This window comes from Electrophorus electricus, chromosome 14, assembly GCF_041902795.1.
Source record: "Electrophorus electricus isolate QZ-2024a chromosome 14, ASM4190279v1, whole genome shotgun sequence".
NCBI lineage: Eukaryota > Metazoa > Chordata > Actinopteri > Gymnotiformes > Gymnotidae > Electrophorus > Electrophorus electricus.
In genome coordinates, this window is record NC_137510.1 from 22,062,719 (window position 1) to 22,206,897 (window position 144,179).

The 144,179-nt window shown below is 41.4% G+C and overlaps 4 protein-coding genes, 1 long non-coding RNA gene and 1 pseudogene across 13 annotated transcripts; 3 read left to right on the top strand and 3 right to left on the bottom strand.

Annotated features, from left to right (window-relative positions):
• The first annotated feature begins 20,453 nt into the window (after positions 1 to 20,453).
• hdac9b (histone deacetylase 9b) lies at positions 20,454 to 53,339 on the top strand. Of its 3 annotated transcripts, XM_035530649.2 has the most exons (13): positions 20,457 to 20,675; positions 20,921 to 21,052; positions 32,546 to 32,614; positions 39,963 to 40,204; positions 40,399 to 40,549; positions 41,011 to 41,134; positions 41,535 to 41,656; positions 46,261 to 46,392; positions 46,870 to 46,985; positions 48,433 to 48,555; positions 49,365 to 49,560; positions 49,893 to 50,110; positions 51,557 to 53,339. In XM_035530649.2, exons 1-13 carry the CDS (start codon positions 20,660 to 20,662, stop codon positions 51,887 to 51,889), a joined length of 1,974 nt encoding a protein of 657 aa, XP_035386542.2. In that variant the 5' UTR covers positions 20,457 to 20,659; the 3' UTR covers positions 51,890 to 53,339. The 3 variants fall into 3 exon arrangements, with proteins under 3 accessions (XP_081552185.1, XP_035386542.2, XP_035386544.1); XM_081696059.1 differs by lacking the exon at positions 48,433 to 48,555 and having other exon boundaries at positions 20,454 to 20,675; XM_035530651.2 differs by lacking the exons at positions 20,457 to 20,675; positions 20,921 to 21,052 and adding an exon at positions 31,966 to 32,341.
• Positions 53,340 to 72,625: 19,286 nt separating this feature from the next.
• On the bottom strand, positions 72,626 to 79,012 carry LOC113571171 (uncharacterized). Its single transcript, XR_003409966.3, has 3 exons — positions 78,758 to 79,012; positions 74,675 to 74,774; positions 72,626 to 73,469 (listed from the first exon to the last, which is right to left on the bottom strand). It is a non-coding gene; the product is annotated as an uncharacterized LOC113571171 (long non-coding RNA).
• A 1,541-nt stretch (positions 79,013 to 80,553) lies between these two features.
• On the bottom strand, positions 80,554 to 82,087 carry twist1b (twist family bHLH transcription factor 1b). Its single transcript, XM_027000027.3, has 2 exons — positions 81,397 to 82,087; positions 80,554 to 81,026 (listed from the first exon to the last, which is right to left on the bottom strand). Exon 1 carries the CDS (start codon positions 81,925 to 81,927, stop codon positions 81,424 to 81,426), a length of 504 nt encoding a protein of 167 aa, XP_026855828.1. The 5' UTR covers positions 81,928 to 82,087; the 3' UTR covers positions 80,554 to 81,026; positions 81,397 to 81,423.
• A 13,518-nt stretch (positions 82,088 to 95,605) lies between these two features.
• Positions 95,606 to 102,274, bottom strand: macc1 (MET transcriptional regulator MACC1). The gene is made up of 5 exons (XM_027000049.3): positions 102,172 to 102,274; positions 101,100 to 101,217; positions 97,733 to 99,777; positions 97,334 to 97,522; positions 95,606 to 96,950 (listed from the first exon to the last, which is right to left on the bottom strand). Exons 2-5 carry the CDS (start codon positions 101,215 to 101,217, stop codon positions 96,744 to 96,746), a joined length of 2,559 nt encoding a protein of 852 aa, XP_026855850.2. The 5' UTR covers positions 102,172 to 102,274; the 3' UTR covers positions 95,606 to 96,743.
• Positions 102,275 to 112,534: 10,260 nt separating this feature from the next.
• On the top strand, positions 112,535 to 115,733 carry LOC113571157 (ATP-dependent translocase ABCB1-like; annotated as a pseudogene).
• A 9,007-nt stretch (positions 115,734 to 124,740) lies between these two features.
• On the top strand, positions 124,741 to 137,090 carry abcb5 (ATP-binding cassette, sub-family B (MDR/TAP), member 5). 7 transcript variants are annotated; one of them, XM_081696453.1, is made up of 29 exons: positions 124,741 to 124,792; positions 125,706 to 125,780; positions 125,987 to 126,101; positions 126,395 to 126,446; positions 126,538 to 126,688; positions 126,878 to 126,959; positions 127,198 to 127,389; positions 127,538 to 127,709; positions 127,945 to 128,069; positions 128,227 to 128,404; positions 128,536 to 128,649; positions 128,792 to 128,902; positions 129,005 to 129,130; positions 129,229 to 129,432; positions 129,757 to 129,927; positions 130,060 to 130,221; positions 130,394 to 130,630; positions 132,486 to 132,635; positions 133,027 to 133,131; positions 133,254 to 133,331; positions 133,445 to 133,528; positions 133,780 to 133,983; positions 134,160 to 134,260; positions 134,391 to 134,531; positions 134,612 to 134,768; positions 134,896 to 135,093; positions 135,291 to 135,497; positions 135,723 to 135,869; positions 136,083 to 137,090. In XM_081696453.1, exons 2-29 carry the CDS (start codon positions 125,732 to 125,734, stop codon positions 136,278 to 136,280), a joined length of 4,011 nt encoding a protein of 1,336 aa, XP_081552579.1. In that variant the 5' UTR covers positions 124,741 to 124,792; positions 125,706 to 125,731; the 3' UTR covers positions 136,281 to 137,090. The 7 variants fall into 7 exon arrangements, with proteins under 7 accessions (XP_081552579.1, XP_081552580.1, XP_081552577.1 ...); XM_081696454.1 differs by having other exon boundaries at positions 124,778 to 124,796; XM_081696451.1 differs by lacking the exon at positions 124,741 to 124,792 and adding an exon at positions 124,803 to 125,051.
• The last annotated feature ends 7,089 nt before the right edge of the window (positions 137,091 to 144,179 follow it).

The following is a 144,179-nucleotide window of genomic DNA, read 5'->3' on the forward strand; positions in this document are numbered from 1 at the left end:
AACCCAGCAGCAGGACTGTTATCTGCTCCTCTGTGTGAGGAGGAACTTCAGGAGCACAGCCAGAGCCATACAAAATGACCTCCAGTGGGCTAATGGAGTGCACGTTCATGATCAAACTGTTTAGAAACCAGGGTGGTGTGAGGGCCTGATGTCTTCTAGTGGGACGTATGCTCACAGCCCAGCACCATGCAGCTCGGCAGAGTTGGCAGGTCCATCACTGGTGCCCCATTCTCTTCACAGATGAGAGCAGGTTCACACTGAGCACATTTGGCAGACATGATTCTGTGGTGATCCACGACTGTTTTGGCGGTAGGTCAGTGATGGTTTGGGGATGCATATCATTGGACGTTTGCACAAACCTCCAGATAATGGCCAGTGATACAGTGACTGCTGTTAAGTACCAGGATTAAATCCTCAGAGCCAATGTTGTACATTACGCTTGTAGAGTGGGCCCTTGGTTCCTCTTGGTGCAAGACAATGCCAGGCCTCATGTGGCCAGAGTGTGTAAACACTTCCTGGTTGACGAAGGCACTGGTGCCATTGACTGACCCTCAGATTCTCCAGAACTGAATTCAGCTGAGAGCATCTGGCCTGTCTGAAATCACCAAGCAGAACCACCGACTGTCCAGTAGCTCACTATTGCCCTGATCCAGGTCTGGAAGGAGATTCCCCAGGACCTCATCTGCTGTCTCATCAGGGGCATGCCCAGACGTTGTTGGGTGTGCATACAGGCATGTGGGTGCCATACACTCTACTGAGTCACATTGTGATAAAGTTCCCAGTGATGAAATTCACAAGTTTTTTACCTTGATTTTCAGTGTGATTTTGGATCTATCCCTGAAATGGGTTGATTTCCTTGACTGTTATGCCATTTTGTTCTTAATGAAGTACACAATTTATATCAGTAAAGAAGTTCAACTTGAATATTTTGTTCATTGAAAATCAATGTGTGATTTAAGTGTCCTTTTAGTTTATTTGAGCAGTATATTTCTCTTTCCACAGGTTTAAGTTCTAAAAAGTAATACATGAGCAATTTAATGTTGCATCCACCATGACTTCAAACTGTATAATAAAGTTAAGTAATATCTGGTTATCTTAAAATAACCCCTGAATTACCATGTTTGTCCTGTCTTTGATTAACCTTTGCTTACATCATGCATATCACCAACAAAACCATTTCTAATTATGTTTACCGGTAATCTTATACAAATTAGATGAAAATATATTAGGTGATTTTATTGGTCTGTATACTTACTGTTATCACTGATTACTCAAACATCCTACTGTAAAGGTTGTGGTTCATGGGTGATGTTTCTAATTTCTTTGTGCATGGATCAGTGGCTACATAATAGAGCTTGTGACTTTAATGAACTCAGACTGAATTAACCATTAATAATTAGTTGGAATTAATGAATTTTTCCTAATTTTAGTTTTAGGTTTAAAAAACCTAATTTTAATTGTCAAGTTCATTGAGATATTCATATAGCTACTCGATAAGAACATTCAGTTATGAAGTTTTAGGTAAACTGCAAATTTTGTGGCATTTTGCTAATAGGGAGTACTATAAATGAAAGAAATAAATTGTCTATATGATCCCATGCAGTGTTTATGCTAGTGTTTATATTGAGCAACTCAACCGAACGATCACACACTTTACACATTTATTCTATGACCATGATTTACATTTTTTTTTCTTTTGCTTTATACTTTTTTCAATACTGCTTTTACTTGTAAGTAATAGCTTAGTGGACAGGAATAAGATTATCTGGTCATATAGGTTTTGAAGGCAATTGTTATTGATCCTCTAAGTAAGTCTAATACATTTAGGTGGTTATGTAAACATGCTCCTCCTCCTTCTCAGTATCAGAGATACAATTTGTTTAATTTCTGCTATTCATCAAAAATATAATTGCTGGGGAGTCTAGAACCTGATATCTGATTATGCTTTCTTTCCCTGAAATTGTCACACCATTATCTTTTTCTCAGCTTTCAGACGCTATCCTTTTACAACGTTGCCACCCAGTGGATATAATCGAGATTACATTACTCTGTTCAATGAAGGGAAAAATGACAAACCCCCAAAGATGAATTATGCAAGTTTTTATTACAGAAAACAAGGTCGACCCGTTCGGTTACAATTCAAGTAAAGAAACAACTAAGTCAGATTCAATTATTTAAGTATTGCATTGCAAACTTTGTAGATTTTATACAGCTTATTTAAGAAAATGTGCCACGCTAATGAAGGTGTTCTTGAGTCCAGCACAAGAGTAGAATGTTCTCAGAATGTTTCTGATATTAAAACGTGTAGTGATATATAGCACTGTGAGAACAGGTGGCTTGTGAATCGTGCTGCTAGCGAGTGCCATTGTTTGTGGGAAAGGAGTACTTGTCTTGACATTTGTTTCCCATTGTAGTGGTCCTGAACTCTAGAAAATCCAGTAAACCAGACACATTGTTGTAAAAGCTCAGATACAGGAGCTGCCAGACAGTGAACTATTGTAACCGATGAACTGTTTGTAACATGCTATACCATGGAACTAGAAAAGGAAAATCTGGTAGGAAGACAGAGATGGGGATCAAATTGGTTGAAACACTTAATTGGATTATTTTTATTAATAGTACAGGTTAATACAGAGCTTACCATCTTACCTTGTTATCAGTTAATGTCACCATACAATACATGTTATAGGTATTCATGCTTGAATTATGCTTCTTTACCATTTTTGTTCTCACAGATAAATGGATTTGTATTGTTAGTCACATGTAATGGGACAGTGTTTTCTGCTGCCTTCACTGTCCAGGACTATCTGTGATTCCATCAGGTCATTCTCAGTTATGCTTTCAAATCTCAGAAATTCATTACCCCGATTAACTCTGGTATTTCTGGTATTACAACATGTAACTGTTGCCCTTGTTCTAACGGCACAAAAACATACCTAGTACATAATTTATTGATGTGTACCCAAGAAAAGCATATGGGTCAACAGAGATGGATTGTTAGACCTCATCCAAGAATGATAGTAATGCATTCTCTACATAACACTGAGATTACATGTTTTTTAATTGATGCATACGAATTATTTTTAATGTTGGTTTGTGATCTGTTCCTTTATTTCCCTTCTCCAGGTCACCCAAATACTGATACTCTCAGTAATGCACAGTGCTGTTAGGACTTTTGAGTCTAGGGATTCCCATGACTTCAGTAGTTATGAAACTCCACAGTAACTGGCCCCAAATTTAGAGTAGAGTTGATGTCTCATTTTCTATAAACAGAATTGCTCTGGTATTTCCTCACTGCACTCAGACATAGGGTTGTAAACAGATGCCAAATTCAGCAGCATTGTATGGGTAGCTTGTTGAATAGACCATGAACCTAAAAGGCTATCATGTCAGTTCAGTAATTACATCTTTTTTTTGGTGCATAGTTTGGAAAGTGGATGCTTAGTTTATCACAATGATTGTAGGTTCAGATAGCTGTTCACATCAGAATCAGTCAAATCTGTAGGACAACACAGTCATTTGTTCAGCGTTAATGTGGCTAAATCGTATTATTGTGTAGCGTATTATCGTATTATTATTAGTATTATTGTGTACCAACAGTGATGTGTGCTGGTAGTTGTTTTAGTAAAACATCCAGACACTGCTATGCCTGATGAAACGTGTGTATCATGAGCTGGTGAACTTTAACACGTACAAAACCTGGAGTTCTTATTGTGTGTGCAGCTGCTCTCAATGTGATGTGTGTGTATGTTTATTCTTTGCAGTCAGACATTGCCCATCATTGTCGAGTGTTTATGACCTTTTCATACAGAAGACAGGGAGGAGTTTTGCTAACAGCTCCATTGGGCTCTGAACCCCAGTAGCTCTTCACAACCTGGGCAAGGAGTGCAGGGTAAGGATGAGATTAACAGTGCCATTCAGAAAAATGGCATTTCATACTATTAAAGAGGCAGCAAAATAAGCAAGCCATTCAAATACCAGAAAAATGATTTTACTCTTTATTGTTTCAGCTTGGCCAGCAAGGACATGTGGGTAAGGAGAATAGAAACATGAAACACATGTTTGGTGCAGCCCTGTGTTGTAATGCATAATTAAAAGCTTTAGATAGTAAGCCACAGTAGTAGATTAGGTAGTGCTTCTTCTCATGCCAGGACTACAACTGAAGAAGGATTTATGATTGTATGTCATTACATGTTGGAATTCATGGCAGTATGTTTATAGTGTGAATGTGCTGAGGGGAATTAACTGTGGCATGCGGGCTGTTGGGAATTGCTCCCATGTTGCTTGTTGGAGGCACCCTCCTGTAGCATCTCAGAGAATACACCAAACACCTGCAAACAGCACTCGGCTGCTTGAGCTGCCTTCATCACGACCTTGGAAACAGCTTGAAAGGACAGGCTGGTTTCAGCATAAGTTCATTTTCTAACACACAGCCATCACTGGATCAGGTTTCAGTAGAGAAAAGACTGATCAGTGTTGTAATTTTATATATTAATGACAGCTGCACAGAGAGCGTGTATAATGAACAACAAAGATATTTCTTTTGTTCAGTAATATAAATTCTAAGATATAGCCTGTTCACAGATAGATTTATATTACATAGAACATCAGGTAATTCAGAGTATGAAAATAACATTTCTTTGATGAATTTTCTTTGCAGCTAACCAAGATTTACAATTATCCACGTGGTTTTATGTTGACTTAATTAAAGGAACTTGAAGATCAGTGCCCATTTCTTCTCCCTGTATATTCCTTGTGTGTGTGTGTGTGTGTGTGTGTGTGTGTGTGTGTGTGTGTGTGTGTGTGTGTGTGTGTGTGTGTGTGTGTGTGTGTGTGTGTTTAAATCAAGTACATATGTCTTGTCTGTAAAACAACTGAGTTGTTTTCTGTACAAATATGAAGACACAATTGACCACCTATTCAATCATGCAGTTCGGTACTTGCTTAGTTCAAAACTGTAGCACACTTGCAGTTTTGAACTAAGCAAGTACCGAGTTTGGTGGCATTGGTAAAAACTCTCCTTGAGTTCTAAACATTTTTACTGATGCTAAACTCCCCTGCTTGGTAGTGTTCTGTCAAATTCTTGTACTACTGGCTGACTACTGTTATGCACAGTAATTTCTATGAACTGTGGCCATATGGATCATTGAATAAATGGAAAAAGAAAAGCATTACAAACCACCATACACCCTGAACTTGCAAACATCACATCCTGAATTTGGGATATCAAAATTTGAATCCTGATGATGTCACTTGTTCAGTGCTGTTCAAATATGGGAAAATGTGGACAATGGGTGGTTGCTCAGGGACTGTACACTTCCTACTACTGCCAAGCAACAGTAGTATCAGAACATAAACCTGCTACATTTTTAGCACCTGGTTAGCTGGCTGGTTTATAGACACACCATTTCAACACATCCAGTCAGAAAAAACTCTGGTACGTGACCATTTGGAAAGTGAACTGCTACAGAGAAAAGGGGGTACTTCTGCTAAGAAAAACAAACGATCAGCTGTGGGTTCATGCCACCCTCAGGGTTAGATTCAGGCTGATCAGGGTCCACATTACCAGACTTACTGCTCATCTGAAGGTAATGAAAAACAAAATGCTCCCTCATGGTGGGCCCCTTTGAGCTGAACCTTGCCTTATGATGGTTGCTCAGCAGAATAACTGTTTAGTGAAAGCAGCCTGAAGCCTGGGGCTTTAAGAACATTATCTCCCCAGCCGTAGCACTGCGCAGCAAGCAAATCCAGTCAGACATGTCAAATTTCTGTTTTGTGAAATTTCCCTGAGGTCTTAATCATCTCTGATTATTCACAGGCATTTCAGTGAGGTTTTTGTAAAATTTTAGTCCTGTGAAAGTTTGTGAAATATTAAGAATTTACTGCTGTATTTTGTAACTCTAGTTTCTGTTAAGGCTTTGTTAAATAGCAAGTTTTGCATGTGAAAATACCAGGGATCAACCCATATGAGCTGATTATATTTTGCTTTATATGTTGATGGCCCACTTTATCCTTTACCTTAAAAAGGACATTCAAAGTGCATAGTTTATGTTCTTTTAATTCTGTCTTACTCCTGGGTTCAGTGAGAGTTCATATAGTTCATTGGATACTTATCTCAAAAGGGAAGTGATCGTTATCATGCTAGCTTCAACCCTACAGGTTTCTAGTTCTTACACTTTTGCACATTTAAGCCTAATAATTATTGTTCTTGTTTACTGTCAGTTGAATTGCAGGCAAAAGTTAAACCTGAGTCATTCTGAACTATTCCCAGCCACAGTTGCTGAGCTGCTTTTTATGTATTTCCATTGCCTCTGTGGAGGACAACCAGTATGATTATTTCCTGCGGACATAAAAATTGATGTTGTTACATTTGAAAGCCCATCGAGTTTCTGCAGAAGTTCTGTGAAGTTACTGCAGTTAATCTAGCAATGTTGTCCTTCATCTCTAATCACCAGTACCATGTTACGAGGCTGGCATGGCTCCCGTGTCTGCTCTGATGTCTGCAGGCCATGGATGCTCAGGGCTGTTTGAAGCTCCTGCATGGGCAGAGTGACAGAACAACAACAGGGCGGCCCCAACTGGCCATGTTCGCCCTGGCCTATCCAGTGCAGCCTTCCTCTATTCTGGAGATCTGGGCTTCACGCTCAGGACTTCACCCCAACTGCATGTGATGCCAAGTGACGTATTGGGATATTTAGCGGATGCTAATTGTCAGTTGGGTTGAATGTATCTCTGTAATCCATTTTCTTATATTCAAGACTAAACAGAGTATGGGGACTTTACAGAGGGCCTTTATAATAAAAATATGGGATTTTCAGGTGTCACCTACTCAGTCCAATCAATCCAGTACTTACTAATTTAAGCTTAAAAGAGAAGGTGAGCTTGTTCAGGATGTATATGATAAATTGTTTTTCATGACCCCACAGCCCAATTGTGAAATATCATCCCATTTTTTGTTGTCACTGCTTTTTACTGGGCACTAGCAGTGCAGTATGTGTGTGTGTGTGTGTGTGTGTGTGCGCGCGCGCGCGCGTGTGTGAGTGTGTGCGCGTGTGTGTGTGCATGCGTGCGTGTGCGCGTGTGCGTGCGTGCGTGCGTGTGTGTGCGTATGCGTGTGTGTGTGTGTGTGTGTGTGTGTGTGTGTGTGTGGTGTGTGTGCGTGTGTGTGCAGGTGTGCGCGCGCAATTGCATAATTAGTTTCTTTCTAATGTAAAGTATCAAAACTAAGTTTGCTGTTTCTATAGTAATATATCGCAGCATAAGGCTACAATCTCAAAATACACGGTCATGATTAACTTCCATGCAGCTAAACTGTCTCCAACACCCCGCCCCATCCATAAGACTTTTTAATCTGAGTCCACCGAGGGAATATTACGCTGTCACCATGGCTCTGGCTACCAGTTTGTTCATGCAGCCGACGTACAGTACTATGCTGTGCTGAAAACCACGTACACAGTAAGCTCCTGTGTCCCTTCTGACATGCACCTCATATGACAACATACCTCACAGGTCTACAAAAGGTATTAAGGTCACATAGCCAATGCTTTGTTTTGAACATGTTCTGTGTTGGGGTGGGAGGGGCGGTATCTTTCCATGAAAGTAACTTCATATGTTTGAGCAGTGAAAAACTGTTAAGTAAACCCCTGTGGTAGGCTCAACCAGTACAAATATAAATAAAATATAAATCTATGTATGTAATGAGGCATTAAATTATTTAAAGGCGTTAAAGTATTACTTTCAGTAACATTTAAACCTTTGTCAGGTTCCTCCCCTTTCCTTTTCCAGTGCGACTAACTTATTTAGTAAGAGTTTCACTTACGTACTCTGTCAGCTGCACTGAACTATTCTCACTGAATCATCTTTGTGAATAAATAAATAACCTCAGGTTGTTGAGGTGAATGACCCTGCTCTTTCCTCCTCAGCGATGAAGACAGGTGAGAGTTTGTCAACTGCATTTTGGCTACTCACTAAACAGACTCATGTACAAAATCGGACAGCCCGACTTCTCCATCGCCTCTCAGAGCCTTGCCAAATCCTTGAGTAGCCTCATCTCAGATCCTTCCTCCTTTGCCCCAGGAAACGGTATCCAGCCCAATCTCCCCAGTGGACTGGGTCCAAAGTCTATCCTGGGCTCCATGCTAAAACAAGATGTCTATCTATGTGTGTGTCTATCTATAGTTCAAGTTCAAGTTCAAGTTTGGTTTATTTGTCACATACATAGTCATACACAGTATAACTCGCAGTGAAATGGTTGAGTGCTCTGTCCAAACTGAGGAAAAAGAAAAACAGGGGTGCATAGAGAAATATATATTCTATATATATACAAAAATATATTAACAATGTATGTACAATATATGTATGTTATGTTTATATACACAATGTACATTGTATATATGATATGTATATATGTATGTACACAATGTAGAGAATGTACCGTCCCATCTTGTAATTGACATATTTACAGTTATATGTTACATGGTGGTAATTGAACATATTCACAGTTATGTTACATAGTGGTGGTGGTCCCCACAGTTTATCAGTTTCCCTGATTCAGGGCCCGAATAGCCTGTGGGAAGAAGCTCCTCTTCAGTCTCTCTGTCTTGGTCTTCAGGGAGCGAAAGCGCTTCCCTGACCTCAACAGAGAGAAGAGCCTATTGTTGGGATGGGAGGGGTCCTTCACAATCCTCCTGGCCTTGGTCTGGCACCTCTTGTAGTAGATGGTCTGCAGGTCAGGAAGTTCCGTGTGAGTGATGCACTCTGCTGAACGCACCACCCTTGTCTGTCCTGCTTGGTGCTGTTCCCAAACCAGACTGTGATGTTCCCCATGAGGATGCTCTCGATAGTGCAGGTGTAGAAGTTCCGCAGTACCTTGGAGGGCAGTCTGAAGTCTCTTAGGCGTCTGAGGTGGTAAAGATGCTGACGAGCCTTCTTTGCCAGGGAGTTGGTATGCCGGGACCAGGACAGGTCCTGCGAGATGTGAACACCAAAGTACCTGAAACTATCTACTCTCTCCACCGTGGTTCCACTGATCCTCACAGGTTGGTAGTGCTGCTCCTGCTTCTTGCTGCAATCCACGATCAGCTCCTTTGTTTTACTGACATTTAGGAGGAGATTATTTTCCTGGCACCAGTTTTCCAGGTGTTTAATCTCCTCCAGGTAGGCCCTCTTATTGTTGTCCGAGATCAGGCCCATGACAACGGTGTCGTCAGCAAACTTGACAATGATGGTGGAGCTGGAAGTGGCTGTGCAGTCGTAGGTGTGCAGTGAGTAGAGCAGGGGGCTTAGGATACAACCCTGAGGAGCTCCAGTGCTGAGGGTGAGGGTGGATGAGGCACAGTTGCCCACCCGTACTGATTGTGGTCTGTCTGTTAGGAAGTTGGAGATCCAGTCGTATGCAGTCCTAGATCCTCCAACTTAGTAGTGAGTAGGGAGGGGATGATAGTGTTAAATGCGGAACTGTAGTCGACAAACAGCATTTTAACATAATTACCCCTCCCTTTGTCCAGGTGGGTCAGTGTGGTGTGGAGCAGATGTGCAACTGCATCATCAGTGGAGCGGTTGTGGCGGTATACAAACTGCAGTGGGTCCATGGAGGCTGGCAGTGAAGATGTGATGATATCTCTGACTAGCTTTTCAAAGCATTTCATCACGTCTGATGTGAGGGCAACAGGGCGGTAGTCATTGATCTATAATCAATCAATCTATAATCGGTAGTCTATAATCTATCTATGTGTGCAGTGCAGGCCAAAATGATCCCCAGGGATCTTCTCAAGACCTTGAGGATGAGGTTGTTGGTGGAATCTTTTCCAGTGACAGGTAGGAACTCTGCCTGAGAGTGCTCTCTTCAAACAGGAGTCCGCTGTCAGCTCTGCAGGGGAACAGAGTGAGTGTGAGTGTCAGCTTCATTGGCAGTTTATGCATCAGCCCAGAGGATGTACAACTCCAGCAACAGGATGAGCTCTTCTTTAACTTGGACCTTGATGAGCTTTGGAGCATCGAGGACCTCATGGATGAAATTCCTTCCTGCGTGCAGGATTTGTGCACTTTCCAGAAACATTATAGAGGATCGGAAAGTGGCTCCCCTCTATACTGTTTGACAGCCTTTCACACCTGCTAAACATCCATCATGTCTGTCCCCTTCCCAGAACCAGGAGCGACGTTCAGTCAGCCCTTTCATGTCCCATTCCTAACAGCGGCACCTGCCTTTCCTTGCAGAGCCAAAGACATAGCAGTTTACGCTGATGTAATCTGAATTACAGTGCGAGCAATCACTTCCTACGAAAGAGTGGCAGACAAATCCCCAGGGGCACCTTCAGCTGCATTCTCATCCGTACAGACAGCCAGCCTTGAAACAACAAGTGTCCTGTCAGGGGCAGAGGTCAGAGACCTTGCAGGCTGGACTTCTTTTGAGGGTATTGCAGCAGGCACTTTGTCCAGCAGACCACAGGTATGCCATAGGACCCTGAGCTTTCATGATTGTCTTCTGCCAAGGAGCAGCCATATGATGGACTGAAGCACCTCCAGGTGAATGGCAGTAGCAAGGATTTTTGCTTTAGACTGTAACCCCCGCCCCTTCCCATGGCCACCAGCTGCCACCAGACTCCCAGCCTGGGCTGCAATTAAACAATTAACCAATTAAACACTGTGTTCAATAACTGCACCCAGGAGCATCCGGCCTCCTACATTCCTACAGAGGACCACAGCATGGTGGATCATGGTGGATCTGCTAAACACCTTGGATAGTATGGACCAGGAGAAGCATGGGCATTCTGGAGACCTTCAGTGAGAATATGATGCTCTAGCCACATCGAAAAGATAATTCTCTATCCGAGCAGCCTGAACAGGATGGTGTGATACAGGATACACGTGACCCTACCGCTGCACACAGGAGAGTAGAGCAGAGCAGAGTAGAGTCTGGCTGCAAGCCGAGAGGCCCGTTGCTGTTGGTGACAAACATGGTGAGGAACACACAGGAAGAAACCTGTGCAACAAAAATAAATCTCATCTGTCTGAGAGAGTGGAAAAGGGAAGGCCTGAGCAAGACTCGCTGGGACCACAACTGAAACTGCACAGACATTACTGCGAAAAGGCATGGCACAATGAATGCGATGACTTGTTCTGTCAGTCATATTATCCCAGTTGGTGACACAGTGACTTAGTCAGCACTTTAAGTGCTTAGCATAGCATTGAAAAGCACAGAAGTTTTGTAGCATTAATGCCAAAAGCCTATTTATGGAAACAAAATATGTTTTTGAAGTGGAACATGACTGAATTCAGATGTTGGTGACTGAGACCAAATATTTTACATGAAATATTTTTGATAACCGAAATGTTTATATTAATAAGTAGCAAACACATTTCTGCAGTGTTTTGTATTGTAACAAGTAAATTATAAATCTGTAAATATGCAGGCCCCTGGAGTTCCTTCACACCAAACCTGTCAGATTAGGTCTTTATGGATCCTAACTTGTGCACATGGGCGCAGTCATGCTGGAGCAGAAAAGGGCCTTCTACAAACTGTTGCCACAAATCCGGAAGCACACAGTTGTCCCAAATGTCATTTTATACTGCAGCATTAACATTAGCCTCCACCGGAAGTAAGGAGCCCAGCCACATTCCAAGACAATTATCCTTCCTCTGCTATCCTTCCTCCTGTTGGCACTATACATTCTGGTGGGTAGCGTTTTCTTTGCATCTGCCAAACCCAAATTCGTCCATCAGACAGCAAGATAGTGAAGCATGCTTGGTATTGTACATAGTGTTCTTAGGCATGTGTGCAGCTACTTGTGTGCAGCCATGGGAACACATTTCATGAAGTTCCCAACACACATCAACACACTGATGTTCCTCCACTGGCAGTTTGGCACTCTGTAGTGAGTGATGCAATAACCGAAGGTGTCCTTTTTCCTGCTCTTCAGCGCTCCGGTCTGTGAATTTGTGTGGTCCACTCCTTCATAGCTGAACTGCTGTTGCTCCAAGATGCTTCTATTTTACTTATAATAATATCACATTCATTTTGCTGGAGCAGATCATGGCATGGCAGAAATTTCCTGACCTGACCTTTGGACAAGGTTGCATCACTCAGCTCTTCAGTATGACCCATTCTACTGCCAGTGGTTGTCTATGGAGCTTGCATGTGCTTGATTTTATTCACTGTTAGCAGTGGGTGTGGCTGAAACACCTGAACTCAATAATTAGGAGTGGTCATGTAGTGCATTTACACAGATGCATATATTCATGGTTGCAGTTGTGCAGTAATTTGACATTTTTTAATCCACTGCATTGGGGATAGAACTGTTCAACATTCTGGACAGGCGTCTATGAGCTTGGCCAGTTGCTCAGGAAATGAGGTTTGAGAGTAGTCATGGCAAATCTGTCTATGGATATTAACATATTCAACTGGAGACTTTCAATTTGAACTAAAATCAGTTTATAGCTTTAAAATAAAATTTTAAGGAATTGTTTGTATTTATATTGCATATGGCAAGATGACCATTTTTGTAATTGTGTTAATTATATGATATAATGAACTGAAATGGTACCCATAAAAACATTGGAACACATTAATTATGCATTTTGAAACCTTATTTATAAACCACCTTTTTAAAAAATACACAATTTGTATTTCTGAAAATAATGTTGTACAATTTGTGACTAATTTATTAGATTGACTGTTTCTTTTTTTGTACAACAAATATTCCATTAAAACTTTTGTCTGAATTGAAATTCTGCATGGCCAGGAAAAAAAAGTAGAAACTACCGTGAGTAAATAGCGTGAGTAAAGTGGCTTTGCCATTTTACTCTTTTTAAAAAGTAAATATTTATATCTCAGTGTCAAGATAGTGGAAGTTATTATCAATCTAAAGATTTTATATCATCTTAAAGATATTATGATCATACTAACAAATTAGAACATACATAATAGTGCACAAAGGTGGTTCAATAGATGACTTGTGATCATAGACTAATGTCAAAAATGGTTCTCCTGTTTTCAGGTAGGCCTAGTTATATTCAAGGGATTTCTTCAGGGAAATTTCTTCATGGGAAACTGCCCAGTTAAATAATGCTCATAATGACTCAGAACAACTCTCTGACTCGTCTCAGAGCCAACTCTCCAGTGGGGGATCCTGCTAGTGCTGAGTCATGTGCTTCATCTGCACAAAGCTTCTTCCAAACAGTGCAGTCTATCCCCCATGACTCTTAAACTGGACTTTCCCATGCCTGTCCTGAGAATGGCTGTCTTCAAACGCTTCAGATCTCTAGGCAATAACTGTAATTTGATTATGAGTCTCACGATGGTCGACAAGGCATAATTTCTGATGCTGTTAATTCTGCAGTCCAAAGCGGGTAACAAACTTACCTGTTTTAATAAAGAATAAAATATTTGGTTATTGCCATCAAAAGACTATGTGTGCATTTCCTATGACTGTCATTGCGCTGCTTTATGCCAGATTCTCCTCGACAATCCACGACGTTTCAGTGAAGCAGCACCCTCTACTGGTCAAATGAGACATCTCACGAAATATAACCAACGAGAGAGATCGTCTTGTCTGGGGGGTTTTTACACTCAGGAGAAAATGTAAAAAATGTTTTGCTTTGTTTCTTAGAACCCATACTGTGCTCTGTGCTCTGAGGCACCAAGTCAATGAGCCATCAAAATGCAAGCGCCGTGGCCTTGTCTTGTTGGAGCTCAGAGAACTCCTAATAGCCAGTGCTGCGTGGCTGCCCAGCCTTTCATCAAAGACCAGTACCTCAATTTTCCACGTCCTAGAGATTATTTATACTCTTTAAAAGGTCCTGTCTGTTTCCATGGCTCCCCGAGGAAATGATTAGGACGTTCTGCTGGAGGAAGCCACACGCTCCTAGCCATATGCTTGTGCTTTCCTAAAATAGACAATGACTTCGTATGAATAGTGCGATTGCAGTATAGTTTCCTGTGGGAAAACACAAGCTGTTGTACATAAGGAGAGACACAGAGAGACAGAATGACATGTTTTTCTCCAAGGAGCAGGCAAGGAAAAGATTCATTACTCTAGATACTTTAAGATCAAAGTGTGGTTTTACACTACGGATACTATTAAATGTTCAGCTATGGATTCCACTGAACTATGGTGGTTATCTAAAATCTCTGTTATAAGAACTAGAAAGTGATATGATATTATGATATTGAAACCATGCAGTGTTGATATTGATAGTGGTTTACACCAAAACACTACTGAAAGACATTTTAAGGGGTTACATGAATAATGGTAATTATGATTTGATTTTAAGGCTTTCTAAAGTTGCTAGCAATCATTAGCAGGCAACAAGTAGTAATAGGTCAGAAGAAATAAATCTTCCGCACTAACGTAAGTGGCCGCAGTGGTGTGACAGCACGCCCCCACAACAGCTGCCACTGTGGGGGGGGGGGGTTTGATGTGAGCACTGGGATTGGCAGAGTGAGGAAACGCAGGGCTAGCCCATGACTGTTCTACCATCAGCTTCAGTGGAACACAAAGAACCAGTACCAGTACCAAGGACAGTGAATGTCAGCCTCAAACCAAAGGACTAACTGCTGCTTAATGAAGTTTGGATGGTTTTTAGTTCCTCGTTTTAGAACTGGAGCATTTCTATCCCCAGTTTGATTCACTAATGAATTTTGAGCCTTCTATTGTAATTACAACAGTAAATTATTACTGATTAAAAAATGAATACAGTTTCTAATTGCCTATAAATGACCAACAACCAACAAATAATCTATTATGTACCTATAAACTTTAAATGATTAATAACCTGTTTTCCTGTTTTGCCCATATAACTATGAGTATGCGCTATGAGCTATAGCTATGAGGTTGAGTATTTAACTACGAGCCAGTAGTGCTCCCGCTCCCCAGCTGTATCAGAGTAAAGAGAACAGAGAGTTTAGTAATCGTGGTTATGCAGTCCAGTGCACTGAGGAAATATTCGGTCTGTGCTCCCACACTTTTGCTGGCATGAGCTCATGTTTCATGGAAGGCAGAGCTGGAGGGTTGGTAGCAGTGGAGGGCTTGGCTGATGGTGGTTACAAGAAGGGACCAAGTCCCTCAAGCAGCAGTAATCCCCCTGGATCTATCAACATCCCACTAACACCAACTGGAATGTGCCCTCACTGAGAGCGGCTGGAGGTTCCCACAAGCTGCAACTGGACACCGGCAGCGTGGGGAGAGAGGTTAGTGCTGGAGACATCCATTCCCTGCCTCCCTGCGTCGGTGCATCAGTGCATGGTATTCCTAACCCTCCGTGTAGATTTGTATGGGTCTTGGTTTATAAATGTCTAAATCCACGGTGCTCGTTCTGTTTCTTGTTTCCCATCTGAAATGCCACGTGGAGGAGGCAGTGCTCAGTACTCAGGCTTTGTGGCTTGCAGCCGCCCTCCTCCATGACCCGGCAGTGAGGCCTCTGGCCTGTGGTGGCACAGAACATGGCCGCAAGTGTACAGGAGCATGCAGCCATGGCCCCAGGTTGGCCTTGGGGAGATTCCCAGGCTGTCAGCATGAGGAGTCACAAACAGCTGCCAGCAGGACACCATAGACACACACACACACACACACACACACACTCTGACCACTAGATTTGTCCCAGCTGCTAAGGAAGGGAGGGGTTAGACGGGTTAGGAGAGGAGAGGAAAAATACAGATTACACATTTCACAAAGGTTTCAGAAGCGCGCAGGCACAGTATTCAGCCTCAGACCGCACACTACTTGTGAAGCATAAAACTGGGCCCCCGATTTCTAACAATCAATCACAGCAATCAGACAGCGGGGCGAAAACGTGACCTCCAGGTGGAAATGGCCGGGCGAGCCAGAGGCCTGGTTCTGCGATGGGAAGAAGACATTCGTCAGGAGCCCAGCGCAAGCTGTGGAACTGGCCAGGACAGAGAGCGATGTCTTTGAAGTGACACGTAAAAATGTGAAGCCCCCGACAGCTGTGGATTTATGAGGATGACAAATCTGCACAAAACTGGCGCTAATCGAGTGCCCCTCCACCCTCTGGAGAGATAAAAGGGTCCCTGTCCTCCAGTAGCCATCAGTACTTGGACAACGGACAGTGGGAACAGGCTGTTGCCGGACAGCCCTCTCTGGGCTTTAGGGTCAGCTGCAGCCTGCCCTCAACTTAAAAGGCACTGTCTGATAAACAACTCTTCTGTGTGTGAAACACTGTAGACAGCTACTTTGCAACAGTAGGACTTTCAAGTATTATTCATATTCTGTGAAACATTTCTTTTTATCCTGTGTTCTCCTCCTTAGGATGTGGTAATCAAGTTAAGTCATTTTTAATTATCTGTAATAGTGACTTAGACTTGTAGAAGAGATGTTTATTTTTCAACAGGCGGGGCATGCTATATTCAAGTTTGAGCAGCAGGTGGCAGTATTCCTCTGAGCTTATTTGAGTAACAGGTGTATGAGACAAACATCTAATTATGGAGTTTCTTGCCAAGGACAAGCTTTGTGCAGTCTTTGAATACACGTTGTCTATTAAATACAGTCTTACGCAATAGTGGGTGACACATGGAAAGTGAATCTGTATGTTTTTACTAGATTCATAACTTGGTTGCTCAAAACCTCAGCATAGCAAACCTCTCTGTTCTAATTTCCATTGCTTTCTCCCTTACTCTGCAAGCCTTAAAGCCCCCAGGTTGCCTTAGAAAAACAGCTGTCCAGTCATACCTCTGGTTTCTGCGCTTGTATTCTGAGGCTGTTTGGTGTTTGGAGATGTTTGGTTTCGGTCAGGGAGCTTTCTCCGGACACAACACAGAGCCAGAACAAACACCACTCAAGCATTCCTACACCTGTGCGCGCCAAAGTGACCTCCCTCCCATTCCCATACGTGTCCTTACCACAATAAATCATGCCATTCGTTATGCCACTCGCCCTAACACTTGAAAGTGATGCATGACTGAAAATGGAATGGAATGTGGGGTGATGTGATTTATTCTGTTTGCACTTTTCGTTTGAACCACCAAGATGTGGTACTGGGCGAGGGAGCAAAACGTAGGCTTTGGCACTTAGTGAATAAAATATCAGGAAAGGAGGACCGTGAGAGGAACTCACATATTGATGACACGCACACAATCCGTGCTCCTTGTCTGAGATAAACACCCAACCCCTCCCCCCATGTACATAACTCACTAAGATTATAGCGTTGAGAAAGACTGGCACATTTAGAAACAATTCATTAAAATGACACCTTTGGGAATATTCTCTTATTGCTTCTTTCTTTCTAAAATCAACCTTTTAAAAGGGGTTTTGCTGAAGGTCACTTAATAAGGTGCAAATAGAATCCTTCACACCAACTGCACAGTCTGCTTAGCCTTAATTGATCAGCGACTAGGTCCAATGCTTACTTAAGAGTTGGAAGGTGTCATTCTTCTATCATTCATAATACACCCAGAAATTACCATACATATGTGAATATGCCTTCAGAATTCCCTTGCTTAGTTAGGAAAATGTTATTTATTGATTTTTTTTTTATTGATTGAAAGCTTTTTAATCCAAGGACCCAATTACAAAAAAACACCAAAACAAAACTCAAGAACTATTACTACAGAGCATTTCAGTAAAATGATATTAGATTCAAAGATAATGGTGTTAAAGCAGCAAAGGGTTACTGTATTGGTTATTGTACTGGTTTCTATCAATCTTCATAACTGTTTCTTAATTTTTTGACAAGAAAGCCAACATAGAGCCTCCCGCCTCCCTATGGACACGGAGTTTCATGGACCAGTAATAAGAATTTGCTCTGCTGTCCTTAATGGAAAGTATTTTGCAACCCTAAAGTCTGCAAACTTGTTCTGTTTGTCATTTCAGAACAATAATGGGATATGGGGCACATATCTGATTGATCTGATTGATTGTAGTAAAGAGGAATTTAGGGTTGCCTGTCAATGAGGCTTGAAAAATAATACTCAGAATTTAACAATTTCTGTTGATTTTTATAAATGTCACAGTAAGTTTGGTGTGCTTCCAATGTATTTTCACTCATTTTTAGGTGATTGAGTTTCTCCATGTGGCTTTAAAATGTCTAGACACAAATGTTTAGTCAGAAAACAGTATTAATACAGCCATTAAGTCTCAAGGTAAAATGTTTTACTAGAATCTCAAAGGGTGAGCTAATGAGATGAGGAAGAGAGGTTACGAGATTTGAAAAAGTTGCCAATGAATCATTGTTAAAAGAACACTTTTCCGTCTTTATGCAAAAGAGCAAAGACATTCCAAAAAGACACAGTGCTAATGGTAAATCTAAAACCTTACTATCTAAAGCAGCAAGTATGTTTATAGAAAGTATATTATTTTTTGTCAGAGTTGACATTGAAGTTTTTAAAAAAAATTTAAAAATATATTAGTCTACAGGTTCTGACGGATAGAAACATGACACATGTTTGATTTGCTGACATTAACATCTTTGGTAATTATGAGATTCTGAACCTTCCACAATTACACACCAAACTGGTGTGAACTGGTACAGTGGACAATAATTTTCTATATCATTTACATTCAACATTTCAAAAGCTAACCAAATGCTATTAATGCTATTAAGTGCTATTAAAACTCTTCAACTATGAAACATTTCATAATCATTCAATAATATGCTAAGTTATTTAAAAAGTCAATTTCAGATTATTTTTGGTCTCTTTGGGTGGGTAGGATGTCCCTGCCACCTTCATCCTACAATAAATACCTTCAGTTCAATAATGCAATCCCTGTTAAAAAGAGCACTAGGTTACAGGGTTGATGCAAACAGGATTTATGATTAAAATACAAAATCCACCATAGTGGTGAAGCACATGCCATGGCAGTTTGTGTAATCATATAAGTTTTAGTTTTAAAATATAATTTCGTACATATTTGGAGTTCATAATTATTGTATTATTCTGTGCATGATTTAAGTCCAACAGGGTTGACCAGTTATGCTCGTCTCCATGTCTCAAATTGACATGAACGTGCTAAAGAAGAACTAACATACTGTCATTTGTATGATATTCTTCATCATAACGACAAGAGCTCCTTTCCTAGAAGTCATGTGACTCAAGACAAGCGATTATGATTTCTGGGACATTTTTCCCCCGTTGTAAACACTGGATTTATGACAGAATACAAATAAATATGCAAAAACAAAAAGATGCATTCTCAAGCATATATAATTTTGTATATATGTGCACACAATGGACTTTTCAGTAAATGTAGCATATACTAGATGGTATAATAGTATATACTAGAAATCTATAGTAGTATATACTAGAAATAAACCAGCACTTATAGGAGTTTGCTGGGAAAATATGGTACATATTACAATAAATATTTATCCTACTTTGATGTTATTCTGGTGCATTTATCCAAAAAATATTTTCACCTGTAAAATGTGTCCAGACTCTAAATAAATAGCATGAAATTAAAATGTATATTCTGAAGTACTAGACATACTGATGTGTTTAATGCATGTCAATAAATAAAGTATTCACTCTAGCTGGGAGAATGGAGAGTTGATTTTGGTTTAAATGTCAGTCTTGAGTGGTTTCTGCTTTGTTGGAGTGGTGAGAGTCCATCTAAGTGAGAGTCATACCAAGTGAGAATAATTGGCTCTGCTCTGTGGGTGAGAAGGATGGGCTCATTTGCCCCGCCCTCTATCGATCTGTCCAATGCTCGCCAATGTTAGATCACCTCTACAGAAACTGGAAGATTGTGTCGTCCAATCATGCTCAGCAGTCCTATAATGCCATGCGAGCAGCAGCTCAAAAAGAGGCAGTGGCTGGTTTCGTGTTTCTGAGGAAGTGCACATTAGCTTTTACCCTCCTTGCTTGTAGCTAAGTTTGTAGGGAGACTGACTGGGTTTACATTGCTGACAAGTAAACAGGGCTAAAATTGGTTAAAAAAGGAAATAAAAAGCAAGAAAATGGCAAAAAAACCTACAGCTAACTAGCCTATGTCAGTTCATAGCCTATGACCAAAATAAAAACAATAACATTAATAATAATAATAATAGTGGGTATAATAACTTGTTAGTAGTTGAACCAACCCATGTCCTTAAACCAGGGTGGGCTGGAGTCAGGCACAGTGCGGACTTAAATATTTTTAGTTACAAAACAAAATATTTCAAAGTATCAGATGTGTTGACTCCTAACTTACTCTATGAAAAGTAGTAGCCTTAAACTTGTAGCCTTATACTAGCAGTGGTTTATACTTTTGTAGCCAAATTGCATACCTTCATGTGAAAAAGAATTTCTTCTTTAGAAGAATTTAAACAAAGGGTTATTTACAAGCAGCTTCCCTTGGTATAACTATAACCCATGAATTTACGGACATTCAAATGTGAGGGTATGACACTGGGAGTTACTGTTCGAATAGTGAGTAAGAGGCAAAAAGGTGACTCAGGCTCCATACGGCTGCTGTGTTTCAGATCACGCAGACCAGCAAGGAAAAGGGAATCAAAAGCTCTGCCATTCTCATATCCGCAGAAACTCCGCAGTCCCAAATACACATCAGACCTCATTACACTATCACTTCCTTCGATTGTGTTACTGGAATCTTTTGCTTAATTTATGACAGAGCATTTGTGGTTTGGAAGTGTGACCTTTGAGACGATACTTCTGCAGTGAAAAGTAAGCCGTTTCTATTGAGGCAGACTGACTCAGTAAAGTGCTAACATGAAGATCAAGGATGGTAAGTCAGGATATTATTAATTAGGATGTTATTAATGTTAATATTGATTATTGTTTAAATGTGTGGTATAGAAATGTGATATTGTCACAGTATTGGAAATGTTTTGAACCATGCAATGCATAATGAAGATTTTAAAAAATGAAACCTGGATTACCCTAAATAACCATCAATTATGATAGATAACATCGCATGGAGAAAACAGTTTCTTCACTGGTGACTTGGGTCTCCTTATGTCCTATTTGTAGGTAAGAGAGGAGAATACTATGGAAACCACAGACCCCTGCAAAGGTCATACTCCTATGGGCCAGTGATCTGGGGGCGAGATAGCTATCACCCCTATTTTCTATGTAGTTCAGGAGAATCACAGTGGAGCCATGGTAAGTCTCTTTATGTTATGCTCTAAAATATTACGTAGCAAAAGAAAATTCAAAAACAGCATAAATTAACCGACAGGATAAAACCTCTACCTTGTTCTAGACCTCCACAGGACCTTATATCAGGGCAAATTTTTTTGCATGGTCTGAACTTTAAAATTAAGTGTTTGACAAAAAATACCCTAAAACCATTTAAAATGACTCCAAATCCTGAATACATTAGGAGGTTAAATGCTTGAGTGTTCCTTCAAGGTTGGGTATAAGCACAGAGGGCATTAAATTAGGTAATGCTTTGGGTGGTTTCTTTGTCAAAGAAACTTTTATATTTATATTTAATTTAGTTCCTTAAAGTTTTCTTTTTATGTCAAGTCTTGCACAAGCATGACAGTTGTCAAGTCGCTACAGTTAACTAATAGAGTTCAACCTCAGAATGCGTTTGTTGTTGGGAAATGTGGACAGGGAAGTGTGATGACCTAAAAGAGGAAATGCAAAAATTTCTGTGCAACCTCTCCCAAATTATATTTTTATGAGGTGGCCTTTGAAAGCTTCCTGTTCTCTAATTTAAAAAGAGTACTTTTGTAATGCTGTGTCCAATGTGTGCGCCGGTTTCTTTGACATGAGGGAGAGAGACACAGAGACAGAGAGGGAGGACCGTGCTGAACGACTGTTGCTTAAATGCAAATGTGAGTCTGAACAGTCTGTTATGTTCAGGAATGTTAGGTATTTCATAATTACTGAGTGTTTGTTCCTCTTTTCACCCTGTTGGATTTCAATACATTTCCTAATTTAAGGGTAAGAATAACGATATAAAATATATAATAATAAAGTCTACTTAAAATCCTGAACTAGTCTAAATTTCTACATTTCTAGCCTAAATTTTCCGAGCTATTTGACAGACAAGCAGCAAACACTGGAAATATTAAAAAGAAAAAAAAGGGATTAACAGATTAAACAAGTGAGACAGCTGGCATTTAGTCCAGAAGAAGAAATGTGCTTTCATATCATCTCCATGGAACTCGTGACCCTGTCGTCTAAAATTAGCTTAAAGCCATTTGGAAATCAGTCGGTGAGAGAATAGGCAGGCAGAGTTGGAGAGAACGCTATTGTGCTCCTTATTAAGTGCCATGTTAGATGTGACGCAAAAGTGTTTGTCTCTAAGCAACCGCATCAGATGCTTCAGAGCTGCCTCAATTTCCACAGCAGTGTGGAAATACACTGTCCATCTCCTTAGAAGGAAAATACCAGCTCTAAAGGACCATTGATGGAGGACAAATTATTCCTTTGCACAACCCTTTATTTTTTTTTGCAGAGAGATAGCCATGGCTGCTTCTCTTATTAATGATCTTTGGTACTACAAGGAGAACGAAAACATTCAACATCAGTACGCTGTTTAAAGCAATATTGTTATCTGTTGTTTTCAGGCATTGACGCGAACCTGTGTCGCTTGCTGGTGAGAGGTGTACTGGGTAAAGCTATGTCTCAGTCTGCTGTATGCTGTAAAAGTGAGACTCGTGTATTTGAAGAGTGCACTAGTGTGAGGGCGTGGAAAACACAACCTTAGTCTGAGGGCGTGGAAAACACAACCTTTGTTCATCATGATTAGAGCCAATCCTGGTTCATGACTCAAGAGCCATTACTCCTGCATCTTAGGATTTCATCCTAAGATAAACGCGCAGTATGAACAATACATTTTTTTCTTTTAACTGCATAGTGCCCTAACCTGTCAGGATATGGAACCCATTTTGTATAATAGGAATGCAAAAATATTGTTGGCTTGGTTCTAGTCAAGCAGTGTTATTTGTTGAACTGTCACGGCGTTTCCTAAATCACTGAATTGCTAATTGACTGAACTACTATGGCTTTTGTCCCTCTCGAACACCTGCTTGCCGCAAGTTCACCCCTGAGTCAAGGGTGAAGGGTGAATGGGGTGTGTCTTCGCCGGACTCTCTGCCTGTGCTGTTATTCCACAGGAGGTAGAGCTATTAAGTCTTTGATGGCAGAAACAGACACACAAGGTGTGATACTGCGTCCGTCCTATCATCCACAGGTCCAAGGCCACCATGCCGTGTGATTGGTCAAACCTTTGTTCTGGCTTTTCATCTGCAGGGAACCTGTGTTGCTCCTCCTCTGAGCTGTCCTAGTGAGTTATTGCTTACAGAGAGACAGGGAGGCATGAAATGTGCAGAACAAACAAGCAGACGGGTGACACAGGCTTTAGATATGCTTCACGCAGGCTAGCACTACCAGTCACACCAAGAAACTGGGAGTGCTGACCTACCAGGCCCATAAGATGTGAAAAAGATACCTAAGCTATGCATCTAAACCTTACTGATGTTTCCGTTTTAACAGTCTACACTATATATACAGAGATTAAGAGCTGTGTAAAGAGCATGAGTTTTACACTCCATCACCAGTCAGATTTAGTTTGACACTGCATTACTAGTCCGATTCTAAATCAGATTTACGTTATCTTAAGCAGTATTACAGGTGGAAATGCTTCATGGCTCTTTAGATAAGCCCTGTTATAGGTAGAGGCCCTCCTTGAAGAATCTAACCACAGTGACTGGAGCAGGCATGCAGCTCCTGCTGAGGGGCTGGAGTTGTAGTGCATATTTTACAGAGGACACGAAGCCACCCAGCATGTGCCTCTCGCTCTCTCGTCCGCAGTATGATTACAGGCCTGATAAAGAGCGGCTGCCATGTGTGTCTCTCCCGCTCTCCCTCTGATCACCGAGGGCTATTTAAATCACTGTCACAGCACCGCTGCCTCGGCCGCAGATGCATTTAGTATACGCCGTGGTGTTTAAGTCTGTGCAATACTGTTTATTGAGAAAGGCTGGGAAAGTCAGAGGCGGTATTGTGTTTGCTTTGGTTGCCTTCCTGTTGTTTGGAGACAGAGAGTGGTTTATGTTGTGGTGTGACAGATGTTACTGTATATAAATTGAAAAGGCTTAGGTGGAACTGGATCTGGGATGAAACATGAGGATCTGGGATGAAAGCTGAAGTCAGAAATTGTGAGAGTGCTCCCAAACACAGCATGGTGTGTGTGTGTGTGTGTGTGCGTGCGCGTGCGTGCGTGTGACTTCATATGTGTGTGTAGAGTGCCATTTGAGAACTGCGAAAACTGACAATACACCATGGAGTTGCAAACCCAGTTTGTTTCTAGTTCTAGTTTGAATTCTCCCATGTCATATGAGTTATCGCACAAAGCTCTTTTTGATGTTACTTTAAACACATGAAGTGTACGACGAGGCTGATATCCCCAAGCTCCTTTAACAGGCAGAAAAATGTCACCTCCATCTTCAACCCCCCCATCTTCATAACAGATCTGCTGTGCTGTGAATAAGCCTTTTCTCTAGATTTCGCTGCCGAGTCGCTAGATGTTAGTGCGGTAGCGTTCGTCTGCTGCTGCCGGCTGTTTGCTGGGGCTGGCCAAATGGCACAAAGGACACAGGAGTGCACACTGGGGACATGCGGCATGACGCCACGGTGGGGGGCCAAAGGGCAGGCCACTTTCCCCCAGCCCAGCGGTCTGACCTCTGACCCGTGGCCGGCTGGGAGCTGCTGTAGCAGTGAGAGCCAACGGACAATAACTCCCAGGACAGGGCAGAAGAGAGACTCTTAGCAGAAGCAGAGGCACGCCGGAGGAAGGTGGGAGGAGATGGAGTATCCGAGAGGGTTTTCCCTGTGAGCTGGTGTAAGGAAGTGGAGAATATGTGAATTATATGGATGTGTGGGTGGGAAAGTATATGTCTGTTAGAGACGTATGTACGCGCGTGCGTGCGTGCGTGCGTGTGTGTGTGTGTGCGCGCGCGCATGTGTGCTGGTGATCAGGGTTAAGATCAGGATAGAGACCTCTGAGGATATGGTTTGGAATTCCTGGATATTTTTTTTTAGTATCACTGTTTGTTATTTTTTTTCTTTTCTGAGAACACATTTGTCTCAGCCAAGCAAATAATAACGCAAGAATCCTTTTCCTTAGAGAATTCACTTCCCTCATCTTCTTAGTCTGTGACAGGAATACTGGGTCCACTGGTGGCGTTACCCCTGTTATATAACTCACTAGAAGGTATTATTCATCATGGTTCAGGAAGGCCACAATGGCAAAGAAGGAAGTGACCAGGTCAAGGAAACCAGGTCTTTTTTTTTTTTGTTGGTGTTGTTGTTCTGACCCAGGTTTTTAGTCAAATGTGAGGTGAAGTAAGTATTTGAAGTGCTGGCCTGCAGGTTCGGTGGATGCTGTCTGATGCATAGAGATTTTTTAATTGCTCTTAACTGCTGATTAAAGATCAGATTCTTTTAGTCGACTATTAAGTAGAGCCATAGTAAGAGTGACTAAGCTGATCCTGCTTTGACCCTAGTGTACAGAATGCAGGATGAACATTGTCCTTGGATAGCACCTGGCACTACTAAAATTAGTCCAGTCTTGTGCTTGCATTTGCTAAAGCAATAAGATTGTTTTTGCTAGAGCACAGTCATTTTATTAATAAGGATTTAATCAAATATTATGTTACGTTTGATACTAATCAAATTATTAGGGTATATTAATAAAAAACAGATAGCTTTTCTGCCAAGGTAACATTCCAAAATAATAACATATCAAATTATGATGAGGTCAGGAATAAAAAGATATTAGCTCATACTTTTCAAACAGTACAGTATTTCAGTGAATTACCCTGAAGCTCGACAGATATTATCACGAGGTAAGAGTATGGCAGGGGGCTGCAGTATAGAGCTGTTGAGATTATCCTGTGATAAAACCGTGGATTAAGTCAGGGATTGTGCACAACACAGAATTATTGAATGAGATCCCATTTAATCAGCACTGCATCTTAAGATGGGGTCACAGGAGGGCAATGGCCTTAAGTCCTTTAAATACATGAATCTTTACTTTTCTCCACAGCTCATATTTATATCCTGGTGTACTCAGCTGCGAAAATGAACTTTGGCCAAAATAGTTTCTAGACTATTCATTGACTCCTATTTGCAATACATTTCCTAATGACTGATTGATTTGATTTTGTCTATATATGTTTCGATCTGTGCAATATAATGGAGAAATCCTTCAGTAATGATTCTTAGTTAAATTCCCTAAAGATCCTTGTCTGTAATTGTACTGATAAGTTTGTTTGGCTGGCTATGTGCACCATGTCAGCAAAACCATCAGATCAGGGGCTCCAGCAGGACTCTGTGGAGACTCTGCAAGACTGACCTCAGAACACTGCCGAACCTGGCAGAAACAGACAGAACCCGGATGCGTTAGAGCACGGCCTTCTTGGCAGTGATGGGTAGATTGATCCTGGAGGTTTCCGTGAGCTGCCCCTCTCTACCCAGTGACACACACCACCTTGCTGCTATTTATGGAGCCTTATCGATATGGCACTATGCACACCTGCAATAGAGCTCTTATACATGCAGACCACAAAGGGACGGTTCAGAGAAGTCAGAACAAGTACTGGATTAGACTGAAAGCAGAGGCCTGTCATAGTCGGACGATGCCGCAGGCAAACCAAACCCCTAATGTTAATGTCTCCCAGCATATGATTAACACGTTAATGGCTCATGGCTAAATATTTGATTGACAGGCTAAGGAGGAGGATAATGCTCATATGCACATCTTCGGCTTCACTTTAAAAACACAACTGCGACTGTCAAGAAGCCGAACCCTGTACACCGCTGGGCGACAGCTACGCAGCGAGGCGCCGACATAAGCATTTGTTGCATCTCTTATCCGTGGATGTGTCGAGAGGTTTTTCTGTCATAACACCACACTTATCAGAGCTTTCCAAACATGTTTGGAAATGCACTAAGCGGACATTAGCGTGACGTCTGAGAAAGTGCTTCTCTGCGCATTATTTGATCCAGCCTGTAAAGTGCTCTCCAACTCACCTCGAACATCTTGCAGGAAATGCCAGCAGAGGCCAGACAGAGTAACCTAATAAAGCCACTGTGGCTAAATCATTAGAGCGGAAAGCCGCTCCCGTAATGCGGCCAGATGGGTGCGCTAATTGGGTTTTGGACATGCAGCGTGCAGTCCGGCTGCCTTTTGTGTTTTTACGAGGCTGGCTGGGTCTTTAAGAGTGAAGCTGGCTGAAGGGACAGGCTTGGTGCTTTTTGCTCTTTTTTGCTGCCTGCTCTCAGCGTGGTTGCCGGGGAGGGCCTGGGAGACAGAGAGCTAGTTTGGGAAGCTTGGTCCAAGCTGTTGGGAGTGGGGAGAGGAAGAGCCACTGCAGGTGTCTTACCTCGTGGCTGACGAGCTGCCAGTGTCTGTGTGAAACATAGTCTTTAGAGGCAAATCCACATCAACAATGCACAAACCGTGAGTCTGATTTGCAAACTGCGCTAATGCTAAAATGAAAAGACATTGACACATATTTAACGTTATTTTTGTAACATTAAAAAGAAATTGGTAACGTTAACATTGATATGAAAAATAAAATTCATGTGTGAGGATTTCTGTTTGTGTGAATTGGGTGTGTGGAATATGTGTGTGCGTCTGCGTGCGAGTGTGAGTGGATGTGTGTGTGTTTGTGAGTGTGTGTGCATGTAATGTGATGCATATGTGGGTAAACTGATGCTCAGGGGAAAGCTGGGATACACCTGTTTCCAAGTACCCATACTGCACTGGGCTCCCCTGCTACCAACACTGTGCAGTCAACTGCACATCTGCCACAATTTCCCTTAATGCACATGATGAAACTCTATGGGGATGAGACACACATTTACTTATGTACATGGATAACTGGGCAATTAGTGGTATTCACACACACAGGCAAAGACTGGCAGACAAAGAGGCCCTGTAATTTGAATTAGGTGCCAAAGTCATCCAATATTCTTATTTCAATTAATCTATCTAAGATTAACCGTGGATAAAATTAAAGAGAAATAGGGAGATGAACAGAGACAGAGACAGAGAGAGAGAGAGAGAGAGAGAGAGAGAGAGAGAGAGAGAGAGAGAGAGAGAGAGATGGAGAGATGAAGAGATGGAAAGAGAGTCTCGTTAATGCGAAAAACAAAAACCAATTGAGCAGGGCCTGATGCTAACACATTCTCTCCCACACAGATTGGTCATTCACTGTGGATGGAACAAGAACACTCTCCATTCTGATCTAATTAGCAAAGAGCAATATTTGCTCACCCCATGATGACTAATGTAACGGTGCCTTTATATGGGCTCATACTTGGGATGAGACCTTTCCTGAAAACAAAAGGAAAAAGTGCTGAGCTTTTAGAGTAAATATGTTTGGTATTTGGTTTCCTTAGAAAAAATGTCTCTAATGCATTGAGAGGAAAAGAATTGTAAGCGCGCGCGTGTGTGTGTGTGTGTGTGTGTGTGTGTGTGTGTGTGTGTGTGTGTGTGTGTGTGTGCGTGAATGTGTGTGTGTTCAGCTATGACCATCAGACCAGCAGTAGCCATCTCTTGCTATGTTAACATGTACTTCTGGATGTCTGGGAATAACAGCATTGATTTCTAACAGGCACATTTTAATGGTGAAGCACACCTTTAGAATGAGGTGAGATGTCATTTCAGGGCACTAAACATGATTTCACTGCTCTGAGCTCTTCTCATTCAGACTCAGGTAAACAAAACACTTCACAGCAGAGGGCATGTACATGGTCTGTGGTGAGACAACGACCTGTAGTGGGTGACCTTTCCATCATTCTCTCTCTTTCTCTCTCTCTCTCACACACACACACACACACACACACACACACACACACACTTTCCCTCTCTAGAATCTTACAGTCGTCTTTTATTTAAATTTGGAAAGAAAAGTGCTCTGGGGGCTAAGTGTGATGAACAGTTGACGTGAGGGAGGTGACAGCAGCCTGTCTGGGCCAGGCCAACAAGTGCAGCTCCAGCTAGCACACTGACGCTCACACTTAAATGGTTTAATAGGACTAGAGTGAACAAAGGCCAGCTCTGACGCAGGCAGGCTATAATAGGCCCCGCCACCACTTTACTGCCCATCAAGGCTGCTCGCTATTAAAGACACATGCACGTACGCAAACACACACACGCACACGCACACACACACACACTCTCTCTCTCTCTCTCACACACACACACACACACACACACTCTCTCTCTCTCACACACACTCTCTCTCTCTCTCACACACACACACACACACACACAATTTCCAATCCCTCTGCAAAATAAGCAGATTTCGGAAGTAAATACAAAAGTGTAGGTTAATCTTTGCTAATGCTCAGATAATGAGAGGTCTATTTTAGGAATTATAGCTGTAGGCCAGCGAGCTAATGGTTATTTACTGTATTTAGGACACTTTACGCCAAATGCTACGACCTATTTAGAACAGAACTGGCCACATCACCGGCTGAGAACTGTAGACAGGAACACTGCACATCCCGAAAGCGTGAATGTCTACAGATTTAGTAGTGATTCATTTGATGGTTTGCTCTTATCCCTGTTTGCTGGTTAAATTATTTGCTTGATTACACAGATCCCTAATCCTACTTGTCAGCAAACTCTTACACAGCTAATTTTTTTTTTTTTTTTTTTTTAAATAATTGGTGCATTCATTTGTTTTAAAGCCAAAATGGCATTTTTATTTTTATTTTTATAAATATCCCCAAGCATTTTTTGCTTGTATTATTTAGCTTAATCAAAAACGTTTATTGATGGTTATTTTTGATAAACCTGCGAATTTCTACTCCACGGCACTTATTTTTAAATAGCTGAAGCGCATTTTTGTTTTCCCAAAAGGCTTCCTAGAACAACCATCAAATAAACAACCAAACTACATTTAACCCGTCCCTTGAATACAGCAAGTTCAACGCCAGAAAATAACTCTAACGACAGGTAAAACACTCTTACACGACACGTACAAACTCATTTCCTCCTCTGAAATAACGGAGCCGGAGAGAAGGCGGCTCTTTGGGAGCTCTGGGATGGCTGGACACATGGTGGCTTCGGGCATTTGACGGGAGAGAGCTGCTCGGATCGTGATCTTGAATCCGCCCGCAGCGACACTGCCGATGTCCAACACGCTAACAGGTGCCGGGGACATGAGTGCTAGCGTGTTACTTCTCATACTGAATAATCATTAACCACTTTCACGCAGAACCCTGGCAAACGGGGTTTCGTGTGTTCTTTGGACAGAGCAGTTTCATAAGTGGGGCACGTACGATTATGAACATGACAGCATGTAAATTGAGCGTAATTGCAAAATAAGTCAATATGTTATGTTTGTTATGTTACACAGATTTAACTTAAAAAACGTACATACGTTGTGTTATGAAGGGCATGCTGCCTTAACATATGTATGGCAGGCCATGTTAACCATCGACAGAAAGGTGAACGTATCATCAGAATGAATGTCGGCGTTTAATAACCGAATAGAATATAATAACATAGGATATCAAACCCGTTTTACAGCAGAAAGTCTGCATAAAACATACGCATCAAAACATTTGTTTTGCTGTGGATAAGAAGAGTTAGCAGGGGTAAAGTTTTCATCCAGCTGAAACAACATAGCAAAACAAGTTTTCCTCGGTCTGACAGGGAGCAGGTTAAAATAGCTTCCAAAAACGCTAAACCCACATCTCTGAAATCCAAGTTCGTCCCCTGCGTATTCCTGTCTAATTACGCGATTAGCAACATGCATTCCGATTTTGCTATAACAAAAAGGATAGGAAAGCTTATTTCTGAGGTATGGAGTTGCTATTCCTTATGTCCATTGTATTAAGATAAATCAGTATTTTGTCTGACCCCGCCCCCTCCAAAAAATAAAAGACTCGCTCATAAATAAAAGCTAATAACTAGTGAATGCATTGCTGTGCATGACAAGTAGAAAACTACTTTTTGTAATCAGCTCATGAGTTGGTACTTGTAAACTGTTTCCTCCTCCAGAGAAGGAACGTGGGGGTTGTTTACCATGTTCACAGAAGTAGAGCAGTGCTTTCTCACCTGCGGACTTAAGTCTGAGTTTTAAATAAGTTTGACCCGCACGCAGATGGTACCCCCCACCCCCCCAACACCACTACCATTGTTAATTCATCTTAACCACACATGGCCAGACAGGGAATCCTATCTGAAGAACCATACTGGCCTCAATACACTTAGTGCTTTACACTGTGGCTTAACAGGCACATTCAAACAGCAAGTCCAGACTTGTATTTTTTTTCACACCGTGCAGTTCTATGAATGCAGTGCTGCAGAACTTTTGGTGTTCTTTTTGGAGGTTCAGTTGTACTTTCAGTATACCTTCATGGCATTTTCTATATGTATTATTGGCATATTTATTTCATTTGTATATTTATTTTTTAAAGCTTGTAAGAATATGCATGCTCAGTATTTTTTTTCTCATGCAAAGCAGTGGCTCAAATTTGGCATTGAAATATCTAATTTCCTTTGGAATGATACATATTCATTTTCTGCTGTATTTGGTCTGAGTTGTGCACATAATCCATGAGAAAGTCTTAGCACAACTGCACAGAGGAGCAAAATGTCAGGCAAAATGCAGACAGATGATATTTATATTTCCAGAAAGTGGGTAGTGTGTCTTTTTTATGGAGGCCAGAGGGGAGAGAACAGACAAGATGGAATGAAAAGAGGGAGAGTGAATATGAGTGAGAGGGAGGGAAAGAGAGAGAGAGAGTGTGTGAGAGAGAGGGAGGGAAAGAGAGAGAAAGGGGAAGAGAGAGAGAGAGAGAGAGAGAGAGAGAGAGATGTGCCTTCTGGCAGAGAAGGAGGGCCACAGCTGTGTTTGGTGTGGTATTTTTAAACGCATCAATGCTGCTCCAATCCCCGCGCCTCGCCTGACCTATTTATAGCCAGGGCCAGCCATTGTTCTATTTTTGTCACCTGTGGGCCACGCTACTGTTGATTCACATGCAAATGAACCTCCTCCTTTCCACAGTGAGCTGCTCTGACACGGTGAGAGAGAGCGAGAGAGAGAGAGAGAGAGAGAAGGAGAGAGAAGGTGAGAGAAGGAGAGAGAAATGAGAATCACAACCCCGCCATCTCAGCAGCTCGCCGCAGAGATCCCCAGGCGAGAGAGGAGAGTCGTGCTCAGCCATCTTGCAGTGAAAAAAAACACGGGGAGGCACGGGAGGTCGACGCCACCGCCGTTTGACAGACAGAGAGTGAAGCAAGAAAAAAAGAGGCGGTTTTTGTGACGAGAGCCCAACGGTAGAAAGCCTATTAGCTTTTTAGGGGGCTTCAGCAGTAGGAGGTGTAGACCCCTGCCGATTCTCCAACGCCCTGACGAGTGGAGAAGTGACGAGGAGTGAAGAAGACAGCGGGCGAAGGGAGGAACTGTTGGGGTTAGTGAGGGAGGAGTTGTCTTTTCCTCATAGTGTCACTAGTGAGGAGGCAGGAGCGAGTGCGTGTGGTCTCCCGAGAGAGAGCGAACGAGCGGGAGGGGGCCGGCTGACAGTGTGACAGGAAGAGCCAGACAGACAGGCGATGTGCTGTTGACTGGAGTATGCTACAGACTATTTACGAGGGCGACTCCTGTTTCTCTGCAGACGGCTTCGGCAAACACCGGCTGCCTCTGGTCCTCCACGACGGCGACATGCACAACGTCAACAACTCAGGTGACTCTCTCTCCCGTGTGCTCTCTCTCTCTCTCTCTCTCTCTCTCTCTCTCTCTCTCTCTCTCTCTCTCTCTCTCTCTCTCTCTCTCTTAAACACACACACGCTCCACTTCTTGTACTGTAGGATAAGCTCTTTAAATTTGTGTCAGCAGCAACAGGAGAGTCTGACTAGTTGCTGCATTAAGAGGTATTTGCTTCTGTCAGGTGATTTGCATGGGCGCTGTGCTCGGGCGGGGAGGGCAGGGTGCTGGCCGTGTGAGGTTTACCCCCGACTCCGTCTCTGCCCTGCTCTGGAAGTAGACACTTGTTTTAGATATAACTCTTCCAGAAGGAAGGATCACTGAGGTCTGCCATGTTGTCTTGTACTTGTGCTGCATTCTAATGGCTTGCACTGGTAAAGTAAACGTTGCATTAAGAACAGAATAAAGATAGTGGCGTGGACAGGATGTGCTACTCTAGCTCCTGTCTTGGCAGCAGGATACTGGCTGACAGAAACACAATGTCAACATGAAAAGATTGTTACTTATGATACGTGCCGTGTCAAAGACAAAGAGTCGGTCTGTTTTTTTAGCAACCTGTTTACTATAGTGTCATGCTGACAGGGTTGTGGGGAACTGGCCATATGTCTTCTAAACTTTTTGCACTGATTCATTTTTGTACTTTACTGTTGTTGGTTCTTATGGTTTTTCGAAGGACTGCAGGGATGGTGGGGGGGGGGGTAGCGGGGGAGTAGTGTGTATAACTTCAAAACTGACTGAGTCCTTTCAGTCCCTGTGATACAGAGAGGTTCGCCTCATCTATGATTTTCCCATTTTATGTACAATACATGGCATGCAAACCATTGTTCTCCTGCTGACTGCTGTGAAGGGCATTATTATTTAAGTATGGTTCATTTTACTTGGTTTTTTTTAAGGCTCCTGGTGCTAGATTATTGCAGTATTGCAACATCTCTGCTGTGGTTTCTAAAAACAAACAAACCCTACAGCATTTCCTTCTTTCTTATGTTACACAACACGGAAAACGGTTATGCTAAGGCAGGCAAGATAAATCTTGTAATTTCCCACTGTGCAAATGTCTCTTTACACCTGTAGTCTCAGGAGGAAATCAGGAGAAGAAGAAAAATCTCTTATTTCCAATTAGCCTCAGCTACTGGAGCAACTGGTCAAGAGGCCGAGGACCCAGGGCAGTAGTGCAGAACTTTGCAACGAGTGCTGGCCCACGGAGTAGCCCATGGACAGGCTAATCTTGATGGTAGCCTATTTATTTCGCGTCAGCCAAGATAAGTTTTAAACAGGCACATATAGCGCCATGCGGCAGAATGTGGTTAAACATCACCCATTTCATACAGGCGGCCCTGGTGCTTGCTCTGTGGGTCAGCTATTCTTAGCTTTGTTATTTTCAGCTTATGGCATTAGGGTGCTAAGATTAGGCGCCACCGCGTTCCGTTATCATTCTATCTCAGCACGCGCCTAATATAACCATGCACTGGAACAAATATTAATAGGGGCTTTTGTCATTTTCTTGAGTGTGTTTGTTGCTTGGTTGCGAGTCTGTTGCTTATGAAAAGGGTGCTGCCTGAAAAGGTCTTTCATGTGTAAGCTTCTTTGTTTTTTGAGACTTTTCTTTGGAAGAAATAACACAAGTCACAGGTTTCCACTGTCTGTTCTTTTATTCTCTCAAAACATGTACTGAGCTTCTCTTTTTATGCATTTAGCCCTCGAACCACCCAACATGGTTGGTAGCAATTATGCTGTCAAGTCAAACTGAAACAACCAGTTTAGCATACGTTAAAGTAAAATAGAAACTCAGTGGTCCCACAAGTAGGTTGCGGTCAGGGCAGGGGGGGAAAGCCTTTCTGAACATAAATGATCACCTTTTTGTATTAGAATTTTATTATTTTGCAGTTAATAAAGGCGCACTGTGTTGGATCGAAAACATAAAACCTCGTTGCAAAACCTGCCACTCATTTAGTGTGAACCATCTCCCACTCAACTTATGTGACTGTCACACATTTGAACAGAGTGTAAAAACACTCTAATTAATATTCTAATGGAAACAGTGTTGAAGACGCGGAGCTGCATCAAAGAAATGCATCAAAGAAAATAAAACGCAGCTCTCCTATTATAGCCCGAGGGTAATCACTAATGAGCTTTATTACACTTGTGCCTAAACTGGAACTTCATGTTGGAGAAGAGTCTCCCGAAAAAACAAAGCAGGTACGGCGTCTTCACTGATGCCAGAACAGCGGCCTGTTTAACAAGCGGCTTATGACATGATTCTGATCGGAGACATTACTTTTTGTCTGTCCCTCCCGCCCAGACCACAGATTTTGTTTTCATCTTGAAGTACCCCGGGGCCGTTTAGGTGATGGAGCAGCCCTATATCCCCCACCACCACACCCCAAGGCGCTCCATTAGGAATACAGAACTGGATGGTGGCTTTGATGGCGTGGGGCCGCGCGCACGCGTGGACACACAGGCCATAGTTCATAATGATGTCCGTACAGTGCCTGCTGTTATCCACAGCTGCGTAACTGATGTAGCAGATCATTTTCACTTGCATCTACGGTGTCCTGCAGTAAAACTCAGCAAAGGCAAAAAACAGCACAGCCCAAGTCAGACACCTTCCATCCACTGTGCCTTTGCCCCACCTTTAACTGCAGACTCAGGACCAGCTTGTCCGGGCTGTTTTTGCTTTGTGCCTTGCATAAAGGTCTGACCCCAGACCAGCTGGTAGAGGGCTGCTGGTGCATGCATAATCTGTATTCTGTTTAGGAGGCAGCCGGTGCGCCCGAGCCGTGTTTCGGCTGAGAGGATGAGCTGCTCTTAAAAATGAAGTGCCGTTTCTTGCTTTAGACAAGCCTGCAGCAGCGAGTATTACTGGCTTTAATGAATGCATCTGCCTCACACGCATGCAGGGGCGCGCTACTCTGTGCCTGCTATCAAACACAGAGCCAGCCTCCCGGTTTACTGCAGTCTGGGGATGTATGAATTTTAGAATAGTACTGATAGCCTGAGCCTTTCCACTTGCAGCCTAGCTGAAGAAGAGATGTTGTAATAGCCATTTTTTGGAGTTAAAGTGTCCTTATACACCTGTTGCAATGTTCTGTAGGTTCATATAATTGATTTTTCATGCTAGAATGGATTCAAAATATACCTTCACCATGTATCATGTATAAATATCTTTGTCATAATGTTTTAGTAATACTAAACATTATTAGTAGTGTTATGTTTTATAATATTATGTAGCAAGCCTCTGTTTTGGCCTTTATTTTCTTAGGGTAGAGACCCAGCTGAATGTCATATTTTCATGTAAGCGAAAAACTGGGAGGTGCATATGTTAACTTCACAAAACAAATTAGCATTCTTTCATTTAGCAGTGTGTGGGAGGCTTAGTAATGTGCGTCTGGATTCACCAGAGACCTGAGGCTTTGATCAACAGTACTCAACAGCAAATTGCAACAGATCAGTCTGCAGTTGAAACCCTGCCCAGTTGCTCCATGGGAGATGTAGTCCAGTAGATCAGTCACCCTAGCCTTCCTGACAGCCCCTAGGAAAGGTAGTTTTGGCATGGTTTATGGTCCTTGTCAATCCTTAGTGCAAAAAAACGAAACAAAACTGAACTCTCTTGCATAAATCTAAGACCTCCCTTAGCCGTGAGTCTCACTATTCAACCAAGTATCTAAAACAGAGGCCAATAAAAGACAGGTAAGAAAATAAAAACCAGCCTGGAGTAAATTAATATCAGTTATTAAATAATAAATAGTGATCAAAAGGTTACATTTATACTTGCACAGTTATTGAGTTGGGAGTCAAAATAGGCTGTGGAATGGCTTACATAAATTCAGCCGGGGACTCTTATTTTTGGCCGAGTTAAAATAGCTAGGCGGCCCCGCAAGTGCGATAGTCTTCCACACATTATCTATATTAAGGGTGTGCTCAGAAAGACGGTTATATTTAGCCCACTTGCTGCTTGTTCTGTGTTCTCTTTCCAGTTCAGCAGCAATTTACGATACATTAGCAGCTCATCTGAGCTGCACTGCATATGGAATGCTTGTCCTGGTGGCCTGGGACCAAAACACAAGGCTGGGCACACATTGCCACATAAAGATGTAGTGTCACTTTCCCTGGCTGCCAAAATCAGACAACACAAAATAAGACCGCAGTAGTAGGGGACATGCCAATGTCGGAGGATTACGATGTACTTTTCCTCCTTTATTTCAGCAAGGCAAAACTAGAGATCAGTTGCATGCCGGTCGAGGTCTGGGGAATATTATTATGAGGGCTTTGATGAAGAACATGACTGGTGTGGTGAGAAGAAGGGCGGAAAAGGAGAGCCAAGGCCCATCTGACTCTTAGTCGGCATTCCTGCTGCCCTGTGTGGGATTTGATTATAGAGCTCTAATCCCCTGAGCTATAACTCCTCTAACATGTATTTATTGAATGTCATTATCACTTGATCGGATATTTCCCTGGGTTTGTGACCTTGATCAGATGTTTGATTATAACTGAACTAACAGCCCTGACCTGCACCACAGTTACCATTGTGTCCCGTCGCAGTTAAACCTGTTTGGTGATCTCAGAATAGCCTACACCTGCATGCCTGATTCTGTGTAATGCCAACAGTTGAGCTGGCAGTGACATCACGGGCTAATTCTATTTCAAAAACATGACTTCATCGTCTTGATCTCGTCTGGGAAGGCACAGCCGCCGTCATGCCAAAACCCAAAGTATTGCGCGTGGCCATTATGTAAGCTCATGGCCTGGCCTAGAGGTGGGGTATGGTACTAGAACCAGTGGGGCAGGTGGTGCCGAACTGGCAGATGAAAAGGCCTCACCTAGCTGCAGCGGTGGAGGCAGGCAGGTCTGTGCTGGAGGCTAGCGCTCTCACACCACTGCTGGGTGGTTAAATCACAGTGCAGCACTTGAATGACGGCAGTGGGGAGGGAAAGGCGGGGCTGGTATGAACGAGGTATTGCAGTGCCACGCGGCGCAGGCCAGCAGGTGACTCTACTACGGCTATTTTTAGCCACGCCGGGCCAGCAAGCCCGACGGCCGTGGCTCAGACGTGCGGCCTCATCGGGGAAATTCAGGAGGGCCCAGTCCGAAGGGAGTCCCTGTCTCTGTGGGCCTGCGTTTCCCTGCCTCCTGCGTGCTCCTGGAACCCGTGCTCCGAGGATCTCCAGTCCCCCGGTCTGACACCTCGGGGAGCAGCATGAGTGGGAGGTGAGGCAGGCTAAGTGCCTAATACATAGGAAATCTTTTCTTTGGAGGCTTCAGGCCCAACTGGAGATGACATCATTGGCCTATGTGTGTGTTTGTGTGTGTGTGTGTGTGTGTGTGTGTGTGTGTGTATGCAACAGGAACATGTGCATTGTGCAAATATATGTGATATGGTGGTGGCAGTTGTTGGTCTGTGCGCGTGTGCGAGTCTTATCTAAAGGATGACATAATATCCACAGGCGCTCACAGGGAGGAGACACCTCACAGTGCAGCTCAATATCTGCAGGAAGAGGAGTCAGAATGATGTCGCCAGTGTTGCCATGGCAGCCTGGTTAGGGTGGTGGATGGGGTGTGAGGTTTGTTATAGCCCTAGGTCGTACCACTCGCTTTTCATGTTGCTATTTATACTTGTCCATGCCGCATGCAGGCATTTTTGACTGCGGCATTCTGCAGAGCACAACAAAGTACATAAATACTTTGCCATTAATGGGTTAGCCACTATTTACGTCAGTGGAACAGTCTCACCCTGGCAACTCACAGGGGGTTACTGGAGCATCTGAAGGAGTCTGATTTATACATAGGACCTCAGATATATGTGGTGACAGTATTTATATACAAGTATTTGTATTTGATACAATATATCTATGTTTGTTTTATGTGTCTTATATATTCTTAATGAACAAACAAGAACAAACACTGAACAAACAATGCAATGTTTGATAAATGTCTGATAAATCTCTCTCTGATTCCCATATTCGAAGGCATGTCAATATTTTGTCTCTTTAATGACACTGAGATTGAACAGGTACGAAGGATTCAGACCTGCTACTCTGCACATTACATCATTGCGTTATATCACCTGATAGCATTACAGAGAGGGCTAATCAATTTTTTTTGTTTTGCTTATAGATTTTTTTGCATTATGCCATTTTACTGAACCAGTTATGTACTTTCATTTCTGAAAAACAACCCAGTCATTATGTGTCATAATGCTGAAAGTGCTATTTGAAAAGAACAGGTAGATGGGTGTGGAAAATAGGATCTTCAAAGCGAGTTAATGTCTTTACACCAAATATGTTTGCAGCCAAGCTCACATGTGGGTTCATACGCTTATTTTTAAACTGCATTTACTGTTTGTTTAGAGGTTGTGCAATTACCAGAACGAATCTATTGTGCACTGCCTCAAATGATGAAGCAACACCAGCACTGGAATTGTATTTCAGGGGTTGCTGCTTCACAGGTAATGAACAATTGAAGAAGGCCAGTGGAGTGTGCAACTGTGGGTCCTGTGCTGTGCGAGAGTGTCTGGAACACTCTGTAGTCCAGGCTGAGACGAGTGTTTTGTTAGCTTCCAGATCTCTTTTTGTAAAAGTGAACATTTTGTGATTGCCTATCCATTTGCCGAGGGGGGGCAGTGGCAGTCTGTTTGGACGTTTGTTTGCCTCATGCTTTCTAAGTCGCTCCTCTAGGCTTGTTATTGATTGCCATCGTCTTGCTGGCTATTTATAGAGCTACTGGGCACCTGAGGGATGCCCTGTGGCTTTGTACCCAGCTTATTATTTGTAATGAGACGCTGGTTGAACAACATGGCGGCAATTTTTTTCCATAATGCCGAAGGCCGTCACGGCTGAGGAGGCCCGGGAGAGGGATTGTAGCTGGGGAGTAACAGCACAGGCGACAGACAGCACATCCAGATGACAAACACAGCTTGGCAGCGTGCCTCGGACAGGGCTGCAGGGGAGCGTGAACCCTGTGGGTGCCAGCGGCGAATGCAACGCGGAGCGGGGAGCTGGGACTGATCCGGGCGGAGCGGGGAGCTGGGACTGATCCGGGCGGAGCGGGGAGCTGGGACTGATCCGGGCGGAGCGGGGAGCTGGAACTGATCCGGGCGGAGCGGGGAGCTGGGACTGATCCGGGTGCTAGCACTTAGGTGGCTCCCCAGTGGCTTCTGCAGGATTCCCCATTCGTGCACGTGATGGGGTGCTGATGTGATGGCCGTAAACCTGCAGGGTTGATGCTTCTTGCATTGGAGAGGCAGAAATGTATCCGTATCATACTAACTCAGTATCAGCACATACTAACAAAATGCTCTTTGCCTCTCTACCCTCTCTACTGCCCCCTCCCAGTGGACGTGAAGCCTGAGGTGCCCTTGGTTCTGGAGCCGGCATCTCCACTGGACCTGCGGACGGACGGCAGGATGCTGTCACTGGGCTCGGACCCGAGCATGTGGGAAAGGCAGCTGCAGCAGGAACTGCTGCTCATCCAGAAGCAGCAGCAGATGCAGAAACAGCTGCTCATCGACGAATTCCAGAAGCAGCACGAGAGCCTGATCCGCCAGCACCGGGCCCAGCTGCAGGAGCACCTGAAGGTGAGCACCGTCGGGCCTGCGATGTATCTCTCCGCGATGGGGCAAAAAAAGCCGCCCCCCCCCCCCCCCCCAAAAAAAAGCTGCGACATGGCAAAATTGTGTAAGATAGACGGCAAGGCTGACGACTCCCGCCAAAAGCTGCCGGACTTCGGTATGTCGGTGTGTGATGTGTGTCGGTGTGGTGCCTCTCTCAGCTGCAGCAGGAGCTCCAGGCGATGAAACAGCAGCAGGAGAAGTTGGAGAAGGAGAGGAAGCTGGAGCAGCAGAACCAGGAGAGGGAGCTGGAGCAGCACCGGCGCCAGCAACAGATCATCCTCCTCAGGAGCAAGGAGCGCGCGCGAGAGAGTGAGACCTCGGCCCCGTCTGTCCCACACCCAGCCACGCTTACATGCTTAGCAGATACTATCAAACTCCAGAAAGACTTCACACTTTAACACTCTTCTTCCATTTAAAACAAACAGCCAGTGCTTTTCTACCAGTGCTCTATTTTTCGTTGTCCAGAAGGGGGAGATGTTTATTCATGTGTCTTACCTAAGTTCAAAGGTGACACATTCTGTGCGAGTGTGGTCCAGTGTTAGTCAGAGGACTGTAGAGAGGTGGCCATGTGTCGTTGGTATGATTCTAGGCTGCCTTAGATGAGTTTTCTGCGCTTATGTCTTCTTGCTAAACGTAGCGCTGTGAAGTCCCTCCAAAGGTGCTTCTAATTTCGATGCGCCTGCTAAAAATGTCCTACTAAATCAGTGTCCATGCAGGAGTGACAGAGTATGTCAGAACCCCAGTATGAGCCATGTCCTGTGGTGTGACAGGTGCAGTGGCCAGCACAGAGGTGAAACAGAAGCTCCAGGAGTTCCTTCTGAGTAAATCCACAAAGGACACAGCACCCAATGGGTCATGCCATGCACTGACGCCAAACTCAAAACTCTGGTTCACGTAAGTAAAAACAACAACAAACAAACAATAAATCCAAACACTTTATGTCTGCATAAACAGCTCATACCCAAGTATTTTTTTGATTGTCTTATTAATGGCATTAAGCCCAGAGGAAATCGTAAGGCTCATAATTCTGGAGTTTATTACACCATGTATATTTAGATCTGAGTTGGGACGTCTGTTGTGCATCTTACTGAAAGGCACAGGAAGTTCAAGGGAAGATGGTAGAATCATAAACTTCTAACAGCAAAAAAGAATGCTGGAGAATCACAGTAACGTTTAAGGCTAAATAGCCCAACACTACCTTGGCAGCTCTGTCTCTGGTCACCAGGGCACATTCTTTGGATTTATGACTGTGGGTCCAGCTAGGCAGTTCAGTTTGTGTCTCCTCTCCATTCAGGACCTCCCATCACACCTCCCTGGAGCAGAGTTCACCTCCTCTAGGAGGAGTGTTACCCTCTTCCAAGTTCCCCCTGCCCTCCCTACATGACAACAGAGACGATTTCCCCTTGAGGAAAACAGGTAGGATCACAATCGACAAAAAAACCTTGTAAAGAATATAAGCATTGGGGACCGAGTTCATATGGGCCTGTGTAGTTGTATATACTGTTTGACGGAGGTCATTCTTGGGGTGTGATAATAAGTGGATTTTGAACGATGCTAAAGGTGACTCTAAAAGCTAAGTAAAAATACATTGATACATACCATGAAACTACTAACAATTTACTAACATATTCTCCCCCATTGCGTTTTGGTCAAAGATTAAAGTAATACATTAGTAATAGTAATACATTTTGAAATTTAATTTAAGCTACGCTTAAGTGAAAACAATCGTTAGCTAGTTGTATCCATCCTATATTACTGAAGGGAATTGTGTTATTGTAGTGAAATTAGAAATGTTTCCAAATATTGAATCATTGCATTGACATTGAAATCATATCTGACATAACAAAGCCTAAGGTTTTTCCCCCTGGGTTGTACTGTGGTTTCAAAACAGTAGTGTTTTTTAATGGTTTCAAGGTAGTTAAACATTTTTTTAGGAGATTAGTATAAATTCTCCCGGAACTACTATAAAATAAGTAATCAAATTTCACGTGACCTTTATCTTGTGCTTATCATTTCCAGCACGAATCTCATGTGGTTTTTTTAGGGCTTACAGTACGAGCTTATACCTAGATATACGACTGAACTGACAATATAAATGCTCGCTCTCCAGGCAATGTGGAAGGGATTTTTTTTTTTTTAACTGAATCCCTTTTCCCAGAATTGCTGTGACCCAGGAGGCTTGACACAGAGGTCCATATTAGCATTATTTTAGTAATTAATTCCCCCTCCAGTCATAGCATTAAGATCGCTCTTCTTTTGCTTAAAGCCCGTAAGGCTTCACACCACCTAAGAGTCAAAAACGGCCTCACAGAAAATGGAAGGCACAAAGGTATTTAATTTCTCCTGAGCTTTGAAAAAGGCTTTCATTATTTCGAAAATCTCTGACTTTTCACAGAAAACGGCTCAGGTTTGTTGACCCACTGCCGGAGTGGCCCTCGTGGGGAGTCGGTATTAACGTGACTTACTGCTCCCTCTCGGTTCAGCAGGTCCCAAGCTCTCGCCAAGGCGAACAGTTCATAGCTGTGCCGTGAGGTCACGGAAATGACATTACATTCCTTCCCCTTCATGTCGTTTTGAATTATTATGGTAAACAATTATACCTGCTAAATTGCTTTACCACATGGGCTGTCATGTCATATATACACAATTTAGAGATCAGCCAATGGAAGTATAGTCCCAAGTTGTGCAAGCTTTGTCTGCTGAGTGTAAACTAATCTGAGATAATTATGTAGCCTGCTCAGTTTATATAAGCATTACACAGACACATGAAAGAAGGGTGTTTATTGTCTTAGCATTTGAACGGTAACTCCGATCTTCAGTTTCAGACTTTAGCCTTGCTCTGCTGAAGCTAGCCAGCATTCTGAAGTTTTACAGGCAAGGTTCTGCAATTCCAAGAAGTCCACCGGGAATCCAACAGTCCTCCCGAAAAGAGCTGGGAACCATTAGTAACACTTAAAGTCTGAGCAGTTCTTGCACCTGATTTCACAGCATGCAGCCTACAATCAAATAAATAAACAAAAAATAGTTAAATAAATAAACAATCCTTAACCTTGACAGCATTTGAACAAAATATGTGCTGTTCTGTGTCCCACTGTACCATGGATCATACGGATTAAATTTCAGAAAATGGGAGCTGTTTCAGAGACGTATAATTGTTGTCTGCTAGAGACGCACTATATTGTCCTACCCCAAGACGAAATGCTGTATACGTGGTACAATGGTATGTATCCCCTAAATCATGAAACAAAGCTACCACTTGTTCTAAGCTTGGGACTTTGACACAACTAGGTGGCTGGCAGGTACTAAATGGTTAGATTAGCATAGTATTAAGAATTGACACCACTGGTGTTTGGAAAGAATAGCACTTATGAAACAAAAAGGAGAGAAGCTCTTGTCTTTCCAATGTACTTTTATGTGTTTTTGTGAGAGGGTTTAATACTTTCCAGTGAGGTAATCTTCATGCACTTTATGTCTTGCAGGACACAGGCTCCTTTTATTATTAGCTCCTTTTATTATTAGCTCCTTTTATTATTAGCTCCTTTTTAGTTCTTTGTGATGAGAGGAGAATGGCACTAAAGCGAAGGGAATGAAGAGGACTCGTCTCCTAACAGGGCCGTGTGTTTCTGCAGTTCTCACAGGGGGGCCGTAGATGAACTGCCCAAAGCATGTTTACCACTCGCCACCTGTCTCCTTTGTGTGCCGGACAGGAGCAGACCTGGACCAGCACGTGGTGCTGTTGTGGGCACTAATGGCCTGGCTTAGAGAAAAGAGGAGCGACACCCGCTCCAGTCTTGACCCACTTACCAAACGGGTGGAGCAGGTGCAGTGGAGATGTGGAGGAGTTGATGCGGTGCATCCTAAACAGCAGATATTTCCAGGGCCTTGCACCAGACTATTCCCATCTGTGCAGGTTGAGTGTTCTTCTGTGGAAGCGGAGGGACATAATGTGTGTTTCAACAACTGGGAAAAAAAAAAAAAAAACCCTACAGAGATGGAGAGGTGGAGTAACACAGTCCACAAAGCTGTTGCATCATAGGGTTCATGTCCCCCCCCCCGGGGAGGAGAGGTTTGTTTTCTTTGCCTGATGAAAATGATGCAGATGGGATTAGTAATGAGAGAATGAAACATGCGGTGCAGACAGTGGCAGCGAGAACATAAAACAGGCCCTCTCAGAAAGGAGAAAAGAGATGATCTAATAACAGAGCAACAGTTTTGGTGTTTTTTGGCTCCATGGTAAGGTCTGATTCTACTGTCCCCATGCTTGTAAGAGTCCGCACACCTGCCAGAGTCTGGCTCCAGTCAGAGGTCGTTTTAGCAGCAAACCAAGGTGCTCAGAAAAGGGCAATTCGGGTGTTGAGTTGAGAGCATAATAAATGCAGCACTCCGTGCACCCTCCAGCGGTACTTTCAAATGCAATAATGTGATTGATTTATGGGCCTGTTAAACTCCTGCCTTATACGTATTCCTGTTTAGCTTGGCCGCTAGCTCCGGGCACTGTGTCAGCAGTGGGTAAAATCGCGCAGGTGTCGAACCTGTCGCTGTGGCTGAGCGAGGACCCCCGTCCATGGTGTGCCCTCTCTCTCTCTCTCTCTCTCTCTCCTTCCTCACGCATTGCAATCCTGGGCCTCCCGCTGTGACCCCCGACAACCCAGCCTCCATCTCCGTGGCGATGGGCTGCCGTTCCCGTGGTGACGGCTTCTGATGTGGGGGTAAAAATAGCAAGCAATAAGAGTGGGCGCGCGGGGCGGGAGGCAGATCGAGCTCGGGCTCCCCGCGGCTCACTCTGGGCCCGCTCTGCTGGCAGGATTTACATCCCATTACTGCTGGATGGCAGATGCTGCCACCGCCGCTAATGACAAGGGGCTGCCTGGCAGCTCAGTCCTGGCGGAACCTGCTCTGCATGCCTCTCCTATCCTCTTACATTAGTCCTTCGGAACAAAAAGTGACTCTCTCCAGCAGGAGTTGTCGTCCTGTTGCATAAGCGCGGATACGTTCCTACCGATTATATTCATTACAAGGCTCGCAACGAGTGACCTCAGCACAAATCAAGCCCCAAGAAATTAGCATCCTGTATAGGCAGTGATGTCACACTGCAGGGGAGAAATAGGATTCATCTACAGCATGAAGAAAGGACAAAATTGGCTCTCTCTCTCTTTTTTCTACTGACTGTACTGTGGGTGTTGAGTATTCAGGAGCACTACAGTATGTGTGGGTGAGAATGAGTCTCCTGTGACTCAGCCCCCTTACTGCTCCCCAGTCTTATGATGCAGTTCTCCAGAGAAGCCTTACCTTACTGTGCCACCAGTTATTACTCACGCCATATTACCCGCACAAACACAAAACAGAGGAAAATAAGCCGGTTTTCTTCATAACTGGTTCCATTTTAGGCGACGACGCATATTCAGTGTGTGTTCAGTATTTCATAAATATGCACGTACTGTATAAAACCAATCGTATTTGAAGGTGGCTGAGACTTTTTTTTTTTTCCTTCTCTTTGCCATTTGCTAAACAGGATTGTGAGCGTGGCACCGTCATTCCTCCCCCAAATATCCGCCTCGTTTTTGTGTTAGTCTAACAGCTGCTACTGTACTGGGCTGTGGTCAGGTCAGGTAGCGGAGACCTTTTCATTGCACGTTGCTCTACCTAATTTGCTCCAGATGATGGGGAATTGGTTCCAATCCTGTCTCGTTTAATCTCCCGGAACAGCCTGTAAGAGGCCACTGCGCTGTGATGTTTGTAGCATCAAAGTACTACCACTACCAATTCATGGCTTCTTTCTTCCTTCAATTAAAGAAATGTGACTTTTGATCTTTCTTTTGTCTTTCGTACATCAAGGCAGTGCCACCAACACGTCAAAACCCTGTCCTGTTTCTTCTGACACTAAGCCTGATTTTGATATTTTCAGGCACATTTGAGAGACTTCTTTTTTTTTTTTTTTTTTTTCAGTGCGCACCTTTAAAACAATTAAAATGCATAAAAAGTACTTGAAGGGCTAAACTGGCTGCTTTTTGACTCTGCAGCCTCAGAGCCGAATCTGAAGATGCGTTCAAGGTTGAAGCAGAAGGTTGCGGAGAGGAGGAGCAGTCCTCTTCTGAGGAGGAAGGAGGGACCCATCATGACGCCCTTCAAAAAACGAGCCCTGGAGCTCCTGGGTAGGCGTCAGCTAACAATTAGCATGAGCGCTAAGGCCTCCTGTTGGCCAGCTCTCGATTTTGGGGTGTAGATGGTCAAGTGACTTCATTGTTTGGCACGTGTTTGTGATTCTGCTGATAGCTACGGAGGGAGCTTTTGCTTTACGTAAACCATTCTTGTTCTTCTTCCAAACTTATGAGCCTGCAAGTCAGGCATTTGTCGTAAAACTTTCTGGTAAATCTGAACAGGGTGTGTGTTACTTTAGGTCACTTTGAATACTCATTGCACATATGCAGGAGCTATTATGGATTTACAGTAAAAAAAAAAAGACCTAAGATACAACCTAACCTAAGCGAGTAATTTAGCACAATGCTACCCTTAGTCTGTGTCTTCCAGGTCACTCAGAAAGGTTTCATTTACAAATTAGCATTAAAACTGAAGTATGTACTTCCAAAACCGCCTGGTCTCATGGTTATTTTCTTATGGTCCATCTACAGAGTACACAGCCAGCAGCAGTGCCCCTGGCTCAGGCCCCAGCTCTCCAAACGGTGCCTCCAGTGCCCTGGGGTCTGAAAACGGACTGTCATCACTCCCAACCACCACTCGCACTGAGGTACTGCGCCTGAAAAGCCCTACCATACCTTATTAACTGTGCAGTCACATCATCTTCCAGTGGTTACGAAAAAGACAAAGGAGCTTCAATCAATAGTCCCTAAAAAGTCTAAATTCAGGTTTACAGTTGTCGTAAGGAAAAACAGACTAATGGTAAAGGAATGCCGATGGCCGTCATGTTCATTTCAGCCACCGAGCCTGTTTTGTACTGCAGTGCAACTATGAAAACAGAGGGCAGTCTTTGGCACTTTTGGCATGCTTGTCTGTCACAGGCCAGTGAAAATGGCTCCCTACACAGATAATAAAAGTCAATCACTTCCTCCCATAAGCCCCTACTTCACTGGCCCCACCAGTGGCTCCCCTCTGCCTGCTTCAACCACACTGCCTGATAAAAGTGGCACTACATCAGCTGATGGGCTGTTAGCAGTGCAGTTGTATCCTATTCAACATACAGAACTCTGTGGTGGTACAAGAATGCTCTCTCAGTGTTCTCTTGTTATCTTACTGTTATGTTTTAGAGAAGGCTTTGTCTTTGAGATGCCATGAGCCCATAAGTATAACCAAGGTTGTGATGTTTCAGTTAGCTGAAGTTCATCAGCTCAGGAAGTTCCCGTGAGTCACTTCCTGTTAGCTTCATGGCTTAGTTCCTTCGGGTCCCGGCAGACCTCCCTCACAAAGCAGTGCATTCTGGGGTGGGTGGCAGAAACGACAAGTCTCTGTGCAGCATCAGCTTAGCAGCTGTGTTATTCTTCAACACCACTGTTTACACTCCCATGGACCTCCAGCACAATGGCTGCCTAGGAATGCCTATTACACCATGAGCCAGGGTGGAGGTGGTGGGAGGTTGAGCTTAATTGATCTGCCAGCTGCTGGTAGCCAACTACATGCTAACAACACAAACACACAGGGCGGCTATCGTATTGACATAGGCCGAGAGTTTCGCGTATCGGACCGGCGGGCCGAGGGGCTACCCGCAGATAGCGGGATAGGTGCAAAAGCGAACTATGTTTGTGATCTGTTACATTGGATATCCCCTTTCAGAGGGAACTGCTCCCCTGGGTCATATAAAGGGTGGATATCCACGTCCAGGTCAGTGAATGTGCAGGGGGTGTTGGATGGGTAAACAGGGCTGCTCCGTGACCACATGCTGCTGGATTGTCCTGCTGTGCGCAGGAAGTAGGAGCCAAAGGTGCTGGAGAAAATTTCTCTAGATCAGACATGGTTCCTCCGTAACCCTCATTACCGCCCATGCGTCATGGTGTCTTCAGACTTGTAGATGTTGCAGACAAGATCAGGACAAGGCCGAAACTCCACTGTGGCGCGACCAAAACATTCGTCTTAGTGCATTAAAGTTTAGTGTGCTGCTGCTGTTGCTCTTTCCAATGGCCCGTAGTGGGATTTCCAAAATAACTCCAGGTCTCCCCGATCCCTCCCTGTCTTCCTGTCAGCGTTGGCCCTCACAGTCCAAGCTGCTGGGCCCCGAAGCCTCTACGTCCATGCTGAGTCTTTACACGTCACCATCTCTGCCTAACATCACGCTGGGTCTCTCAGCCAACTCCTCCCCATTGGGCGTGAGTAACCCTTCAGTGTTGCCCTCCTTGACAAAAAATATAACATAATCTCCTATTGTCTGTTTCATGTCACGGAATACAACCAAATTGCTACAAATGCTCGAATATTTAGATGCAGGATGTCTGCCAGTTCTAATATCCTTTTTTTGCGTGTATGAATTTGTCATGCAGTGCAGGTTTCTATTTCTTTTTATATATTCCTCTCGAGACTACACCGAATAGTTCATTTCTACCCACAAATGATCGTCTTTTATAGGCCCACCATCTCTCTCCAAGGATTGTGAATGAAATGTGAATGCTTCGGCTGATAAATGAAGGGAAATGACGTTTAGGGCCCCTGCTCGACTGCGTATTGTGGTGCCTGTTGAAAGACTAGCCATCAGTGGTTGTCTCCATGATATGTATAGCCTTAGGGTAGTGACCCTTGACCTTGGGGGATTTTATAGGCCTTAGATAAATATTGTGTTTAAGTGTCTGGTATCGGGTGCACTCCAGTCTTCCCCAGTCACCTCATCCATTACTGCTGTTTAGAAAGCCCAAGCCAGAATAATCAAGTGCGGCTCTAAATAATGATCATTACTAGGAACTCACAAGTCTTGTGCTTTTGTGTCCATCTAAGCAAACAAATTCGAGAGAAGCGTTCTCTGTAAATGCCAAGAAAAAAGTGTAATGTTCTAATCAGTGTGAAATTGAAAATGCAACAAGTAAATATCTCATAGGGCGCAGCCTTGCGCTGTGGTCAAGACTTCCATCCTGGTACGGACATTAAGGGCAGCGGGTCTGACTCAGCCTGTGCGCTTCCCTCTCAGGCTGGCCTGGGGCTGAAGGAGAAGCGTGGTGAAGGTGGTGGAGTGCTGGCCATCCGGCAGGGTTTGCCCACTCAGCTCCTGGGTCCTGTGGCCCTTCCTCTCACGCTGGAGCCCAAAGCAAGCAGCAGCCAGCAGGCACTTCTGCAGCACCTCCTGCAAAAGGAGCAGCTCCGCCAACAGAGGATCCTCTCCACTGGTGAGATCTCTTTGCTCCCTTCTGCCAAATCTATCCGAATGACTTAATTCAACTAAATCTGTTTTAAAAATCGTAGGTAAACCCACTGGTAAAGATGTATGTCTCTGTAGTAGGAAAACCTCTCTTTGTAACCCAAACGTTAGGTAAAAATTTGTCAAATTGATTAAAGGTCTTGCAAAACACATTATTTTATCTTTGCATGAATATGTAATAATAGTGATGCAGTAAGACACAACAGACCTGCTTGGTGATGCTGGGTTGCGCTGTCTGAAAGGAACCGGCGTGACTTGCGGCACGTTTTAAACGCAGGCCCTGCTGTTTTCTCTCCCTAGGCCAGAGTGTAGTGCCGGTGCACCCTCCGTCTCCGCTGGCCATGAAGGAGCACTCGGTGGGAGGCGTGAGGCCCAAGCTGCCTCGCCACCGCCCCCTGAACCGCACCAAGTCTGCCCCGTTGCCCCAGAGCATGCTGGCCCAGCTTGTTATCCAGCAACAGCATCAGCACTTCCTTGAGAAGCAGAAACAGTATCAGCAGCAGGTCCACATCAATAAGGTACAGCCAACAGGTCCTCATTCATAATACTGTTAGCTTTTAAATTTTACAAGTGGATATTTAGTTTAAAAATACTAAATTATACTATTAAATAAAAGTTATTTTCCTTTTTTTTGGCAGCACTCGTATTGTGTGTGATAGACTTTGACTTTCACAAATAAAGAATGCAGACCCTTCTTTTAGCTTAAATGCTAAACTGCATCGGTTAGCATATCTTAAGGCATCAGACGACCTGGCATGCGAAAACATCCCCCAAAATGGATTAGTCCGAATGAACCCAGAAGCAGGGAGAATACACAGTCTTGTTCCCTTGTGGAAATATTTGTGTTTCTGTGCACTGGCATGGGTGACCCTGGCCATCCGTTTGAGTATAATTATTCTGCTGAGTGTGCGAGGCTGGCGACGAGGGAGACCGGCGTACTGAAAGGCTCCATTGTGTGTGGGACCCCATAGATTGATCTGCGCTATTACTGTTGAAAGGGTTATGGGAAATTCAAGGCTACAAGTGCAATCCTCAGGAATGAAGATCAAAAGTATTCACGGAGGCCTTTTTTTAATGTGTGTGCGCCTGTTTATTGTTTATTGTTATGGCCTCAGATGAAAGGACACCGCATTAAAATTGTGGTTATATGTATAGATCGGTTTGCGCAATCTCTCTCATCTAGTGCATGAATGACTGATGTGCAAAACTTTTGGAGTCGATTCATGTTGCATTCTCGAGTTATGAAACAAAGGTTTTCTGTATGTAAATGTGCTCAAATACATCGCTGCAACTGATCTAGGCAAAATCAGACTTAAATAATCCCTGAATGATCAAGAAGGAAGTACAGAAATCGAAAGGCTTCAGAGCTTCCTCAGTTAAATGCCTTAAATGTAATCTTCCTGTTAGGTAGCCCCACACTAATTATCCGTGACTGCTGATGAGCCATCCGTCCCATAGCTCTGCAATGCATCAGAGTTTCTCTGAACAGAGTTTCTAAATGTTCAGGTGGAAGTCTACAATGATTCACAGATATCGTGTATTATTATCGTAATTCAGAAAGAGAGATGGTTCCCAACAGAAGCAGGACGTTCGTAAATGTTTACATGTGCTAAACAGGGCACTTATAGAATTTTGCATAAGCCTATGGGCTTTAGGAGAGGTATAAAAAGCATATCACTAATGCCTGCGACCACAGTCTATTTTTAACTGAGCGGATATTTATACGAGGCCTAGATTGCCTAAGCCTAATTTGCCTGTGTATTTCGGTGATGTGCTTAAGCCTGCTTCTGCTCAGTTCTACTGCAAGGCTTACAGTAAGCAGCATAGTTTCAGGAGTGTTTGCTTTTTGTGCACAACTTATTCGAGCAAAACCTGTCAATAAGCATCAAGTAATCCATGATGTGAAAGTCTGGCAACTTCTTTGTTTGTTTCATGTCAAATTTGTGGATTCACCTTCCCTGCAGATGCTGTCTAAGTCCATTGAACAGCTGCGACAGCCTAACAGCCACCTGCACGAGTCAGAGGAGGAAGAGGGGAGAAACCTGTACGAGCAAGCCATGCAGGACAGCCCGCCCTCTGCTGGAGTCATCCGGAAGTGCAGCCCAAGCCACAGCAGCAGGAGCAGCAGTGCGAGTTTGCTTAGTGAAGAGGTCGATGCTCACCCCGGGGTTATTAAAGTGAAAGAGGAGCCAGCAGACAGTGACAGTGAAACACAGGCCAGAGAGAGCCTGGCTGAAAAGCAGAGCACTTACCTTCACCAGGTCAAAGGAAGCCTGGTAATACGGGCCATGATCTGATCTTAGGCATGAGCAGATGCACTTACTCACACACTCACACACTCACACACACACACACACACGCGCGCGCACACACACACACACACACACAGGCATGCACGCATGCACGCACACCACCCACATGCTCAGAGCCTCCACCTCAAGCCCTTCTGGACCGTTTTCATTTGTGAACTTGTGAAGTGATCTCTGTATTGTATGTTGTAATGTTCTGTACATAATACGATGAAGAAGAAAATATAGAAAATCCATCATGGTAAATCTTTTGAAATCTGAAGAGAAGTCTTTCTTTGTTAGAGGTATTTTGAAATGTAATTACTGCCCTTTCTACTTTCTGTCCACCAACTGGAGAAGAGCTGCACCAAGCTCCTGTATAATAATCACTCTCTTTTCATGCTCTTTTGAAATTTGCGTAGCTTTAATTTTGGATGAATTCCATTATTATGACCTACTTCAGTTTCAGACTGCAACAGCCTAACACGTCACCTGCAGAGGGTCTCTGTTAACCGTCACTTCCGTGTTCATCGCGAGGGGACGGAGGAGGTGAAGTGCAGTGCCGGCCTTGTTGCTGTACCTGCTGCGAGAGGTGTTGTAGAGCAGGTCTAGGATCTGCTCTGCGCTCTGCTTGCCCCAATAACCCCCCCCTCGGGAGGCCTGAATCAAAGCTGCCGCCCTAGACTCAGAGCAGAGTGCGGCTCCTCGGCCCAGGCGCAAGGTGGGGGGGGCTCGAGCAGGAAATGCCTGGTGGAAGCCAGGAATCAGAGTGATTCATGAGAGCAGGAATGCTGGGAGAGGATGAGTCCGCCTCCACCGAGTCCAAGAGGCCAGCCGTGAGCCCTGATTTACTGCTGGGGCAAATTACAAAGAGAGTGGGGAAACAGTGGAGGGAGCCCCCTTTTTAAAACCAATCATTTCCTCCTTTTTCCCCAGCGACATGTTTACCTCCACATGCAGGTTTGATGTTTGACAGAAAAGGACGATTGTTCCTCTCTCGCTTTCCGTCTGTCGGCCCCTCCCAAGGTACGTCTGCTCACCGCTGTCGGTTTCCCCTCTCAAAGTGCCCGGCTAAGCGTAGTGTTACGGAACACGCAGGTCTCTGGTTGTCTGCATCGCTTGTCCGTGGCCAACATCGTTCCTGTTCACAGCCATTACGTGTCCTGTGTTTGTATTGTCTACATAAAAGCATTAGTGTGGATAATGCATGTGAGGTCCTATAAATCAACACTGCCACATAGAGGAATACTTGTTCACTATGAAATAATTTTCGCCGCGTGAATGATCGTACTGTCTGTTAAGGCAAAGCATTCTGAGCAGGCCTGTCCATGTCCTTTTCTGCTGTTCCTCTGTTCTGGCTCTGTCAACATGTTCTCTTTGTATCTGTTTGTATGTGATGCCTTCTTGCCTTGTCACAAACTTCCTTCTTTTTAAAATAAAGTCCATTCTCAGCTGACAAGCTGCCTTTGACTAATTATTACTTTTGTCAGATAAATAAATTGCAATGATGCATGATTTTATAGAAATATGGCAGAGGGTGTGGTGGTTGAGCCTGAGTTCAGGGGATTCTGGTTCCTGCCAAATCATACGATCCTGCAACAAACATCTGCACAGAGCTGTAATGGTCCTGTTACCTCCCTGGGTTAAAAAAAGAATCTGACTATTGACATTGCATGTAAATGTTGTTTGGCATTTTTGTTTTCTGTCCATATCAAGGAAGGGCATGTCTGAGCAGAAAACAGTTGAGCTAATTTCATTTTGTCTTTATATAGTGAAGAAATATTTGGTAAAAGGGCCTAAAATCTTCTAAACTATTGTTCTGGAATATTTAGAGCATGGCGGATGTTTCCAATACGAGTCAGTGACTTTGTTCTAGAGAACCAAATCACCACAAAAATGTGAGAGGGCAAGATTTACTGTCTTCTTTCTTCATGTATGGTGCATGCAACCAGTCAGACCTTGCTTGGAGAATTGCTCCAGTGGGTTCCACAAGGACACTGCACCAAATCCAGGCATCACAATGGATCTCATGAGGCCTGGAATCATCAAGACTAAAACACCTTGCAGTGATGAAGTGTTGCGTGCTGCACATTATGATTTGTAGTGTGCCGTTGGAGACTTTAGAACGCAAATCACAGAGGACGCTCTTCCTGATAAGTGAGAGAGGATTCCAACTGCACTACAGAAGGAGCCAAAAACAACTGCTCCTAAAAACATCACTCACACTCACACACACACACACACACACACACACACACACACACACACACACACACACACACACACCAAGAACTACACAGAAGACAAAGAAAAATCCTAAAATGTTAATATGAAATGGTAAAAACAAAACAATTATGCATGACACTTTTACTCTTTGACATAATGTGTTGTTGAACTGAGAACTAGATGACGGCAGTAACACCTTGCTTTGTCTTCAGACACTGAGCTGTTCTTCAGCTGTTCTTCACTGTTCTTGTATGTGTTGCTTCATCCAGCTTCTCTGTTTACTCTTCCACATTACAAACCCAACAGTGTGCATGAAGACAGACAAGCTAACTGACAACCTAACTTACACATATATGCACATGCAGCGTGCACACACATACCAGTGTACATACACACGCTTACATATATAAACATAACCACCTTTGAAACCTTTTTTTTTAAACCGAATACTCTCTGTCTGGGGATTCAGGTCCAGTGACAGCATCATCTTTCACTTTTTCCTGCATCCAAACTCATAGAGAGATTAATAATGAACGGATGCAGCCGAACCAGGTGTGTTAAGAGCAGGGGAAACCTGGCACTGTGCGAAGCAGGGTCCCTAGGTCCACTGCTCTAGAAATGGCTTAGGGTCTAAGACATGTGGAGGCTGTTTTTTTGGGACATTGTTTCCCACACTCAGTCTGAGGAGAGATATTGAGGTCTTTAAAGTTCAGCTTTGCAGGCTTTCTGAGCAGTCCTTTGAAGTGATCTTGAGAGGCACCCAGACTCTAAAAAAGAGTTTAAGATAAAGTGCAGTGATATACAGCCTATGCTGAAGAGACCAGACAAAATATAACCAATTATGCAGGGAAGGCTTAGGCTGGACCTGCTCAGTCCCACCCAACACATACCTAAGGGTCTATTTTAATCAATATACACCTTATCTTAAAGTGAAGCACACCCACAATCGAAAACTGTCAATTTTCCTTTGATTTAAAAAACTCTTCTAAACCAAACACACTTCTGCAACTTTATTCCTGCATTTCGTGGTCAACTTTACTTTAAAAAACATTTTTAAAAAGATTTACTTTAATAACCATATATCACTTATTACTCACATGGTATCACATTAAGACACAGCGTAACAACTATCTGTCTACAAAATCCTGCCTCAGAATAAGTGTGTATGATGGTCCTGAGCAGAAGTGGAACGTAATAAACACACGCAACCATTAGCACGTAAACGTGATGCCTAACTGCCTTCCAGGACATAGTTGGTTACAAACACCCTCCTTTTTTTTGCTGTTTGTCATGTCCAAGATGTTCAATGACCTGCCTAGGTGAGTAAAATACTAATACTACAAAAGTCATCAATAATCCCTGCAAACACAGATAAATATGCATAAGGCAAATCCAAAGGTGAACTCCAAGGGCTCTTAGTTGATAAGGGACACAAAAATAGCTCATTTCTGGTAACACAGATAAGTCATACCTCAGGTTACTTAATGTTAATCAGAAAGGTTCCTAAGCACAGTTGCAGTGATACGGTAAGAGCACTATTTATTCACAACTCCTTCACCATATTACACAATATGAAAAAGATATTACACATACCTATAACAAACAAAAAGTGAACAAAACTTGCAAGGTTATAAAAGTTATTTCCAGTTCAGCAGGCTTAATCCTGCATATCCTTCAACCACACGCATGCAACAAACAAACAGCACAAAACAAAAGAAACCTTGAACCCATATACCATTACCTCATGTCAGAGTGTTGCCAGGAAACCATTAGACTACACTCTATCATGTAGAGCGGCTGGATATGTAGGATTCTCTGCCTCAGACCTTTTCCAGCTCTCTAGTAGGGATGCAGCGAGGTGCCGGCAAAACAGCGGCACGTGTCCTGTTCTTTTTTCTCGTCTTTCCACGTACTATGACTGAACTCAAAGCGCAGGATGAGACTGTTAAGACGCCGCTGGCAACGAGTGAAGGAAACAGCCCCGGTTCCCCACCCTGCCTCTGCCCCGTGTTCTTAATGCAAGCGTTGTAAAAAAGACCACCTCGACGCCACTATAGAGAGCTAAAGCGATCGGACCGTGAAAGCGCCTTCCTGAGCTGCTCAGGTTTCTTTTGGAGGCATCCTTCTGCGCACTGTCACACCAAATACGTCCAAGTCACGCTGGCCAGTTTCTCGGCCCGTTCGGAGCTGGCTTAGGTTGGCTGACCGGCTGTAAACCATACTTTGCCGAGCTGCCAGATCATGTGCATTACATCAATGGAACAAATGCTGTCATTGGATTTATCCATAATGTATCTGAGGCGTGTTATGAAAGAGTAAATGTTTGACAGGGACGTGTGGGCTTTTATGAGGTTATCGTTACCCGTTATGAAAGGCAGTTTGCTGGTTTCGCAGTGTTTCTTGTCATTGCTGTGAAGTCAAATCCCTTTTTGGTAGATGCCAGTAACCTATAAGCCACCAGCTTGGGCCTGTGGGACACCAGGATGGCAGAATCTTTGCCTCGGCAGGATGAAGGTCAGTTCCCTCATTGCCAGCGAAGCAGAGGATAACAAGGCCCCAAGCACAGGCGGTGCCTGTGCAGACGTCAGTCGTGTCATCCGACCTGCTGTCTCTGTCCTAGCAGCTTTCCCTTTTCAAGTTTAACGAGGGAAACCAGGCCGAGGGAGGGGCTGGGCCGTGAAGCCCTGCTCTGTCTCGCCGTCAGACAGGCTGGCCCGTTAGGCGATACTAAGGAAGAGCAGCGGCCCCGGTCGCGGGAAGAGCCGACCACGCCGCGCTCCTCAAATGCATGGCCGGAAGGAGCAGGCATAAGGCAGATTGACAGAGTGAGCGAGAAAGAACGCAAAGGCCGCTTACAAGAGGAACCAAAAAAGCAAAACAAAATAGTCTCAAGGATCAGGCGTCCTCCAGAGTGTGGGGCTTTGGTTTCTGAGACTGCTTTCCACCTTGGCCTGGACCTGGTGTGCTCCAGCTCTCATAAAAGCAGCCCTGCGGTCCCACGGCTCCGGAGCTGTCAGATGAGCCGAGCTTGGAAGTGCTGCCTGAATACATTGCCAAGCTAGAACAGCACCCTGAGGGCTCATGAGCCCGTCATTCCCACTCTGAGCCGGAGCTGCCGGACCCCCTCTTCTGCCAGCTTCTCGCGTCCGCGCTTGTGGTATCTTGTGGTATCGTTAGGGGGAGGGAGTGCGGGTGGGGTGTTGGGCATGGACCACGCCACAGACGACAGAGGAAAATCACTCCCTGTTTGCTGTGCCCCCATGCCTGTGCTTGAGTGAGCAGGCCTCTGATGAGCGTTTTGATATTAATATTGAATCCTTGCCTTTGGACAATATGTTCAACTTTGCCATTCTTTCTGAGCAATAGCAGAACTGTAGAGGTGAGATCAGAACCATTCCTCCTCCAGAATTCGACAGCACGTGAAAAAGTCGAGCGGGGACAAGAAACATAACCTTCAAAAAGGCGTCATGATGACAGCAGCGCAGGCTGCCCCAAACCAAGCACCGAGCCATGGCTTTAGCTGCACAGTTCAGTTGCGTGGATAGCGATGAACGAATCATGCCTCATTACATTTTGGGCTACAGCATCTGGAAATGGCCCAGATCTCTTTTTTGGCTGTAATTGTGCATAGAGCAAGTAGTGACTGATCCTAAGGGATTTTCTTAGACTTCTGCCCTGTGGGTAAGCGGGCCGTCCTTCATGCTGTCCTGCACACATCAGTGAATGGCCTCAAAAGAGAACATCTGGGTGAGCACAGGGAAGGCAAGTGGCAGCTTTGCTCATACAGCTAGCCCTGCAGCTAGCCGGAGACACGGCGCTCTGTAACTCCGTTACTGTAACTCCTTGCCATGTGTCTGTGCACTGCTTAATTAATGTCACTCACAGCCTCTAGTAATAACTAGTGGGTCTATAGCACATCGAATGCCATTTTTTTTTTTTACACCATTTCATGTCACTGTGTGTGTCAGAGGGACAGTAAAAATGGCCATAAAATTCTGCTCTCTAAGCCCAACCAGAAACTTCTATGAAGTGTAGTGAACTTATCACCCTTCCGAGCTGAAAAAAATGGTTGTCTGATGGGATATAAAGTATGCCGCTTAAAGGAGTTCACATAAAACTGGACCACAATAGTCTGAATGTCAGGTATGGAATTATCTCACTTAAGGGCACTTCCTCCAAGCTTAAACATGCACTGAAGAAACACAGAAGTGCCATGTAACTATGCCCCAGTCTGCTAATTTACAGTCCCAGCCATTACATTAATGAAATCATATTAAAAACCAACCCTCCATTAAATAAATCTAATTAGCTTGGCATCTTTTGAAATCCACCTTACTTTTCCTGAACTGTATATTTTTGTAAGAGGGAAAAGGTCTGCTTTATAGCACAACCTCAGGAATGCAGGACTGAGCTTAACTAAATATCACACACAAGCAGCCAGCCAGAAAAAGTTCGGCTGGACAAGCAGGGAAAGGCTGCTCATCTTTCTCAGTGCAGGGCAGGAGAAGAAATATTTACTATCTCACTTTCATCCAAGCACTAATCATGCAAACTGAAGAACATGAAGTAGAAAAAAAAAAAAAACCAGCCTGAATCACTCCAAAGTCTTAAACAATATCAAAAAATAAAAAGCTCTTTTCTTGGAAACATCTGTAGTTCTGCTGGCAACCTGGTTTTATTTCTTTCTGTGCATAAATGCAAGTCTGAATTGGCTTCCAGTATTGGCAGCATGAGTCAGATGACCAGCATGACCTAGTCACTTTGCCATTACATCAGAAGGGTGAAGGTCAAACCCATCTAGAAGTAAATGATGGTGTGACCACATCTGAGTTTACCCTTGACCTTGGCCACATTAGTTTTTGATGTCTTTCTGGCTTTAAAGTAGTCAGTCTATGACACTTATTTCTTGAATGTGCATGTTAATGCTCTATTGCAAAAGTTTGCAGGAAATGTAAACAATATTTAGGAAAACATAAACCATATGTTCAGTTTGTTAAACACTACCTGGCCAAAAAAAAAGGTCACACACTAATATTTCATTGGACCGCCTTTAGCTTTAGCTATTTATGGCACACATTCACTGTGGTATCATTTCCACAAGCTTCTGCAATATCACAACATTAATGCTGTCCAGAGCATACATTTTTCCCCAAGATCTTGTATTGATGATGGGAGATTTGGACCACTTCTCAAAGTTTTCTCCAGCACATCCAAAAGATTCTCAGTGGGGTTCAGGTCTGGACTCTGTGGTGGCCAATCCATGTGTGAAAATGATGTCTCATGCTCCCTGACCCACTCTTTCACAATTTGAGCCCGATGAACCCTGGCATTGTCATCTTAGAATATGCCCATGCCATCAGGGAGCCTGGTCATTCAGTATATTCAGGTACTCAGCTGACCTCATTCTTTGGGCATATAATGTTGCTGAACCTAGACCTGACCAACTGCAGCAACCTCAGATCATAGCACTGCCCCCACAGGCTTGTACGGTAGGCACTAAGCAGGATGGGTGCATCACTTCAGCCGCCTCTCTTCTTACCCTGATGCGCCCATCACTCTGGAACAGGGTCAATCTGGACTCATCAGACCACATGACCGTCTTCCATTGCTCCAGAGTCCAATCTTTATGCTCCCTAGCACATTGAAGCCGTTTTTGCCGGTTAGCTTCACTGAGAAGTGATTTTCTTAAGGCTACACAGCTGTTTAGTCCCAATCCCTTGAGTTCCCTTTGCATTGTGTGTGGAAATGCTCTTACTTTCACTATTAAACATATCCCTGAGTTCTACTGTTGTTTTTCTATGATTTGAGTTCACCACACGTTTAAGTGATCGCTGATCACGATCATTCAAGAGTTTTTTCTGACCACATTCCTTCCTCGTAGATGATGTTTCCCCACTGTCCTTCCACTTTTTAATAATGCGTTGGACAGTTCTTAACCTAATTTTAGTAGTTTCAGCAATCTCCTTAGATGTTCTCTCTACTTAATGCATGCCAATAATTTACCCTTCTGAAACAGATTAACATCTTTTCCACAACCACAGGATGTGTCTCTCGACATGGTTATTTAACAAATGAGAAGCCACTCACTGCATCAGTTAGGGTTAAATAACTTGTTGCCAGCTGAAACATAATCACCATGCAGTAATTATCCAATAGGAGGCTCTTACCTATTTGTTTAGTTAAATCCAGGTGGTGACCTTTTTTTTGGCCAGACAGTGTATTTCATTTTTGTGCAAAAGGTTTCATTACAGCAAAGGCAAATAAATGGAACATTTAAAAATATCAGTTAAAAAAGTGAAGAGTTTCCCTTTGCAGACTCAAAGCCAACAAGATTTGATGTTCATCTCTTGCTATGTTTGTTGGATTCTGTACATATTAGATTCTTGACACCCAGTTTGGGCTTAAAATGTGGCGTCCTGCCATTCCTCCCTAATGCCCCTTTATATGTCAACCTGCATTAAGCTATAGGACTGAACTTCAAGTGCATCATTCCCAACGGCACCGAGGCGGGAGAGCCTTCCTGTCCATATTGAGAGATCTCACCCCCGCTCTCAGCCACCGGGGATCAACTGAGTCAACTGTGTAGGATGCCATATTCAGTAGTGTGCTGAACCTAACACTGGCCTCATTAACGTTTTGAATCTCAGTTGGCACTGCCACCTCATATGGGTTGTGGGTAATCTGGCATGAATAATCCTACATAATGCCAAGGGCTTGTGGACATGGCCAGATGACAGGTGGTCTGGTGTTCAGTTGCCCTGGAGGGGGGTTGGAGAGAGAGCTGCCTGTGCATCTCAGGAACCGAGCTGCTTGCATTCTTCTGATCGGAATTTCCCTCCCTGTCACTTAGGCAGCAGTGGCAGGCCACATAAATGCTTTTGCAATTTCACACATTTTTCATTGATTGCCATTGCATTTCTGGTCCTTTTAGTCATACTTTGCATCAAAACAAAGGAACCTGTGTGTTAAATGTACACTAAAACACAATGTAATGACTTGACATAAATCTTTTAGCAGATGTGCCAAAAATATTGAAATATGCCACATACTCCTCTAGAGTTCACAACTGCAAGGTCTCGGAGTCACGGGATAACTGTTTCTTTCTTTCCTTGTGATTTTTGCCTGGCATGGAACTAATCCACTAAAAGTGGGACCTGCAGGCTCAAAAGAAATGCTTTTCATCTGCTTCTCACCCCTCACCTGAAGAACGAGAGATGGGTCAAAAAATGCTGAAACCATTTTCCGGTCGTGACTGTTGAAAGGCACACGAAACCTGGAAGGAACTGTGGCTTTTTATTTCATGGAACGCTTTCGTCATCTTCAAACAGCTTGAGGCAGGTTTGTTATCGTTTATGTCTTGGATGGAGCAGCGTGCTTTTCCCCAGAATCCATGGCCTCAAATTGATAACAGATTGCCCGGGCTTGTCTCCTTCTCTTGGATGAGGGTGCAGGAACCTTTTTTCAGAGAGAGGGCAGCAAATGCCTGAAAGGATGTCATGATTTTTTGTTTGAATGAAAACTAACTCGCTGAATGAGATGGCTGTGATGGAAATTTGAGGCCAGAGGGTAAAATGACAGGGAACACGGCCCTGAACAGCCCACCAGGTAATGAGGCAGGGTCGGGAGGATGCATTTCCCAATGACATCAAGACAATCATGTTGATTATTTGGAAAATGATGAGATGCATGAATGGGATGCCCGTCAGGCTTTGTCCTTATGTCATCTTCTCAGCTGCATTTGGAGGTCGCTGCCATAATTCATTGTTTCCTCATGTGTGGAGTGAAGTGGGCACTCCCACCCTTATTACCCACAGTCCTATTTTAACAGATGCTCTCCATTCTCCCGGACTTTGGTGGAAGTGACAGCCTTCGCTGCAAGATTTGGCATGAGATGAAGAAGGATCTAGAGAACAAAACAAACGGCTGTTCTTAATAAAATTCTGGCATCCTCCAAGACAGACAAAGCATGCAAGCATATATCCTGTTTGACAGCTGTCATCAAAGAGCCTTTTTATAGTACACAGCAAAACACTTTACTGAAATGCCTACGACTATCTGGAACTCAGAGCAGCCTATGAAAGAAATACTCACCATTACTGAATATGGTGGGGTTTTTTGCTTTTGCAGTTCCAAGAAACTTCCCTGAAGGCTTCCTGCTAACTGAATTTTTAAGACAATTCAGTGACATGTGTTTTGCAGTAAAGACTCCGTACAGCCATAATGAGCTTTGAGTCTAAGGAGACAGCAACTTCATGATATATTAGCCTTTAAAGCACATCAAAGAATCTTGGGGTGCGTCCTGCATCATTGAAGAATACATAAGAAATGTCTGCTGATTTTTCTCATACGCACTGAACAATCCTCTCTGCGATAAAGTCAACACTCTCTGTCATTCAGCTTGCCCACATAAGCTAAGAAGAAACCACAGTTCTTGGGATCATTGGGAATCTGCCACCGGTCCGGCCGGTCTGGCTGCTGTCTGCATCAGCCGGTCCCAAGCCATGCATGTAATGCTGTTTGCAAGAAGAAATCCAAACAGGGGACAGCACTGAGGCATTGCAAGAATGTGTTTCTACTGGAGGGAGCGCTGCACAAAAAATACAAAGGAGAAGAAAAAATTGTGAAAGTGAAGCTCAGGCAGGGCTATAACCAGAAGGAAGACTCGGCTGGGCCAGGGCGGAAGACTAATGTTATTATACACTGGCTGTACCACAGCCAGCACGCCGTCACCAGTTTCTGTCCTCTCTCCCCTCCCGCCCTTATTACCCGCGGTGTGTTTGCTCAGGTGGAGGGTGACACAGTTTGGAGCAAACCACGCTCCTCCACCCCCCCCCTAATGAATGACTGTGGACTGTGTCGTGCAGGGAAGGTGCACCGGTAGGCAATAGAGCAAGAAGAAGCAACACAGTTCCAGGGCCAGGAGGAGGGGGGATTCCAGAGAAAGGGGAAAAAGAATAAAGCAGGTGAGGAAGAAGGCGCTTAAGACTGTGTGTGTGAGGACCAAAATGGGAGGGAGTGCGAATCGGTCATAGGGGGAGGCAGAAGGAAAAAACTGACAGAGGAGAGGATGAACGTGCGAGGTCAACCCCCCTTTTTGAAAATGCGCCGGGGGCTTAGTTATGGTTTTTAAAGTTTGTGGTCTGTGGAACTTTGTCTTGAAACTGTGCATATTTTATCATGCCTCACAGTCTCAGAACCTCTATCAGGAAATCTTATCTTGAGAAGAAATACCACCCTTTAAACAATACATTTGAGTCTATTGCAAATCCACTGTATAGTTTACTTCTGACTTAAAACGATCCTGCCATATGTGTGTGGAAGAATTTCACCTCAAGAAAATTTATTTTCAAGAACAAAAATGGTGTCCTGAAAGTGAACTGCATTCAGAAAATTCCACCACCATCATCTGAATGTTACATGGTTTGAACTTGGCAATCTGATAACACTTTGTGAATTTATTCTTCTTTAGGTAAAATGCATGTTCTTTGCAGTAATCAGTACATGTACCACTACTTACACCTATCACATTTCCTTTGTCCATTAAACAGCTGAAAGAGCTTTTGACAGACATCTCTCATCTACTGACAACTTCTAGCTTTGCTTGGCTCAGATTGTCCAGCTATAATGTTGCTGGCTAGATCTAAAGACAAGCTGCAATGAACTGTACAAGTCAGGGCTTAATCTCAAGAGAAGTTGTCTAGTTTTTTCTCCATTCTGCCAGTGAAAACTCTGGCAGTAGAACTTTCTACCAAAAGGAATCATGCACATGTTTGATTACTAACAAGGCTCCCGAAAACACGCTGGTTTATTTGGTTTCTACACTGAAACATTTCAACATTTCACTGAAAGCCATGAATATGAGACATTGTAACTGGCTACAGTAAAGGAAATTGGTTCATTATATTGTTTTATCATATAACAATTAATGCTTTTCAAGAAAACCTGTACAGTCAACTCAAGAAATTAATGAAAATTGCAACATTAGCTCAGTAACAATGTAGCAACATTAAAGACATCTTTTGAGTCTTTAAAAAAAATTAAAAGTACTAATGTCATTAGCAATAAACAGCAGCAGGTAGGACACCACTGGCAGCTGTTGGGCTGCTCATGATAACAGACTGCTACCTTCTCCTGATGGCTGCTATCCATCCATATTAGCAATCATTTCTAGCTTCCTATTCCTTTAAGTTTGCTCAGCTAAGGGTTTTATGCTCTAGTTTTAGACACAATTTGAAGCTGTGCAAACACTTTATAGCACATTTCTTAATAAAGGTACTTATTAATTTACTAGTGGGTGGGCCTAATTGATTGTTCTTCATTAATTACTCCTCACAACAATATTGCTAACATAATGAGTAAAGTGTAGTGACTTTTTTGATGGCCCTTTGTTAGTGTTTAAGCAATTTATCGAAGGCTTTAATAAATAATCATATGTTACTATCAGCAGGTGGAGGTGGTGAAGATTGTAGGCCTACAGCTAGAGCAGGACATAGAACAACATAAGATGCTATACAAACCCACAAATCATGTTCCTCCCCCCCCAGCCCTTTTCAATACATGACCCGCTTCCTTGTTCACTCTGTCTCTTCTTGCCTGCATGCTTTGGGCCATGGTTCTGCAGCACTTCCTTTGAACTACAGGTTTAGAGGAGTGGGAGTATGGGACAGCAAGTAATAAAAAGACAAAAATAAAAAAATATATTAAAAAAAGACAAACAAACAAACAAACAAACAGAAAACAAATCCAGATTCCAAAAAAGGGCAACAAAACAAGAAGGAGACTAGGAGTGAGCTCAAGGGCATGGATCACTCTTTCTAGAAAAGGTTAGTCTACCAAGCTGCTTTAGCAAAGTTAATGGAATTAGTACTTGGCGCTAATAGCAGCTGTCCTGAAATTCACATCTGTGTCACACATATTTTTATCATGAACAAATGTTGCCATTCCATGAAAATCTGTCTTTATATGTTTGCTATATATAACACAGATCATATGTCTTTGTATGTTGGTTAACTCAGATCTTCACGTGACTATATATGCTGGCTAACACAGGTCTTCATGTCAACTGTAATTCCTTAGGAATGCAGAACAGGGAGGTTTCTTGTTAGCTACCCAGGAGTGGTTAACAATGCTCTAATTTTTGTGTCAGACTCAGAGGAGATTATAGCACTGATCACTTTATTAACATAAGAGGTAATTAATGAAAAACCACTATAATAACTCTTGAATCTGTACTGATAGGTTGATAAGTTCTTAAGCATGAATTAAAGGACAGTAAAGTGATACCAAAATGGTTTTCAACTATATATAAAATTAAAAATCTTCCATTTTTCACTTCACTAAGTGACTTCAGATTAATAGCTTTTTAGATGAAGAGCCCCAGTGCTGGAAGTCCTCCAGGCCTAAGCTTGTCAAGGCTCTCCTCTGGAACCAAATCCTCAACACTATGCCTCCATGTGTCTGCAAAGTATTGTAAATACAATTTATTTAGATCACATTGTTAAAAGATTTGAGTGCACTTAAGTGCAGGTCATCCCTATCATCACATGAATTCAAGAGGCACATGACTGAGCTTTCATCAAATCTGTTAAGTGATTTAAAAAAGATCATCCCTTTCATTGCCTATATTTTTCAGCAGTGATTATTCTACAATCTTAAGATTTGGCTTTAAAGAACTATAATGGTGAACAAGCAAAATTTTCAATAATTCACTCTGGGTTGACTGTATAATGTAACAAAAGCAAATGTGATTTTTAATCATGTGTTTAGATGATCGTAATAAACGTCTTGCAAACACAGGAACTTGACGTTAATTTATTAGAAGGATGTATGTTTTGCATGCTGTTGCCTCTAAGGTGTAATAGGTTGTCTGACAAAGCGGTGGCAGGAAATGAGGACTGGTATCAGCTGAAATGGCTCACATCTGGATGCAATTATTTACCCCCATTCGTTCTGGCAAGTGATAAAAGATTTCAGCGCACAACAGTGACATCATTTCTAGGGGCAAAACAATGCACCTAAAAGCTGTGCAGTAATTCAAAAGGTTTGGGCTGCATGCCAGAATATGGATAGAACAACAGTGATAAGTCTTAATGTTGAATGGTTAGGGTTGGGGAGGAGGTTGCTGTTTGCCTGCTAGACTGCATGACCTTGTTCGGTCCTGCATTTTTAAATTTTATTGTCATTTACATACATTTCTCTATCTCAGATAAATGAAAAAAAATCTACACAAAAAGCTAAAGGACTAAGTAAATATAACTCTCTCTCTCTCTCTCTCTCTCTCTCTCTCTCTCTCTCTCTCTCTATATATATATATATATATATATATATATATATATATATATATATATATATATATATATATATATATATAAACTACTACCTATAAACAGGCAACGTATTGGTAACTGAATGTACTTTAAATTAATCAGGCACATGTTAAGTTAAATTGTATTCATTAATCAGTGTGCTCTCTGTTAAAATGTCACCCTTTTCTGCTATGGATTGCACTTTATTCATAACTATATTTATTGTGTGAGTGGGTAAGGCTTCATGTTGAGCAATGGCTATTTGAGGGCTATTTGAACTGCTGACAGTTAATAAGTCATTAATGGTGGAGGCAAGATTCCATTTGCAGAGCACCCAGAACGAAGTGGCAGAATATAAATATATAATGGTGAAACAGAGGACTGGAATCTCTCAGTGACTGCTCATATGAGGTCTTCTGAGCATAGCCAGCAAGCGTTTCTACAAAGACGTTGAAATAAAAGGCACATTAGAGGTTTTTTTTTCTTCTCTTGTTTCTAGAAAGGGGGTGAGGTGAAGTGAAGAGGAGGAATGTGGAAGGCAAGTGACCCTGGTGATTACACCTCATATTATTGTTCTTGTCATCTGTTTTCATTGGCCCTTGGGATGTTTGCCATGGCAACAGCACACAGCAGGCCAATTGGTGGTGACCTTGCCGTCCTGTGCATTTCCTGGAGCGCCCATGATGAAGGCGACCTCGTCCGAGGGAAAGGAGCCCCCTGATGAGGCAGCTTCTCTATTCCAGCCCCAAAAAATCCTCGACCCTCTCCTGCTCCTCTGTTGCAGCACGGCTAGCTCCAGCCTGATTAGCCCCACCTTCTCTAAGTTCTGTGACGGAGCCCCTAAATTGTATGATTATCCAAATTGGCCTGTGGGACCCCACAAGCCCCGGGTGTCTATACCAAGCAAGCACAGGGGCCCCGTCAGGGCCTATGAGGAGGCCCCTGCTTAATGTTCTGTTTGATGATGTTCACCAGAGAGCATGTCCACTCTGTGTAATTTCTGGGTTGGTGTTTCTCTGGCCCACAGGGTGGGAGCAGGCACACAGCGCAGACACTGCTTGGACAGCTGGTCTGCTACCTTACAGTGAATAGTTCATCTTGCAGGCTTGGACGCTGTGAGTAAGACAACATTATAGGCATATTTTTTGTATTCCAAATGCATTGAACTCACAGTGCATGTAATTCCCAATGCATGTCATTCCCAATACATGTAATTCCCAATGCCTGTAATTTCGTACTGTAACAACTAATTGTACAATATCTTGTAGTGTTTCATTAAAGGCCAATTACAAAATACACACTCGAGTTATAATTTTAAACGGTAAGTGTATGGATTTTAGTTCTTGTGTTTGAGTGTAATAAGATGCTTAAATGTAGCTAAATGCAGTAGCTCAGGAATGTTTATGCAACCAGTATACAAAGGAACGTTCTCACTGGCCCATGTGTATCCTAACCCTGCAGCACGAAGAACAATGTGTGTGGGAATCACAATGTAAATGAGCAGCCAGTTATATAATTACCAGTTAAGTGTTTTAAGATGCCATCTAAAGAATATCAATTTGCCCATGTGTTCCCTTAGTCATAATGATGTTACTGGTGAACTATTGGACAGAGTCTAAGAATGGAAGCCCTCATGGCTGGCCAAAGTTCACCTTATATGCAATAGTTTTTAACATATGTCATAATGTTCAAAGTTTAAATTGTATTTGAATAAATTTAATGTGTTTTGAGAGAGCAAAGCTAGATAGGGAACAGATAAGCAATGAACTGATCATATCTTACCGAGAGATAAATCTAAGGTGGACAGACGAAGTTCACCTAAATCTAGAATAGATGATAATGTTTAAAAATAGATGCAACAGAGTTACAATGTCAGATGGAAGTGGTTAAGAAGAAATCATAAACCATTCTCAACAAAATAATTGGTGCATAAACTATACATTTGTTTCTTGGGGGGAGGTTAGGAAAGAGAAAATTATTTACAAAAGCACACAAATATTTGATCAACTCAGGCAGGGGGTGGGAGTGTGGTAATGACCCAGTTGGCAAGTCGCAGGCCTTTTGAGCGTGCAGTCTCAACATGCCAGTGTACTGGCAGCCCCTTAGGTCAGCCTTTGAAACGGAAAAGATAAGATAATTGACCGTAATGAAATCCAGAGAGCTGGTGGAGCACTGCTCTGCCCGGGTCTTTTCTTACTCCCCCACCCCAGCTGGTTTTTTCCCTCCCCTTGCGTCTTAAGTTTGCATTCGAGAAGGCGAGTGTGGAAGTCACTTTAATTCGAACCAGGTCCCGAGCGGGCGGCCCCGGGAGCCTGCCACTCCGAGGCTGTTTGAAGTCGCCGGAGTATCTCGGCACCGCCGGCCCTGTTTGACGCAGTTGCTATGGCAGCTCTAATTAGTGCTCTTTACTGCTGACTTTATTTGCGAGGAACGCAATCGTTTTATATGCTGTGGGCTTTCGCTCTGTTTCGGACCCAGGATCAAAGGTCATCCCGGGAAAAAGCATGACTCTTCCTCTTTGAGACTGTTGTGAATTGCCTCGTTAAAATTTTTTTGGTTAACTTGGGTGCAAAAAAGATAAATGTAACAGCTGAAATATTCAAGAAATTGAAAGAATAATTTCATTTCAATGAGGTTTCAAAGAATACCTGATAAGTTTAGAAAGCTTTGGCCTTCAGTCTTCTCTAAATCCCTTTTCCCTTTCTCCCATTTTTCATCAATTTGGACATAGAATAAAGATGCTGGGGTATACATAGTCAGCAAGCAGAATACCTCAGAATAGGTTGGGGGTTTTTTTGGTTATGAAAATGTGCTTAAATTCCTCTTTGCTGCCTCTTTCCATGCTAAATACACTTGGTCTGGACTTCTCACTACAGTTCTGTATGAATTCTTGCCTTTTTCAGCTCTGCCACTGGATGATGGTTGATGGTTCCTGATTCGCAGCCTTTGTGCCTTACAGTTCTACTTTCTTTTTTATTTTGTTATTTCATTCACCATGACTGGATCATTAAGGGGGTTTGATACATTTTTAGCTGTGTGTAAAACCCATAAGAATAACATACATTTTTGTGATGGTTCTAATTTATTATTGTCACTGAGTAATGTGTAGATAGTAGGTATAGCATATTAACACCTCATGATTCATATCATTACCAAACAAATTTTCCGCAGTAGTCATTTTTTGTTACTGGCAAATTGACTGGCATGATTATTTTGGCTGTGGAAGGACATTTTTACTCTGTCATGATAAAAACATGCCTTCACACGTAATTAGTTGTAACGGCACTGGATGCAACACCAGTATGCCACATTTACCTTACCCCTCAAGCATGACCTCGTCATGGGCATCTGTTTTTATTCAAACAAAGGTACAGACGCAGCTGTTCAACCACACTGGTCACTGGCTATCTTTTTCCTTCCTATGCACATAGCATTACTGTGAGGGCTGCGAGTGCGATGGCAGCAAGGATAGAATGGCAGAGTTTTCCTTCAAGGATGGTAGTTTGTACTGAGCTGCAGCCCATCAGGAACTAATGTGGTGTAGCGTGTGCTAGTGTCGGTAATTACCGAGCTGTAGCTCCGCAGCGCTGGGAGCCCTGTCACGGAGCACCGTAGACCACACTTTGCGTGAGTGTTCCCGTTTTTCAGGCTGCTTTATCGACGTGATCGGCATCGCCAGGCGATTGAACTCTAAAACAGCGTTCCGTTCCGCCATGCCTCTGTTCCCCAGTCTATACCGCTGCATACTTTAGTCTTATCAGCCATGTGGAATGTGCGATCGGAAAATAAAGACAATACGGGCTGAGGCATTGACTCAGGCCGGCTCTCGCAAAAAAAAAAAAACAAACAAAAAAACCTAACGGGCCATTTTCAAGATATTATTTTGTCAAATGTATTTAGTCTCTTTAAGTGTTTGCAAATTAGGTCGATTTGTCTCTGGTGACATTACACATAGTGTTCACTCTCTATAATGTTACTTTTCCAACCTCTAGTTAAACTAGGGAGTATGGAAACAGGACTAACGTTGACTCACAAGGAGGGAAACGTGTAACACGACCAGGGACAGCATTAACATTATTGGGTTAAGAGCAGAAAATGCGGTGCGTCCTGCCCCGAGGTCGCGTCACGCAGGCCGAACTCAAGCTGTGACGAGGAGTCAAAAGGGGAAGGCCAGAGGCGGACCGATGGCCAGGCCGACCAGCCGGCCGCCCGCTCCCCGATGGTGTGAGCGTAACGCGATACCTGCGAGCGGGCCGAGCAGTGCTTTGAACCTGATTTAGTACCCGGGTCAGCAGCAACCAGGTTTGCCCCGACGCAGGCTGGAGCCAGCACCCCGGGGACGTGGCGCGGGGTTCGGGCGCAGAGATAATTCAGAACCGCACGCCATCCCCCGCGTTTTGCAGAAGAGACACGGGATCGGTTAACGGGGTCTCCTGAAGAGATCACTGGAGACTTGGATGCACAACACTGCGGCCTTATGACTATGCTATCAGGGTCTGTAGTATTAGCTTTATTAAAATCCCAATCGGGAGTCATTTAGCCATCCCGGAGCATAGCTGAGTAACGAACAGAAGACGTAAAATGAAGTAATGAAGCAGCATTAGCATTTAGCATAAAGCAAATGACCATGCCTTATTTGAGTGGTCAACCTAGAGAAAGATACAGAGAAACACCTATAGATGTAGACTGGTAAAGTAAGTACATTTGTTGCACTGTATCTCTAAATGCAAATACAGATCTTCTAGAAGCTGAGACCAACAGCTCTATACTTTGCCACAGTCTTGCATGTTTCATTTGCACATTACAGAATCCTCAGACATACGGCTCTGTAGGTATCTGGACCAATATTTCATGAAGATTTACATTTTTATTTATTTTTTGCTTAAAAATCTAGTTTCAAACAGACTTATAGTAAACTTTTTGGTCTGTGGAAAGTTTTCTGTTCCCCATCAGTGATCCAGCTGTCCTCCAATGACTTCTTTTACAGAGCATTGCACAAACGCAACACATGGCAATGCTGTTCATCGTTACGGTGTTTTATAAGCCTCTCTCACCGAAATGCCTTTCATAGGACCTCACTTCTGGTTCATTTGTAAAGTGGCCTGGTGCATTGATTGACATTTGTAACCCTTCAGGTATAACCTTTTAAAATGAATTTGCTTTGCGGCTCTTTAGTGCCTGGGAGCGGGTTGACAGGTAGGCTACACAGAATTCTGCATGCGGCAAGATTTGGGCAGTCAGAAATGATCGATCTCTTCCTTGGAGCCAGTATGTTGAGCTCTGTATTGATAGGAAGAGCAATGATTTTGCATACGTTCAATGATCTCTGAGCCAATTGTCTAAATGCCAGCTGCAAAATGAGTCCTTACAACATGTGTTGGATTCAGTCGTTCATAAATTAAAACTAAGATGTATTTGCTCTTTAATAAAATCTAAAGAATAGCTAGAAGTATCTTAGAAGTTGAAATATGCTGCCTAATAGTTGGGTATCCTAGTCTAATTTGATGAGTAATTAAGTTCTCTAATTTAAATTTTTTTAAGATATGCACAAGCTGCAGTGACACATTTATATACTAAATGAGACAGCTGTTATTATTTGAGGGGGCTGAGGCTATGATGCGTAGGCTAATGTAGCCTGTAGATATTTCATGTTCAGTTTACTACATGGACTTTTTACTGACATACTTTGTAGTGTATTCATCCTTATAAAAACCTACTTAAAAGACACGAATATTGTGTCATCTAGCACCTCATTTGGCCTAACATGATTTACTGGAAAGGTTTTCAGATCCTAAAATTGCAGTTGTGTCATTCTTCTGGGAAGTAACCTCCCTCAGTCAGCCGAGGTAGTTTCTTGTCACTGGACCTCGCCACTGGATTCCTTTCTGGACCAATAAAAAGGAATCAAAATTTTTAAAAATGGATTTTATCGCTGCGATAATCATAGCTAACAAAACTCTCAATCTGTTCTTTCTAAAAAGAAGGTGTGGAAATAGTTCTAGTACTTTATTCTTACTCAAACAGATTTGACCAAATGTGTGTACTTTGTCATATGCACCAACTTTGTCATATGTAAATATGTTACATAATTAGTCTAATAATAAAAGCATTGCATCATCTTTGCATATATTTAGTTCTAATTTCAAGCAAAAAAGAAAAAAAAAATTATTTAGAACAAGAATAATAACAGAAAGCCGAATATCAGCTGGTGAAATGACTTTGGGTTTTATCATTTATTGTGTTTTTTGTACAGAGATCTGAAATAAAGGCACGATACAAAGGCTTTTGATGGCTATGGCCCAAGGCTATGCCTAAAAGCATGAACTGCGGCATCCCTTTAACATACTTAGTGACCTAATCTGACATGAGGAATTCAGCCGCACCGCCAGTCTGTCCTACCTGAACATGTCAGCCCATCCACATACATATTAATGATGAATATGCTGAAATAGGACGGATGAAAGTGCTGAAATAAACAGTGACTGTGGTGAAGTAAAGTCACTCTCATGGCTGGGGCGCAATGTCTAGCTATCTTTTAGCTGTTTAATGTTTGTGCTTTATCTTGTTAAATGTTTGCAGTTTAACAAAGAAAGAATATGTCATTACATCAGCGGACTTTATATTACTTTCAGGCTCTAAGGCACTATCCTTTAATAAAGTAAAGTTCTGTTCTTTATCTTGAAAAAATATCAAAGCCAAACAGAAAAAAAAAATTCAAGTCTTTGAGTCAAACGCCACCATAGATCTTAGACTATACGGCATACAATATTAACCAAAAGCCTGGCAAAAGCATCTTATGATGCTGGTCTATAGAGAAAGCAAAATAAAACAGGATGAACCATACTTACATTTACATAACAGAATATATAACATATAAGAGCTGTAGCCTGCACAAAGTGAAGGAGCAATTCACAGATCTGAAGAGCATCTCTGTGGTTATATTAGCATGTCACAGGAACCGGCAGAGACCAGAGTGCTCATCTCATGCAGCTCGTCACATTCATTTAATACAAGTCCCCTGCGCTTCGTCAGGCCCCTCTTCACCCGGATTAAGCTTCCTGACATGTGGAGGAAGGAAAAGGAGAATCATTGTAATGCCAAAGAACAACACGTCACTTATCTTCCTGACGCAGCAGTGAGAGGCAGCCTGTGTTAGGCGCGCCGGTGGGCTCCAGGTTAATGACTGCATGGAGATTAGCAGCCGGTGTGGGGCCGAGACCCCCCACCCCCCTCCAGGAGGGAGCTGTGGGTGTCATTAGGCTAATTACCCTCAGGCCACCGAGGGAGGCCCAGACCATTTTGGTAGTAAGAACACTGGTTGCATATTGTCTGCTCCTGAAACTGAAAAGTGAACTGAGAGAAACTTGGAAATTACAGAACTTCTGAATTTGGTTAAAGTCCAAAATATATAGCAATGTAAACGATATTGTCAGTGTGGATACTAGCATTGGTCACACATCAATAAATGTAACTGGTCATGCTATGGGTATTTTGTATTTAAACTGTTCAATTGTTGATTATGTCAATAATGACACTAAAATATATTTAGTGAATAAATGTGAATAATTGCGTTATTTTTTCTAAAAGACACATTGTTGAGGATGGAATTATACTTAATATAAAATACATTTTTTGAAGCAGACAGTTGACAGTTTTATAGCCTCATCCTACACAGGCTGGGTCCAGATGAGGAACCTTACTGCCAGACAGAAAGAACAAAGAAACTTCCTACAGCACAAAGTGGCACAAAGTGGTGCAATATGACTGTTGCTTCTGATTACATGCAGCCTGCAAGCACTCTGCAGAACCTGAGAAGGCTCTGATCATAACGGTCTACTCAGCTTTTCCAGTCCAATCCGACAAGTCATGAGGACTACAAAAAATCTAAATAAAATACCATAGTGGTCGATATTCAATACCTATACGTTGGGTAAATACTTGCACGTTGTTACTAGAGTGTTAGGCATTTCAAAGATTTAATAAAGTAATGCTGTCTTATCAGATAAAAACATCGGCGCCAAAATTATTGCCACCACTCAAGATCCCTTCAAATTCAATCAGTGAAAATTCAGCATGATTACACGACATATCCAAGTCCGAAGAAAAGCCCATAATGAGAGAGAAACTGTACTTTTCTATTGCTACTGATACTTTCACTCTGAGTGGATGCCCCGATGCAGGCAATACCAGTAGTGAACCTTTCTGCTACCTTGATCACCAGTACATTTGGTCTAAGAGGAGCGACATTTGAAAAGAGCCTCACCCAAGCTGTGTCCTCATGAAGACAGCATCATCAGTCCTCAAAAGTGGCAGCATATTGTGGTTGAAAACCTAAAGCCCTCGGCCAGGAAGCAGTGCCTTTGCTGAAAAAATAATGACGGAGTAAAACAAAATCTGAATTTGGCCATAACTAGCCCAATGCCTTGACTTGAATTCTGTTGAAAAAAAACCTGTGGTTGGAGAAAGATTGGAAAGATCTGGAAAGATTTGCATGCAGAAATGGTGCAAAACTATCCCAACATGCTCATAAACCTGACATAGTATTACAGGAAAAGACTTCCTGCCCTTTTGGAGGCACATCACCTAGGAGTGCCAGTTGTTTTTGGTTCATTGCTGTTTAATTATAAATTAAGGGTAATTAATACCTTGCACTGGAAATATATTTAAATGATTCATGAAATCTTGAATGCTATAAAATTATACTGAAGTATATTTTAAAAATTAAACTCTTAAAGTGCTAGTTTTATAGTGCTTTTTTTCTATTTTTAAATCTATTTATTTTTTATTTTTTACTTGTATCTACATTTTACTCTACATTGTAGCATGCAGTATATAGCATCGATTTAATCCTACAAGTTAAATATAATGTAAGACTCAAGAACAGAGGCATGTTCAGGTGTGCAGTCATAATGGATCATGCTCCACCAGGATGTATTCCTTATGCACATTCACCAATAAATTTTACCTCATTTATTCTCAGTTAAGTATCCAGTAAACATGACCAAACATTACCAGGAAGGTTTGAAATCATTGCTTAGGACAGAAACTGTTTTAACCATGACTGTATGTTTATATGTCCTGAGAAAGACAAGGCTAATTATGGATAGCTGAACTGCACAAATAAACAGCACCCCAAATGTGAAAAGCCTACTTTTATTATCCATGAAACTCTACAATGCCTTTGTGTACTTCTTGTACGGCATTCTGATTGCCTGTTTATTTTAACAGCGGCACTGCTGAGCCAATCGATGCTCAGCCAAGCCCCAGAGGTGCCAAGGCTCTCCGTCCATTTCCTGTGTGTGACATCATTGTGTATGCCCTAAAGGCGGAGGGATGTGTGTCCTGTCTGCTGCCTGGGTGGCGAGCACTGAGCGCTGTGCGCTGCGCAAACACAAGGTCCAGGACTCCTCGCACTTGCTCTTTTGGACAACCTTGAAAGGAGAACCGTGTCGATCTCTCAGCCCCCAACTGCCCTGTTCTCTCCCACTGGGCCACACCGTAACACAAGAGGTGACTCTGCTGTAGCCGTTCACGGAGGCGAACTGAAGTACTGGCACAGCGTCTGAACCAGAAAACCTCGATGACTAACAGATCACACACTAACCTTTAGAGCATTTTTCTTGCTGGTAACTGGATTGTTCAGTGATCATTTTCTCTGTAGGGCCAGTGTTTACTGATGCCTCAGTGCGACACACTTTTTAAACAGGGGTCCTCCGGTTGTTTCCCAGATCTTTGTTAGGCCAGCGCATGTCATCTGAGACATGCAGGGTGTCTGTAGTGTATAACAGACCGTAACGACACTGTTTACCATCTATCTCAGACTGACAGTTTTATGCAACAGGGTTCTTTCCATTTTTCTCCATTGTTCATTGTTCTAGCTCCCTCATAAACACTCATTTCACAATCACTGATTCTTATGCTGGTCTTTAGCAAGCTTTTTTTAATGTATTGCAGGACCTCACGCATTGTACTTTTTTTGTTGCATCTCACGGAAATTGCTCTGAGCACAATGTTTCATTTAATGTACACAAAACAAAATGTGGCTTGTCAAGAAAGTTTTAAATACCATATACAAAATTGTAGGGTGCTAGGCATGTTACTAAATTACAAAAAGGATCTGTGATTATTCATCTCTGAACATGCTTATTATGATTTGGAAATAGGACCAGACAGGATATTACAGAATTTCCTAATCCAATGGTATGACATTTATCTACGACAGCATGGCTTGCATAAAAAAGCCTCCACAAAAGCATTAGCCTAATTATCATAAATGTAATTTGAATTACAAGATAAATTTATGACAGAAAATTTGAATATTCTGGACAATCAATTTTGCACCAAATCTGAGAATGTCTGTGAGAAAGCATGCTAACAGTTACAAACGCAATGTAAGCCAGTAAGGACCTATGGAGACATGAACCAAATGCACCTAATTAAACATGTACTTTTAACAATTGATGCAAAATAAAAGAGGGTGACTATTTATAAAAGAATGTCCTCATTTCAAGTGCTCACATCTTGAATAAAGCAGCAGGAATGAGTCGGTTGTATGTTTAGATGAAAGGGATGAAAGGGTTATCATAAAGCTTATCATCAAGCATATTTATAATAATAAAGTGCCAATTTATAATAAAACCCTAAATCTTCCTACTTCATCACCAAGCCCCATGCAGTAAAATACTGTGCACTGTTCATCAACAGTATGAGCAACATGACAGCACAATAGTGCAGCACGAAATGCTTTAGAACGTTCAATGAATTAGAAGACAGTATATAGGAAGAATTTTTTAAACTTTTTTTTTTTAAACAAACTACTGTGACAAATTACAATGCATTATTACTAAATAATACATTATAAATCACAGATCCATCTAAAAGAGCTGAAGCTTGCAAGCTAGTTATCGGTGCTGCAACAACCACAGTTTTCAAGCAGCAGCCTCTGTTAGAGCAGTCTGAGCTGTCACAGGCAGTATGACAAAATCTCCAGTCAGTACCAGAATGATTCAACACAATGAAATAGTTTTTTTTTTTTTTTTTTGTTTTTTTTTGCCATGACTTAAATTGTTATGCGCCTTTATTCCAGAAACTGGCTTTCAACCCTGCATAATTTATGATCTTATTATGACCACAATTTATAATGTCATGCTCATGAAAAAGAACATAAGCACAGTATTAAAACCCCCCAACGTTTATTGACGCAATAACAAATCCTATTGAGAACCTGTAAGAATGCTCAGGGCACAGTTCATTAAAAGTAAATGAGGAAAAATGACACAGGGCCACACACACCCATGTTTGTCCTCTATCTCCTCTGAATTTCAGTTCAGGTTCATCAGATAAGCTATGACCCATTGTATTCCTTTTCACTGTAAAGAATTAGCTGCAAATCTATCTCACATCCCTAGTCTTTACATTATGGAGTACTTCACTACTGTATGATTCAGTTAACGGGAAGACCATGTGAATGGTCATGGTCTTTTTCATATATGTCACACGTGTGTCATTTAAACAGGCTCCAACTCCAGGCTAGTTGCCATGACACCTAAGGAACCCATTCCTGCTTCAGCTCTCCATGTTTCACAGCTGTACGTTTAGCTGAGAATTCAAGCTCCAGGACCACATGTAGTGGACTGCTAACAGGTGTTCTCAGCGCAAGGTGAGACATCTTCAAAAATGCAGCATAACTGACAGAAACTGCTTACAAATGTTCGGGTTTTTTTTTGTTTTGTTTTGTTTTTTGACGCATTAATTAACTCATCGTCCAAATCGACTGTACAAACTGGGCACCTTTTTATGACATAGGCCATAAAACTGACCTTCACTAAACAAAACAAAGCAAAACAAAACAATAAATAACAATAACAACCAAAATATATAGCTATTTTTGATTGCATCATATCAGTACCTGGAGAGTCATTTTTGTTTCACTTATTTATAATATTTCTAATTATCACAGATTAGCCTGGTATAGTCTACTATAAGTAGGCCTAAAATATTTAAGACAAATGTTTTCTCAGGCTGTAGATCAATATATTTTGGCGTACCTAACCTAAAACTCCAAAATGCTAAGCACTAAACATTGCCAAATCGCTAAATCTGACTAATGTTTAAAATGTTCGTTGCTTTCTCGATTTATTTTTCCATAAATCGAGCATTAGTTTTGTAGTCTTAAATAGCCTATTTTATCGTAGGCCCATAGACACGTCCACAGAGAATATCTACTGACAGAAATTAATATGAATAGACTATTAACAGGGTAGTGTTAAGATTGTATCACACTGTACAAGTCAGAATAAGATTTTCACTAATATTCCACTGACGATCAAAATATCGTTTGCAGTACCTGTCGAAGGAGGGCTTTTCTACTACGAGCGATCCCACTAATTCTCTCCGAGGTCCCACGCAGCTGGTTCCACAACATTATTCACTAGGCCTTTCAGATGAAACAATTAATATTTATCTCCGCTGGACACAAATCTCCAAAGACTCAGCGTCGTTCGATGCATTCTTCCGCTTCAAGAACTAAAGAAAATACTTTTGTTTCAAAGCTTATTTTTTCGTGTGTAGCGAATTCAAAGGCGGGTCTCTACATCTGAACATCTGTTCAATTCACGTGACTCTAAAATGCTAACATCTGTTCAAAATAAGTTTCATTCGTGTGCCTCGAACATGTATCTGCCAGATCCAAACTGGAAATGAACTCTAAGTTAGTCAAGTTTTTCCAATTTTTGTTAAGTAGGCTAAATCTATCAAAAACGTAGTCTACCTGTATAAATAATTAAGTACAATAAATTATCCAATATAAACTACTCTAGTTATTATGACGAGGAACCTATAAGGTTGGCTAATTGATGCTATATGCCTATAAAATTATACGTTTGTAGCCTATTTTGTGATTTTTCCCTAAGGGGCATGTAACATTATTTATGTTAATATTGGGCCTACGCTTGCTGTCAGAAAAGGAACCTCTGTGTACATAGTCCACCTTCCAATAGCCGTTTGGAGGAGTTTTAAATTTCATAGACATCTGGAAATTCCATACATGCCTCAAAACCCAATTACACACCTTCAAACGCACACGTGCTTTTATCCCGAAGATTCCAAGACACGCGGAGTGGCCTAAAATACTTTCCCAGACGCCACATAAAAATAAGGGCCGCAACTAGGACACGCATGTTCCTGTGTCTCAAAGCCCACGCGCCTAATGTACCAGAAACAAATCTGTTTCCCCTGAGCCAACCGTGTTACCAAAATGTGTTTCAAAGGGAATTGCAACTTCGAATAATCCGTTCGTTTCATTGCAACCAATGGCTACAGTACACTGAAACAATTAATTTCAATACATTGTTTTGTAAATATAATTCCAATACTAGGTTCTCTCCACTTTAAATATTCCTTGAAAATAAAAAATGATTAATATTCAGACAACATACAGCCTGACATCACTTTTTGCACTTTCTGCATCTTTGTATTTGCACGCTATTTAATAGTTTATTGCTGGACAACCAATGTGATCTTAGTAAATTTGTCACTGCGCCAATCAACGACGTGCGAATTGGTAATCAGCAAAAATTGATCACAATGGTATTTTAAATTCGTACCTTTCTGTAGGGTGTATAATAATAGTATATAAGGGATTTTATATATATATATATATATATATATATATATATATATATATATATATATATATATATATATATATATATGTGTGTGTGTGTGTGTGTGTGTGTGTGTGTGTGTGTGTGTGTGTGTGTGTGTGTACCATTTTCACAATAATCTATACAGATCAAAAGAGAATAGCTAAATTAACATACCTTCACAGCTGTTTTACCCTGATAATAATTCTAATAAAAACATTTTGCAGATTTAAAATTGAAGACTCCAAAGTATAATGATCTTATCGTTAAGGAAAACATGTTTAAAATAATGTTGTTTTTGGGAAGGTTCGAAGTGTCTTCATTTCGAAACAATTTCTCACATTTTTGTATTAACCTATATCGTAATTTTTTTTCTTAGGAAAAAAGTCTTACTATGGATATATAAAAATGTAATGCACATTCAAGTCTATTTGTAGCATTTTTGATCATATGAACCTCAAGCTATTTAAAAAGCGAATGATATTAAGTATTAGATATGTTTCTTTAAAATCTTTCAACTTTATTACAGAAATACACATTTATTTACAAAAGTATTAAAAATAGGATGCATTTCGACACACTATACGTTTGGCTTCATCACAACTTGTGTCATTAATAAATAAATATAGTTGTATGTTCTAATTTGCACAGGTTCGAACTTGAGGCTTCAATGCCATTCGAAATCTCCACACAGTTCCTGGATGCTTTTCCCGTGGAAGATGCACCGCTGAGTCAAACGACATGCATGACATAAGCCTACACATATCCAACATTCATGGTCAACAATAATACTTTCGGTAAAGAAGTCAGAATGCGGTGCGCACGCATCTGCATATTGTCTGCGGCCTTCATTTGATAAAGCCCTGCCTTCATTTGTAAATGTTTTCCTCACGATTATGAAGGAATGTACGTATCCAGCATGGTTTCGACACATTGGTCCACATTGGTCTTGCCAGCAAAGACGCCTGTCACCTGCAAATTAGAAAATGCATTAGACTAATGATGCATTTCAGAATTAGGGCCACCAGATTGTGGATGATTGGTTAGCACGGCAAAAGGGAAGCTAGTCTCTGACTATAATTTAGAATGATCTAACCCAATGTTGAGAATAGATGGATGGCTAATGGTTGTTAAAGAATGGATGTTAAAGGTTGATTATGTATAGAATTTCAATTAGCCTACACAAAACAGGCCTATCTCGACAGTAAAATTCAGCCGTCAGTGAGAAGTAGCTTGTTATCTGTTCTATTTCGTCTGAGCAAGCAAAACGTAGCTACGATGGATTTATGGACATCTCATTCAGTTTGGCGTGTTTGGAGTGTTTGGAGGAGTAAAATCGTACCATCTTGCACCAAGTGTCCCAGACGCGCTAGTGAGATGCTGACATGGACCACGCGCCCTCCATCCTCCACACAGAGAACGCATAGCTTAACCGTTCATGAGCCACGTAACTACAACTTGCCATCTTGGAATCCAATTCATCACTCTGTAGAACCTGACAGAGAAAATCGATGTACCTGGCGGCGAGTTTAAGCGTTTGGATTTTGCTCAGTTTGTCTGACGGCAGAGTTGGAATAATTTTCCGTAACGCGGCGAAGGCTTCGTTAAGTGACTGCGTCCTCTGCCGCTCTCGCACGTTTGCCATGACTCGTTGCGACTGCAGATCTTCGTAAGACTGAGGGCTGCTGCTGGTCGACTTTTTCCCCCTTTTCCCCAGGGTCGAGCTGTCGGAATCCTCCCCATTTTTCCGACTCGATCGTCTTTTCCTCCCACATCTCTTCGGTTGCCTGTCGAGTTCTCCGTCGCTGTTGCTAAAGCTGTCCGCTGGAGACACGGGAGAACTCGATTCGTCCTGCAAAGTTTCCTCAGGCATCTCTTCGTTTGGAAGCGAATAAAACAAACGTCATTCCCTCATTGGGCTGTAATTAATTACTCGTATGCTTTGTGTTTTAAAAAACAACAACAAAAAAAAATGTATCCAGAGATCCTTGCAACAACAAAGTTTGCTTGCAACGAAAACGTCGGGGAGCTCTTATAGCCTGATAAAGTGGTTGCGGAGAGAGAAACGATTGGCCAAGAAAGCGTGTCCTACTACGTGAGAAGGAGGGTGGGGGCGCTTTGGAAAAAAGAAGTCTTCCCCAAGGCACCTCCCTGGAGTCTGCTGACAGCTCTTTGGAAAACCGTGAGTGCAATGTCTTACGTAAAACAACTTTTAGAAATTGGTTGCATTATTAGATATGATAAAAAATAATGAATCCATCTTATGGTTGGCTAATAATTATTGATCTGTATATCAATCACAGACTGTATTTTTCTATTTCTTAGTATATTCCGGAAGACTTTCAGCAAAATAATCTCTCTCTCTCTCTCTCTCTCTCTCTCTCTCTCTCTCTCTCTCTCTCTCTCTCTCACACACACACACACACAAACACACACACACACACACACACACACACACACACACACACACACACACACACACACACGCACAAACCCCCCACCTCCACAACATTCGACATCCAGTTTAGTAACCTCTCAACTTTACAATGGCAATCTTGCAAATTCAGCATTCAATAACAATTTGGTGCATTTGTACAGATATGTCTCTGAATATAAAATGAAAAAAACTAAAATCTCTTCTCCCCCACTCAGCTTCCACAAGCTGACTCTCTTAGTGCTTAATTACAGTAAAAAAATCTAGCCTACAATTTTGAGGAGCCTGTTCAAATTTGCAAAGCCTCGCAATGTAATTATTGCAGTTTATCCAAATGCTGTAGTTTTGAATTGCTTTTCCCCAAGTAGTCATAATGAATTTTATTTCATTCTCTTTGATTATTTATGCATTTTTGAGTGAATCATAATGCTGCTCTTTATTATGAAGTGTCATAACAGTTTGATTGGTGTTTAGAAAGGTTTAGACAAAGTTATTTTCATCACTTCCAGAACTCCATGTACATTCCATGTCATTCAGTTTAAAGTGCTTTTTGTTTAAAGCTTTATTCAATCATTATATCCTCATACACTTTAAAGATCTGCAGAGTGACAGGTGAGCTCTCCCAGCGTTGCAATCATGAATGATCTTTGAGGAAAACCAAGACTCAAAATGAGTAGCAATGCTGGCAACATCAGCACTATATTTTATTTAAAGGTTAGTCAAAAAAAAAATTAAATAGAAGGTAAATTGGGATTTATAAAATGGCAATTAGGGATGATGTTATGAAAAAGTGATGTCAGACGCAGAAGCAGTGCCTCTGAGAATCTAGGGATGATTGGTGGAAGAAGACAGCTCCAAGAGCTCTACAAGTCCAGAATGAAAGCATGATAATTGTCATTTGTGAGACAGATAAAATGGGACAGAGAGGGTTGTTTTAATCCTGACAGGTGCTGAGTCAATTGTGAGTGCTCTCCAAGTCCGCTCTGTAGGAGAGATGAAGCACTCTGTCCTGCAGCTGGAAACATTTGTGCTAACTTAACTATATGTATAGCACACAGAAGAAAAACCTTTTTGCCTATCGTCAATCACTTTGAGTATTAAATTAGAGCAGTCCAATTCAATTTACAATTTTCCATGTACATTTTAGTGTACATTATCTGCCTCTTTGCACAGCACATAGAGACTATGTAGACTAATGAGAAGTCCTGACTCACTTCATTCATAAGATTCACACTTTGACAGTTTTGAAGCCACAAAGTATGTCAGATAAGTTCTATATGCTAAACGATACATCATACCAGATCAATTTTCACGTCTGTGACTAGTGCGTGAATGAGAGGTTTTTTTTTTTTTTTGACTCTGAATCTTGAGTTTGTGATGATGATTCATGTACTGACTCAAGAGTCAGGAGGAGTTCAGGAGCCAAATATTTCCCAGCCTCTCCCTGAGTACAGGGAGCACAGCCAGTGCCGCTGCTGCTCTGGAGCTTCAGCCTATCAGGCACGCTGCCAGCACTTTCGCTATTATGTTTCGACTGAGTCCTGGAAAGACGGGCTTCTCCACTGATCTATCCCCCCACACGCATGCACACACTCAAAGACCACGCCACCACACCACTAATTAATGAGCTATTCGGACTCTTGGGAAGTATGAATAATCATCCGTTGTTGATTATTCATGAGAAGCTCATGAGACTTCATTGACATGCTGATAAGAGTGAGCCCCAGCGCAGGATGCCATTCTGATGGTGTTCGAGAAAAATCCTCTCCTTGTGTCCTGTGCCAAAAGCACTTGCAGTATCTTCTGAAAAGTTAGATAGGTGACATCTAACTTGATGTTGCTTTTGCTTCCTCTCATCCAGTCTAGAGAAAGGGCGGTGCTTATCATCACTCAGGATGACCATGTTTTCCCCCATTAAATTGAGCTTTAGAGCACAGATGTCACAGCAGAGGCAGGCTGCAGAGAAGACGTCATATCTCTGCTGATAGGAGCTGTCTGGCCACAGTGGGGATGAGAGAATACTGCTGGAGACTCTACCAGCATGAGTAAATAAGTACACCATTAACCTTTCTGTCTTAGAAGACTGATCTCTGAATAAAGGCTTGTTAAAGAATAAAGAGACAGAAGACCTAAGTAAGGGCCATAAGTCAAAAAAGAAAGGTACTTGATGTATTACTAAAATGATTTTTAAGTGGCTTGCTCCCAAGCACAAATTTAAGCAAAAACGTGAATGGAATGAAATACACTGGATTTAATAGCACTGGAGTTGCTGTCCAGTTCATTACTTAATAATTCATATTTTTGACTTGATCCACCAATATATATTTTATTTCTAAAATATATTTGGTGTGGGAGGTGTTACAAACTAGTGAAAGAGCTCAAATCTGTAAGGAACGCAGCAATAAAGAAAGGTAGGCTAGCAGTGTAAGCAAGGGATGGATGGGGACATAATTAAATGCAATTAAATACAAAACAAAAATACAATTTAATATGCAATATTTAAGAAATATCTGTAGTGACTGATGTATTTGAACTTGAATTATATAGCACACAGTGACTCCCTGCATGTGTGTTATGTGTAACTCTGTGTGTGTGTGTGTGTGTGTGTGTGTGTGTGTGTGTGCGTGTGCGTGCATGCTGTCAGTTGGGGTCACTAAAAGTGCTGCAGCTGCGTATGTAGATGAATGCGGGAAAGGGGGGGGGGGCGTGACAGGGTGAGGTGTGTGTGTGTGTGTGTGTGTGGGGGGGGCCAAGGGAGCAGAGCGGACAGGGGAGGGGCTCCACAGCCCGGGCCAAAACCAACAGAGGAGCAGGACGGATGCTCCTGCAGGCTCTCCAGGACGCACTCAAGAGAACCTCAGTCACAACGGCCGCCCACCAGCACTCCCCAGCACTAAGGGCGCAGCTGGGAGAAACTTGCAGGGAGGGAGAGGGAGAGATTTCTCTCAGTGGAGCTGTGTAAGGTAGACAGCACAACAGTCCACTGAATAGTCTGATGGTGTCAGCTTTAAGTGGAAGAACACAGTAAGGAACATAACAAATTCTTGGGAGGTTTTTGTGAGCAGATGGTCTCAAAAATGTGTGGGAGTAACAGCGATATATCTCCCCTTGTCTGCAGCTGTGCTGTGCAATTTTTCCACCACACTTACTGTTCAATTCACCTTCAAAGTCCGTCCTCCCCAGGAGCAACTCCTGTCTGTCAGTGCACAATCACTGTCTCCCCCCACTGTGTTGCTCTTGGAACAATCCACAGGCAGCCTCGGTTCCTTTATTTGTGCACTGACAGAATTGTGAAGGCTCGTGTCCACCAAAAGAACAAACCCTGAGTTTAAGATTTTGGGACGGTTATCGGGTTGCACTGGTATGGCGCTCAAAGTTTAACAAAGTGACTCAAAGTAAGGGAGTGAAGTGGAATTTAGAAGCTCCAGGCTGCAGGAGATTAAGACAGAGTCTGGGACAGGGAGAGAGGCAGACAGTGTGCTATGTGCTGAGTAAAGAGGTGCAGAAGGAGCAGTGGGAAATGCACCACACCTCCAGCCCTTCCCTGCAAGACGCCGAAAGCTAAACCCGGCCGGAGCGAAAAGCCGACCGGTTCCTGGAAATGGAACTTTGAACTTCTAGCAACTCGACAGTGTGTCTCTCACACTGAAAGAGGATTTTCAGAAATCATCAGAGACTGAGGGAATGAGAGAGAGAGAAAAAAACTATAGGCAGCTACTGTAAAGCAAAATTAGAAGGTATAATATAAAGTCTGAGGGTGAATTCTATTATATGTCTTGCTCAACACAATTCTCATTTGGGGTTGTAGGATTTGTTTATGTGCTTATTCGATCTGGGCTGGCATTCAGAGATGTCTAGGGTGAAAGCAATTGAATGATTTTATCTACTCCCTTATTCTCCCTACAAACATGTTTAAACCTGTCACATTCAGGAAAATCTCATTTAAATCAAACAGCAGTAGAGAGCACATTTAGAAAATGTTTACAATCAGGTGTGTCGGTGTGCATGTGTGTGCACAGCCACCTGCAGAACATTAGAAGAGGAGACAGCAGATCACCAGTCTGCTGAACAACCATGTTCAAAGAGGCATCCGACATTTTTAAGACAGCACTTGAACTGTGCAAGAGTCCTGGTCTTGTTTTCAGACATTTCCTATCAGTGTTTCCTATCAACTTGCATGGGGATTCCAGGCAAAAGCAAAAAGCAGTTCTAATCACTGCAAACATGTTTGATTTTGATCCTGGACATGACTGTGTGAGGAGGAGGAGACAAAACAGACTGAACGATGTGTGCATATTACATATCATTTCAAATAGTTCAACATTATGTCATAATGCTATATTGTTAAAGATTTTGCATCCAACATAACATTAAACAATTTTCAATAAATGAGTTAGTAAGAGCATCAGGTAGGAAGAACACAAAAAGAAAACAAAACAAATGTATGATCATTTCATATATGGGATTTTTTGTTTGTTTGTTTGAGAATGTGTATGGAGATCAACACTACCTACCTTTCTAGCCATGTAGCCTCAGTACTGCTCCCCACACATCACTCGGTGTGGGTTTCTCACTCTTTGGTCCATGTGTTTTCTCTATTACCCAGAGAGCTGACAGGCTGAAGGAGTCAGTGTCGGCACGGCTTGTCGGTAAGAGCTTCTCTCTGGAGCCAGTTTCCAATCGCCTAGTCACTCGCCATCACCTGGCTGTACTTGCACACTGCCGTTGCTGTGTGTAGAACACGGCTTCTTGGAAAGTGTGGAAAGACTGCTTTAAAGGGATGGGCCACGCAAATCTGTGTCTCCCTTTCATTCATCTGTATGGGATGATTCCATTCAAAAAGGCTGGGAAAACAAACAAAATCTCAAATGAACAGAAAATAGCCAGGGTGTAATGACAACAGCTACCATGTGGCTTTGTACTGAAGAAGGATGAAGAGGTTTGCAAAAAAAATATTCAAACAAACATGAAGATGATGCCTGTGTAGTCAGCTGGCAGCCTGAGTCCCATCTTGAGAGATGATCCATATGAATGATAAAACATAGGGTATAAACAAATGCTGAGCTGTCATTTCCATTAAGCAAAGTCCTTATGAAAATGACGGTCAGAGTGAAACAGGATTCAACAGGAAATGCTAACCGAGAGGTTACCTATACCTTAGCTACACAAAGGCTCTGATTTGGATGATGATAGAGAAAAGGCAGGAGCTGAGTGTTTCAGTACATTCGATCTCAGTTCAGGAGAGGACATTTCCCACTCATCCAGGTTTCCCAGAGCTCTCAGTGAATCCGTGTGGGGAAATAGGAGGATGATTTACACACAAATCATCATGCAGATACTGCCAAGAGTGAGTCACAAAGACTTCACTCATATGACTCAGTGGAACTGGGGTTCAGTTCATCGTGAAGAGTACGAACGCAGAAACACACACGAGAGCACGAAGGGGAAAGACTGCAGAGCAGAGCTCGCTGGAAGCAGAGGTGCGTCATATGTCACTGATGTGCCTTCTACTAAAACCACAAAAGAAGTTTAAATGTTTTGAAATAAAGCTGAAAATGCTTGCCTTACTTGAAATAACAGTTCGATTAATTACTGGACACCATAGGTGGAGAACAATCTATCACTGCACTGATATAAAAACATTAATGCTGTTAACTGTGGTATATCAGTCACACATTATAATTCATACTGATCTTGATTTTGCTCATTATATTGTCCTGTTCTGAAGGAAAAAGTGAAATTCTCCAAGCCACACCTTATTAGATGACTGAAATGAGGTTTTCGGTAAACGTGTCAGGTTCTGTAAAAAGTCGTGGTCTATGGTAAAAAACCAATAAAAATATGTGCTTATAACCTCCAGAGAAAACTAAGGCATGAGATACTGCTGATAGATGAAATCTAGCAGAGGAAACTGCAGACCATGCGTTTGTTTTGATTTCTCTAATTGTTGTACTTTCTCCATGTTCACATCATCAGTCACAAAATTATTACAGAGCATTGGATAAAGAGCAGAGGTAAGTAGACACTGCCAATCTTTTATAGAGCATTTAAATCACATAGATAATAAATTTACTACCTAAACAAATTCTTGCCCCTGGGTATATATCACAGGAGACAGGCAACCCCAGGTCTCTATGCCCTGGAGGACCCAAGAATGCTTCTGTTGCTAACTGTGATTTGTGGATGGCTCACAGACTGTCAGGCAGTGTGACACAGAGTCAGATGGAGACAGAGAGGCAACATGTCTAATAATCAAAGAAACAACACTGCACACGTTCTAGTCCTCAGATAAAACGTCGCTGTGCGACCCGGTAGCAGGGAAGATTGACTTCTCTTGGGATGGAGGACTAATATAAACCTAATGTGTCACTGCAGTTTTCTGGAAATGAAAGAGATGAGTTTATGTGGGAAGTTCCATGAACCTTTTAAATAAACAGAACAGTGTGACAAGAAACTGAAAAGGACAGGAAAAAGATCCCTTACCACATATAAGGGAGATATTTTCAATTCCAGGGTGCCTGGTTACTGTGAAAGTTCAGCAATGATGCTGGAAAATCAAAATGGACCACATATAGATGAATGTTGTGTAGACAACATAAAGGAGATTATTGAGTAGCAGGTTTAGGCTTTGCTAGAGCACTGTAGCACCACCTTGTGGTGTTTTTGTCTTATATCAACAAATATTTTATAAGAGAAATACAGTAAATATTGCATTCACTAGTGCTAGCAAAAGCAATTTACTATACTCAAAAGTAACAATTTTTTTTTTCATAACAAGAAGCAGGCAGCGTTATTAAGATAAATAAATAAACAAGAAATGCCAGAATGTTTCAGTTGGTCTGATATCGGGGAGTATAGTCGTGAAATAGTCTAACTCATCATGATTTAATCAGCATTGGCTTGGTCTTCAAAGTCTCACTGCTGCATTTTGCATTCTTATTCCTAAAGGACTGAAATTCTAAAGGCATTTCGGAATTATTTTGTGTTGTGGAACTGTCATGTGATATTAGTGAATTAGTCAGTTTATGAGATGTCTTGCTGTTTGTTTTAGTAACATGAGAGACAGGGACTAAAAATCTGGATCAGCACATTCAGCACACAGTCCACCCTGTACTCAGGGATCAGAACACCTAGAAATTGATTGTGGGGACTAACTCAGCTGATGGAAGTGTGTGTAAAGGGAGTGAGTGTGCTGACAAGAGATGTCCTCACATTGACTGGTACACTTCTCTGGAACTTCCTGACAGGCCAAAGGGGACATCATCCCTCTCTCTCTCTCTCTCTTTTTCTCTCTCACTCTCCACACACACCTATCCACTTATCTATCATCATGGACATACTGTATGCCCGGTACAACCTGAAACATACTCAAAATAATGTGACTGACACAAGAAATATACTCAAAATAATGGGAATACCACACCAAAAAGTGTTCATTGAGGTGTACGTTACATTCTGTTATTGTTAACACTGATTTTATACTGTTTTATACAGTACAGATTAATCTATAGTACATGCATATTCTAAGATATTTGTTAAATATCTTGAAGGAACAACTTGAAGGAATAGTGACCAACTTTTAATTTAGCTCATAATAAGCTTTTTAAAGGCTTTTTCATTGTTCTACAATGATCACTGAGAAAGAACTCTCCACACACAAGCCCCACGGACCTTTCTAAGAATGCATTCTTGGGTTTTGTTTCAAAACCCCCATTATAACATAAATCTACAAGAAGTGAATTAAAGCATTAGCATTGCACTTTGCCTGTCATCATATATGTAACCAGAAACAAACAAGCAAACAAAAACAAAAAACCCTATAAGGATCACATATAATATATGCAACAAAAATAAATAATAAATAAAATAACTAAGATAATGCATCATATGATAACTATGATGTTGCTTCAAATTGTAAGAAATGTTATATAAAAGGTCTGTATGTGTCAAACACAAAGATATAGGTATGCAAAATGGTCTATAATGTCCATATACGAAAAATATGTTACTGCTTAAGAGGCCATAACTGACAAAACAAACAAACAAACAAACAAACAAATAAATAAATACATTTCTATAATAGTCAACATATAAACAGATGGTCATATATTATTTTTACCCAACTTTCGAATATTGGATGCCAAGGATCTAAATAAACAAATAAATAAATACTGCATTTTCACTTACTCTAAAATAACGTCCTACGGATGGCAATAAGACCTTTGGCCCTGACATTCCTGCAGCTGGGTGCCACTCTAGCTGCACACGCTTGTCACCTTCTCAGCCATCTCCACGGAATGGTGCAGGGAGAGCTCGTGCTCCAAGAACATTCTCTGCTGCTCGGAGTTCGTCAGAGTTCGTCGGAGTTCGTTCGGAGTGCGGCAGCTGAGCCAGGTGGTGAGCGTGCAGTCGATGATGCTCACACAGGCCATGGAGAGCAAGGCCAGTTGCAGGGGCAACGTCACGTCCATGCACCGAGCTTGGACTAAGGGATGTGGCATGGAACGTGTATGCGAATGCAAGATTGTGGGAAGGTATTAGGCCAGCACTGGAAGAACTGGACACAAGTTGCTGGTATCAGCAAAGCTGCTGAAGGAGGTGTTTAAGTAGAGGCCATAAACGTCTGATCTTGTAGCCATCTGTGTCTATATGCAACAACTGATGCAGTTCTGTGCAATAAGCTTTAACTTATTGTCAGTGCAGTTTTCGTCTTTGCCCACAACATGCTGCAGAATCCACAGAGCAGGAACTATGGGACAACACAGGGTCTTTAATGAGTGTTAAACAACACCTAATACAGCGCAGGATATTCAATGTCCAATAAAGGCTCATTTTCTAATACACCCAGATTTAGTGCAGTAGCTGCCACAGCAAGGACTTTTACTGTATGATATACATTTCACTTCTCCTTAAAATTAATGAATTACTGTATTAATTTCATAATAATGTCAGAAATGAGCTCTGAGCTTAAATGTTTCAGGGAATATTAAAACGTACAAAATATGTGACAAAAATGTAATGAATATATATAAATCGTGTTCTTTGCTAGTTCTGTTTATAACTTTTTATGGTTCTACCATGAGTTCTGAAAGGGTATGTAAATGCATTGAAAATAGGTATGCAAATAAGCATGCAAATTTGCCATTTTCTGAATGTATTAGAATACGAACTAATATATGCGAACATTAGGTAATTTTTTAAGTTAAAATACAGCCACTAATAATCAAATGTACATATAGATTTACGATGTTAGCGTTTTTTATATATATATATATATATATATATATATATATATATATATATATATATATATATATATATATATATATATATACAGTATTTTAGTTAATCGAAGAGACACTGTGCCGTACAAACACGCCACTCTACACTGGTGTAGAGTTTGACGGGTAGGTCTGCTGAGCCAGTATGACACCTCGGTTCTCCAACACGCCCAAAGTAATACTGGACAACCCAACTCCAATTTCGAGAAGGGAAAGGACCACCAGACTCCAGACAATCTTCTGACTAGTGCACATCCTCCTTTGGACATCGTTTCTTCAGAGAGGGAGAGAGAGAGAGAGCGTCAAGGGGAGAGAACACCCTTACCACACTTCTCAAAGCTCCAAATGCTTTTGACTGCGGGCAATAGTCATTCGTTCACGCGTCCACATCTTATTTACAAGGCTACACAAATTTAGAATGTAAAAAAATGCACCAACATCATACACAGGACTGCGTCTCTCATCTTTGTTGTTTTTATATATAAGCAGTTTTTCAGTTAGCCGACTACGTCACACGACATCCACTAGTCTGTGCCGGCACGGAAAGTTGAGACATAAAAAATGTTGAAGCGAATCTGAGTCAGTTGTTGACTCTGATTAGTCAGATTTCATGCTCCTCGGTTTTCCTGCCGAGTAGTACTTTTTTTTTTTCCTCTACAGACTGAAACGTTCATATAAATCTGAACTGTTACAAAAGGATTTATAGAAATCTTTTTCTGAGATGAAAGGGTCTTTACACCCGCCTGCCATACTCTGGTGCAGGGCACTCAGTCTCTGCTTTCAGCATCCTGCTTCAGTCTGCTAGCTTGCGAAGTTGTGAATGAGTGCTGCAAAAACAGTGATCAGATCCTATTCATCTCAGGATGGGCTGCCTCAGTGCTCTTGAAAGAAGGAGTACCAGGCTGGGTGTGCTGGGTGTGCTGAAACCCACTTCTGCTTTCGCTTCTGCTGGTCGCTCTCCTCACAGGTTACTGCAGAACAGGTCCAAGTCCGGCACCTATGACCTATATCTGCTAAACAAATACAAGTGTGGAATCCAAACACCAAGAGTCTTTTAATATAAGATACAAGAAAACCAATACAAAATTGTAAACGTTGTGAATATATATGAATTTAGCCTTTCCTTTGACCCCTGTATATATCTGAAAACAATCATATGCAATAAATCATGTTGTAGGTTTTTCCTTTATGCTCAAGCCTTTGACTTGATTTCAGTTTCAAGTCTATTTGGTCCATTGAAAAGGGAAGACAGTGTAAGTTCAACCATTATTCTCATCATTCACAGTAATGTGTTGTGTCAGTGCTCCTCCAGGCAGCTGCACAGCTAACCCACAGCCCACTTACACTGTATTTGACTAACCCACAGCTCACTTACACTGTATTTGACTAACCCACAGCCCACTTACACTGTATTTGACTAACCCACCTCTCACTTACACTGTATTTGACTAACCCACAGCTCACTTACACTGTATTTGACTAACCCACAGCCCACTTACACTGTATTTGACTAACCCACAGCTCACTTACACTGTATTTGACTAACCCACCGCTCACTTACACTGTATTTGACTAACCCACCTCTCACTTACACTGTATTTGACTAACCCACCGCTCACTTACACTGTATTTGACTAACCCACCGCTCACTTACACTGTATTTGACTAACCCACAGCTCACTTACACTGTATTTGACTAACCCACCTCTCACTTACACTGTATTTGACTAACCCACCTCTCACTTACACTGTATTTGACTAACCCACCTCTCACTTACACTGTTATTTGACTAACCCACCTCTCACTTACACTGTATTTGACTAACCCACAGCCCACTTACACTGTATTTGACTAACCCACAGCTCACTTACACTGTATTTGACTAACCCACAGCTCACTTACACTGTATTTGACTAACCCACAGCTCACTTACACTGTATTTGACTAACCCACCGCTCACTTACATTGTATTTGACTAACCCACAGCTCACTTACACTGTATTTGACTAACCCACAGCCCACTTACACTGTATTTGACTAACCCACAGCCCACTTACACTGTATTTGACTAACCCACAGCTCAATTACACTGTTTGACTAACTCATAGCCCACTTGCACTGTTTTTGACTAACCTACAGCCCACTTACACTGTATTTATCCCACATCCCACTTACACTGTATTTGATTAACAGCCTGCTTATACTGTGCACATGTATAAAGACAAGTCCTTTCTCCATTGCACCTAACTCACATGACAGTTTAGTAACTTGATTTATGGGTATTTTTAAATGTGTACAGAATTTCTGTTTCAGAAGTTCTGTAATTTCAGCAAGAGCTGTTTTCTCTTTCTGATATGAAATAAGTGTGATTAGAACTTTCTCAGCAGAATGACCTTTGATGTGTATATTCCCAAAGAGTGTAAATCCCAGTCTCTAGTGAAAATAGCATCTGACAGGGCTCGGATCACCATGTCAGATTGTAGCAAATCTGTCACCAGCTGGGAAATAATGAGGTGACTCAATTTTGAGCAGTGTGAAACAGCCTTCTTTCCAGTAATAAGGTAAGGTGTATATCGTCTATGCATTCATTTTGGTAGAGAACTATGGTCATGAGAAATGTCACGGTGTATGTAATGTGTCAAATTTCTACTCCAGGAAATATGAAACACAAACCTGTGGGAAGAAACCACTTAACATGGTCACAAGGCCGAAAAATACACAACTTCAATCCTGGAGTGCAGTTGGGCCTAAAAAAAACACTACACTATAGATTGAAAGTCCAAAGCAATACCAATAATTCTTCTACTAATATTTATTATGTCTGGACCTTGTTCTTATGTGAATCACCCTAATTGAGCTAAATGTTAAAATTGCTATGGTTTATTAAAAACAGGGGCCCAAAGAGGATAAGCTCCTTCACAAAAGTCCTCTCTTTCCCAGTGAGGTTAATGATATTTTGGTATGGCTCGTGTACTTCTCCAGGCTCCTGGTATGTGCGCTGAGCTGGTGCCAGAGGGTACTTTTCCAGAGTGACTCCATGTCACAACATTCCTCAGGCCCTTACAGGGCCTCCTGCCATATATCCAGACCCACCACTGACTAAATTGATCTATCCTTTTTTTGAAACTTGAAATAGGAACTTGTTCCTACGTAAGCTGCTACAGACGGTGTACATGAGATGTTTTGTTCCTGATTATGTCAACTTTGGGTATAGGATAGAGAGTGTTTAAGTAATGTACATCTATGATATTCTGCACTTTTTTCCTGACAATAAGAATCAGCTAGAGTACCCTTATCTTTTGGATGTAGTTCCCTGGTATACATATTTATGCACATTTAAACTAAGTTATACCCCATACAATTAGAAGAGTTAAGTGTGCAAATTGAATTTCATACTTTTCAAAAGCTGAATATATAGTGCTTGTTGAACCATTCTTGATATAAATAACATATCCCTGCCTATTCGATATGGTTTCTTATTGGATAATATTGATAATAGAGACTGGTACACAAGTACACAAAACCAGTGCAAAGCATTTTAGCTCGGCACCAGTCTCAATAATAAAAGTAAACACACGCACACCAGAGCTCACCATGTCAATACTGAGAGAGATATTGAGGTCACTTAAGATCCAAATGCTGTCTAAAAATGTCACTTACAAAGTTACTGAGAGCAAGTGACAGGCTTGAGGCTGAAGGGTGCTGTGCTTGAAGCAAAGACGCAATGTGGAAAAGTTGCCAGCTATGCCTAAAATGCATGTGTATTTCATGTTTATTCAAAATAAGCAAAAAACAAAAATAAAATAAATAAAAATCCAGATAATGTGCTTGATTCAATTAAGCATTCATTCTTCAAACAGATAAAATTAGTTTATTAGTTTGGTACTCTAACAATTTTGCAATTACATTACATAAAAAGAACAGTTTAGCCAAGTTACAATATATATATATACATTTTAAAAATGCACTAGCAAAACAAGTCATGATCTGAAGTTATTGTGTCACACAAAATACTGCAATTTTCATTGAATACAAAGGCAACTATATCTGCTAAATATATCTAGAAATTCAGCTTTTGGTCCCTAAGGTACAGAGAAAGGTATTGCCATCTGCAGCATTGACCTGCAGTTCCTAGGACAGACTGGCCAGTGATCATGCAAACTACATTTCAGAGTAATTGTACAAAACATGAATCAGTTTTTATCTTTAACTATCTCCTTAAAATGTCCTCAACAGAAAAATGCAGCTTCTAAATCTGCACTCTACTTGATGTATACAGGCTCTGGACTACAAAACTAACAGAGAATTACTAATATCCAAGTAATTTTGCCCAGGGTTAAACTTAAGGGTTATATGGAAAGAAATGTTTAGAGAGGAACTGGAGAACTATTTTTGCAGTAACACCTTATAATTTAGTAACATGAGTATTTTAAGTATACATGACTATTAGTTTTGGCATAAGTAACAGCTGGTATTCAAAATCACAGAACAATGGTGAAGAACTCCAAGCCTAACCACATATTAGACAGTGTACATGTAGATAAAAATAACTGCACATTTTTCACAGTTGGAAGCAGGAACCAAAGTTGTACTCATTACTATACAGATACAGCAAGTTAAGCAAATGCAGACTCTGCACAGACTGTTATATTTCCCCCCCACATATCACCTATCCTTAATACCATTACTGTTGCATAATAGAGTAAATAAGTGTTCCATATTCGGGTAGAAACAAATCCAATTCCCACAGGCGTCCTTTTGGCTTCGGAAGCTACCCGCATGTGCTACCAAGCTTTCATAAGCCAATCAGAACTAGATAGTCCTGTATATCATCAAGACAGGCCAAATAAAAACTACAAAACAATATCTGTTGCTGAGCTTCATGCATGCCAGCAAATGCCATTCAATGCGCACATAAAAGGGCACAGCAGAACAGCCTTACACCAAGCTCAGTTCCAGCTGCTTTGTGGCCCCTATGCTTGTTTAGAGAAGGCAGAGGCCCTTAGAATCTCCATGCAATTCACTGTGATGAGGGCCCCAGTGATCAGTCTCCAGTGCTTGGTCACTGGGCTCTTCATCTTGTCCAGGGCCAGGTGGAGATCCTGGATCATGTCTCTATAGCCATCACCATACTGCATACTCCATGAATACAGGAAGTCATATGCAGGTTTCCACATTGACTGAAAGAGATTAGCAATTTAGACACAATCATAACCTAACATTTAAAAAAAAGATCTCAATAAAATATCTCAATTTTTCCAACCCTGATCATTTATGCATTTTAAAGAAAAGAGCACAAAACATTTTCAAAATAATGTAAAAATCCATTATTAGTACATTAATGGCACTTAGCTGATGCTTTTATGCAAAGCGACTTACAATTATGACTGAGCACAACTTGACCAATTGAGTGTTAAGGGTCTTGCTCAGTGGCCCAACAGTGGCAGTTTAGCAGTGGTGGGGCTTTAACCAGCAACCTTTCGAATACAAGTCAAATACCTTAACCACTGAGCTACCACTGCCCCATTGCAGAGATTTACACTGAAGATCTGCAGGTACTCACCTGGACATTGACTTCTCCACTCTTCCCCCTGTGCGGTGCCTCATAACCAGCGATCTCAGAAAGGGAAAGTCTCCCAATCTTTTCAGCCAGTTCTCTCCATCGTATGCCAATCTCAACAGCGGTGGACAAAATGACTGTGTTCTGGATTAAAAGGACTACAAGGCCCTGAGCATCCATTTTAAACAGTCCCTGTCAATGTGAAAATGATGTTATACAAACGATAATATACAGAATGATGTGTTGAAAACAAAATACTTTTCCAAAGATATTTAAAAGATAATCTCTCTCTCACATACACACATACATACACATACATACATACACACACATATATATACACACATATACATTGTGTGTGTGTATATATAATATCAATTTACAATAATTCATGATACTTACGATAATGAGTTCATGTTGGAATTTTCTGATATTTTTATCTGTGTGGCAGTCTTCCTTCAGCTTCTCAAGTACACAGGCTACCTTTTCTGCTTCTGTCTCAGCATGTCTTCTGGAGAAAGTGTCTATTGGGAGGTTTGGGTAACCAAGAGCCTCTGCAAAAGTCCTCCAACATGTTATGTGATCTGTGACTAGGGTCTGAATAGCAGAGTACATGTATGTGAGCTTCTTGAAAGGCGAGGTCATATGGTCCAACAGGGCCTGTGTTGTGACTTTAACGCCAGTGAAGTCGATTACTTGTTCCTTTGGAATGACCTTAATGTTTCTGCAGTGAACCAGACCAATTCTATCCCTGAGATAGCAAATATACCACTGCTTCACTTTAGACTGTCCAACTGATTTAATGGACTCTCGAGAGATCAGAGCAATTGTGTCACCTTTGAAGTACTCTAGAAGATAGTCTACCTTTGGCTGTCTGATGACCGATTTCAGTGCTATGCCATACCACTGTAGGTTCACTGCTGTATCTTGAAACTTCCGGACCTCTGGGACAGAGTCTTCTGGAATGGACAGAGAACACGTAACATCTTTATGATGATCTGGATGTTTCTGTCCATGTTTGTCAGTTCGCAAAGGAGCAGTCTCAGGGGAAGAGATGTAGAAGTCTGTCAAATGGAGGTCATTTGAGTCCTTCACCTGGATGGCAAGTTTGAAAGGTCCCATATCTTCACCACCTGCCCTGGATAGTTCCAATGGCAGGTGGATTACTCTACCCATTTTGAGCTGTTCATTTTTGACCTCCTTGTTCCTATCCTCAGATTTTACTTCAAAGTTTGATTCCACTATGTTGGTCACAATGTGCAAATCCTTCAGATCATATGGGTTAAACTGATGCCTTCCCCACAGATGCAGCACAACAGGGGGGAGGTTTCTGTTACCCTTGTGGATATCAGAGAAAGGAAGCCTGAGTGGAATGTTATCATGGCAAGAAATGACCTGCACAACTTTGAAAGATGGATGAATGTGCTTGGGGCCATAAATGGCAACAGTGATCTGATGGTCCAAGTAGTCCCATACTGAGGTTGCTGGTGCCTGGATGACCATAGCCTCAGCAACTGCAATAATGTACATATGAGGCTTTAGCTCCTGGAGCTTCATTTGTAACATATTTTTATATATGTAACAGTCCTTGACCTTTTCATAAGGTCCTTCTCTCCTGTGTGCAATCAGACCTACAAACGTTGTCATAACTTGACTTAAGGGGTCTTTTTTAACTTCGGCTGCCATTTTAATGTCAAGTGAGATGCTTCCCATAGCATTTAGGTTACTGACACCGACTTCTAAAAGAGGGCTTATGGTTGCCATGTAGTTACTGTTAAGTCCACGTGGTGGATCAAGGCTAGATTTGAGAGAAATTTCCTGGATATCCCCTGAGAGAACATGTCCTTGGGGAATATGAGCACATATATCAGAGTCTGGCAACTTCACCGAGCCTCCGTTGTGATCAATCTTGCAGACAATGTGTGTGTCTGCAGCTTGAGTCTGGGCCCATCCTGGACTTTGCTTCATTAGGCCGAGGTCTAAACATGACCTAGTCAACTGCCTATGGCTCAGCCATGCCATTTTGTATGCCTCCCTGTCATTTTTCAACCACTCAAAATCAGGTTTCAAGAATGGACTTTGAGCATTAGGACCCTTACCCCTTTTGGATTCCTGTTTCTCAATATTCTCAAGAATGTCTGAAGCACTCCTCCACCACCCAGATCGATTAAAGTTATTTTTCCTAACTTCCAGAGTATGGCCAAAATTGTTCTCATCTGAGGATATGCTTTCAGAATCTTCAATATTGTTACCAAACAAACCTGAGGGATCCTCCTTCAGTATAGACACACCCAAATCTGTGGGAGGTCTACAAACAATGTCATCAAGGAAAGGGTTTGACCTCGAGAGTTGGTTCCAGAAGGGATTTGTTTGTGCTGGGTGTTGGACTTCTGGATGCAGGACAGACAACTCAGAATGTTTGCCCATCTGTTGAGACATGTAGCTCCCTGGCCAAAAGAACAACATGAAAAAGAAAACTTTGCTTTTTTAGTTTAATAGACACTAATATTTATCTAACACACAACACTATATAATTATTTGTTTGCTTTACTGCAATAGTCAGTCCCAAACAGAAAAGAAATGGCAAATTCTTGATTATGTAGATATAGTTGAAGATTGTTATTTTTGCTGTATATTCAAGCAACATATTACTAAAACCACAAATTGAAGCAAAAAAAATAGGATGGTATTTTTTGCTAGCCAGTTCTGAGCACTGTGGACAAAACCTCTTTGTTTATTATAAATATATTTGTATTATTATTTTTTAGATGAAACAACTTTATAAAAGGTCCCCCAATCAGACACACATTTAAACTTTATTAAAAAAATAATCTAAGTGAAAAAAAAAAAAAAAGATTAGTGGTGTTTGTTTCTATCTGTTTGTTTTCACCCTAAATGTGAAAAAGGTTTAGGGTATGCATTTATTTGAGGTAACAAAAAGTGTCAATTTATAGCCAAATCAACAATATTCTGAACATCAAACAGCTTGAAAACACAAAAAGAGCATGTTAGTGTATGTAATAACTAGTAACTGATACTTCTGCTGATAACCACTGCTTCCGAGAATAAATAATTAACCATTAACTAACCAATAAATAACCATTAATGACCTTCAGAGTGAAAATCTACTGTAGGCAAGATTACTCATCAGCATAACTAGGCTACATTGTAAGATACAAAACTCTCCTTATCATTTCAAAAAAGGTCAGGATAGACAGATCTGCATATTTTAAGGATGGCCAAATAAAATCCACCACTGTGACAGGAAGGGTCATGGCAAACAAACCAAGGCATAAAGTTCACTGGGACAACAAATACATGCAAAGTTTATGCATGTATTGAAGCCTCTAGAACTGCCAATAGCAAAATTATTTAAATGTGACCACAGACATATGTCTACCAATTCATTTAAATGCATGCAGACTCATTGGATGGTGCTTTACTATACAGAAAGATATAGGCAAACCAGCTACTTCAAAGAAAGGTTTCAGACATGGCAAGAAATGCTTCTAAGGTATATCAAATTACACATTTGTGTCAGAAAACAGAAAAGGTGTGGCAAAAATATTAAAAGAACATCATAGAAATGGAGATATGAATGCAAAATATATGAAAGGTGACCTTACTTGTGTGTCCAATTTCTGTCCCAACCACTTGACTATACAGCATAAATAAACATAAATTCTGTGCAAATACTTAGCAATGAGATTTTTTTCTTTAACAATACATGGTATACATTTCCAAAAAAAACCCCTCTCTTTATAATTACCATGCAAGCTGTTGTTGTTGATGGTTATGTTGTCATCTAGGTCTATCAGAGTCCCTTCTGATCGACTTCGAGTTAGAGTCCCAGTGCGGCAGATCGACTTTGCTTTAACACCTGCCATCTTTTACAGGTGAGAATAAACAAATACAGATTCAAGAAAAAAAAAGCATACAAAATTAAAGTTAAGAAGGTAATGTATTTAACAAAATTTGAATGGGGTAAACTGTCTGTGGAATCACACTAAAATAATTAGTTTACCATGTTAAAGGAATATTTAAGTCAATATTTAAGTATCATTTTAATGGAAATATTCTAAATTTGCCTACATTGTCCGTTAGTGATGTACAAAAACAAGAGTTTAAACATCTAAAAGTTCATGAGTGTGACCCTTGTAGATCATTACATCAATGCAAGCAGCCAACATGTAAACAGCTATTATAGGGAAGGAACAGAGCACGTTATTAATCAAAGGCGAATGGAACGCGACCTGCTGTTTTGAGTCGCTGTGTGCATTCACAGTTCATTCACAGCCTAATCCGTCACAGGGAGTCAGTCATTAAGTGTGTTTTACTATGCCACTGAACAAAAGCAGGTTGAGCTGGTTTGAATCTAAAAAACATAGCTTCTTCTCAGGGCTATTGGTGGAGGGAAAATAACCACGCTTATACACGCCCAAGCGCGGCCACGTCGATCCACCTGTTTGTTTTTGACTCCATAGCAGGAAGAAGATAACGTGCACTAAACAAATCCTCTATCTCTCAATTCGTGATCGCAACCAACATTAAAATTAAAAGTGATTGAAGCAGCGCGGAAAACAAACAAACAAAAACTCTATTTCTTTTACTGAAATAGATTTAAAATATCTCTTTGTTTAAATCACAACGCACACACGCCTTTTAACTGTCACACAGGTGTGCCTTTCCATACACCAGTTCGCCTATAAAATTTTCACTACAACAAGAAGAAAATCTTCTCCGTTTTTTATAAAGTTTGGTCGGGGTTGACACGGCTACAGCTCTTGCTGTTTCCAGAACACCGACACTTGATTAACAGCTACTGATTAAATGTAACTCACCTGAAATACGTTTCTTCTTCCACGTTCACTAGACAACTTTTTTAATAAATCAAGTTGGAGCGGCACCAACCATACACCTTGCACACTTTCGTCCCTGCCTACATTTGCATAGTAGGCAAATGCATTGTGGGATTAGTAGTCCTGAAAAAACATAAACGACAGTAGAACCTCAATACGGGTTTATATTCAGACTGCGTCATCCATAATCCTCTTTATTATGAAGGTATAACGTATTGCAACACCTGAAACTGAAGGTGGTTTCGGTATCTATGGAAAAAGGCTTATTTATTTGTGGTTCACAGTGTTGTTATTATGAACTCCAAATTATGGCAACATTGGTCGCCTATAGTTTTATTTTTTAAAGGCAATTTATTGGATTTATTGTTCTTAATTATTAGAATGATTATTCTTTCTCATTACGTATTTTTAGAAGGTTTTTTATCCATTGGGTCTGAAGTTGCTCGACATTTTATTTACTTCTAATTTTTTTTTGATTAAATAATAGTAGGTTTCACAGAGGAGAGCCCTTTTAACCCCGAGATGCGCACCTCTTTAATTACTTCATAAGTATTTGTTTGAACATTTTAAAAACAGTGTAAGTTTGAAATAGTGTAAAATAAAACAGGTCCTTTTTGACATATAACCCTGGAACAGTTTATAACCTAGGGATAGGGGCTCTGTGCAAGCGGCCGGACTGTGGTTGAAAACTGGATAAAGACTGACCTCTACTGGCAAACTATAGACACGAATCCGAAATCTTTGCATGAAATTCCATAAAAATGAAAGATGAACAATAAAGCAGTTCAAAGCAGTAGTAACCAGTACTCTTCTTGGAGATCTCCTTTCCTGTTAGCTCCAACCCTCATCTACCACACCTGATCCTGCTAATCAATGCTTCCCTTGGTGTTTGGAGCAGATGTTCAGGTACAGGCAAAAACTGCAGGATGGGACCTTCAGGACCACTGGTTTAAAGTATTACCCAATAATTTGATATTATCACTCAAGAATCACCCACGTAGGATATCATACATCAGTTCAACAAACAGACAAGGCTATTTATCTTTTTAATTACTTAACTTATATCTGGGTTAATTTTGTTTAATCAATTGCATTAAGAAGTGCTGCATGTTGTTTCTACTTTAGAGCAACATCAAAGCTGCATCAGACTTGAAAGTTTGGCAATCTAATTGAATTCTACCATATTTAACCCCCATTATCCTTCTTCTTCAATCTGTCAGTCAGATCCCACATAATTAAAGAACTGTGAGGTGAGAACAAAGTGAGGTGCAAAAAGGAGATATTTCTAGATGTTACTAAAGAACTTAGAATGGCTGGAATCTTGATGTGCTGCCATGTATGCAAGAGGTCCATTCTGTTAGTTCTGTTCCACTTAACCTGAAGGAGTAACGCAGCTCTTCTAAAGATGTTATTTATCTTCCCTGAGGGCTATGTTTACTTGTAATTGATGGTGTTCAGTTTATTTTCAAATAATGGGCACTGTCTACTCATCATACTGGACATACTACCAGCTGTCACCACCAGAGGTCCCTGTCCCATGAATATTAGCTGTTTTCAGGATTACCTACTGGACTCTCTGTGGGCTATCAGCGTTCATTATCTTAGCCCGTGTGTATTCTTTATCTAGACCACAATTTTTGCTTGTGTATTGTTTGTGACCTGCTTCTTGATTCTGTCTGTATTTTGGTACTTTTGCTGTCTCCAGTTACTTCTTGGTTTTGATCATTTTTGCCGGTGCCTCTAACTTTGCCTTTTGCTCTGTGTTTTTTTGCCTTGACTGTGTCTTTATTAAAACTGCTATAATGAAGCTTTCTGATCAGATTTCCAGGGGCATCCAATGCAAAGACTGAAGATCCAAAGTTCAAATTCTTTTGTTATTTTAAAGTGAAATATATTCAGCTAGTATGAGCTACAATTACAGTTTATTTGATCTCAAACAAGATTTTATTTTTCTATATTTACATTTACATTTACAGCATCTAGCAGATGCTCTTATCCAGACCAACTTACAAAAGTGCTTTGTCATTTACTCATAAAATACATCCTAGCCAGTACAGCAGGTTAGAATCCAATATACAAACGATCTAGAATACTGTAGAAATACAGTGATCACTGCTGATGCCTAGAAGTACAAAATACATAAGGTCTCTCTTATGATAGGTGTAATGAACTATAAGTGCTAGAGTTTGTTAAACAACATCAGTGTACTAAACCCTACAATAAGTATTAATTTAGTCAGTTAATATGGGAGCAGGGTCAGTTGGTATTTAAATATTCCACGAATAGTTGGGTCTTCAGTTTGCATTTTATTCTGTATAAATTATCTTTTCTTCATCTTGTGATGCTTAAGTTCCAATCTGATATTCAAGATTAGGCCCAAACTATGTAAGAGGACTGGATGCACAGAGATTATACAGAGCAGGAATGTTTTGTTTTAGAGGCACATATTTAGCCTGTTATGTCCTCTGATATGTTAATGCTAGATGTGGGTGTAGATATGAGTTTGATTGGGTCTTTCAGGTGGGGGGGTTATGCTAATATGATAATAGGGTCATACCTAAAATAGAATCATAACACGCTTCTACCCTGTGCTACAGTAGGCAAACTGATAAATAGGTGCGTACACAGGTAGATGTGTGTCTCTTGCATCACACAAAGCACTATTTTTGAACAGGTTCCTTATTTTAGTGTACATGAAACCACACTCAACTCACATTGTTCCAAGCACAGTTTTATATTAAAAATGTTATGTCTAAGGTAATTTACATAAAATGTAGTCTGACCATAAACAGCTTTTCAGAAAAAAGGAGGTGGGTGAGACAAACCACAGATAACCCAACAGCTCTATATCAGGCGAGGATTTTAACGGCGTTTTTTTTTTTTGTGTGTGTGTGTGATATTTGACACCATGCTGAAGTCATGTTCCTTTGAGCCTATGTGACAGCATATAAAGCTCCTGATGAATGAAAATTGAGCTTTCTCTTGTCCTTGATTGTGACCACAGCACATTAAGAAGTCCTGAAAATGTATTTCTTCCTTAAATTTTGCCATTTAAAACAAAACAGCTATGCTATACTTATCCACCCACCACATCTTTAGTTTCAGACCTTTTTGTAGGGCCTTACTAAAGTTAGTTAACAACCTTCACTTCAGTATTCCATACAAACAGAATCTGTATTAGTGAACCTGTTGTTATTTGCTATTGACTGATACTCATTAACTAGTAATTACTAGGTAACTGCATAAGAGACATTTTTAATAAAAATGAAAAGGGCAGAAAACACTGAAATTTTGATGTTGCTAAATTTCATTACATGTGTTTCTTTGATTTAATTCAAAAGCAAACTTTAACACAACATACACTCTTTCCAGTTAATTTTCAATAGAAATTTTCCAATATGGATACTGAAGTACAGATTATGTTTACTACAAATGGCAGCCTGGTCCCAAATTACAGCTTCATCTTCAATACATAATATCAATACACAATATCAATACATAAAATTATTGCTTTGTAAGCACTGCATCCTGTGGTCACTGAATGTTGTATTAATTGCATCATTTACTCCATAAAAAGAAAGTCAATTTATTTATATAGCACTTTTTATACATTTTTTACAATGCCTTTTATGACAAAGCAGCTTTACAAATGTCCTAGCCCAAGCCCTCAGTGAGCAAGCCAAGGGTGACAGTAGCAAGGAGAAACTCCCTAGAGCATGAAGAAACCTTGAGAACCCAAGACTCGAAGGGGGGCAGCAATCCTCCTCCATTCTGTTCTCAGGAAGTCAAAGTTAGCAACTCCACTGGGGATAAAAGCAAGGAAAGGTTCTAAGACATTCTAGCTGTATTCTTAGGATGATAGAAGGCTGCTTTGGTGATTGATTTGATGTGCCTAGTAAATGTGAGATCTGAGTCTTTTTCTAAATAGGTCTATAGTTTTGAGATCCCTAGACTCAACATCTGCCTTGATTTCCCCCCCCGTTACCAAATACCTTCTTGTTTGGTCTTTAACTCTGTCTTGGCCCAAGTATTTATGTGCTCCAGAGTATGTTTATTGAGCTGTAATCATCCAGTGAGAGAGCTAGGAATGGCACTGTGTCATCTACAAATATGGTAACGAATTTAGATTTACTTTAGAATTTGTATTAATGTGAGCATATAAAGGTCAAATAAAGGTGAACCAAGAACTAGTCCCTGAGGGATTCCACATTACAGCCACCCTATGAGATCCATAACTGCCAATACTGACAAGGTAACTCTAGCCTTCTAAACATGGCCCAAACCATTTGAAGACAGTTCCTGACAGTCCTACCAATTTTCAATTGTCCATAATTTTGTGATATACAGTCTCACATTCAAGACTAAGCTCTAGCAATACGAGGACTGACCTGTTAACAGAGTCAGCATTAAGGCATTCATCATTTAGTACCTTATGAGAGCAGTCTCAGTATTGTGGTGGGGTCAGAAACCCATTTGGAATTTGTCAAGATAACCATTTACATAAAAAGGTTAATTGGTTTCATACCACTCTCAATTACCGTACTTACAGAATGAAGAATGAGACAGGTTTGTAGGTGTTAAGTATAGACGCAGCCAGAGTTTTCTTTGGTTTAATTACAGCTGCTTTTAGTGATTTGCAGAAAGTTTAGGCCTTTTGGGGGAAAAGGCCTAATAGGAATGAGCCATTAACTACTTGCAGCAGATCAACTACTATAGACTTGAGTACATTTGAGAAAGTCAGTTATCCAAGTATCAACGCAACATAACACTGTACCTTGGGGTAAACACAGAAGGAAGTCACATAAATACATGCACGAATACTCAGCCTAGGATGGAAACAGCCCTAGGAACTATTTTAATCAAATCATCACTACAGGGACTTCAACTCAGGTTGTGAGCAGACACACCAATATAATAAGGGAAATGTTTTACAGAAGGAATGAAACAATCCAACCTTTGCTAGGCTTACTGGCTTAAGGGAATGTGTAAAAAACAAAAACAAAAAAGAACACCTTATAATCACTACAATTCACTCAATCTAAATCAAATAATGCACTCATTACAAATAAATTCCCAAGTTATCACATCACCCCTCACAATTCCACACAAAATAACACCCTTCCCACCCAAGTCCATAAGCTAGCCAAAGAGAGTGGGTAAAGGGAATTTAAAATACAATCCTCACACATACTTTGGCTGGGAGTAGGCACAACCTACCACACAATGAGAAGAGTCAGACGCATGAATGGAATCTCAGTTCCCGCTTCATGGTCGACAACATGACATGACAACACCTCCCATGCTTGTGAAGCCCACAGTTGAGCAGTCTGTGCCAGATCCTTGATCGGCTCAGCAGGTGTTGCGCCAATAGTGTAGCTGCTGTTATTCTTCGGCTCATAAACTGTTTCCTCTCACCCCCTCCTTCATTGATTCGCTCCTCCACTGGTACACTCCCTGTTTGCTTCTCAGTTGCCTTTCCTCTAGTTACCACCTGTAGTCTTTAGGAGTCTCTATTTAAAATTAATCCCACCCTCCAATGGCCAGTGCTGGCCTGGGGCACCATCAAACAATAATGAGTCTAATCACAGGTCCCCTGATTGGTCCCAAAGCACCCAGAACAAAGAGTTACACCCCACTCAAATACACACATCTGGCACCATCCACATTTTAACCTTGTCAGTCACTGACAAGTTCACCAAAATGGCAGTCTTCCTCTCTAAAATAGGCTGGGAATGGCCAAACATCAGGTCCATTTGCATTCTCAGGAACAATGTTGACAAATTCCAAACATTGGAACAGCTCTCACCAGCATTATTATCAATCCTCCCTTCTGCAGGTGCACCTTGTGGTATCAACAGACATGGCTTCAAAGCACTGGCATGCAAAATGTCTCCTTTCCCCATTCTCCGGAGCTGTCTACTGATCAAAGACAGTCTCACCTACTCGGCCTGTAACTACGTACACAGCTGGATTCCAAAACCCACTCAATTTACCCCTAACTTGCCTTACCTGGTTTCTAATCCACACTTTCTCCTGACAGTAGGAGAGCAGTCCCAGCTCTACGATCATAAATATGCTTGCATTGGGTAGCAGCCTTCTCGGTGATCAACTGGAAAACAACCTTTGGTTTTGTTCCTGTATTCACTCTTATTGAGTACCCACTATATCTAGAGCAATATGGACAGCTAAAAAATTATTTTCAACACCAGTTAACTTGTATTTATTTAAAATAAATCAGGGTAAACCCCACCCTTCAATGTCCATTGCTGGCCTGGAGCGCCATTAAACAATGAGTATAATCACAGATCCCTCCTGGCTGGTGCAAAAGTTTTAATCACAAAGCAGCCAGAACAAAGAACACCATAGTCCAAATACTTACATCTGGGAAAGGTGATTTAATTATGCAAAACTGGTTCCTCAAGTGTGTGTTGATTGTATTAAATTCTTACATAATAATGATTTATTATTATTAATAATAAATATTCCTTGGCATTATCTACATAGAAGTTAAAGTCATCGTGAATCAGTCAATATTGATGGAGATAACTAATAGTATTACAGCAAATCAATTAACCTTGAACAGTATTTTGGAGATCTGTAAATGATTAAAAATAGGATTCTTGGAGGTCTTTTCAGTACAAGATACAATTATTCAAAAGAATGTTCTTAAGGAAAATCCCATAGCATTTCAATGTCTCTTTGAATAAAGCATCTGCACCCCTTCCTCTTTTTTTTGCCAATTTGCCATGTATTCATAAAGCAGACGTTTGTCTGTTGAGAACAGCTGCATTACTGTCTTCTGCTAACTACAGTTCAGTTAGATGCATTAAGTCTAGTCTGTATGAGCTTATAAGATCATATTTGTTGGCTGGAGACCTGATGTTAAGATGTACTACCTTGGTATGAGAGTGATGTTCCACAGATATCAGACTAGACTTTTTTGCATGCTGAATAAGTCATATTCTTTGTATTGCTGATTAAATTTGGATAAGTTACTCAAATGAAATCAGATAGGTTACTCAAATGTTTTAAAAACCCCAGATTGTTCTTATAACAGCTGTTAGTGTCATCTTTCCTAAAGGTACCCTGCCATTCTTATCACTAAACTCTATGGTGCTTGTGAGGGTCATGTACAAGGCTTTTGCTGCTGATATTGGAGTGGTCAAAGAGATCTTTCAGTCTGGCCAGAGAGTTTAGTGCCTGCACACACCGGTTCCTGCATCTTCTATGAAATGTCCAGAGGAGGGTGCATAGAGAGATGGTGGAGATTGAAAGAGTTGATTTTGAGTTCTTGTGATGGTTAAAGTAAGTCCTCGGTGGAGATTCTGGTGTGGTTGCTTGCTTAGTCATTGCAAGTATAATGTTTAAACCTTGATCACTTTCCAGTCTGTGCATTCAAATAACACTGTAAGGATTTGTTTGCTGATTTTCATGAGAGTTCTCATTAAACATCAAAGTGATCAACAGCAAAAAACTCATCACATTATTGGCATGGTCAGACGCCCATTCCTTAATAAAATTAATTTCCTTTCCTAATCATTTGTTGGGTTCAGAGTCTAATCATTGTGCACTGTCGTTTCTTACAACTAGAAATATCTGTGTTGATCTCTGCTTCAACATGCCCATAAACACTAGTGTGCCAGTATTAGAGAGGAGCTGAACACAGAAGAAGCCCAATCTTGGAGGTTTAAATGGCCATGCCTTATCGTCTTCTCCTTAACAGAAGATGAGAAAGCAGAGAAGCCCACATCAAAGGACAGGAAGTAAATTATCATCATCTGTTATGGTACTTTAGCCATTAGGCAGTGAATAAAATAAAGGAAACATTGTTACTATACCATTACACAATGTGATTCATAAACAGTCATTTTATTTTTTTGCTGGTAAGGCAATCTCTGTAGCTACTCTCTATATATTTGGTTCACAACCCATATGACTGTAGGTATCACTGCATTTTAAGAGATGTCTTGTTTGCTTCTGTTTTTATTACAGTTTCGTAATGCCACCTGCCCAGAGGCTTTCCTGATGTTGATCGGTCTTATGTGTCCTGCTCTCCATGGTACAACCCTGCCCATCACTTGTGTCATATTTGGCCAGTTGGCTGACAAAATGGACACCCATTCAACTCCACAGGTGCTTATATGGTTAAAATTATTTGAAGCCAAATACTGACATCCATATCCACAGTCCACAGCGATATGTGAGCACAGCATTTTGTAAGCTTAGGTGTTGCCTGTTTGTCAAGGGCCTCAGAAGATGTTATTAACATCTATTTCCAGTCTATAGCTTATATATCAACAAAACATTTTACTGTATGTAATATAGAATGATGCAGGTGTCATGTTTCTTTGAGGGACTGCGGGTCATAGTCGAAACCCTTTTTGCTCCCCCTTTGAAGAAATAGTCACCATTAACTTCATAGTGAACTCCGTGGGCTGTGCAACTATTTCTGGGTTTGACATTCAGGCATCAGTGACAATGTGAATGGCCTTCAGTCATCCTCTCATTCCTTTCTTTCTTTTTTTTGGTGGGGGGGGGTCAACTCATATTCCATTTTCTTTCATTCTGAGTGACTCAGTGAGAAGATTCCGAATTTCTTATCACTGCTGCTAATTACAGTGACTGCTGAATATTTAGGTCATTTAACTTTACATTTTAAGTTTTTGGCATTTAGCATACGTACTTATTCAGAGCGACATACAAAATGCTTTATCATTTACTCATAGAATGAATCCTAATCAGTACAGTAGGTTAGCGTTCAAGATACCATTGACCTTGAACACTGTTGAAACACTGGGATCAGTGCTGATTCCTAGAAGTGAAAAACAAGTATGAGCTCAGACAATAACAAACACCATCAAGTACAACAAGAAACAATATCAAACTATACGTGCTAGAGTTTCAGTTATCCAAGAGCTGCAGGATCAAGACCAGCAAGTAGCAAGTTGTAGTAGTCAAGCTTTCAGATGACATGAGACTACACAAGCACCTTGGCAGCTATCTGTGAGCCAAGGGGCCAAATCCATCATATGGACCAGGTCAGTTTTCAAACAACAGTTGAGTTGAGAATGACAACTCGTTGTTCAAAGTTATACCCAGGCTGTGAGCAGCTTCAGATGGTGATACCAGGGAGTTCTCAAAGGAAACTGTAAGGTCATGGTAAGGGTTGGTAGTTCCTGAGATGTACAGAAGCTCTGTTTTACTGGATTTGAACTTCAAGTGGTGGGCTGTCATCCATTATGTAATGGAAACCTGGGTGTCAGAGAGTGGGAAAGAAAGAATTAATTGGCTGTTGTCAGCAAAGCAGTGGTAGGAGAAGCCATGAGGTATTATATCACCAGGTGAATGTGTATTCAAAGAGGAGAAGGCCTAAAACTGAGCCCTGGGTGACACCGGTGGAGGGACTACATGGATTGGATTTGCATCCTATGCATGTTCCTTGATAGGACCATCTCTTCAGATAGGACTGGAACCATTTCTAAGTAGAGCCAATCCCAATGAGTCAAAGGCTGTTGAAAGGTCTAGAAGATTCAAAACAGATGACAGTTTGGCAGCTTTAGCAGCATGAAGTTCCTATGTCACTGCTAATGAGGGCTGTTTATGTTGAATGTGCCAGTTTGTAGTTTGTAGCCAGACTGATTGGGATATTGAAGTTGGTTCTGGGTGAGGAAAAGAGATAATTGATTGTAAGTCTGTAATTGGTTATGTTGGTGCTGTCAAATGTGGCCTTCTTTAAGATTGTTACCACCCTGACGATTTTGAATGCAATTGGCACATGTGCAGAAGATAAGGAGTTGTTGATGATGACAGAGATGAAAAGAAGCAGGTCTCTTGAAATCACCTGGAACAGAGTAGAATGGGAATGGGATCCAGCAGACATGTAGTTGGACTGCTGGAAGTAAGGAGTTAAAGAACTTCATCTGAGGAGAGAGGAGAAAAAGAAGCCAGAGAGTTGGATGTTGGGGAATGCACATTGGTTGGAAGAGATGGAACAGAGGAAAAGGACGGGTGGATTGCTGCAACCTTCTCCTCAAAGAACGTGATGAAATCCTCAGGAGTAAGAGGTGAGGAAGGAGGGGGAGGGGGAGGATTAGGGAGAGAAGAAAAAATAGTGAAGAGCTTGTGTGGATCAGATGCTGAAAATCTGAATTTCCCTCTGTAGTAGGATGACTTTGCAGATGTTACTTCCAGTGAGAACTTGGAAGTAACATCAGCAAGCTCTGCAAAATTGAGGACCTGTTGTATGTTTCCTGTTTATTGAAAGAGTCCTCCTTCCACTTAGAAAGACTTGGCTGTTATTTCAGGCATTGGTAAAAAGTTCCCAGCCCATGGTGCCGTATTCACAATGTACCAGACCTTCAACATGGTATTGACTTCTACTTTAGATGCAACTGAGTTTGACTTATTTTAGTCAAGGAGTATTGCATTTTTGCAGATACTATGTAGGAAATAAATACCATTACAATTCTGACAACCATTTCTTTTTTTTAATTTTGTTTTTGTTTTCCAGCCCCGACCCATTGACAGCAGTACAAAGGAAGGATTCAAACTGGACAGTGTGAAAGGCGAATTCAAGAACATCCAATTCAGCTGTCCATCCAGAAAGAATGTGAAGGTAATGTATAAGGAAAAAACTCAGATTTGTTAGATAAGTTATGTTTAACTTATTCTGTTCTGCTGTAGATCCTGCTGGGGATGAGTCTGAAAGTGCTCCATTGCTCTAGTGGGAGCCAGTGGCTGTGGGAAGAGCACCACCATTCAGCTGCTGCAGCGGTTTTATGATCCCGATGCAGGGGAGGTAAATATTAGGCCTCTATGGTCTAACTTTCAGTTGGACATCAGCTGCAGAATCAGTCCACTCCTAAGTGGTGGTTTGAGGTTAAGACGTGGGGTCTGAGTTCTGTTCATGTGTGCAGGTGACCCTGGATGGTCGAGATGTCCGCACTCTTAATGTGCGATGGTTGAGGGAAAACATGGGCATCGTGAGCCAGGAGCCGATACTCTTTGGCACCACTATTGCTGAGAACATCCGTTATGGCCATGAGAATGCCACTGACGAGGACATCGAACGGGCCATGAGGGAGGCCAATGCCTACGACTTCATCTCCAAACTACCAGATGTAAGAGCCATGGAGTTTGCATTCTAACAGCCACAATTAGTTACTGGGTATAATGATCTATACAGTGAAAATGTCTTACAGGTCAAAGTCTAAAATTGGTGACTTACTCCAGCAAAACTGCCTGAGTGGCATGTGATGTGTTATATATCTAACCCAGTAGTTTGAAACCTCTGGTCATTTTTTGGTATTGATTTGAAAGTTTGGAATTTCACACACAATGTCTTGAAAACACAGTTTGCTTTACAATTAAAACCTTAATTGAACAGCTCCGGAATGTGTTCTCCATTTATTGGTCTGATGCTAGAGATGTTTATTCTGAGGCAGAAGCTGAACACCATGGTGGGGGAGTGGGGGGCTCAGCTGAGTGGTGGGCAGAAGCAGAGGATTGCCATCGCTCGGGCTCTGGTCAAAAACTCCAAGATCCTCCCGTTGGATGAAGCTACCTCAGCCCTGGACACACAGAGCGAATCCATTGTTCAGGCTGCTTTAGATAAAGTACCACAAGAAGAGTGTCTCACACACCACTCTGTCATAGTGCTTATTTATATAAACCAAACCATATAAACCATTATGTGTTTATTATAGTTCTTGCTGGACTTGCTGTGATAATGCACAACTGCTGTGATAACGCAGGACTGATTTTGAATGTTGTCTCCAAGGCACTCCCAACCCTTATCGTGACCTCACAGTTTCCCTCGAGAACTTTCTGGTATCGCCATCCGAAGCTGCCTGTAGCCTGGGCATAACATTGGACAACCAATTGTTGTTCTCAACTCATGTTTCAAATCTAACCCGGTCTTGCAGATTTCTCCTTTGTAACATACAAAGGATTTGGCCCTTTCTCTCACATGAAGCTACTCGGGTGCCTGTGCAGTCTCTTGTGATCTCAAAGCTAGACTACTGCAACTCGCTACTTGCTGGTCTTCCTCTAAGATCCATCAGACCTCTACAACCTGTCCAGAATGCAGCAGCACGACTGGTCTTCAGTCTTCCGAAGTTCACACGTTACCCCGCTGCTTTGCTCCCTTCATTGACTTCCAGTAGCTGCATGCATCAGATTTAAAATCTTGATGCTTGCCTACAAAGCCAAAAATGGACTAGCCCCTTGTTCCTAGATGGTGGAATGAACTTCCACTAGCTGTTCAGACAGCAGAGTCTCTTGCAATCTTTAAACGCATACTGAAGACCCCTCTATTTGTGGAATATTTAAATGACCACTGACCATGCTCCTAAATTGAATAACTGAAACTAGTACTTATTGCAGGGTATTGTTTATAACACTGATGTTGGATAACAAACTCTAGTACTTGTTGTTTATTGCGCTTATCATTGTCTTAGATAGACCATGTGTATTTTGTACTTCTAAGCATCAGAATCGATCCCTGTATTTCTATAGTATTCTAGATCATTGGTATATTGGACTCTAACCTACTCTACTGGCTAGGATGTATTCTATGACAAAGCACTTTGTAAGTCGCTCTGGATAAGAGTGTCTGCTAAATTCTGTAAATGTAAATGTAAATGCCAGAGCAGGTGGCACAACCATAGTGATTGCTCACCGGCTGTCCACCACCCGCACAGCTGATGTGATCGCAGGCTTCCAGGAGGGTCGAGTGGTGGAGCAGGGCACTCACAAAGAACTCATGATCAAGAAGGGAATCTACCACTCTCTCGTCATTCAACAGGTACTCCAACAGCTAGGCCACAAAGGTCTGATTACACTGAGGAGTTAAAAATGGAAGAGCTTTTGAAATATTTCATTGCAATCAATTGTATGACAAACCAAGAGCAGAAGATTCAGGAAAGACTGTTCTTTGTCATTGTTTCTAAATTTAACTTGGCAATTGTCAATAGTACATTGGTAGATGAGTTCCTGTTATCGCTTATCATGTACTATTTGGTTTTCTGCACCAAATATTTTGTTGTTTGTTTTAAAGGTTGTCTGTAGCACATTTTGCTTGTTGATGTGGTGTTCTCATATACAGTTTTGAAATACTCTCTTCCAGGACTACATGTTTGGTAAATCAGGGCAAAATTTAACTATGAGACTAAGGATTCAGGTATTCCAAGGCATTGTGAGAGGCTCATAATATATGCTTACCATTGTATTGTGTTACAATATAAAAACCAAAACCAAAATAAATTCTGTGGTATGGTTGCAATATTAGTTTAATTGTTGCACTGAAATAATTACATTCATCCAAAATATCTTCCCCCTTTTCAGAACATACTATGGCTTCAATAATTGTCTATATTTCAAATACAAGTGCTGTAAAATTCAGTTATTAATCTTCATGATTACCCAACTGCTAATGTTAATTTTTTTTTTCTGCCTTTGCTGCGGTCCAGATTGTGCAGAAAGCTCTGGATGCTGCTCGACAGGGCCACACCTGCATCATCACTGACCGCCATCCAGAACGCTGACTTCATTGCAGTCATTCAGAACGGCCAGGTGGGGGAGCAGGGCACACACAGCCAGCTAATGGCCAAACAAGGAGTGTACTATGTCCTTGTGAATGCTCAAGTCTCCCAATAACTGTCACACAGCTTCCCTATGCATGAAGTCAACATTGTTTTATGCAGTTGTATATAAAACTTCGCTATTATAGACAGTTCTCTAAGCTATTATTCTATGCTTTCTTGTCTGATGTTTTGATTATTATGTAAGCTTGGGGGTTTTATATAAAGCTATTGAATCAGTCATGATTTAAAAAGAAAGCAGGATGGAGACTGATTATTTTCTAGCAGTGTTTCATTTGCTCGAGCGCTACAGTCTCGCTATTGATTTTTTTCTTTATCTGTTACAGCTACGCTACTTTCTTTTTCCAAAATAAAAGCCTGAAACAGAAATCTTTTTTTTATTTTTTATTTTTTTTTACATTTTTTACATTTTCCCCCTCTCCCATAAGAAACATCCTCGTTTCTCAATATATATACTTTCAGGGGCATAAAATAGTGAACAAGAAACAAATAAATCAAAGTCTAGTGGACTGTGTGTGAGTATGTATATAGTCTTTATGTCAGAATGGTGGAAACCTGGCAAAACTAGTTAGGAATAGTCTTGTTACTATTACAATGCATAAATAACAGAGGCAATGGTAAAACAAAGAGCAGAGTTTATTAATACTCAGTTACATACACAAGCATCTGTAAGGAGGAGGCAACCCCCCCCCCCCCCTTTCTCACCTTTATAGTGGTTTCCTCTCATACTACAAGTTTAGCAGTTGCACCATTCCCTGGATGGGGAGTGGAAACAACCCCATATACGGAGTTGTCTTCCTCTTCTGTTGCTCTCTTTGTCTAACAGTGAGAGTGTTCTCTCAGTTTATCTGCTCACAGCCGCACAACAGGAGGCCAGCCAAGGCCGAGAGGGAGAAATATGCCTTCATTTGCACAAGTTAGTTTTTCAACTTAGATACGCATATATATAAAGGGCTAAGTATATGTTAGATATACAAACTCCTGCTGAGCATTGTAACATAAAATTTCTATCAAAATAGTGCATCAGGTATCTGGGTAACTTCAACTGATGTCAAACTGGGCACACTGAAGAACCAGAACTGTGGCCCACAGAAGCAGAGGAGGAGGTAGATGACTGACTGACCAACAGATGTTCATGGGGGTGCGCAGCTAAAGCTTGGGGCTGAGGTGTATGAACTTGAGGTGGGCAAGTCTGCGAAGACAACGAAGGCTGGTTGTTAGCAGGTACATTGAGGGTCCTGGTGCTGGGAGACATCGAATGTGTGAAGGGCAGAGAGCCTGACAAAGCAGTCAAGTGTGGGAGTTGACGTTACCAAGGTGAGTCACATGATGTGGTGACACCCCCTTCCGTAGGTATATGGGAAAGGTTAGGTTTCAGCTGATTGTAATAGACAACTTGAAATTTATCAGAATGGCTTGGCAGATAACGGTTCCTGTATGTCACTCCAGTATTGTCATTGTCGGAACCAAGGCACTCCAGTATTACAAAGGGAGCTTTCCAGTGAGGAGCAAGCTTATGTCTAGCTGTGGTGGATTCATTTAACCAGATTAGGGAATATGTTTCATATGCTTATTATAGTGTGGTTTTAGCTGGCTGTGCACATAGTCTCCGTTTTGCAAAGCAGACTCAAAGGATGATTCTGTGACTGAGTTTTCAGATCAGATGGGTGGCATAATCTGAACATGATCCTGGAGAACTAAGAGATGGTATAGGTAACATCATGCTAGGTAACAGCAGATTCTTGCTGCACATCCATGAGTGGAGAACAAAAAGGGCTGAAGCCTGTTTGTAGCTTGAGGGCAGGTGTTACAGGCCAGAGCAATTTGGTGGAGACAATCATCCCACCCACCCCATTATCGGAGAAGTGACTTTGTCATTTTGTTCTATTGAAATGCTCGACCATCATCACATTGAGGATGATATGGGCTTGTTCAGGTTTTCTGAACACCAAGAAATTCATACAGATGACTGATGAGGTCAGACTGGAACTGATAGCCTTGATCAGTGTGTAAGGTTTCTGGAATATCATGTTGCTGAATGTAGCTATCAAAAAGACATTTGGCTAATGTCACAGAACACTAATTAGGAATTGCATACAGACTGACATATTTGAAAAAATAATCTTGTACAAGCATGTATCTGTTGCAAGGGCTCGAGTTGGGGAGTTCACGTATGTCAGTAACAACTTTTTGAAATCGTGAGGTAGCAACAATTGTCCTCATAAGTACCCTCTGATGAATCGTAGGACTGCATCTTGCATCACATGGAGCACACCTTTTACACCAGTCACAGATGTCCCATGACATAAACGGCCAGTAACAAATCTGTTGTGCACGCTTCAAGATTTTCTTTGCAGAAAGATGACCAGCAACTGGATTCCAATGAAGCAGATTGAGACCATTTTCCTGAAAACACATTGGGTACAATTACTGGATGAAGCACTAATCCAGAGGATGGGATGCAGACCATGCCATTGTTAAAAGTCAGCCTGTGATATTCCTGCCAAAGTGCCCTCTCTACAGGTGAGCGCTTTTGCATACGCTAGTAAGGTAGTCTTTTACCTCTGGCTTTCCAGCTCATGACCTCTGATAGGATGGGTTCCTGTTGTTTGTCTCTTAATTAATTTTCTGTGAGCTGCAGTACAAACGTAGATGGGGTAGCCTCTGAGGAACACGGTGAAGCAGGGCTAAGCAGCTATGGTGTATTCAGAGTGATAGTACCCTGAGCCGGCTTGAGATCAGTATTGCAACAATTGCCAAGGTTATGGCATACTGACAGAACTTGACTGAAAAACAGGGACATACTCTTACAAGTGCTTTTGAACTGATGGCCTGGGTGGAGGTGGTGATATTCTCTGTAGGTCTGTTCATATCCAGGCGACGCATAAAAGCTACTAGCTCAGCAGCTTCGTAAAGAGTGGAAAATCTGTAAGGAAGGGGAAATTCAGGCAGCGAGGGTGAAGTCACCTTGGGAAAAAAAAAAAAGCACCAAAATGCACAAAACTGCTAAAATAAACCAGTGCTGCCACCAAATGTAAGCATGGAGGTTTGATATAAAGTGACTGGATCACGCATGACTTATAAAGAAATTAGGATGGAGACAGATTCTTGTCTAGTAGTATTGTTTTCTTTGCTTGAGCTCTACACTGTTGTCATTGACTTTTTCCTCTATCCAAAATGAAAGCATGAAACTAACATTTTATTTCTAAATGTAAAATTATCTAGCCAAACAGATCAAATTCAAATCTTACTATCATATTACATTTTTAGATTAATTACTTTCATAATACTGTTTAGTCAACAGTAAATGAAAAATGCAATATATGGTATTTACTGTAGAACTATATGTGTACAATAATTAAATTATTGCTGTGTAACCAGTTTACACATTTGTTTCTCATTTAACCAAAGGATATGATCAATATTTATTGCAAAGTATATTACCTATTATCCAGAACAGACAAAGAGACATGCAAGTAAGGCATGTCACAGTGTAGAACGTAGAACATACTGGGATGGCCACTGGGAATTCAAGAAACTTGACAGAGTGGTTACTTATTGGAGAGTTAAAATCTTGGTTCATGTAATTGATGTGGAATCCTGTCCGACACCCTCTCTCAAACACTCTTCTGGCACATACACTGGTAGAGTATAAAGGCTGTTGCGCATTTAGACAACATAGCCCCAACAAAACCCAAACCAACCAAGGATGGCATACAGTTATGTATGTTATAATACTAGCCATAGTTAAATATGAAATATGCAAGTATGCACTGGAAAGCCTGTTGAAAAACTGGACAACAGTGGGCACCATCTGCAAAAAGCACAAGCTCCTGCAATAGCCTTAAACGTGTGGTCAGAGTAATCAACGGTTTACTTCCCAGGTGTTATTTATTTATAAATTTAAAAAAAATCATTTTATAACCCCATGTGTACAGTGCCCCCAGGTGTTCAAGTGCAAAAAAGAAAAAGATTTTTAAGACATTCAAGAAAGGAAGGCAAGACTGTCCAGAGCAATTCTGTGGGTTACTCCACTTCTAACCCAACCAGGCTGATTTATATTACATTTACAGCACTTAGCTGACACTTTTATCCAAAGCAACTTACAATTATGAGTGATTACAACTTGTGTAATTGAGGGTTAAGGGTCTTGCTTAGGGGCCCAACAATGGCAACTTGCCAGGTGGGGCTTGAAACAGCAACCACCCAATTACAAGTCAAGTACCTTAACCACTGAGCTACCACTACCCTGGTACCACTGGCTTTGCAGTCTCCGATTCCACTCCTGTTCCTGACACCAGTATCCCAAGTTAAAGAGTCCGTCTTCCTCTTTCAGAATCCGACCTTTACGCAAGCAGCATCATGCACTCTCTCACTGGTCACCTCCAAATAAATAAATAAATAAATAAATAAATAAATAACATAAAATAAAATTTCAATATACCATTCAAGATCGACAACCAGCTTACTTGGTTTGTTCCCCTCACCAGGCTCATACCTATACTCTTTCCCACTCTCTACAATCACTTGACTCACGTGTTGCCTGAATTTTATATGCTGGTTCTCCCGCCATTTCTCTGAGGGTTGAACCAATAATAAGTTATACAAACATTAAAAACTCTCTGTCATAACTATACATTTAAACGGTATTTTAACATAAGCGATACACTGCAATATAAAAACCGCTAAACGTTAATTGTGTAACAGTGTTTCCGATTTTGTAGTTTCCATACAGATAAGCCGAGGGTTTCTCCCCCTCCATTGTAATTGAAGATGGTTCTTCTTCAATTAGATAGGAGACGCAGGCATGCATTCCTGTTTTCAACATTATTCTCCATCGACAGTCGTCGTGTCGTGTCCCGGGACGTCGAGAGGTATTATATTATCTTTTCTTTGTTTCGTGTCGCGGTGTGTATGTTGTTTGGGTGATGGCGACTTGATCCGGCTCGTCATTACAGCTCATTCCCGGACTCGTGGCAGTCAAACGTAGGGCCTACGTTTCAACATCCTTCACACCCCCAAAGTAAAAATAATGATGATGATGATGATGATGATGAGCATTCTTCACAGAGTTGCAATGGCGAGTAATTTTTGGCTTGCGTGTTAGCCACTTAATGGATTATAGCAACCTAGCTTGTTGACTGTTGAAGCAGTGCTTTGGGCTCTGTATTCCTAGGCCCATACTTTTCTCTTTAAATTTTCTGGGAAACAACCTTATGCTCCAAGGGTTGGGGTAAGGTGCCAACCAGGATCCTGGGCAATTTTTCACAAGTTCCCTTAGTTATATGGAGGCACTGGACTGGCATCTCTGAAAAGAAATGGCAGAATTATCCTGAAGTTATGCAATACACACCTGCATGTCTGGTTCAGGCTGGTAACATGGGGAGAGCATTTTAGTCCAGGACTACAACTGGGTTTCTTGCGTTTTCAGGTGGTGTGATGAGTGAGTGTTCAAAGGAAATGGCCAGATTGAAGATAATATTCTAGCTTGCACAGATGTTGTGCTGTGCTGGAATGTAAATATTTAATAGTACAAAAGGTTCTATTTGTTTGCTCACCTGCAAGCACAGTACAGTAACCCCCTGATGAGGGTTAAGATTGAAGAGATATGAGATTGACTAGGCCAAAGGCAGCAGACTACCTCTTGCCTGGAGAGCCTCCGGCAGATGGGTGTCTTCAGTTTTGTTCTTTTTATGGGTGTTGTGGCTTTCACAATAGTTTTGGAATGCAACACCAAAAAAACTACCAAACGCGCGCACACCCCCCCCCCCCCCCAACGAACAACAACAAAATCGCACAAGCTACTAACACCAAGGCTGTGTTTGAAATGGCCTACGAGATACTACTCGTGTGTAGATTGGGCCGCAAATCAGTATGCAGTGTGTGACCAAGATGCATTTTTTTCCAGTATACAAAAGATACCTGGATGACGTACTACTACTGCCAAATATTCCAGTACGTGATGAGAGGTAGCAGAGTTGACAGGTTATGAGCATTATCTGAAATGTAAAGAAAAGCCTCCTATGACTTGGATACGCAATATAGAAATTACACTCGTGCCATCTAAATGAATGTTGTGTGCTCACAATATTTTATGCACTCATGCTGTATATGGCATTACCACAATGCTTTAAACTTGGTACAAAATACAAACAAGTGTAGCAATACAGTTTGTACATGCCTAAAGTACTTTGGCTCCCGTAAGTATACTGTACCAAGATAAGGATACAAATCATATGCAGTTCGTTACAATGAATTCATGTTACAATGACTTCAAATGCTGGGAATGATTAACCAAACTGTCTGCTCATCTGGACTACTGTAACGTTCTTTCTGCTTGACCAATAATCTCTGCATACTAGAGATGGAGAGTGCATGGAGCTAGAGTTGACCTGCAAAAGAATGAGCTCATATTCACCTTTTTTCAGACTTCTGCCCTGACTGTGACTATCGGAATGGGTTTTAAGAGGCTTTCAATTAACTTCAAATGCCTTCAAGGTCTCTCCTCTTTACCTCAGTGAATTGATTATTAGGCATGTTCCTACAAGAGCTTTCTGATCTACCAGCAGTAATATGCTGGTCATACCTGCTATTCAACTTAAGTGAGTTGCTCTAAGCTTTGGAAAGCCCTTGGTGACCCCTGAGGACCCTTCGTGATATAGGTACATTTAAAAGAAGAGTTAAGACCGTCTTTTTTAGATTGGCCTTGAATTATTTTCAGATGTATCATTTTTTTTAAATATTAATTTATTCCACATCTTTTGTTGTATATTTTAGCACCTGTTTCTCAATGTATTTGATTTCACTTCATTTTCACCATCTAAAGTAATTTTTAATCTGTTTTTATAAGTGCCTTATAGATAAAGCTAATCATGAAATACAAGGGGGAAAACAATGTAGTGAGAAACCTCTGCATGCATTGCAGATTTTCTGGCCAGAAGTGGAACCATTGGCACCTACTGGTTAAGTCTCCAGAACTTCCTACCTCTTAGCATTTTGTTGTCTTGGTCTGTGTCTCATTTCCGACTCAAACCTAATCCACCTCATGAATTGGATATTGTGAATCAGGTGTAAGTCTTAAGTACTTCTTTCAATAAGTGAAATTTTTTTGGAGGGTTTTCTCCTTTTTGGAAAGAAAAAATAAATTCAGGCTTGTATCTTGCAAGGAGATCAGTGTGGTTTACTCATAACCTTATTTTATTTGTGAACAGAAACATGACATTCATTTTTCAGTATGTACAGCAAAGGTTAACGAGTTCAGGATCAGGTCAATACAGTTCATACCTGCCACCATTGTCATATCATAACTGACAGTCAAATTTACTGTGTGTCACATGAGGGCACGTATTTTATCCAAATGCATTTGTTCTGCACTGATCCAGAACAGACAAAAATAGATTTGCTTGTAATTGAATGCTTGTAATTGAATGTTTGTAATTACTATAATGAATACTAATTAAAATATTTTTGCAAGACTATTGTAATGAAAAGTCAAGTCATGCAGACTTCCTTTTGGAAAATTTGAGGTGAACGTGCACTTTTGCACAGTGCTTTAGTATATGGAATTTGTTTTAAAATTATACCACTTGCACTGAAGTCTACTGTAAGTAATATTGTGATTAGTTTTTTGCTCTGGAAAATAAGTAGGGGTATTTACCGGTCATAGTTCGAGGCGTAGTCACACCAGCTATTCCACTGTGACTCGGAACTGAAGCCAGAAATGTTGCTCTTAACAGGTTCAGTCAGGACTCAAGTGTGTGAGGATTTTCTAAAATGCTTTTCACTTCATTTTGGAATTATTTAATTTTCTTTTCCCCATTGAGCCTTTGTGCCTCCACTATAAGTCAGTAATGAATGTCATTCTTATGAAGTCTACAATTCAGTGTGATTTATGTAACATTCACTCCAGAAAGACTGTTAAGCATCCTCCTAAAACTCTTTGCTGAAAAATTGAGATGCGTTTCAACAGTTTTATATTTAACAATTTTCAAATTGGAAGCTAAATTTCTAAAGCGTGAAGTTCTTGGATTTCAGACAATATGACTACTTTTAAGCTGCTGGACTTCAGTATTCTATAGTCAAAAGAGCAAATGGAGCAACGTATATAGGAGTTTGATGGACTTGCAAAAACAGGCACTGCACAATACGGAAGTTAATCTTTAATGGGTTACATTAATGTAGCGCATGCTCATTGCTGTACTGCCATTAGGTGACTGATGTGATTGAATTGGCAGGGATTATTACTGTTCGGTGAATAAACTTGTTGCTTTACTGGGAGCAAAGTTCTCAAAGACTGACTGCAACAGGACTGACCATTTTGCAAACGTGTGTTAAATGACAGGGGGGAATGGTGGAGGTTTTAATGAGAGAATCAAAACATCAAGATGTGAGTCGGCATGCTGATGGATGCACCTAATAGATGTGCTCCTGGGACTCACTGCATCATCCTTGTATTAAACCCAATGTGACCTGTGCAATTCTAATACACAGAGTAATGTACATGCACCAAGCTACTCCACAGTAGCCAACGCCCAGATATATTGCGCAGCAGGAAATATTGATGGGTAATGAGCTAAATCATTTTTGGTTTAGCCAAAACAGTAGGAGCATGGCCATAGATCATGGTGAGTGTTCATGGTCGAGCACTTGTAGCTTGTACTCCATCAGTTCTGTATTCTGGTAATTTTGTGGAGTAAATGCTCAAGAAATTAAACCTTTCTGAATCCTCTAGATTACACATCTTACATGAACTCATAATGAACCTGTTATTATGCCACGAGGAAGCCTAAGGATTAACATCAATATTTTTGTGTACAAAAGTCACTCCCCATCCCTCCTGCGCACATCTCCCACATATTTTGACACTGACACTTGACACACTGCTGGGGGTGTGTCCTTCTGGAGCTTGCGTAAGACCAGGTATAAAGCATCTTTTCCAGGTGGCAGGAAATACCTGTGGACCTTGTATTTCTTGTGTCAACTCTTCGTGATTACTGCACAGGGTAGGTAATTAAATAAATTCTCGTACTGTTTCATTCTGATTTTACTTTATTTATTTTGGAAAACTGGTCTATGCTGGTTCTAAACTCTAAACAATTAAGAAGTGTACTTTTTTTCTATACAACACTTTTCCTATGTAACGGATGTGTTAAATTGCTAATAATTCTGCATAGGTTACCTTTTATTCATTAATTGGAACAAATGAAATTGTTCTTGGTGGTTGAAAATACTGAGGATGGTGGGGAAAAATGCCATTAAGAGGTAATATTTGACTGTCACTAATCTTAATGCAAAGGCTTTTCTTATGTATGTTCTAAATATTTTTTTTTTTTTTAGATGTGGGGTTTTTTGTTTTTTTTTTTTTTAACCAAACTCTGCTGTTTCAGAAAAGTATGGATTTTTTTTTTTCTTAAGGAATTCGCTAGTATTCCATGAAGTGTTTCGAGTACTTATTACAATAATTACTGTGTGCTTAAGACAAATAGTAGCCCAGTCCCTAATATCTACATCACCGTGTGTTGTATATTTGTATGCATGTTGGTTCAATTACCTGACTGTTGTTTATTCATCCTCTATTGTGGTATAAACTTGTTGCTTTGCCATTCTTGCTGCCCATGTGTTAAATTTATGTGGGATCCTAATGAAAAATGCATTACCAAGTGAGCCTGAAATGATATAATTGGTGTATATTGTATCAGGAAAAACAGTCCAAATTAAGTGATTTGACTCAAAATGGCTTTTTAGTACTACTACACCTAAGGCTTAACAATACAATCAACTTAAACCATTGCCTGACCATTCAGTTTTTGCATTCAGTTTGGAAATCTGTTTCTAGATTGTGCAAATGTTTTCTCCTTTTTTTTTTTTTCCTTTCTTTTTTTGGGGGGGGTTGGGGGGGGCACTCTCCCCTATAAGGAGCCCTTAAACACCAGTGTGCCAGTATGAGAGAGGAGCGGAATACAGAAGCCCAACCTCCAGCTGATCTTCAAGGTGAGGCCTCTTTGCTGCCAGTTTGCACCCACTATTCATATTCATTACTACATTACATGTCTGGCTCTTGCAGGTGTTCCACTAGTTTGTCTGGTTTTAAATGGCAGTCAACATCAAATGGAAAGTGAAGTGAAACTCTTGGTCTCATCTTCACTGTTCCACAGGAACTTTTGTTTTTTGGTTTGACTTGCATCTCTTTTCCCCAGAGGTTATTCCTGTGGGGCACCTCAACTTGGCCTTCAGTGGGGACGAGAAACGTCAGGATGAGAAAGCGGAGAAGGTGCCAGAGGACGGCTCCGAGCCTACATCAAAGGACAAGAAGTAAACGGTTTACAAGCTGATGCTGTATTTATTACACCCCTTTAGGAAGTGAAGCACATAAAAAAAATAAAAATTAAACTTCTACTATTCTACATCAGTATTTCATAAGTCAGGCCTCTGGACCCTTCTGGTCCATATTCTAGAAATAAACCTGCTCTCGGTGCACCTAAAGCAAGCAGTTAGCTTTCTAGGAGATGTAGAGTACTGATGTGGACCACCAATGACTGGTTTCCAAAGCACTGCATTACAAGATTATTCATTGAAACATGTACATTGCATTTCTATTAATAAAGAAAGAAGTCTGCGCCAAAGGAGTCAGGGAAGTCAGTCGGCCTATTCCAGCTGGTAAGGCTATATCTAGGGCTCCTCTTTTATATAGTGCGACAGTTGTCCCTGTACTTCAAGACATGGCACCTGGCTTCTGTTGTGGTTACAGTTTCGGTATGCCACCTGCCCAGAGGTTTTCATGATGCTGACTGGACTTCTGTGTTCTGCTATTCACGGTGCTGCTCTGCCCATCATGTGTGTAGTGTTTGGGCGTATGACTGACAGCTTTGTACAAAGTGGCCAACAGTTGAACTTCACAGGTATGGCACCTGTGGCAGCACAGGTACACATCAAACCTACACTGGCCTGTAAGCTCATAATAAGGGAATGTTTTATGATTTTTTTTAATGATTTTAAAAAGACCATAACATTTTTAGTTTGTATTGTGGAAATGTGGTTGCCATATCATTCCTGAATACTTTGAATACTTTTTTGCTGACCCTTTGCAGGAAACGTCACCTTTAACTTTACACTGAATTCCTGGGATTGTGTAACTGCTCCCGGAGTTGATATTGAAGCTTCAATGACCAAGTAAGAGGCTGTCTGTCATCTGGTTTTAATTTTTTTTAAATGTCATACTTGTTTTTACCCTTTTGAAATGTTCTCTATCAGTACTGAAAACTGGGTTTTTGCAGATGTTTGTGTACCTAAACACATACATACATACACACATATTAGATGCAATATAATAACTTGATGGATAAAGCAGATATGGGATGATGAAAAATGCACATAATGACTAATGTGCGTTTCTCTTTAAATCGCACAGATACGCTTATTACTTTGTTGGGATTGGTTTTGGAGTGTTGCTCTTTGGAACACTTCAGGTCATGCTGTTTGTACTGACAGCTACTAAACAGACCATGCGCATCCGAGAAAAATACTTCCATGCCATCCTCCACCAGCAGATGGCGTGGTTTGACACGCATCCCATTGGACAACTCAGCACGCGACTGTCTGAGTAGGTTATAATCAAACTTGCCTCTCAAACATTAGTGGAATGTGAATTAATAAGCTCTTAATACTGAAAATGACTGCATGCTGGGATTGCTGTTTCTTATTCTGTGCTGCCCTATGTCAGTAATAACTTCTTGTTTTGACCCCTACAGTGACATTAACACAATCAACGATGGCTTGGGAGACAAAATCTGTATATTTGTGCAGTTCTTCTGTAGATTTCTCACTGGTATCATCATCGGATTTGTCTTTGGCTGGAAACTAACACTGGTCATTTTGGCAGTCAGTCCACTGCTGGCAGGATCAGCTGCTGTGTGGTCTAAAGTATGTAAAACTTTGCTTAAATGCAAATTGATGTGCTCAAATCCTTGCTATCATTTTTCCTCTTAGCAACCAAACTCCAAACCAAACTGTATGTACATGTCCAGAAAGGATGGAGTATAAAAATACACGCACAAGTTTTTCTTCATATGTATTTTTCGCTTCATTTTGCATGCCAGAAAAGGCAATTCTACAAAGCATTTAAGCACTTTAATTAGGAAGTGATTTGCTCTCTCAGATTCTTGCCACCCTCACCAGTAAGGAGCTGTCAGCCTATGCCAAAGCTGGAGCGGTAGCTGAGGAGGTACTTGTGGCCATTAGGACGGTCGTGGCTTTCAACGGTCAACAGAAAGCTCTGCAAAAGTGAGGACCTTCTGTATGTTTACTTCAGCTAAATCAGCACAGGGATCGGAAAATCATTTCTCTCTTACTACAGAAACTTTCTGAAGCTTTGGAAAACGGCATCCAAGCTGGTTTTGTGTGTTTTAAAATTTGTCAAAGATAACTTTCTCGCTTTTAGGTATGAAACCAATTTGGTGGATGCAAAAAACTTTGGTGTGAAGAAAGCCATTACTACGAACGTGTCCCTGGGACTAACGCAGTTCTTCTTATTTGGAACATATGCTCTGGCATTTTGGTATGGCACAAAGCTCTCTGTGGATGAACCAGAGAACTACTCCATTGGAAGAGTCCTCACTGTGAGTTTAAACCATGTGCTCTTTTTGTTTTAGGATTTTCTCCTAAAGCCAAAAGATGGTCCTTGATGCTCTTGGTTTGTCTTTACAATGCTTCAGTATGCAACAAGTTTCTAAAAATTGTTTGTCTCCAGGTCTTCTATGCTGTGATGATTGGTTCATTATCTTTGGGTCAGGGAGCTCCCAACCTGGAGAGTATTGCCAAGGCCCGTGGTGCTGCGTATTCCATCTACAATACCATCGACACGGTATTGAACTTTTCTTATCCCAATTAGTGTATTAAGCCAAAGAAGTCAGGAAATGGTGTTGCTGATGTGCTACTGAGAAAAAATGGAAATCTGTAAGGTTGGATTTGGTTGTTTTTTTTCCTCCCTTCCTTCTGTCAACCAGCCCCGTCCCATTGACAGCAGTTCAAAGGAAGGCCTCAAACCAGAGAGTGTTAAAGGTGACATCGAATTCAAGAACATTTACTTCAAATACCCATCCAGAAAGGATGTGAAGGTAATCTATAAGGAGAATCTCATTTATGTATCAGACTGCAGACATCACAAACACACCAGAAATCACAAACAAAAAAAGAGGTTTTTGTCTGTTCTGCTGTAGATCCTGCAGGGAATGAGTCTGAAAGTGTCCCATGGAAAGACAGTTGCTCTGGTGGGAGCCAGTGGCTGTGGGAAGAGCACCACCATTCAGCTGCTGCAGCGGTTTTATGATCCTGATGCAGGGGAGGTAAATATTAGGCCTCTATGGTCTAACTTTCAGTTGGACATCAGCTGCAGAATCAGCTGCAGGTTAAGACGTGGGGTCTGAGTTCTGTTTGTGTGCAGGTGACACTGGATGGTCGAGATGTCCGCACTCTTAATGTGCGATGGTTGAGGGAAAACATGGGCATCGTGAGCCAGGAGCCGATACTCTTTGGCACCACTATTGCTGAGAACATCCGTTATGGCCGTGAGGATGCCACTGACGAGGACATCGAACGGGCCGTGAGGGAGGCCAATGCCTACGACTTCATCTCCAAACTACCAGATGTAAGAGCCATGGAGTTTGCATTCTAACAGCCACAATTAGTTACTGGGTATACTGATCTATACAGTGAAAATGTCTTACAGGTCAAAGTCTAAAATTGGTGACTTACTCTAGCAAAACTGCCTGAGTGGCATGTGATGTGTTATATATCTAACCCAGTAGTTTGAAACCTCTGGTCATTTTTTGGTATTGATTTGAAAGTTTGGAATTTCACACACAATGTCTTGAAAACACAGTTTGCTTTACAATTAAAACCTTAATTGAACAGCTCTGGAATGTGTTCTCCATTTATTGGTCTGATGCTAGAGATGTTTATTCTGAGGCAGAAGCTGAACACCATGGTGGGGGAGCGGGGGGCTCAGCTGAGTGGTGGGCAGAAGCAGAGGATTGCCATCGCTCGGGCTCTGGTCAAAAACCCCAAGATCCTCCTGTTGGATGAAGCCACCTCAGCCCTGGACACACAGAGCGAATCCATTGTTCAGGCTGCTTTAGATAAGGTACCACTAGAAGAGTGACTCACACACCACTCTGTCAGTGCTTATTTCTATAAACCAAACCATTGTGTTTATTATAGTTCTTGCTGGACTTGCTGTGATAACACATGACTGATTTTGAGTGGTGTTTCCAAGGCAAGAGCAGGTCGCACAACCATAGTGATTGCACACCGGCTGTCCACCATCCGCTCAGCTGATGTGATCGCAGGCTTCCAGGAGGGTCGAGTGGTGGAGCAGGGCACTCACAAAGAACTCATGATCAAGAAGGGAATCTACTACTCACTCGTCATGCAACAGGTACTCCAACAGCTAAGCCACAAAGGTCTGACTTGCACAGGAGTTAAATCATAACGGGTTGTTTGATATTTCACTGTAATATAGCATGATGGAACAAGAGCAGAGGGTTCAGAACTGATTTTATTTTTCCCGGTATATGAAGATTAACTGTATTTGTGTCTATGATGTACAGACTGCTGGGGGTCCAGAAGCTAACCAAGAGGAGGAGGAGGAGGAGGAGGAGGAGGACGAAGACGATGATGAAGGGGAAACCTCTTCCGACACTGACGATGCTGATGACCTGGTGGAAGTGAAAATAGAAAATGGTGGTTTTGAGAGAAACTCAATAAGGCGCAGCGTTGCTCTTCAAAGGAGATCTTTAAAGAGGAAGTCAAAGAAAAAGATCAAAAAGAGGTCCAAGGACAAAAAGGTACAATGTGTAGTGGTTTTTAAAATTTTTATAAGTTGATTGATTTAACTTAATTGTGGCGCCACTCTGTTTACGGAGTCCCCAGTTTGATTTGAAACTTTAATTTTTCTCCTCTACCAGAAATTAGAATGTCAAGTGTTGTAACTAGAGTGAGAGAGATCATGCATTACAATCATTTAAGATTCTACTAGTGACCACAAGTACTGAGTCTTCTATTGTTATTGTATAAGAAATGTAGCCAACTAAGTGAAGCAACACATGATTTGTGGTGGAACTAATGGCTACCTAACAAGAGAAAAAGGAAAAGAAAAAAGTAACCTGTGTGATCATCCAGGCAGTCTACTTATTAAACCAAACAATGACCAACAGGAGGAGACCTATAAACCAAGTGAGATTCATGGTGAGAGTATGACTAAAGGTACAACAGGAAGAGTTGGAGGAGAAGCGGAAACTGTTGTGAAAGAGCCTGGGGGAGACTAATTATAGCATTGCAGATAAGGGGAAAGGGTTAACTGGTCTAATTTCGATGCATAAAAAATAGTGTTACTTTTGACGCCAACTGGTAACGTTTTCCATCGCATTGCTGGCTCAAACCTGCACGACGGCATAGGCTGATGATGAAACTAGGCTTGATCTGCAGGATGAGATTTTCAGAGGTGGCTTGGTTAGTGCCGTACCTTTTTGGGTAGGCCTTTCAGGAGGAGGTTTTTGGTATCAATAGTTATGCATTGTCCTTCGTTTCTGATTTTTGGAACGATTCGTCACCAGCCATGCTTCCATTTCAAGCAACACAAGACGAGCTTGATTGATGAGCTGTGATGAGCGAACTTCGACGAACGCAAATTAAAAATAAGTAATTAAGCAGAACAAACGAAACAAAATAAGGTGATGTGGAACTTGATTCTGTTTTAATCACTTGGCAAGAGGATATCGACTTCGTCTGTGTCTTGACTTCTTGCTGGAGAAGTGGGGGGGCGGGTCAGTCTCAGACCCCCCCCCCTCCCCTTGCTTGTGTCCTCTCCTACTTTACACTGACCAGGGCAGTCAAACGTCAGGTGTATGCTGGGGGAAGGGCATGTTCATGCATATTCAGTAGCCTTTGTTTTCATGACTACATCTTGGAGTTCTTTCTCCTATTGTAGTAAGGTTCACCTCAAGTCAAACACAAGAAAATGGCCACACGCTTCTTAAGTAACTTTCTGCCTCCATGGTCCTAGAATGAAGTTTACAAAGCATCAAACCTTAGGAAGGGTGACGTGACTAGAAAGCCAATTTAATTTTAGTTTCTAACTGCTGTCTAATTGTTTCATATATTTCTAGTAAACAGACAGGAATGGCTACCAATTTAACACTAATGCAAATTTAATAAAGAGCAAGTAATGAAGAACCACCAATGAACAATCCAAATACAATTTCAAGATGTGATGTTTGCTTCTAAGATGGCCATAAATTACTGACTTATTACCATTTGACATCATTGTTGGTTAAATGGCAAGTTACTTTGTGGAGCTGTGGGAAATGAACACACATCTGTGAAACATATATGTATGTGTGTGTGTGTGTGTGTGTGTGTGTGTGTATGTATATGTATGTATATATATATATATATATATATATATATATATATATATATATATATATATGTATATGTATGTATGTATGTATATATGTATATATGTATATATAAATATATGTATATATATGTATATGTATATATGTATATATGTATATATAAATATAATGTATATGTATGTGTGTGTGTGTTTTATTTTATATGTAATTATTTATATTTATTTAATTATTTATAACATTATAATTTCAATCTACACATACCTTTACCATCTCCCTGTTTTAGGAAAAGGAAATGGTTCCAGACGTCCCTTTTGGCAGGATCCTGGCACTGAACAAGACCGAATGGCCCTACCTGGTTGTGGGCACAGTGGCCAGCCTTGTGGGAGGAGCTGTCTACCCCTGTGTGGCCATCCTCTTTTCCAAAATCATTGGTGTAAGTAGTTTGCCAGTTGTCAAATCCTTTTAGGGCATGTAGTGATTTTGTAAATGTTAGATTCTTTCATCTGCACATGCCTCTTCTACTGAGAAAGGAGTAAACTTCCAAAATGCATTTATCCAACAATAAAAGTTGTTTAAAGTAGTTTTAAAATGTTTTGTCAAACATTTACCAAAGGAATACCTACCAGGGACTTTAAAATGACACGATTCCTGGGCATAATTTTTGTATAACCTTTAACTCTAAAACCACTGGCTACTAGGCAACTATTTTTGAATGCTGAATGAAGTGGGTTTTTTTAAAGTTTTAATTGGAATACTCCTATTTGGCAATTAATAAATGAAAGCTTTGTTAGACATCGTTACCATTGAGCTTGATTTGTGTATAGGTATTTTCTGAACATGACCCTGAAGTGAAGCGACAAAAGACACTGATGTTCTCACTTCTGTTCCTCGTGATTGGAGTTGTATCGTTTTTCACCAACTTCCTCCAGGTGCACTGATTTACACAAGCTCACCTATCTTGTTTGCTTTTTTTTTTTTTTTTTAATTAACTTTTAGGCATTTACCTGTTATGGATTACCTATTTAGAATATTGGATATTTATTCTTTCCAGGGCTATATGTTTGGTAAATCTGGAGAAATTTTAACAATGAGGATGAGGAGTCAGGCTTTCAAAGCCATTTTGAGACAGGTATAGCAGCACTTTCCCCTTCACCTGTTGGTCTTTTTATACAACAATTTCATTTAACTTCTAAGTAATACTGTTGACCTCTTGGTCTCCCCCCCCCCCCCCCCTTGTTTTAGGACATTGGCTGGTTTGATGACCACAACAATGCAGTCGGAGTTTTAACCACTAAATTGGCAACAGATGCATCACTTGTAAAAGGGGTGAGTAGAGAGTGACTGCCGGCTATTTGTTTGCAATACCTCATTACTGCAAATTTATTTTAAAATACCTTCAAATAGAACACCAGTGCCAAGAGTTCTCAACATCAAAGCATTTGTTTTAACATTTAAGTTCCTTTAGGCTCTGAACTCTCTTTTGACATAAAGGTACATTTGTTCTTTCCATTAGCCAGCTTCTGAATACAAACAAATGAATCTGTTCTCTCATTTGCTTCTCTCCATTTTTCCTTCAGGCAGCAGGATCTAGACTGGGTTTGGCCACCAACACACTCTGTGCCCTGGGCATTGCTGTGATTGTTGCCTTCATCTACTGCTGGCAACTCACCTTGCTCATCCTCGCCTGTGTGCCCTTGCTCACTGGAGCACATTATGTCCAGATGAGAGCCATGAGAGGCCATGCCTTTAAAGACTCAAGTGCACTGGAGATGTCTGGCAAGGTAGAGGGGGTGGAAGTAGTGTATTGGGGCTCTAAAAATGAATGAAAATAAATGTGTATTCCAAATTAAAAATATCAAGTTACTTTAAATATAATGTATATGCATTAAATAGCTTATTTAAAAATGGCTTCAAATGATGCACAGCTGACTGGCATATTAATGCTAATCTTCCTCAGATATCTACAGAAACTGTTGAGAATATCAGGACTGTTGTTGCCTTAACAAAGGAAGATGTCTTTTTCGGCAAGTTTAAGGAGAGCCTCAGAAAACCATATCGGTAAATCTTAGTTTTAGAACTCATTTTCTAAGTGCATGTACTGCATGTAATTCCCCCCCCCCCAACAATCCATGCTTGTCATACATAATAAACAAAGCCCAAACCTTACAGATATCTTTTAATGTTTCAGGTCTGCCTTATGTAAAGCACCCATTTATGGAATCACCTTTGCCTTCTCGCAAGCAATACCTTACTTTGTCAATGCTTCAATTTTCCGCTTCGGGTCCTGGCTGATCGCGCACTGCTACACTGAATTTGAGAATGTTTACCTGTAAGCAGACTCATTGAAAATATAGCAGAGTTCACTTTACACCCTTCGATCAAGATACTGATGCCCAGTTTTCTTGTCAGGGTCTTTTCTGTGATCGTCTTCTCTGCCATGAGCGTCGGACAGAGTTCCTCTTTGGCCCCAGACTTTGCCAAGGCCAAAGCAGCAGCTGGGCGGATTTTGAACCTCCTTGCAAAAATACCTGTGATTGACATCTACAGTGAAGCAGGAGCCAAACCAGTGAGTGGATCTGTTTCCTCTTACCACAGGAAGAGGAACCATACGAGATGCCGTATTACAATACCACTGGGCCAATCTGCAAAGCAAAAGGGATATAGATTGTGCTAAATTTCTCTTCCTTCTCCAGACGAACTTTGTGGGAGACATAGAGTTCCGCGACGTGCATTTCTCATATCCAACTCGTCCAAATGTGAAGATTCTGCAGGGCCTAAATGTATCGGTGGCTCAAGGGCAGACACTGGCACTGGTGGGCGGCAGTGGCTGTGGGAAAAGCACCTCCATCCAGTTGCTGGAACGCTTCTACAACCCTGCCAGTGGACAAGTGGCAAGTTGGGAACCAAGAGGACTTTATATTCTATATTTAGACCTCGCATTAGCCTAGCCTATATATGATCAGTTTCAAATAGATTTATTTATGTATGCATAACCATTACACACAATAAGTGTGTAAACTACCATAAGTAATTTTCAGGGTATTGCTGGTGTTGGCTGTATTGCTCACTGCAGTACCTTTTTGTTTAGTTTGCAGACAGGGCAGACACACTCAGTCTGAACCTGGCCTGGTTGCGCTCTCAGCTGGGCCTGGTCTCTCAGGAGCCCATCCTGTTCGACTGTAGCATCGCAGAGAATATCCAGTATGGAGATAACAGTCGTGTGGTCAGTCAGCAAGAGGTTGAAGAGGCTGCAAGAAATGCCAATATCCATGACTTTATTCTCAACTTGCCTGAGGTAAAATTTACTTTTGGCAGTCATTTTCTTAATATGTATACAAATTTCATTGGTTAAACTTGAGTGTCGGTGTTTCTTCAAATGCTGGTGTTTGTGTATCCCTTTTATGTAAATGTTTAAAAATCTGAGACTTGGTATTGCTGTTTTTTGTATCTGTAGAACAAATGATTGCAAGTTTTCATTTAGTTTCATTGCATAACACTGGCATGTATGTGGTATGTTCAGAAATACAGCACACGTGTGGGGGATAAAGGCACTCAGTTGTCTGGAGGGCAGAAACAGAGAATAGCCATTGCTCGAGCTCTGGTCCGCAAGCCCAAAGTGTTATTGCTGGATGAAGCCACTTCAGCCCTGGACACGGAGAGTGAGAAGGTCAGTGAGAGTCCCTGGACTGCTTTAGCATACTATCTATTCATTATCCTAAAGAATGTATAAAAATCCATACAACATGTAGGTTACAGCAAAACAAAGCTAAACAGTGAAGGTCTTTTCCACCTGACATTCAGTTTGTGATTGAAAGAGCCAATAACCTCCGTTTATTAAAATGCCATTGTCTGTAACTGTCTTTCCTTTGCTGCGGTCCAGATTGTGCAGAAAGCGCTGGATGCTGCTCGACAGGGTCGCACCTGCATCGTCATTGCCCACCGCTTGACCACCATTCAGAACGCTGACATCATTGCGGTCATTCAGAACGGCCAGGTGGCCGAGCAGGGCACACACAGCCAGCTAATGGCCAAACAAGGCGTGTACTATGCCCTTGTGAATGCTCAGGTCTCCCACTAACTGTCACCCAGCGTCCCTAAGCATGAAGTCAACATTTGTTTTATGAACAGCTATGTACAACACAATGCTCTTGCAGTCAGTCCTCTAAGCTATTAATCTATGCTTTCTTGTCTGATTATAATTATTCCATTCTACCTTCAGACTTAGAGTAATGGTACTTTTTAGCTGAAACAGGATCATAAACAAATTCAGTCTATTTCAAATATACATGTGGACAATAATTAAACTAACTCAGGTGAGATTAAATGCAGTTCCTATCTATTTGTACAATAGGTAATTTAGTAAGCAAATTGGTGTTAAAATATCAGTGTAAACTTGCATATAAACACCTTACACCAATGATTAGTTTTAAGACCACATTTTCTGTGAATGGAATACTGCTATAGTTTCAAAGCAAGGTACAATGTAATGTTTGCATTTTACATATATATATATTTCATTTGTAAATATGCTGCACCTGTCTATCCAGCTGGTCCTTTGGCTAGTCTCTGCAAATGCATTATTATTATTATTATTATTATTATTATTATTATTATTATATATATATATATTTTTTATGGGAATCAGTAGGTAAAGTAATTAGAAACTTTTCCTAAAAATGATATATACTGTAAATGTAATTTTACTGTACATTGCTCTTACCTTGTATTTTATAGGCACGTTTTATCCTTCTCTTTAAATGTACTACATATTTTTTGTCTAATATTGGACAGATATCTTTTGTTACGTGTTATTTGTATCTTATCATTGTGCTACTTGATTTTTAAATATTCTTCTGAGAAGTGATGAAATTGAAATTAAAGTATTATAGTCACCTATTTATTTGGATATTTGTTGTCTTGATGCTCAACTTCAAGGTGGGAAGGAATGGTGGTGAAATTGCCACAGACTCATATTACTTCCTATAGCGATCTCCCAACAAGTGAACCGTTTTGAGCAATATCCACTGTAGTGATTTCTAGTCTTTAGTAAAATGAGACATGACTGGCAAAGGTGACTTCCCTTCTTTATACTGGAACACAGGAAACTTCTCAAGCAGGTCCTTGCTCTTGGTGACAGTCACACGTTCTCTGGCATTTGGCAGCCTTCTGGAAGAGAAGTTGGCATACAAGTAGGCTGCCGTTCACCACACTCATGCAACTTGTATGAATCACATGCTGGTTCACCTGGCCTGCCTCACCGGCACCCCAGACAACGATCAGCCACGCCCCCACTGCCACATGGTCTCTCCCCCCACCCCCCCCTTTGGTGTGAAGAAATCAGCTGCCACCATCTGCACCCCTGGCTTGTGGACCACCTCATTTTTAAAGGGCTGAAGTGCCACATACCAACGGGTCAGCCACGCCTCAGTATCCTTCATGTGGTGGAGCCACTGGAGCACGGCCTGGGAGGAACAGAAGGTGAAAGGGCATCCGAACAGGTAGTACTGCAGGGTGAGACTGCCCCCTTGATGGGAAGGCATTTGGTCTCACGCGTTGACAGCTTTTGACTAATGCACAGTACTGGTTGCCACACCTCCTTGACTACCTTGGACAAAATCGCCCTCTGTCTGGCACATCCGCCTGCAAGACAAAGGGGAGAGAAGTCCAGCGAGTGCCACAGTGGCCCCACAGATGACTGCTTTAACCTGGTTGATGTCCATTATTCAGCTCTGTGTTTGGAGTGTGCCACTCCCTGGAGTGTTTATTGACTTATTGGTAGAGAAGTTGGCTTATAAGTAGGGTGAGGTTAACCACACAGGTGCAGTTCATTTGAGTCACCTGAGCTGTGTCTACCCTTCACATGATGCTTGGCCACACCTCCACCACCAAGGCCACATCAGCACTTGTTAATTACTTGTAAAAAGCACAACAGCTAAATAGATCTCAGCTGAAAGTGCTGGTGTTCAGGTGTTTATTTAAAAAAAAAAAGCTATTTTCTCCAATTTAAGTACTTCAAGGTGAATCTACTCTATTTGCATAACTGCTACATTATGCCTCTATAGCATAATTTATCAGGCTTTACTATTCACTTGCTCTGCAGTAGAGATATATTTTGATCAAAACACAAAGTGAATTAAATATATTAAATGAACTGAACAGAGATGTTCCCTGGGGAGTAATGGAACTTTCTGCAGTGACGGGGTTATCAAATATCTATTAGAGTCAACTCCATCATCGGTGCAGTGGAAAGTAGGGTAACATGCATGACCATAAAAACCCCCCTCACACTTGCCATGACGACCTTTTCCCCAGTAAAGCTAGTGACACGCGATACTGTCTGGTAGGTGTGTCGAAATGCCATTAGTTTTTGTAACTGGGCTCTTTGAATTTTGGTTGCTGCCACCTTTGAGCACTAAATGTGTAAGTGATGCTTTCCTACGTTTTGTTGTCTCCAACTCCCACCCCCATTTTGTTTTTATATATCATTTAAACCAATAAAGTATATTAATAATTTTAGCATTTGTGTGAAACCTTCAGCTAACTACTTGGGCCAATCCCCCTTATTGGGTAGTTGATGGTTCATGACTGTTCTTGTTTTAAATACATTGTTGGTCTAACATATGAACTCAATATTTTTTCATTTGTGATATTTAAATTGACACTCTAAACAAATCTCATGTTGAGAATAAATGATTTAGCAGGAGCTAGGCTTTAGACTAATTGTCTCAAACATATCACCTGGGGTCATGGTGACTTTCAAAAGCTGTAATTTTTCACTGAAGTTTCACATTTTATTGTACTGTGAATCACTGTGTGAATCAGTCTAGAAAAGCTATACAAATTAAGATTTCTTTACTTGCTCAAATGCTGCTATCCCATTTAAATGCAACGTACTACACATAGAACAAAATGAACCATAATAAACAAATGAACCCTGGATAAACACAGGTGTCTAAGTTCTGTAGGATTTATTTCTCATTAGCGGTTGTGATGGAAACCTTCCCGGGCAGGTTAGAGAAACAGTAGAATGAGTGTGCTATGAGTTGACTCAGAGGCAAAGGGTAAAAAAAGAAAAACAAGGTTTATTCAAAGACTCACAGCCTGAGGGCATCTCAGTTACACACACAAGCGTCTGTAAGGGAGAGGGAGAGGGAGACCCCCCCCCACTTTCTCAGCCCACATTTACATTGTTTATCCACAGTAGTGAGAAAAAAGAACAACTCCCTACTAGGAGTTGTTTTGCCCTGCTGCAGCTATCATCTGTTACGAATGCCAGGAATCACGTTCAACCACACATTGTGACGCCTACCTCCTCCCACATACCTCCGATCTGGTTTGCTGGAATACTATCACACACCTGATCATTATTTCCTTCATCACTGCTCCCCTGCCTTACACTCACATTGCAAAGTATTGCCAACATTATGTTGAGTACCAAGCGGTTCATTTACGGTTTTGTCTGCCTGGTTTTCGACTCCTGCCTTTGTTTCAGACCTCGTTTCCTGCCTAACCCCTGGACACCCGCCAGACTCTGCCCGTTGGTATCGACCTTGAACAAACCTGACTACGAATACCTGGCTGACCCCTCTGATCTGTTTGATTTCCCTAATAAAACCTCTTGCAACTGGATCCTCTTCCGTGTGTGTGTGTGCAATTATAACATCATCACAGCACCAGCATCAAGAACCTTGGTGGGTCGGACAATGGGCAAGGTCGAGGTCAGAGAGTCAAGAGGAAGTGCCTGTAATAACTTAATATACAAAATGTTCAAGAGGTTGATTGATTATACTTTTTCCATTACATTTCCCTACTTGTGTGTGTGTGCGCGTATGGGAGTTTGTGTGTGTTTAAATTCACTATTTCCATGTAGTGCTAAATTTAAACTTAGCAATAACAGTTTAAATGTAAATAATCTGCTCCAGGTTACTACTGGTTGTCATAGACCAGTAAAACTTTTCTTCATCCCTAATGCAAATCCCAGAGTGAGATGTTACCTCTCTGTTCCTCTGATGTTACCTGCTACTGTACTACTTACCAGACAAGAATTTCGATATGCCACCACAAGAAGAATCCACTCCTAAGTAGAAGAACAAGTAAAGAACTTGAATGTCTTATTCTGTACTCTGTGGAAGGACTACAGGAACAAATTGTTCTGTCCAACTGATACGCACATGTAAATCATGGGACTGCATCCCAACCACTTTATTAGAAATGCTTAACATTAGACATGCACATCTTCATTATGACAGTTATGCAATATAACTGCACTAAAACTATGATCAGCTTCCCTCTCTCTTTTTCATCTGCAGAGAAAAAAAAACATTTCATTTAAAAAAAGAAAAAAAGTTGTTTCCTACACACTTCCAAAATTGGACACGTTCAGCAAACTGACTCAATAACTGACTTACTGACTTAATAAACTTAGTCTTGTTGTAGTTGGAGTGTATAGCACATCTGTTGCCATGCAGAATTTGTGTTGGCCATTTTGCAGCCCTTCAACAATTGTTATTCTTTGTCTGCTGTTAGCTGGATTTTTTTGGGATAGAAAGTCAACCTGAACAGCAGTAACACTGACACTAGAAAAAGCTCTGTGCTGTGCCTACAGCTCATTACCCACAGCCCGGTGAGTGCCAGCTTAGAGTTCATGCTGTGCTGAGAAAGGTCTGCTACTCAAATCATACCAAAGTGCCTGATAAGTGTGTTTACGTGCATTTTAGAGGGAATGTCAATACACATCCACAATGTATTCTGTCCAGTTTAAAAAAAAGACAGATAAAACTAGCAAAGTTAAATGTAATACATTTGTGTAATTCAACTTTGATTGCTTTGTAATTTAGTTACTCATTTTCCACGAGGATAAAAAATCCTGAAGAGACAAAGGAGTCAGTAGAAGCAGTTGGGCTTTTCCAGTTGGTAAGAAAATAGCTGCTTCTGTCTTGCATTTGAAATATTTAGCCTCTGGCTTCAGGTTTCCCTGAGCCTTATGGAATGAGACATCTTCAGGGCATTGCCCTCCTGCTCACATGTCGTGTTCAGACAGATGACTGGCAGCTTTGTACTAAGTGGACAACAGTTCAGTTTCACAGGTATATATATATATAAGGCACACTTTATATCCTCATGTGAAAAGCAGCTCTGAAATAGAAAATTATGTTGAGAGGAAGAATTTTAAAAGCTTTGTGCTACCAGGTTTACTCATAAACAAAACAAAAAAAAAGTGTTTCCTTATGTATTTATCTTGTGGTTTTAGATTGTGAACTGCAGATCAAAACTTAGTTAAAAAATAGGAACGCTACCCTTTCCTTGTCCCTGGAAGGGACATCACAGGGAACTTCACGGCAAAGCCTTCAGGTTCTGGGGCTATTCCTGGATCTGACACTGATTATGCAATGATAAAGAAAGTGTTCCCTAATCCTGTTATCTACTACATTGGCATATCACTGTATTTTCCTTATTCCATTTTTGAAGCTAGTTTTGTCAAAATATATTCATTGACTTGTTATTCACTGCTATATGATTCAAAATAAGTGGATACATTCTGAAGAGATGCTCAGGGCCAACAAGTATGGTACAGCTCAGATGCCACCAGATAACATTCATAACTTCTAAAGATCTACATTGTTTTCCTTTAAATACCTTCTCAAAGCTTTATGCCACATGTAACCAGTACAATGAAAGTCATAGTAGCAATGTATTTGTTTTAATCCTATTAGTATTTAATACTATTTCTGTGTTTTATACGTAAACAAATGAAAGTGGTGTAAGGTTTCTATTTTCATGTTAATGGATTCACTTGCAAATGATTTTGATGAATTCTTAAGATGCTTTGAAAGTATGTCAGCTCATGTTGCATAGTGAAGTACCACTCAAGATCCCCATGAGCCTGAATGCTTGGATTTTTTATTTTTATTTTTATTTTTTTTACATCACTGTAGCGATTTTAACCCTTTAATTAATTTTCAATCACAGTTGATAAGGTGATTAACGGAGATATTTACTAATTATAACTAATTTCCTAATAATTTATAATTCCGTCTGAACTCTTTAAAATCTCCATTTCAATAACGTGATTATTTCTCTTCTACCAAACATTAGATCACCTTCGACTCACAGGCGTAATAACAAAGGTATGTTTATTGATTAAACAGAGATAGGAGAACATGCATAAGAATAATTGATTGAGAGTCTACTAATGACCATCGGTAGTGAGTCTTTATACAATCGCTATAATATATCAAATGTAGCAAACAAATGAACACAAACTAGATTTGTTGTGGACCAAGTGACTAACGAATAATAAAATGAAACCAGAAGAAAACTGTTTAAGTTATCTGCAAGAATGATCAACTGGGCCGGCTACTTATCAAACCAAACTATGATCAACAAACAGAAACGTATTACCCAAACCTGATTCGTAGCGAGAACGCATTACTAAGCATAACAGTAAGACTTATAGAGAGGAGAAACCTTCGTGAAACAGCCCGAGGGAGAGCTATTATAGGATTACGGAGAGGAAATAGTTAACTACTCTAATTTGCTGTGTAAACAATAAAGTTACTGCGGATGCCAAGTGGTAGAGTGAAAAGGGAAATTCCTGCTCTTACGGCTCGCTGGCTCAATCACGTCAAAACCATCTGAATGACACAGAGAGAGTGTGCGTTTTCCCCAGCGCAGCTGATTCGACAGTACACGAGTTGTTACATAAATATCTGCGAACATATCTCTGTGGTATGAGAAAGTTGTCCTGGTAAGAGTTTTGAGTTTGACAGAATTTATGGTCACAGCTCCTTGAAGTATAACCAGGCTAGTAAGAGTTTCCCACATTCCAGTCTGTGGCTTTTTGACACATCAGAAGCGTGGTAAGCTATCGGCTAGGCCATTGACGGCTTTGATGCTCAGCATCATGGCGTCAGAGGGGTCAAGGTCCCTGTCTGTGGCCAGGTGGCGAGAGAAAGCCCACTTTGACCAAATCAAAGTTTCATCTGAGGGATAATTTGTCTATTTTCACTACATCACTAATAACAATTACATATGCTACTATGGAAACCTAAGACACAACACAATCTTTGTCACATTGCAGACTGTGTGCAGTACTGTCCCGCACTCCAACACGTTTGCCCTAAATCTCAGGGGTTCATTACCACATTTGTTTTCCTGTTTTAATCTGTCAGTGATCTTCTGAAGGGTTGCCACTTGTGTTATATTCTAGATTTTCTGCTGTTAAAGACAGTAATGATAACATTATGACTCTACTGTGCCAGTGTGTATTTAATAGCACCTTTCTCTGTACAGTGAGGAAAAAATAATGTAGAGAGAAACTATATTAAGAGGTCTGAATACAGGAAACAATGACCAAAGGCTGGATACATCAGATTATAGAAATGATGGGGGTGAAGGCATTACTCTCTGCGTCTGGTAGAGACGCCCACTGTCTGAATTTCCTGCCTGCCCCTGATGCATTGGAGGTTTTAGGTCACAACCCTCTAGGTGTGTCCTGTCCTGCAACATGTGCAGCGAGAAATGGGCTGGTTATTTGGGTTTGACCAGCTCTGCTTGTTTAAGGCTAGCGTACCTGCACGTTCCTCGAATAAGGATTTAAAAAGTAGTGCTTGTGCCACTTGCTTTATCCACTGGACATCACACTGTTGTTGCCCTACTGTGTTTACTGTAGATACCATATATGTTAGCCTAATGAGAATATAAAGATCTCAAGCAATGTCGCACTGTGTTATTTTATATTATACTATGGATTTGAAATTAAAAATAGATGTCATGTCCTATTGGTTTACATTTTGGGGTCCATTCTCTATGAAAGGTACACAGTATAACTGCACTAAAAACGTATCAGCTTGCCACTCTTTTTCAGCTGCATAGAGAAAAAACATTAGATTCAAAATAAAGGAAAAAGATATACATGGAATACCTGAGTAACGTATACAGACATAGAACATGCAGGAACAACTTTATCTGGGAAGCC

Excerpts from the sequence above, each read along its gene's own strand:
- hdac9b (XM_035530649.2), top strand. Across the intron at positions 46,393-46,869 it reads ACGAGCCCTGGAGCTCCTGG|AGTACACAGCCAGCAGCAGT; the intron begins GTAGGCGTCAGC and ends GTCCATCTACAG. Across the intron at positions 49,561-49,892 it reads ACAGAGGATCCTCTCCACTG|GCCAGAGTGTAGTGCCGGTG; the intron begins GTGAGATCTCTT and ends TTCTCTCCCTAG.
- twist1b (XM_027000027.3), bottom strand. The coding sequence starts at position 81,927 with ATGCCTGAGGAAACTTTGCAGGACGAATCGAGTTCTCCCGTGTCTCCA.
- macc1 (XM_027000049.3), bottom strand. The coding sequence starts at position 101,217 with ATGGCAGGTGTTAAAGCAAAGTCGATCTGCCGCACTGGGACTCTAACT. Across the intron at positions 97,523-97,732 it reads TCCAACATGAACTCATTATC|GGACTGTTTAAAATGGATGC; the intron begins GTAAGTATCATG and ends TCACATTGACAG. Across the intron at positions 96,951-97,333 it reads GTGGAGAAGTCAATGTCCAG|TCAATGTGGAAACCTGCATA; the intron begins GTGAGTACCTGC and ends AATCTCTTTCAG.
- abcb5 (XM_081696451.1), top strand. Across the intron at positions 129,433-129,756 it reads TCATCTCCAAACTACCAGAT|AAGCTGAACACCATGGTGGG; the intron begins GTAAGAGCCATG and ends ATTCTGAGGCAG. Across the intron at positions 134,532-134,611 it reads GAATTTGAGAATGTTTACCT|GGTCTTTTCTGTGATCGTCT; the intron begins GTAAGCAGACTC and ends TTTTCTTGTCAG.